The 144,179-nt window shown below is 40.5% G+C and overlaps 3 protein-coding genes and 2 pseudogenes across 9 annotated transcripts; 1 reads left to right on the top strand and 4 right to left on the bottom strand.

The window, feature by feature from the left end:
* Positions 1 to 22,215: 22,215 nt before the first annotated feature.
* LOC125079878 (ribonuclease P protein subunit p20-like) lies at positions 22,216 to 22,697 on the top strand (annotated as a pseudogene).
* A 1,653-nt stretch (positions 22,698 to 24,350) lies between these two features.
* On the bottom strand, positions 24,351 to 42,497 carry LOC125079879 (glycine N-acyltransferase-like; annotated as a pseudogene).
* Positions 42,498 to 42,529: 32 nt separating this feature from the next.
* Positions 42,530 to 69,973, bottom strand: LOC125078915 (glycine N-acyltransferase-like). 4 transcript variants are annotated; one of them, XM_047692179.1, is made up of 7 exons: positions 69,830 to 69,973; positions 69,369 to 69,392; positions 59,489 to 59,584; positions 55,431 to 55,538; positions 45,748 to 45,874; positions 44,183 to 44,354; positions 42,530 to 43,605 (listed from the first exon to the last, which is right to left on the bottom strand). In XM_047692179.1, exons 3-7 carry the CDS (start codon positions 59,564 to 59,566, stop codon positions 43,203 to 43,205), a joined length of 888 nt encoding a protein of 295 aa, XP_047548135.1. In that variant the 5' UTR covers positions 59,567 to 59,584; positions 69,369 to 69,392; positions 69,830 to 69,973; the 3' UTR covers positions 42,530 to 43,202. The 4 variants fall into 4 exon arrangements, with proteins under 4 accessions (XP_047548135.1, XP_047548134.1, XP_047548133.1 ...); XM_047692178.1 differs by lacking the exon at positions 69,369 to 69,392; XM_047692177.1 differs by lacking the exons at positions 69,369 to 69,392; positions 69,830 to 69,973 and adding an exon at positions 60,236 to 60,479.
* Positions 69,974 to 89,687: 19,714 nt separating this feature from the next.
* Positions 89,688 to 107,762, bottom strand: LOC125078916 (glycine N-phenylacetyltransferase-like). Of its 4 annotated transcripts, none has more exons than XR_007121011.1 (7): positions 107,282 to 107,515; positions 99,643 to 99,732; positions 96,618 to 96,725; positions 93,775 to 93,901; positions 92,754 to 92,925; positions 90,590 to 91,128; positions 89,688 to 90,552 (listed from the first exon to the last, which is right to left on the bottom strand). XR_007121011.1 is itself a non-coding variant. In XM_047692182.1 (7 exons), exons 3-7 carry the CDS (start codon positions 99,718 to 99,720, stop codon positions 90,726 to 90,728), a joined length of 888 nt encoding a protein of 295 aa, XP_047548138.1. In that variant the 5' UTR covers positions 99,721 to 99,732; positions 107,282 to 107,415; positions 107,541 to 107,731; the 3' UTR covers positions 89,688 to 90,725. The 4 variants fall into 4 exon arrangements, 2 of the variants coding, with proteins under 2 accessions (XP_047548138.1, XP_047548139.1); XR_007121012.1 differs by having other exon boundaries at positions 89,688 to 90,478; positions 90,553 to 91,128; XM_047692182.1 differs by adding an exon at positions 107,541 to 107,731 and having other exon boundaries at positions 89,688 to 91,128; positions 107,282 to 107,415.
* A 4,882-nt stretch (positions 107,763 to 112,644) lies between these two features.
* On the bottom strand, positions 112,645 to 120,369 carry GLYATL2 (glycine-N-acyltransferase like 2). Its single transcript, XM_053447777.1, is given in 6 exon segments — positions 112,645 to 113,195; positions 113,197 to 113,575; positions 116,155 to 116,335; positions 116,429 to 116,555; positions 118,697 to 118,804; positions 120,292 to 120,369. Coding segments are annotated over 6 exon segments (900 nt in total). The 3' UTR covers positions 112,645 to 113,168.
* Between the last annotated feature and the right edge of the window lie 23,810 nt (positions 120,370 to 144,179).

A 144,179-nucleotide genomic window follows, 5' to 3' on the forward strand; every position in this document is an offset into this window, starting at 1 on the left:
TTAATTCTTAGACCAGCCAATGAACCTAGAGAGGAAGAAAGTAGTTTTCTTCCCCTACGTACAAAGAATTCTTACTGTACAACTGAAGAAAGTGGCACAGACAGCAGGTGGTCCCCTGCCCTGCAAACACTGGAGGCAGGACGGCTCTGAGAAAGACAACAGGTATACAGCCAATGGGGACAGAAGTCAGGGTACAGCTGGTCACGCCAGGAGTGTGAAAGCAGAGCTGAGGGAGCCCCAAGGAGGGGAGGAAGGAATGGAGAGAACTCCCAACAGGCACTTTGGGAGCTAGGGTTTGGCCTGGGCGGAGGGGGTTGGCGGGGGGCAGACGAGAAGTGGGCAAGAACATTTTGGAGAGAAGGAGCAGCACTAGTCAATGCCTGGAAGCTGGGAGGCTTGGGCATGTTTGCGAATGTTCCCCGGGACCGAGCACAGGGGTCTCCAAGAGCCACAGGTTGGGGGAGGTGCTGACACCTTCAGCAGACGCTCTCTTTGTTTTAGAAAACCAATTCAGATGGTTCTGTAAGAGCTGTACAGGACATGGAAGTGCCCAGGGGCAGAGGGATCCATTAGGAAGATGCCGCTATTCTCAAGCTAGGATGTGTTTCAGCTGTTTGTGGAAATGCTAGAGGCACTGGGATACAGAGGTGAACACGACATAATCCCTGATCTTTTAATATTTGATTTCTGGTGGGGGAAGACAGGCAACACATAATAATTTAGAGAGAGATAAGAATCATGTAAGCAATCAAAAAGGTGTGATTATAAAATTACTAAGAGATGGGGGCATGATGGACTTTCTCAAGTGGTTATTTTCCCCCCAGAAATCTGAAGGATGGGGACTCAGCCCCCAAACGACCTGAGAGTAGGTACCATGGGCACAGAGAACTAGTGAGTGCAAAGCCCTGAGGCAGGGCTGAGCTTCCCATTCTCTTGGAACTGAAAGGAGGCCAACACAGCTGAAACCAGGAGGGGCAGGGGAACAATGCCAGGGCCAAGGCTCTCGGCCAAAGACCAGGAGAAACACATCTGTGGCTAAACAGGGGGCTTTATTGCTCCTTGCTGCGAGGAAGAACGAGCACCATGGGGAACTATGAGGTGTCTCAGAAAGAGAGTGTTAGAACTTAATGTAGAATGAGGCCTCCACTGGGTGACTCAGGGGAGGGCCTGGGAAGGCCAAGCTCGTCCCAGCTTGGATGCTGTCAGAGAGTGAGGGCAATTCTATGATTGGGGATTTTGTGGGCACCACAGGGACCTTGCTCTTGTCTTTGATTAGACAAAATTAGGAAGTGGCCCTGTTTTGTTTTACTTGTCATGGTCTCAGGATAGCTTTGTGTGAGGTGATGGTTCTATGAGATTATTTAAATTGGCTAGGCTCATGGGCCGTGAGCCTCAGATCAGCTCGTAATGCTACTGCAATCGAGCCGCGCATGTCGGATCAAGGCTGCACATCGCGGCCTGCCATGTTTTCTCGCTCACAGGCAGTAAGAGTATGTGTGGACAGGGATCTGGATTTTGTTTTAACCGCGGAACACAGACAACAAGTGTACAACCAACCCTGACAGCAGCCAATGTGAGGTTAATATTTCCAACTCTTTGAGGTAGGTACTAATGGGGTTCAGGGCAGGCCACCCCAAAATGTGCTCCTTCTAGATAAAAATGAACCCACTTGTAGACTTGCTCCTCCTTTCCAACAGCACGCAGTTCAGAGCAAAACTATACTTTACGGTAACCTTCCCCAAACTAATCCAAGTCCCAAGCCTATAATGAATCCCAGCTGACACTTCCTTATTGAGGTGCCCCAATGTCCCCCATGATATGCTGCTATTTCCCTCACTACAACAAGCCAATAAACCCAACTTTGACTTAGCTGATGTTGAACATCATGCTAAGGAATTTAGCTTCATTCCACAGGCAGTGAGGGACCCTTCAAGGTTTTTATATCAGTGACCCTCTTAAAGTTGGCCTAAACAAGACCAAGACCAGAAGTAAGGAAAGATAAGGAAAAATCATCAGGGTTCATGTCAGTTCTTCTGCCTTAGTTTTATAGGGAACTGCAAGGGTTCCCTTGTCCAAATCCAAGTGCAGAAGCCCCTGTGATTCTGACAGTCACCAGAGCTTTAGTTGTCCTAAGGCATATCAGGAAATCGCCTTACTCTCCACCTCCCAAACTGGGCAAATTGGCGTCTCCCAAGAAGGTTTTTCATTATAGCCATGTTGGAACTAAGATTGAACTTAGCAACAAAAATGTATAGAAAGGGCCAAAATTTGGTTCTAAGCTTTCCAGAAGTCAAAACAAGGACACAGACCTCCTTATTTTATGTGACCTCAGTGTCCATAAGATAGCGACAACCCCGTTGTCCAAGGCTGCTCCAGGAGACAACATTGCATAGTGTCCAAGGGACAACTCATTGACAGTAGCCTGGCAGTCTCCATTCTATCAGTGGCTGGGATAGGACTGTAGGAGCCTTTCCACCGTTCCCCAGAGTCCTCAAAGGGGCTAGGATGCTGGATGGTGGCACCATGCTGCCACCTCCCCTTTGCCCATTTCTTTTATTTATTTACTTTTGCCTACCTGCCTCGAATACTTTGAGACAGTGAAAATTTCAGTTTTATTCACGTTTGTATTTATTCAAGCACTTCCAATGGGCAAAATGGGGCTTAAAATTGATTTATCAATGAAATCATACATTTAATAATCTAAGAGAAGCAGGTCACCTTCTGGTCTTCTTTCATTCAACAAGCTTGTACTCACTAGGGGTTCTGCCTGATGTTGAGCTCTGGAAGTTAACTACAGTGAGCACGCCACCCCTCCCCCCATCCAAAGAGCTCCTAGTCACTGTGGGTCAAGAACTCAGGCCACGTGACAAACTCACAGTGACATACTGCTAAAGAGATTGAGAGGAGTAAGGAAGGATTCTTCCCGGAAGACTGAAGGAGTGTGTGAGGTAGGGGAAGAATAGGCAAACAGAAATGTGCTGTCAGGGGAGAACTGAGACCATCAGGAAGGAAAGAATCTGTTGAAAGACTCCTCCAAGGCCAGCAGAACTGAACACATTTGAAAATGTGCCTGCCTGAGCCCAAGAGACCTGTCCCATCCAGGAAGCTTTGACTTTCCCTTCCCGCTTAGAATTTGCGTCCCTCGTTCACTTTCTCATCATGTTTTGTTGGAAGCTCTATGACATTTCCACAATGAGAATTTCTATTTTGTGGGTGTCTGACCCACTCAAGTGTGAGTCTTAATGATGCATCTTTGTGTGTCCAGAGCACTGCTGCTCACCTCCGCACATCACCAACAGAATTATCTGCACATTGTGGGGTGCCTGGGTGGCTCAGTTGGTTAAACATCTGACTTCAGCTCAGGTCATAATCTCAGGGTCCTAGGATTGAGCTCCACATCGGGTGCCCTGCTCATTGGGGAGTCTGCTTCTCCCTCTGCCCCTCCCTGCCATGCTCTCTCTTAAATAAATAAAATCCTAAAAAAAAAAAAAATTATCTGCATGTTGTGACATCTCAGGGTGACATGCCAGGCACTGTACTAAGGGATTTACTTGTATCATCTTACTTAATCCTTATAACAGTTTATGACATCAGTCTCATGATTATCTCCATTTTATAGATGAGATTAGCTCTCAGAGAGGTGAGATGATTTGCCCCTATAAACAAACAGGTGTGCTGGGAAGGGGCCGTGAGCTCAGGTCTGTCTGATCTAGCTCTGGGATCCTACTCTTAAAGCAGTGGCAAATCAGACCTCATAGATTTAAATTTAAATTTAGAAAATTAAGATTTGAGTTTTAAAAGTCTAGGCTGTTCCAAGATGCTTTGTATCTATTAACTCATTTAGTCTTCTCGAGTAACCTAAGAATTTAACATGCTACCTCCATTTTATGGAGGACCAAACTGAAGCGCAAGGAATTATCAGAGGCCGATATCTGTCTCAGATCAAAACTATAGATTTATTGCTATGCTCAGCTGCAGTTTCCTGCTTCTCTGAACCTCCGTTTACTCTCTGGTAAAAATAGGGATATTCCCAGTGCCTAACAAAAATCATTTTTCAAGGAATTAAATGAAAGAACATTGGGGCGCCTGGGTGGCTCAGTTGGTTAAGTGTCCAACTCTTGATCTCAGCTCAGGTCTTGGTCTTAAAGTCACGAGTTTGAGTCCCATATTGGGCTCCACTCTAGGCATGGGGCCTACTTACTTACAAATCAATCAATCAATAAACCAACTTTTGCAAAGGGTAAAGGCTAAAACTCGGTAGGTACCAGGCATTAGTATTCCTAGTACTGGAGGCATGTGACTTTGGGCAAGTCACTTAACCTCTCTGAGCCCCAATCTCCTCATATGAGAATTACTTACCGAACTTAGGGTTTGTGAAGATGAAGTGAGATGCTTTTAGAAAGGTACTTCTCACATAGAGAAAGTCTCTATAAATGGAGTGATGACAAGTCTGGAGAGAGCACAGGAGAGGCAACAGTCAGTCCTTAGCTGGTGGCATACATCAGACCAGCACGAGAGCTGATCTCAGATAACCCAGTGTCACTTGGATTTCAGCTGCCTCTTCCTCTCAGGATTTGGAGCTGGCACCAATACTACATCATCAATATCCAGATATCTTCCCATTTGGAGCTTGAGCACTTGAAATACTAAGAAGTGAAACCCAAGTTGGGGAATTGGGGTCTTGTCAACCCTCTGAGGTCATGCTTCCTGACTACCAGCCCCTGGAGTCTCTCCATGTGCCTTCAGAATTGGCTCTAAAAATTCACACCCTGAGGCACCATCTGAACTAGGTCCTGCATGCCCTGTGTTTCTAAGGTTTATGGCTTAATGGGACACCCTCAGTTTGCTCCTGTGACAGCCGGAGACCCACTCGGGTTAAACTGTGACATAGCCTGTGTTTCAAGAACACTGAAAACTCACTCCCAAGAGACTGATGTCTTGGATTAGGGAATGGGAATTCACTCTGGCATATCCACGCTCAACAGCACCTCCGCAGGGAAGGCTCTCTGATAGGGGTGGTTGGGAGTGAGGGAGATTCTGGGGACACATGTAAGTTTTCCAAAGCTAAGTTTCATGGAACATCCCTCCCAAACAGTGGCCCTTTTGATTCCTTCCTACCAAAGACCATCAGGAATACACCTGTATTGGGGCAGAGTTGGGCTTATTGGCTCCTTGCAAAAAGGGAGTGAGAGCAACCTGTCACCTGGCAGTGGAGAGGGTGGGGCTTCTCAGCCAGAGGGTGTCAGGGCAAGGGACTGTCAGGACTTGAGTGTTAGGTGATCTGGAGGAGGGTCCCAGAAAACAGTCTAGTTCTGCAATGGTGCCTTCCCAAAGTGCAGCCAATTCCGTATTTGGGTATCTGACTTTTTATCTAGGTTGTAGAAGACAGTGGGCTAAAGCCTTAATTAGGAAGGATGCAGCAGACCTGTTTTTGTTTTGTTTTGAAGTTTGGACAGGATTCCTGTCATTATCTGTGCATTCAGACGGAGTTGGGCTCCGCAGTCTTGGGTGGCCCCGCAGGCCCTCTGTTCCTCTGTCAGGATGCCTCCCTAGAGTCCCTTGTAGCCCCCCATTTCTTGTAGGAATTGCAGCCAGAGCTTCTGCCCGGAGCAAGAGCCACCGCAGCCACAGTGGTGCCCACCCAGGTGCCAGCAATGGTCCATGTTCTTGGGCCCGAGGCAGCCTGGCAGGGAGGGGACGGGTCATGGATGCTGGCCTGTCCCCAGTGCTTCAGCCTCACCCTGATTGCTGAGCACGGGACTCAACCAGGACAGGGAGCCTGTGGGTGCTGTTGCCGTTAAGCAAGAGGGTGGGGGGTGGAAGAAATGGGGGCATCCGCTCAGCTGTCTGCTGCTGGTCCAAGAGTGGCCCAGCCCTGAGGCAGGAGAGGATTTGGCAGCCATCGTTGAGGCCGCCCAGGTGTTAGTTGTACCCTGAGGGACACTTCCTGGGGTGGTCCGTGGGGCTGTCCTGACGGGCCGGGGCTCTCTGGTCCTTCACAAGGCCCACCAAGGGGTGTTCCACCTGTAGCTGAAGACACCCCCAACGGGGACGGCCTGGGCTGCACGCTGCTCTGAGTCACGGCTGACACACACCTTGAGGCGCGCGGGAGGGTGAAGCCTCAGGGGCAGGCCTCGGCCCAGGTGAGCCGGCTAGGGCTGCGGACGGTGGGGGTCCCCGAAGAGGTGGCGGGCAGGGAGGCCTCCGAGGCGCACCCCGCACCGTGCTGCTCGCGGCCTGGCCGCCGGGTTAGAAGAGCCGGCCCCCGGGGCGGGGCGGGCGGGCGTTCAGCTCGCCCCGGAACTGGCCAGGCAAGAGCGGGCTCGGGATGCGTCCTGCCCGCCCGCGGCCTCGACCTCCGGGAAGACGCTTCCCACACGCCGGTCCGCGCCGCGGCCGCCGGCGCGAGCCCCGTTTCCGGTGGCCTGGGGCTGGACGGCGGACGCGGCGCACTCCTGAGGGGTGACGCCCGCCCTCCCCGCCCGCGTGGGAAACGCGGCGGAGGCGGCGCACGTGACGTCGCTGTTCCCGCGAGCCCGCCGGAGGCCGCGCTCGCCTCGCCTGGTCCTCGCGGGTGAGTACGCGCGCGCGGAACCTCCGCCCCGCGGCCCCCCACCCCCACCGGGTCTCCTGCGCTCGCGGGGTCCGTAGATGCTGCCGGAAGGCGGGCGGCAGGTCTGGGGTGCCGGGCTCGGGGCCTTCCTCGAGTGGTGCAGTGGCGGGACCGGCTGGGACTCCAGGCGGTATATCTCGACGTCCCGGCAGCGGCCGGAGAGCGCAACGCGGAACCCCGGGAGGAGGGAGAGCGGGATGTGGATGGAGGCAGCCTCGGTGTAGGTGCAGCCGAGCCAGTGGGCGGTGAGCTCGGCGCGGGTCTCCCTACGCCCTCCCGCCACGTTCACGTGGTCTGGGGTGCCGTTGTCGCTGCTTCGGTGGTGGGGCACAGCGAGCAGTCGCGCCGCAGCCCCAGCTCCACGCTGCGCAGGTTATAGCACTGCCCCCTCACCCCTACAGAGCGCCCCACCCCGCCCTGGTACCCCCACGGCCAGGGCCTGCTCCCTCAGGCCCAGTGAGCCCGGCCCGGGGCAGGGCCAGCAGGGGCACGGGGCATGGGCAGAGGCTGGAGGAGAGCGTCACCTTGGCTGCCTGCTGCCGCCCAGCGACTCCATGGCCAGAGAGCAGAAATATGTCCAATCACAGGGCAGTGACTTGGCAAGACTTAGGTCCTCGCCAACAAGTAGTCCCCTCCCAGGCTGTCCCGCATGAAGTCTTCAGGGGAAAGAACAACAATCATGGCTGTGATCAGAAGCACCAAGGGGAGTGATTGCTCTGGGCCAGGGACAGGACTAGGCTGGTGAAGAGCAGGCCGTCGGAGGGCCCTCTCAGTTGAGCTCTGTGAAGAAAATCACATCTCATCTACTGAGCACCTAGTATGTTAGTCTCCCTGGTTCCTGGCCCCAGGACACGGGTAGGGCCCTGCTAATGCTGTTGCACTGAATGAGGAAGTGACCCAGGGGCTCAGCCTGGAAAACTGGTTCTTTCCCGCCTTGACCAGGCAGCTTGTGAGTTAGGCACTGTGGCTGGGAGGTCACATTTACTGCAGGCCTGTATCCTCGTCGGCCTTCCGCAGACATTGCAGAAAGGAGCCCCCTTCTGGCTGGGACAGGCTCCAAGTAGCTCTAAGGTGACGGCCGGTGTCCCTGCTCCAGAGCCCAGTCATATGGGCAGTCTGAGCTTCTGAAGGAGGCTTAGCTACCCATCAGCAGTCCAGGGTCCAAGAACTGTCATCCTCCTTTCCCAGCTTGGAGCTCTGCAGAGGTGCCCTGTTCCTGAAATCAGCAGCTCTTCTCAGTGTGATTCTGGGCTAGGTGCTGTATAATTCTATTTTAACCTCTCACCAGTTGCCTTTTACATTTTAGGAATCTGAGGCCCAAGGAAGTCAGGTGAAGTACCAGCGTCACAGTTAGGTGCTCGGTAGAGCGAGCATTTGAATCATTCAAATGAATGAATTTGGCATTCATCGAATGCCAAAGCACAGTTTCCATCCAGGGATCTGTGCCTGTCCTTCCTAAGCAGTGTCAGGGTCTGGATTTGGGATCTCTTAACCCAGTGGGATCACTCCTGGGTAGATCTGGTTTCTGCAGCGTGCTTGGAGCAAGTCTTCTCCCCAGCATGTGTGGGAGAGGGGGCACCATCCAGAGGAATGGGTGTTGGCCTTGATGTCCTGATATGAGCTGGAATCCGGGCCTTAGCAATTTCATCAGCTGAGGCCTCCCACATTGTGGCTTTCTTCCCAGAGTCCCACTTCTCTCATCTGTTGTACATTGAGAACAATGCAAACTTCTTCAGGCTTGAGCTGTTAGTGTAAAATGCCCAGCAGAGTGCCTGGCACAAAATAAGTTGTCCATTTAGTAAATCGGGTTAAGTGACTTGTTCAAGGTTTGGATTTACACCCAGGTTGGTCTGACTCCAAAGCTACATGTGGTTCCTTCCAGTCTCTATTTTTGCATTCCCTTTATTAAGAAGTGTAATTGATTTATCATAAGGTACTTTGGGGTAGATTATTTGCTAGAGAGAAGACTGTTCTCTGGGGAGACAGTAAAGCCTTTTCCCCCTGCTGGTGTATCTTCCTCTGACAAGGACAAGTAATCATGCTGCTTTGCCACACCCTGCTCAGTCCCTCGGACTTGTGACTTAAGAACAAACACCTCATGTCACTGGAAATCCAAAGGAGTCTAGAAATTCATCTTGTTTGGTGATAAATCTTTCCCAGGATCTGGGGCAGTTTGGGGCATTTTATAGCTGTGGAAACAAGAGAAAATAAATGTGTTTTGGCTAAGTGGTGGGCTAAGCGTTTGCTGATGTGGATCGGATGCAAGCAGAAGGGCAAGGAAAATTCTGAAGATATATATATATTTTTTTTTTACCAGCCCTGGGCAGCATTTGCTGGGGACTAGGGGTTCCAATGGTGCCCTGCAGTCACATCCCCTAATTGTTCAGAGGCAGAGTAAGGAACATACGGGCAGGGCAGCCTTGAGTTAGATGCCAAGGCTCTGTGACCTCAGATAAGTGTGACTTCCTGCAAAATAGGGGCAAATAGGACTTTCTTTGCTATTAACTTCGCTATTGAAAAAAATTACAATAAATGATTGTTACGGAAAACTAAAAGAGTAAACAGGTTAGATAAAGCAAAAAAGATCTCCTTCAGCCCGTCCCACTCCCCAGAGATGACCACGTGAACAGGTGGGTATCTTTTCCACACATGTGAAAACATGTAGGCACTTGTACACACACTGTTTTCTTTTACAAACATGGTACGAGGCCATACACACTTTCATTTTACCACAGAGAAATTGATTCCCAGAGAAAGTGATGTGCACAAAGTCATACAAAATAGATTGTAGCTAGGCTGGATCTGAGTCCTTGCCTCCTGACTCCATGTCCCAGGCTCCGTCCACACCCCATCCTTCCAGCCTCTGGACATCCTTACTCCAGCTGAGCTTTCCAGGGGACACACAGACGATTACCCTTGCGGATCAGCAGAGAAAGTAGTCCAGATGTTTAATGCCACACATGTTACAGTCCCAGCCGGTCAGAATCCATACTGGCTGGAAATGGCCTTCTTGAGGTTACTAGCTAAATATTGGCCCTGTGTGTGGGGGTCTCATTTCATACCTTACCTGTCTCTCAGTGCATAGTTGGGAGGGGAATACAGGAAGGGAGGGAGACAGGAAGGGAAGAAGGAAGGAAGATGCAAAATGGTCTTAAATAAAACCACAGAGGAAGGGGCGCCTGGGTGGCTCAGTGGGTTAAGCCTCTGCCTTCGGCTCCGGTTGTGATCTCAGGGTCCTGGGATCGAGCCCCGCGTCAGGCTCTCTGCTCAGCCTGCTTCCTCGAACTCTCTCTCTCTCTGCCTGCCTCTCTGCCTACTTGTGGTCTCTCTCTGTCAAATAAATAAATACAATCTTTAAAAAAAAAAAAAAAAGAAACTCACGGAGGAAGAAAGAAAATGCTTTAGACAGAATCACAATGTTATCAACTGTAGCAATATCTGTATATATATATTTTTTAAAATAAGGACAAAGGCAAGGGAAACAAAAGCAAAAATGAACTATTGGGACTTCAGGATCAAAAGCTTTTGCACAGCAAAGGAAACAGTCGACAAAACCAAAAGCCAAACTATAGAACAAGAGAAGATATTCACAAATGACATATCTGATAACAGGCTAGTATCTAAAATCTGTAAAGAACTTATCAAACTCGGGCGCCTGGGTGGCTCAGTTGGTTAAGCGACTGCCTTTGGCTCAGGTCATGATCCTGGAGTCCCGGGATCGAGTCCCGCATCAGGCTCCCAGCTCCACCGGGAGTCTGCTTCTCCCTCTGACCTTCTCCTCGCTCATGCTCTCTCTCACTCTCTCTCTCTCTCTCAAATAAATAAATAAAATGTTTAAAAAAAAAAAGAACTTATCAAACTCAACACCCAAAATACTAAAAATCCAGTTAAGAAATGGGCAGAGGACATGAACAGAAATTTCTCCAAAAAAGACATCCAAATGGCCAACAGACATTTGAAAAAAATGCTCCACATCACTTGGCATCAGGGAAATACAAATCAAAACCACGATGAGATCCCACTTCAGACCAGTTAGAAGGGTAAAATTAACAAGTCAGGAAAAAAAAAAGTGGTGAGGATGTGGAGAAGGGGGAACCTTCTTCCTCCATTGGTGGGAATGTAAGCTGATGCAGCCACTTTGAAGAACAGTATGGAGGTTCCTCAAGAAGTTACAAATAGAGCTATCCTACGACCCAGCAATTGTACTACTAGGTATTTACTCAAAAGATACAAACATATGATACAGAGAGGCACCTGCACCCGACAATAGCAGTGTCCACAATGACCAAAACATGGAAAGAGCCCAGATGTCCATCAACAGATGAATAAATAAGAAGATGCAGTCTATATATACAATGGAATATTATTCAGCCATCAAAAAATAAAAATCTTACCATTTGCAGAGACGGGACTGGAACCAGAGAGTAGTGTGCTAAGTAAAGTGAGTCAGTCAGAGAAAGACTGTTATATGATTTCTCTTATATGTGGAATTTAAGAAACAAAACAGGATCCCAGGGGAAGAGAGGGAAAAATAAAATAAGGCTAAATCAGAGAGGGAGACAAACCGTAAGAGACTCTTAACTATAGAAAACAAACTGATGCTTACTGGAGGGGCGTAGGGTGGGGAAGGGGGTAAATGGGTGACAGACACTAAGGGCACATGATGTGATGAGCACTGGGTGTCATATGCACCTGATGAATCACTGAACTCTACTGAAACTAATATAATACACCATATATTAACTGAATTGAAACAAAATTAAAACAAATAAGGACAAGGAAATCATGCTGCTTGAGAGAAGGGAAGAGACAACAATGAAAAATGAAATAAATAGGAAGAATTTGGCTGAACTGGTTTTGGGGTACAGCTTTGCCCTCAGTGGCTTTGTAACCTTGGACTTAATCTCCTTGAACTTCCTTTCCATAGATCGTCTGTGAAGGTGAAGGGGAAGGAGAGAAACGAAGAGGAATTGAACCAAGATTACTAAGACTGAGGGGTCTGGGAGGCTTTTAGTCTGGTGGGCTATATATAGTTCAAGTCAGCGCTGGTCCAGGGAGCCTAAATTCCAGATGAGGGTCTTAAGGCCTTTCTTACCTTGAGTTCAAGCTTTTGGGGATTCTGGAATAAACCTCTAAATAAGTTTCATTCTTTAAAGTCATATGGTTTATTTTGTAGAGGCTGGGATAACTGTTGAGGGGATATGGAGGTATGGTCACAGGGGCAAGTATGAAGGGAAAACGTGAAGGATGGGGTGGCTTTCGACCTCCTTGGTTTATGGATCAGGATTTTGACTGTGTTTTTACCCCCACGAGCATACTTTCTGCCTGTTTTAAAAGCCATGAGTGACCATAAAGTAAAAGGCTCATGGAACGGGGAATTTGATTCTATCCTAGAAACCAACAGTGCTCCTCCCTGCATCAGCTTCACTGACCAGCAGAGGGCAGTGCAGACAGCGACATCACCGCAGGTGATTTGTGCGACGGAGGGACGTTTTAAAAAATTTTTAAATTCCAGTTGTGTGCTAAACAAAACAAAAACAGACAAACAAAAATCTCACATAACATAAAGCTTACCATTGTAACTATTTCTGATTGTATAGTTCATCAGTGTTAAGTCTGTTCCCACTGTTGTGCAAACAACCTCCAGAATTTTATTTTACATAGGAAACCTCGCACCCCTTAGGCCACCAATCCCCATAGCTCCTGGCAAACTACCCTTCTTTCTGTTTCTGGGAATTTGACGGCTCTAGGTGTCTCGGAGACGTGGAATCATCCAGTGCTTGTCTTTTTCTAACCGGCTCGTGTCACTTAGGATAATATCTTTAGAATTCATCCGCAGCCTGGCGTGTGTTGGGCTTTCCTTCCTTTTTTAAATGATTATTTTTGCCTTTCGCACAATATGCAGATGTCACCAATCTCATCTTCCTTGATTTGAACTCTGCTGGTATGTCATGTATCTGCAAGTGGGGGCATCAGTGTCTGCCTTCAGGTCCTGCCTGTGCCAGCCATGTCCGTGTGTTCGATGGACAGCCTGGAGTTCGTGTGCGGGCTTTCCCGGGGGAGGGGGAAGCCTGAAGCTCCCTGTGTGGGTTGACTGGAGGAGGGGGGAAGGAGCAGGCACCAATACCTCCACTCAGTGGGCTGTCCCTGGGTAGGGCATCTTGACTGTGTGCACAAGGGTGAATATTTGTGCATAGTCCTCTTTAACTTGGGGTTTGGGATCTGTTTGAAAGGAATGATTCAAAGAGAAAGACAAATTCCCATTTGGTGCATTTGGAGTGTCATCAGTGGTAGGGCACAGCTCACAGCTCCCTGCCAGAGGGAGTCGTCTCTGAGGCCTGCAGCTGCTGCCCATTTGGGGTGTGGCCAAGTGTACACTCTTCTAGGGGATGGGAAGAGATGTCTCTTAGCCAGTGGGCTTTAAGCTAGACCCTGAAGAACAAATAGGACTTACTTAGACAAAGAATGGGTAGAACAGAGTTTAGCAGAAAAGTTATTTATTCGCTAGCCTAATTACATAATTTTACCCCTCCACCTTAGTTGCCAAGGTCTGTGCTCCCACTGGACCCATCTTGTTCCCACAAAGGGCCCCAAACATGCCCTCACCTTGAATCTGCAAATATTGCTTCTAGCTAGTGATGCCTGGCCAGTGAGGGACCTCTTATAAATCCCTTGGATTTTAAAGATTTATTTATTTGAGAGAGAGAGAGGGAGCGGCAGTGGGTGCAAAGGGAGAATTTCAAACAGACTTGCTCAGTGCAGAGACTGACACGGGACTCCATCCCACAACCCCGAGATCACCTGAACTGAAATGGAGAGTCAGACCCTCGATGGACTGAGCCACCCAGGCACCCCAATCCCATGGATGTTTACAATAGACTTGTTAAATGTTGGTGTAGTGATCAAGAGCCTGTGTCATCTCCCAGATGGGTTTGAAAAGGTAACAGAAATTGAGTGGAGTTTGCAACACTGGGGGAATCTGTGCAAACACAAGACTCGTTCTTTTTAGTTCTGGTGTAAATATGGAGAAATGAGCTCAGGTTCCAATAAAAGAGCACCCCCCCACCTGCCCTTGTGGGCAGAGAGTGACTGTGTTAAACTTAGCCCACCTGTCCACCAGCACCTGAAGCTCAGAGGAGTCCCTCTGTTTACAGGAAAGATTGTACCATAAACTTGCAGAGGCTGGATAATAGGGAGAGTCAGACATGGGGAACATCCTATGCCTGTGAGTAAATGTGGGAAAGAATTCACACACAGGCTGCATGTTCACAGCACGTTCACTACTGGAGACCCTTTCCACTTGGGCAAGGCTAGCAAACGGCCTTGGGAGTTCAGCTTCTGGTGTGTCCCCTTGGAAGAGTAGGATGGGAAGGCTGGAGGGGAGCCATAGCATATAAGCTTAACATAGGGATTTGGCTTGTTTACCATATGACTTGTCTTTCTCTCTCAGGCCTAAATTGCTGGGTAGAGGAGCTGCAGGCTTGAAAACCTGCACACAGGGTGGTGCACTTAAACCTTCCCACCCTTCAGAGACACCCCACAGAGGCAGGAAGAGTGAGGGTACTCCTCAGTAGCTCAGTACTGCCACACTCTAGAGCACCCACCTTTGACCCTATCATGGTAAAGGGAGCCAGGATGTTGGAAGTGGGATGGGATAAATGAAAGAAGAGTCACACACTTGGCCCCAGTTACATGCTCGGAGACTGACATGCTCCAGGGCTGTCTCTAGAAGGCTAATTTCATGTGGTTCCCTATTGTGGGCAGACGGGGAGCCTGTCGCTTCACGCTGAGTCACCTCTTCTGGGCACTGTAGTCTGTCAGTCTTAGCCTGAAATCCGGCCACTGGACAAGCACTAGGCAGCATGGGTTGTTAGCAAAAGGACTGTAAGCATCTCCTTCCCAACTGATCAGATGAGCTATGGGCAGGGAGTGGGGTAGCGTGTGCTCAGGCCCCTGAGTTTCTGGGATGCAGATTCTTGGAGAACACATTTTTGAAGTAGGCCGGAAACTTTGGTGTAAGACGTCTGTTTTCAGATACAGTGGGGGTCCAAAGTGGAGCCTCCCTCCCTCTCTCTCTCTATCTCCCTTGTTTGAAACCGTTTTTTCTAATGTGAACTCTCTCCTGTTTACACTTCCTTATTCTCATATTCTGAGAGCCGTTCTAGAAACCAACCGCAGACAGGGCTAAAAAAGAACCGACAATCAAGAGTACACAAGAGAATAGTTAAGCCAAGTTAGGGCAGGCTTAAAACTAGAAATTGTTGTAAAACAGAGAAAAATAAAAAGATGATATTAAAACAAAAGTTGTAAGCATCCAAAAATAGGAGGAGAAAAAATTCTTCATGAGAGCAAATTTTTTCAAAAAAGATTTGTGTATGGGGCACCCGGGTGGCTCCATGGTTTAAATGTCTGCCTTCGGCTCAGGTCAGGATCCCAGGGTCCTGGGATAGAGTCCCACATCGGGCTCTCTGCTCAGTGGGGAGTCTGCTTGGGACTCACTCTCTTTCTCTGCCCCTCCCCCCAGCTCAAGTTCTCTCTCTCAGTCTCTTCTCTCTCTCTCAAATAAATAAAATCTTTAAAAAAAATAAATTTATGTTTGTTTGTTTGTTTGTTTCAGAGAGCGAGAATGAGAGCATGAGTAGGAGGAGCAGAGGGAGAGAGAGAATCCCAAGCAGACTCCATGCTGGGTACGGAGCTAGGTGAGGAGCTTAGTCTTACCACCCTGAGAGCATGACCTGAGCAGAAAGCAAGAGTCAGATGCACCTCCCAGGTACCCTGTGAGGGCAAAAATTTAATAAATTTAATCAAAATATTTGTATATAAACATATATGTAACAGAAAATAATTTAATAAATTTAAATGAAATTCATCAACAATAAGATTGAAAAAAGGGAAATCATGAAAATAATATTTATTCATGACTAACTACAATTAGCCAAAAACACTCCCGTAGTTACACATGAGGTACCGTCTGAGCACTTCACAGGTCTCACAGCCTGCTCACAAGACTTCTGCGAGAATACAAGCAGTAACACCCACTGAAAGGGTAAGGACCTAGAGGTCTGACTGATAAAACAACTGCTTCAGGGTCAACTAAGCTAGTGAGCAGCAAAGATGGGATTGCAGCCCAGGACATCGGACTTAAGGCCTGCACTCAGAACTGGATAAGAAGCTGTAGCTGTTTTTATTCACGTTGCTTCTGACATCAAATGACAGTGTTTTCCTTTTCCTCCAACACCATCTACGTGGTGTCTTTAACAAAGTCACTGCTCCAACCCTCTGATGCCAATTGGATGTCCAGCAGTTCAGTTCAGTTCTGACACTACTGGCAGTGAGCACAGACCCACAGGTCAGGGGCTCCGTTTCATAGGATGGTCACGTGTCAGTCGTTAAGTCCAGGATACCTGTACTTCTGACAGACTGGCTGTAGATCAGAGGATCCTGTGACCCCCTCTTCGGCCACGATGATTTGCCAGGAGGACTCACAGAGCTCAGGAAGACACTGTATTTATGTTTACTGATTTCTTATAAAGGATACAAATGAACAGCCAGATGCAGACGCACATAGGGAGTGATCCAGAAGCATCCTGAGTGCACAAGCTCCTGTCCCTTGGGCATGGGGGAGCACCATCCTTTGGGCATGTGGATATGTTCATCAAAGAGGAAATTCTCCAAGTCCTATCATTTAGGGGTTTTTATGGAGGTTCCATTACATGGGCATGATTGATTAAGTCATTGACCATTGGTAATTAAGCTCAACCTCCAGTTCCTTTCCCCTCCCTAGAGGTAGTAGAGTGAGGCTGAAAGCTCTGACCTGCTAATCACATGGTTGGTTCCTCTGAAAACCAGCTCCCTCCCCTTCCTGAAGACATCCAGGGACCCACATAGAGTCACCTTATTAGCTTAGACTCAGGTATGTTTGAAAGGAGATTGTTGTGAAGAACAGTAGATTTTTCTGTTACCCATTGCTTGAGAAATTCCAAGGGTGCTCAGTGCCAGAAACTGGGGACACAGAACAAATGTATTTATCTGTTATTATATCACAAAGCTGAGCAAAAAAAAAAAATTTTTTTAAGATTTTATTTATTTGTCAGAGAGAGAGCAAGTGAGCACAAGTAGGGAGAGCAGCAGGCAGAGGGAGAAGCAGGCTCCCCACTGAGCTGGGACCCTGATATGGGACTTGATCCCAGGACCCTGGTATCATGACCCAAGCCGAAGGCAGATGCTTAACCAACTGAGCCATCCAGGTCTCCCAAAGCTGAGCAAAATTAAAAGAAGTATTGTGACGGGGGTCCGCAAGACCATTCTTCAATTCAGTGATTAGTTAGAAGGACTCACAGAACTCAGAAAACCTGTTTTATTCATGCTTATAATTTATTACAGTAAAAGGATACAGATTAAAGTCAGCAAAAGAAAAAAGCCACATAGGGCTGAGTCCAGGTGAGGCAGGTAGGAACTTCTAGTTGTCCCCTCCAGGGGATTGTACAGGCAGTGCCCCGTTCTCCCGTGATGTGTGACAGCACATACAAATTGTAGCCAACCTGGGAAACTCACCTGAGCCTTAGTGTCCAGATGTTTTATTAGGATTCAGTCATATAAGGCACAGAGTCCAGCCCCAGAGATCAAACTGTACAGCTTAATACCCCAGGTGAAGAAAAGAAGAGTTAACATAAATCACATTGTTAGCATAAATTATCTGGCATAGATCAAGTTCTCAGATTTATACAGAGACCGGGCTGGACAACCCAGGGGCTCAGAGGTGCTATGCCAAGAGCTGTCCGTTTGGGAATGTGCAGGACGCTAGCAGCGGAGGTCTGATGAGTGAAACCTTCCTGCTCAGGTGTGTTTAAGATAAAAGTGAAAGATACACAATAAAAGGTAACAGAGTAAAGCAACGGTGAATTAACATCATCCAAAAATGGTTTAAAAAAAGAAAATGAAACTAGATATTAGACTTGAGGTCTGTAAGAAGGTTTCTGAGAAATCCCTCAGAAAAAGATTTCTTGCTGAGACCACTGGATCTTCCCTCCTGCAGTGGGGCTCAGCCAAGTTCCTTGACCTACCCTGTTGCTTGCCAGGGTCTTTGTCTTGTGTTCTGATTATGTGTCCACTACTGCAGGTTGAGTGGAGGCAGCAGAAATGGAGCCCAAAACAACTACTGCTCATCCCCACAGAGTCTCTGAGCAGGTCCCAGCAACTGTACAAGGAGGCTGCCTGAGCACTTGCAGAGGACATTCTCAGCATTTCTGAACCAAGTCACTGTGAACCCGTTGGACTAAGAGGCGAAGTGGGGAGTCATCCAGATGGAGGGAGTGGAGCAAGACCAAATAGTGTTTGAAGTTGGCAGCTGAACCATACAGAGATAAATCATTGCAACTGACTTTAAAGCACAGCAGCTTATTATATGGCCTTACTGTCCTATACCTCAAGGTTAAAAATAAATAGAATAGAAATGACAAATTATAAAACTTTGAGTAAAATCATTATTACTAGTTGATAATATTAACATTGTTCTAAAATTGCTATATAGGTATACACACGTATACATGATTAGATAATTAAAATAAACAGTTATGTTAATAGTCTAAATAATTATACTAATGTCATTAGTAACCAGGATTTTCACTATAGGAGGGAACAATTACAAATAAAGAAAAACAAAGACATAAAATTTAAGTCATGTAATCTGAAACTCGCATTGGAAATCCCAGCATGAACTCATGATGAATCTTTCCCTTAGGAAAAAGAAAGTGCAAATATGTATTTCTCAGATCCCACATATTTTTCATGTCCAGCTGGAGAAAGCCCAAAAACAATGACCAACCCAGGTTCTGATCTCTTAAGATAATTTCCCAATGAAAGAAACCATTGCCCTTGCAGAAATGGTTGATTCCAGGTCTGAGAAAGGAAACGAACAAGGTAAGCCTGGAATATTTTTTGAACCTGAAGGAAAGGAAAAGAGCAGTAGAATCATGTTAAAGCATTCAGAAGCTAACATTAAGGGATTTGCGCTGACCAAGTATTCACTGGGTAGGAACTTTTCAAATCGGATAAAACCCAAGGGTTCATAATGATGCCAAAAATATAAAGATCTTCACTTACATTGTTCTAAAAACTGGTAAATGAAGAATTAAGAATTGATTCTGACTGTGCTGTCTCACCAAACAAGTCTTATGGGATAGCTCTTTAGATGAGAATTATAGCTGGTGAATGCAGAAGGAAGGAGAGAATCAGAATATCACCAATTTCGGCTTGTGTTTTATGTCTGCTGGATGACACTAATTTGGAGCCTGGTTTTGAAGGAAACAGCATCGATGATCCGGTTGCCTGAAGGCTAGATGGTGCTGTGGAACCTGCACCTAGACTTTGATTTGGAGCAGTGATTCTCAAAGGTTGGTTCCCCAAACAGCATCACCAGCATTACCTGGAAATTCTTAAGACTGCTCAAGAAACTCTAAGAAATAAAGCCTATTGGGGCACCTGAGTGGCTCAGTCGGTTAAGCATCTGACTCTGGTTTGACTCAGGTCATGATCTCAGGGTCATGGAATGGAACCCCACAGTAGGACTCCATGTTCAGCATAGAGTCTGCTGGAGACTCTCTCTCTCTCCCTCTCCCTTTACCACCCACCACCTCTGTCTAAATAAATACATAAAATCTTTCTTAAAAAGTCTATTAATTTAAAAAAATCACCATTTTGTAACTGTAAGTGAATGCACTCAGGTGAATGTCATTGGTGACTCTTAAAACTAATAAGTGAATAGCTGATGGGGAACTTTATAATAGTTGGAAAAGCCTAACGAAAAGTTAGGACCCACTGATCAATACTAACCATCAAAGAGAGACAGTCACACTTTATGTGCCCCCAATGTGATGGAGTAGGAAGGTCACAACCCCAGTTATGCAGTGTTCTTGCTATAGAATTAAACCTGATCCTGAGTAAGATTCTCAATCTAATTGCAAGTTCGCAGAGAGTACAGAGACTATGGTTTGTTGAAAAACAACTTAAACAACATACAGGCTTTAGAAGAACAGGTTAAACAAATCCAGAATGTGGGAAAGTCTATTGGACAAACAGTTTTTGTCAACACATAATTTGAATGGAGATTTAAAAAGGAGTGAGAAAAGATTAAACTCAAAATGGATGAAAGACCTCAAGGCGAGACAGTAATCCATCAAAATCCTAGAGGAGAACATAAGCAGTAACCAGAAGCTTCTATTAAGACACATCTCCAAAGGCAAGGGAAACAAAAGCAAAAATGAACTTTTTGGACTTCATCAAGGTAAAAAGTTTCTGCACAACAAAGGAAATAGTCGACAAAACTAAGAGACAGCCTGCAGAATGGGAGAAGATATTTGCAAATGACAATACAGGCAAAGGGCCTGTAGCCCAGATCTGTAAAGAACTTCTCAAACTCAACATCCCAAAACCAAATAATCCAGTCAGTAAATGGGCAGAAGACATGAACAGACACTTCTCCAAAGAAGACATACAAGCGACTAACAGACGCAGGAAAAATGTTCATGATCATTATCCATCAGGGAAATAAAATCAAAACCACATTGAGATACCACCTTATACCAGTTAGAATGGCAAAATTAACAAGGCAAGGAATACCAAATGTTAGCAAGGATGTGGAGAAAGGGGAACCCTCTTACACTGTTGATGGGAATACAAGCTGGTCCAGACACTCTGGAAAACAGTATGGAGGTTCTTCAAGAAGTTAAAAATAGAGCTACCCTATGACCCAACAATTGCACTACTGGTATTTACCCCAAAGATACAGATGTAGTGAAAAGAAGGGGCACGTGCACTCGAATGTTCATAGCAGCAATGGCCACAATAGCCAAACTGTAGAAAGAGCTGAGATGTCCTTCAACAGATGAGAGGATGGAGAAGATGTGGTCCATATATACAATGGAATATTACTCAGCCATCAGAAAGGATGAATACCCACCATTGGCATCAACATGAATGGAATGGGATTATGGGGATTATGGAGGAGATTATGCTAAGTGAAATAACTAAATCAGAGAAAGACAATTATCATATGGTTTCACCTACATGTGGAACATAAGGAATAATACAGAGGACTAGGGGAAGGGAGGAAAAACTGAAGGAGGGGAAATCAGAGAGGGGGACAAACCATGAGAGACTATGGACTCTGGGAAACAAACTGAGGGTTGTGGAAAGGGAAATGGGTGGGGGAATAGGGTAGCTGTATGATGGGCATTAAGGAGGCCGTGTGTTATGATAAGCACTGGGTGTTATATGCGACTAATGAATCATTTAACCCTACATCAGAAACTAAAGATCTACTATATGTTGGCTAACTGAATCTAATAAATTTTTTTTTAAAAAGGAGTAAAAAGTCTTTGAATTTTGATTCAAATGAACCATAAAGAGAAGCTTAGAGGTAAATTGAACACTGACAGGATGTTCTGTAACAGTAAGAGATTAACTTTTCTATCCATGTTGATGGCATTGGATATATTTTCAAAAGTCATCTTTTACAGACACATAGTGAAGTATTTGCAGGTGCAGTGATATGATATCTGGAATTTGTTTGAGAATAATCCATTCTGGATGGATGGTATGTGTTGGGGGAGGGTTTACTACCTCTTTCCTTTGTCATTCTATCTCAGATACTCAAATGTAAAAGCCTTTTTTTTTTCCTTTAGTATTTGGAGCATGTTCCCATCCTCCATCCTCCAAGGCAAAGCCATTCTCCCAATATTGAAGTAGTTGAAAGTGTTGACTACACGATCTTCAAGCCCCTTTAGAGCCAGGACACAGACACAAGACTTGGATTCTACTAGTCACATGCACTGACCTTGACTCTGGGTAAGCAGCCTCGTGGTGGGGGACTTGGGCGTGTTGGCAGTGATTCTAGTGGTAACACTTTTTTTTTTTTTTTTTTTTGCACAAATTTACTTTTATTGGAACAAAGCAACCTGCACACTTTTAATGTTTAAAAGTGATCATCTAATGAATCACTGAACACTACATCAAAAACTAATGATGTACTGTATGTTGGCTAATTGAATTTAAATTTAAAAAAGAGACAGAAAATAAAACTGAGCATCATTGTTCCTTTCTAGTGAAACAAAGAGAGAATTTAAAAATAAACAGGAACGAAATTACAACAGAGAATTTCCATTCCAAATAAGATCCTACAGGTTCTACTGATTCTCCCACTGAGTAGTAGGGTTCAGGTCATCATTTGGAGAGAATTTTATTTTAGGGGTGCCCAGGTATTCCTTTGAAGGGAATTTTGATTCCTTGGCTGAAGGTGTCCACTTAGGTAGAAGGTGTTTTCTGACTCAAGGACGGGTGGCAGTGGGATGATAGTGATAAAACCATGTGAAATATCCAAAATTCTTTTCATTTTAAATATCCTTAGTAGTTCTATGATCCTAAGATTATGAAAGAATGAAACATTTCATTAGCTACAGAGGTGTGTTTTATTTGCATTTCTTAGAACCCATGCATTTTGATGCTCGCTCAGAAGTGGGTTTAGGACCTGGTGCCAACAGGGCACCTGGTACCTGGAGTTCCCATCACATGCTTTCCTTCTCCTACCTTCTTGGGGGTTGGGGGCTATGCTGAGTGTACTGGCAGGGGAGCAGGCCCTGTGTGCATGGAGGGCGAGGGCACATGGACAAGGGGGAGGCAGGCAGCACAGAGACCACCAAGAGCCCGGCAGGGCTGTGGAGGCTGAGCTGGACCCGGTGGAGCACACCCTTTGGGAGCAGCTCCCCCACTGCCCACCCTGGAGACCCAGTAACATTTATGTCCACATGAAGACTGCTGTCAGGAGCTGCTGGACAGAGGGAGTGTGGGTCAGAACTCATGTAGTGAGATCTGCGTTCATGGCTTGGACCTGGCCATCAGCCCCACCAACCCTGCTATCAACATGGGCGCTATAGCTGCAGGTGGATGGCTTTGGGTCTTGCAGGTGGCTGCCAGTACCCCTGCTGGGAAACTTGTAGCAGAATTGGAACCAGAGACTGATCCATGAGAACTGCCGACCCAGATCCCCCACAACTGGGCCATCTGTGTCTTCAGGCTCACACCCAAGTAACTGAAATGAGACTGGCCAGCTTATCCACCCAGCCCCACACAGCTAGGCTCTAGGAAAGGAAGGGGAAGGGGTAGGGAGAGAGAGAGGGAAAGAAAAAAAAAGAAAAGTGAAAGAAAAATTAAATTCAAGGGGCTCTACATTTAAATTGAGAAATATGTTTATATATCTAAATAATTTAAAGCCCAATCAATTGATTAGCCTGGATGTAGCTGAAGAATTATATGATAGGAGAACTGGATAATGTTTATAACTCTAGTCCTGCGATGTGGCTTTAGTGAGCATTCCCCTCTTGAAGTTATGATATTGCTGATTTAACTGTCATATGTCGGATTAGCAGGATCCCATCATGGTGACAAACACAAACCTTTTCCCTCTCCTGTCTCCTCCTGGTTCCTGTTAGAGTCAGCAACTCTAATAACCCACCATGGCAATCTTCTCTCCCTACTTCAGTATCACAAGCCCTTCTGCTTTTGCTGACTTCTGGGCACTTCTGGAGGTGGTGGTGGTTTTTAGCTGGTTCTCAAGTATAAGAAATACAGCTCTTACTTTGGGTTAAGGAATTGGGCTGTGGTGGTCTCAAGCCTCAAACTGGAAGCATTCTTTCTTTTCTCCTTCAGGTAGATGCTGCTTCTTCAGCACTTTGGGGGTAGTCTTCCTAGGGAGATTCAGATGACTTCTCTGGTGGCCTCTCCACTTGTGAGACTCCCTCAGGACCCTCATTGGCATTGCATAGGGTTCAGATATCTTGGAGCAGAGTGCTGCTGCCAGGTGAGACCCCAGGCTCCACCCTATACAGTCTCCACAACCCTGTCCCTGATCATAGACACCTACCTCTTTCTCTCCTACGTTCCTCGACCTTCATGGACCCCATAGATTAAGCAGCTGCAACCAAGCAAGTAATCTCTATTATATGGGGCCTGGGGGAGGGCGTTGAAGGAAGCTCTCAGCCTTTATCTCTTTCATGGGGTAGGAGTTGCAAAGGGAGATATTAACAGTAGTCAGTCTTGTCTTTTTCTTTTAATTCTCTCTACTGCAGCATATATGTATTGTGTATGTGTGTGTGTGTTTAATGTATTTCACATGATTATAATACAAGGCTTGAGAGATGACCTGGAAAGCATTCTCTTGCAAAGTCCTACTCAGAAGACAGGCCACTATTCAGTCAATAATCAAAGAAAGAAAAAAAAAAAGCCATAGAAAGCCAAAGGGGAAAAATCATAGAACCCACAAAATATTACAACTTCCTGGCCAATTGGCAAAGGTCCATGAGCTAGGAGTTCCTGGACAGCCTCGCACTGATTATAAGATGGGACAAAGAGCATCTGGCCTGTTTTGTACAGAGGACACTGAGAGGATCTTGTGATGTAGTTGAGCGTGGGAAGTGTGGGAGACACAGGCTGTCCTGCTCACTGGCATTGCTTCCCAGAGCTGGGAGTCCACTCTGTTACCACTGATTACAGTTGATTCTTTTTCTCCACCCAGCCGTCTGTCCCCCAGCAGTTCACCCAGTACTTTAGGGCTACATCAGAGAGGCACCCAGTACCACTGTTTCTGGTCTCAGGGCACGGAGACATTCTGCAGGGTGCGGCTCAGGCTTCGCATGATGTGGCTGGCTCCTTCCAGTCCCAGAGCCTGGAAATGGGCAAGGGGGACCTAGGACACAAGGCTCTGGACCCGATACTCAGGCCCACTATCTGCCATCTGCAGTTTACCTGTCTGGTCCATCAGGCTCCAGGATACAGGGGTCCCCTCCTGCCCCAGCAGGCAGAAGGTGGGGGACAGCCCAGAATCAACACTCAATGGATCTCTGGCTCCTCTCATTGCCACCAAAATGCCAGGATTTATTCACCAAGGAAGTGTGGGTATATCCAGGGAGGAGAGTTGAAACATCTCTTGGTTTTATTGGGAACAAGGGGAAAGAACATCCCATAATATCACACATACTGTGAAATGTTATATTTGTTTCCCCCCAGATTGTCCTAAGAGGCGAATAGGAACATGTACTCAGGGTCTGGGCTCTGCGGCCAGAATGGCTGGGTTCATAATCTGACTGCTTGTGTGGTTTTGGGCAGATGACTCCATCTCTCTCCTCTGCTTCCTCATCTTATAGACAGTCATACCTCCTTTACAGAATCACTGGGAAGCTGAAAGCCAACGGATGTGGGTGCTTAGAACCAGTCATGGCAGGTTAGTAAGCATCCCACAGAAATTAGCCATAGTAAGCCTCAAGCTAGATAGGACAGGCATTCTTATCCTCACTTCACACAGAAGGAAAAACATTTTATAAACAATTAGAGAAGTGCCCCAATGCACATACTAGCAAGCCGTCCAACCAGAGCTTTGTCTGTTGGTGTCAGAGGCTCCTTGGCCACTGTGGAGAGCTGAAGTCCAGGGAGAGGCAGTGAGGGGTAGTGCGGGCAGTGCCCCCTTTACAGGACACTGAAGTCTGAAGTCTGCTGCAGGGGTGAAGAAGGGCTTCGGGAAGTTCCTGGAAAGAGCCCACAGTGTGGAAGCAGGAGATGTAGACCTAAGCCCCAGTTATGCCCTTCCACCCACGTGAGCTGGATAAGCTGTTCCATCAACTGGATCTGTCTCCCATCAGGAAAATGGTTATCATGTCTCCTGTCCTGTCTGTCTTTCAGTATAGACAAATGGATCCAGGGAGACTCTAGAGGTAGAGGTGCTTTCTAGGTTGTAGTGAGCTACAGCATGGGTAAAGCTCTTCCATGCGTACTCACACATAGAGAGCCATGGGAGTGGGCGTCTCCAGATCAGATCTCCACGTCAGTTCTTAATTCTGTTCGGCGGTAGACTGGACATAAGTGGGGGAAATATATAATTTGTTTAAATTCTCTTTATTGGAAATCTTTTGTTCTGTGATGTGAATTCATTAAACATGTATTTGGTAACCGCTTGCTGTGTACCTGGCACTATTCCAGCTGTTGAGGATCTATCAGTGAATAAGACAGAAAAGGTGTCTGCTCTTGTGGGGTTTGTAATACTGTTTGGGGTTAGGGGGTGTAGATTCAAACATCAAATAAGTAAGTTAACTACAGTAGCTAATTTCAAATAATTATAAGTCATATGAGGAAAGTAAAACTGCCCTGTGTGGAAAATAACTGGGAGGTGACGTTATGGGGGGGGGCGGGCGGTTTAGCCAGGACTCTCTGGTGAGGTGGGATTTGAGCAGTCCTGAACAACAAAAGAAGTCATGCGTGCAAAGATGAGGTGGGGTCAGGGGGAAAATGTACCCCTAGCCAGAGGGGAGAGCTGATTCCAAGGGCCCGAGCTTGTGATGATCAGGTAGCAGGAGGGAGGCTGGTGGTGTTGGGGGCAGTAAGCAAGATAGGAGGTGAGGTCTGAAGAGGCAGGTGGATGCTGGCTCTTACAGGGCTGTTAAGGAGTTTAGCATGATTGTAAGGTGAGGGGTAAGTACTAGAGTCTTTTAAGCAGGGGAGGTACATGGCTTAATTGACATTTTTTAAAAAAGATTTTATTTATTTACTTGAGAGAGAATGAGTAAGAGAGAGCATGAGAGAGGAGAAAGTCAGAGGGAGAAGCGGACTCTGATGCGGGATGAGATCCTGGAAGTCTGGGATCATGACCTGAGCCGAAGGCAGTCACTCAACCAACTGAGCCACGCAGGCGCCCTTAATTGACATTTTTAAAAAGAAGATTACTCTGGCTCCTTTGCAGAAAATGGATTGTGGGGAGGTCAGAGCAAAAGCCAGAAGAGGATTTTGGGAGGTATAAGTGGATTGAAAGGTATGTCCACTCAAAAGGACAGATTATCTCCTAGACGTTTGCAGGGAACATGGGGTGGCTGATCCTTTGGCTTCAGCCTTCTGGCCTCCAGAATTGTGAAAGAATAAATCTCTGTTGTTTTAAGCCACTCTAGTTTGTATTGATTTTTTTGGTGGCAGTCTTTGAAGCCTAATATGCAAGCTCCATCCGTAGTGAGAGAGAGGATAGTGGAGAGCAGCTGCTGTCAAACTCCCATGCGCTTGGGTTTGCCGCCACTGGTGCTAAGTTCTTTGCATCCATCAGGGAAGGAACCAGCTTCTTTGCTCTCTCAGAGATCATACAGAGAACACATTGTGTTTGCTTGAGCTTGCCTAGTTTAACAGCTGCAACGTTTTCTATCACCTCATTCAGGCTGGGCTGTGAACCTACACAGGGAAAATGAGAAATCATAGGAGATGAAACTGTTTATTTCAGTGATAGAGAAAAGCTGCCCAGAAGCTGGAATGCTTGTGGGTTTAACATCAAACCATGTGTTTGGTCATGACGTGGCCTCTGTAGGGCAATGCTAAATCATTCCCACATTTTTAAAATTTAAAATTGGGATAACACTACAATTCGTGAATGTATCACAGTACAGCTGTGGCTGTGACAGGGCATGAGGCGTAAACATAATAATCAAACTTTATTGAAGTTTGGACTTCAAAGTCTACAGTGGACTCCTTTTTTTTTTTTTTTAAGATTTTATTTATTTATTTGACAGAGAGAAATCACAAGTAGGCAGAGAGGCAGGCAGAGAGAGAGGAGGAAGCAGGCTCCCTGCCGAGCAGAAAGCCCGATGTGGGGCTTGAACCCAGGACCTGGGATCATGACCTGAGCCGAAGGCAGCAGCTTAACCCACTGAGCCACCCAGGCGCCCCACAGTGGACTCCTTTTGTTCCTTCCTCACTGTCCTGATTTTCCCTGTTGGACTGAGTCTGGGCTTGACCACAAAACTTGCTTTGGCCAGTGGAACAATAAAAACATTTCTCAGTGAGAAGCTTGAAAAATGGTTGCACGAAGGCTTGCCTTCACTTTGTGCGCTTGAAGCTCTGTGACTTCTATATGCGGCCCAATACACTTCCTTCAGCCCAATCAGCAGCCAGACCAGACAAAGCCAGCATCACCAGCCAGATGTGGAATTAGGACTAACCTGGTCTTCCCGGCTCAGAGATGCCCCAAGCTAGCTGCAGCCACATGGGTGAATCTAGAAGAGACAAGCAGAAGAATTACCCAGTTGGGTCCAGTACAATCTGCTGACCCACAAAATTGAGAACCAAAAATTAATGTTGTTTTAAGGCACTATGTGGGCATGGTTTGAAAACCTAACTGGTAAAAAGGCACAGTGCTAAGCACTTCTCATTCAAGATCTCATTTAACCTTTAAATAGTTCTATATTGGGGGTATTACCATAATCCTCATAAAAAAAAAGCCTTATCTATAGAGTGATTGTTTCTTACCCTAGATCACACAGCTAGTAACAGTCCCAGCAAAGTCACAATCTTAGTTTGACTCCAAAGAGCATATTCTTTTTTTTTTTTAAAAAGATTTTATTTATTTGACAGAGAGAAATCACAAGTAAGCAGAGAGGCAGGCAGAGAGAGAGGAGGAAGCAGGCTCCCTGCTGAGCAGAAAGCCCGATGTGGGGCTCGAACCCAGGACCTGGGATCATGACCCGAGCTGAAGGCAGCGGCTTTAACCCACTGAGCCACCCAGGCGCCCCCAAAGAGCATATTCTTAACCACTGAATTCCTCCTTTATAAATGTGACTGAATGAAAAAACGGAAAGGAGACAGAGAGAAGCTCTTCTCTCCTACTCATGCTGTCTGTTAGTTCCTGGAGAATAAGTTACAAGTCTTCAGCTATTAAAAAATTATATTGCTCGTGATTTCCTATAAAAACCCGACAATGCAGTCTTCAAGTTTTGGTTCAGTGGAGGTGGTGGCAGCTGAGATAAAGATTGGACATAGACTTGAAGTAGAGATAGATGGGATGTAGGGCTGCTGTTGAAAATGAAACATGACCCTGTAGTTGTAGACACAGAACATATCAGCAGCCAGCACACATCCAGTCCCTGTACTTTGAATTGACAGATGTGTCCAGTTGATGACTTCTGGTGAGCCTAGGAATTCCTCGTATTTCTTGGAGTGTCTTTGGTAAGTACTGGTGTAGTGATCAAGGTTATCTGTCATCTCTTGTTTAGGTTGGGAAAAGTAAAATCAACCAAAATGTTTGTACTTAGTGATTGCTGTACTAGTTTTCAGGATTTCATTATACTGTGATATTTTTAAATACTAAACTATTAGTATTTTGTGTTGGCATATTGAGTTTATTTAGGAATTATTTACATTGTAGGGTCAAGGACTCCCTTATTTAATTAATAAAGAAAAATGTTTGAACAAAACTATTCCTAACTCAGCTATTGCTTTAAAATTTCAAACAAACAAAAATGACCATATTTCTTTATCTCCCTAAAACTTATTGAGAATCTTGAGAAGTGACTATGCACTGCCTTTTCTTTCTACTCTTGAGAACACTGTGACTTCTACATTGCTCAATCTGCTTCCATCAGCAGTTAACAAAAAACCAGTCCAAATAAAGCTAGCGTCAGCAGCCAGACTTGAGGTTGTGACCAACCCAATCCAGCCAGCTTATGGAAAATGATAATTGACAAGCACAATCTTTGACCAAAAGAACACATCTTGCTTTAGGGCAAAGATTTTAAAAATATGTAGGCTTAAAGACATGTCTTTATTAAAATTGATACAGATAATAGGATTACAATGTCTATCTCTAAATGATGTAACCCGGAAAAGGATGATGAACTAAATATGCTTTCTTCTTTAAAAAGAAATCATACCATTGTTAAACATACTGTAATTTCATGAAACTAACATACTCATTCAAATATATCTGGCAAAATTTTCAAAACTGATATGGGATTATTGAAGAAAAGAGGAAGATATTACTTCAAGCAGTATAAAATCAGAAAGCTATTTTCCCCTATGATACCTGGAAAGTATTAAACAAAAATACATTTCCTATTCAGCAAGGATACTACTGATCAAACTGTATTTTTAAACGTGATGTCACCAAAGTGGCAGTGTAGGAGACCCCAGCCTCTGTCTCACCACAAAGATCAACAATTAGACATCTACCCATGAACAAAAATAACTCTGGGAGAGTTATGAAGTCCACTTGAGGACCTTCAGCAGCATGGTGGAATAAAAACCCAAGACCAACTGTACAAAAAGAGGAAGAAGACAGATTCTTTTTGCCTGCATTATCCATTGCCCCAGGCTGGCATTGCTCAATGCCAAGAGGAAACTCCCTAGCTTTCTCTACCCCCCAATCAGGAAAGAAATATCAGGGTGAATAACCAGCTTCCCCAGACTTTGGAGGCACTACGTGAAAATCCCACTTCTGTTTCATCTCACCTAGACTGGCAAAAACCAAGATGTTTAGAGATAGCTAGGAACAAGAAAGAAATGCAGAAACTACTAGTATCAACCATGTAGTGGGAGTGATCCATGGTTCAACATGATCTGCTCTGCAGACAAACCAGCAGCTTTTTCCACTAAAGAAACCAATGACCAGCACAACCACTGTGGACCTTCTGCAGATTTCACCATCTTTTGCTCCATAAGTATTCATATTCTCTGATGCCAGCCACCTCAATCCCTCCTAACTCCCTCCTCTACTGGCCACTGCTGGAGCCAGGGAACTTCACCATTAGTCATCCCAGGGCTCTGTGGCTACATGACTGTAACACATCAGCCTAGACCACTGCAGCTGACACCCATCACCCAGCACTTGCCCAATTGTCACTGCCTTCTGCTGCCATTTGAATGCTGAGACAGAGACTGTGCAGCCTTGAGAGACCAATATCAGGTTCCCTACAACTGCTTGTGTGCCTAGATCAGACTGTTTCCTGTCACTGGCCTGCACTACTGCAATCATCTGCAACTGGCTTCTCCAGCTATGCACCTGCATGCCCCCAATCTGACTCTCATCACCAACCTCCACTGCTGTGCACCTGTGACAAGACTCAGCAGCCATGGTAGTACCTGCCAACAGCCAGGCCCCTCACTGCTGCCAGTGACCTGCATTTGTCCCTGGCCCTAACTGCCTGTCTCCCCCACCACTATATTATGTATTTGTAACTGTCCCCTGCCACAACAGAGACACCTGCAGTTGGGCCCCACAGATATGTGTGCTCCCAGCACTGGCTCCAGCCTCTGTGGGCCTGAACCTGAGCCTGAAGCCACCACTGAGGACCCCATTGGCCTGAGTCAAAGAGACAGTCCTCTCCATGGACCTGATACCACCACATGCTGCCCTGCATGGTGCCCTTAACCACTAGACCTAGGGTCCCAGCATACTCAGCATGCCCCACTCACAGATTAAAGTCTTTCCTACCAAAATCATGGAAGAGGGACTGCTTCTTCGTATGTGAAAGCACTTACATAAGGCTACAGGGATCATGAAAAATCAGGGAAATATTCTGATGTTCTTTCAGAACATCAGTAAACCTCTAGTAACTGGCTCCAAAGAAATGGAGATCCAGGGATTTCCTAACAAAGAATTCAAAATAATTTATCAAAAGATGCTCAATGAACCAAAACAGAACACAGATAAACAATTTTAACAATATCAGGAGAGTACAAGAACAAAATAAGAAGGTCAACAACGATAGAAAACATAAAAAAGAACCAAATGGAAATTTTGGAGGTGAAGAGTACAATGGCTGCATTGAAGGATTTGATAGGGAGGGCACTTCAACAGCAGACGAAATCAGGCAGAAGAAAGAATAAGTGAGCTCAAAGTCAGATCAGATGAAACTGATCAAAACAACACAAATAAAAAGAATGAAAAAGAGTGAAGAAAGCCTACATGATCTATGGGATACTACTAAAAGAACCAATTTGTGAATTTGGGGAGTTCTAGAGTAGAAGAGAGGGAAAAGCACAAAAAGCTATTTAAAGAAATAATGGCAAGAATTCCCCAAATCTGAGGAGAAATTTGGATACCCAAGTTTATGAAGCTCATAAGTCACATAACAAAATGAACTTAAAGAGCACCACTCTAAGAAACATTATAATAAAACTGTCAAAAGGCAAAGAGAGAATCTTATAAAAGAAACACAAGAAAACCAGTTTGTAATCTATAAGGGAGCCTCCATAAGGATATCAGCAGATTTCTCAGCAGAAAACTTGCAGACCAGAAGAATGGAATGATATATTCAAAATGCTGAAAGAAACTGCCAACCAAAAATACTTTACCCAGAAAAGTTTTTTGGAAATGATGCAGGATAAAGACTTTCCCAACAAACAAAAACTGATAGAGTTCATTACCCCCCTAGACCTGCCTTAAAAAGAAATGCTGAAAGGCAGGGCACATGGATGGTTCAGTCGGTAGAGCGTGGAACTCTTGATCTCAGGGTTGTGAGTTTGAACCCCACATTGGGTGTAGAGATGACTTAAAAATAAATTCTTTTGGGACATCTGGGTGGTTCAGTTGGTTAAGCAGCTGCCTTTGGCTCAGATCATGATCACAGTGTCCTGGGATTGAGTCCCACATTGGGCTCCTTGCTTGGCAGGGAGCCTGCTTCTCCCTCTCCCTCTGCCTGCCACTCTGCCTGCCTGTGTGCTCTCTCTCTCTGACAAATAAATAAATTTAAAAAAATAAAACAAAAATAAAAAATAAAATCTTTTTAAAAATGCTGAAAGATCTTTAAACTGAGATGAAACAATGCTAATTAGTAACATGAAAAAATACAACACATTGGTAAATGAAATCATACAAGTAGTCAGATTCAGAACACTAATACTGTAATATGGTAGTGATTAAGCACTTTAAATATAAAGGTTAAAGGACAAAAATATTACAAATAGGTGTAAGTACAAATTTGTTAATGGATATCTGATATAAAAATGTAAGTTGTGACAATGAAAACAAAAAAGAAAAGGAACTAAAAGGGTAGTTTTAGTAGGTGATCAAAGTTAAATTGTTATCAGAGTAAAACAGATCATTGTATCTATATTTTATCTAAGCCCCATGACAACGAAAAGCAAAAACCTACAGTAGATTTAGAATAGGTAAGAGAAGGGAATCAAAGCTTACCACTACAGAAAGCAATCAGTTTTACAGAAGAAGGCAACAAGATTTACAGAGGAAGGCAACAAGATTTACAGAGGAAGGCAACAAGAGAGGAAAAAGGGAACAAGGGAATTACAAAAAGCAGAACACGATGAAATGGCATTAGTAAGTTCTTACCTGTTGTTAATTCTTCTGAATGTAAATGGATTGATTCTCCAATCAAAAGACATAGAGTGGCTGGATAGATAAAAAAAAAAAACCAAGACCAACTATATGTTACCTACAAGAGATTCACTTCATCCTTAAGGAAACACTTCTACTCAAAGTGAAGGAATGAAAAAGATATGCAAATGGAAATCTGAAGAGAGCAGGGGTAGCTGTATTTAGACAAAATAGACTTTAGCCCAAAATGGTTACAAGAGACAAAGAGGGTCTTACATAATGATAAAAGGGTTAATTCATCAAGAAGATAGAACAATACTCATTTGTTTCTTAAGTTCCACATATGAGTGAAATCATATGGTATTTGTCTTTCTCTGACTGACTTATTTCAGTTATCATCATACTCTCTAGCTCCATCCACAATATTGCAAATGACAAGGTTTCATTATTTTTTTAATAACTGAGTAATATTCCATAGCATATGTATACCACTTTTTTATCCATTCATTAGTTGGTGGACACTTGGGTTGTTTCTATAATTTGGCTATTGTAGATATTGCTGTTATAAACACTGGGGTACATGTATCCCTTTGAATTAGTATTTTTGTTTTCTTTGGGTAAACACCTTGTAGTGCAATTGCTGAATCATAGGTTAGTTCTATTTTTAACTTTCTGAGGAACCTTCATACTGTTTTCCAGAATAGCTGCCCCAGTTTGCTTTCCCACCAACAGTATAATAGAGTTTCCCTTTCTCCACACCCTCTCCAACACCGATTGTTTCTTGTGTTGTTGATTTGAGCCATTTTGACAGTTGTGAGGTAATATCTCATTGTACTTTTGATTTATATTTCCCTGATATCACTGATAATCAGTGATACTGAGCATCTTTTTTTAAAATTTCTTTTCAGTGTAACAGAATTCATTGTATTTGCACCACACCCAGTGCTCCATGCAATGTGTGCCCTCCATAATACCCACCACCTGGCTCCCCCAACCTCCCACCCCCCGCCCCTTCAAGATATTGAGCATCTTTTGATGTGTCTGTTGGCTATCTGGATGTCTTCTTTGGAAAATATTTATTCATGTAATATTTATTCAAATATTATTCATGTCTTCCTACCATTTTTCAACAAAATATTAGCAAACGAAATTCAAGAACCCATTAAAAGGAATGTATACCATGATCAAATGAGATTTACTCCTGCAATGCAAGGGTGGTTCAATATATGCAAATAAATGTGATATGCTACGTTAAAAAAGGAAAGGTAAAAATTATATGATTATCTCAATAGATGCAGAAAAAGCATTCGGCAAAGTAAAACTTCTTTCATTACTAAAACTCTCAACAAATTGGGTATGGTAGAAGCATACCTCATTATAATAATGGCCATATATGATAAATCCACAATTAATATTGTCAATGATGAAAGCTTCAAAGCTTTGCCTCTAAGGTCAGGAAGGAGACAAGGATGCCCACTTCACCACTTTTACTCAATCTGGTATTAGAAGTCCTAACTAGAGGAGTCAGACAAGAAGAAGAAATAGGAGATGTAAAATTGTCGTTTGCAGATAAAATGATCTTTATATAAAAAATACTAAAAATGACCAAAACCTGGTAGAACTAATGAATGAATACAGTAAAGTGGCAGGATACAAAACCAACATACAGAAATCAATGGTATATCTATACATTAACAATAAACTAACTAAAAAAATATAAAATAAATTCCATTCATAGTAGCATCAAAAATAAATACTTAGGAATAAATTTAACCAAGGTGATGAAAGATCTATACACTGAAAATGATATCTTTCTTTGATGAGAGAAATTAAAAATGCATCCTTGTCATTTTACTCCTTAATTTTCCTTAATTTACTCTGTTTTTTCAGGCCTTATGCTTTGCGGTTGCTATTTTCTCTGCTTTGAATTTCATCCTACCTTGCCATCATGTAAAAAAAAATCTTATTTCAGCATCCAGCTTTGGTAAAATTTCCACTAGGAGCATCTCTGAATATCTCCCTGAAACCTCCACTACATACAGTTTTTTTCTGCCTCGTTTTATTGACCTTGTTAATGACAGTAGGTTTCAATAACGTGCAGCATCTCAATTGGAAGGCAGTATCACAATGAGAAGTTGTGAGTTAGTATGAATGAGTTGGTATGGTTTACAAAAATACTAATTTAAAGGGATACATGTACCCTGATGTTTATAACAGTATTATCTACAATAGCCAAATTATGGAAACAGCCCAAATGTCTATCAACTTGAGTGGATAAAGAAGATGTGGTTGTGTGTATCTATGTAAATATAAATATATATATTTATATATATATATAAATATATATATTTATATACATATAAATATATATGTATATTTATATATTTACATACATATATGTATATAAAAGTTGGCATTTTTAAAGGTAGGAAATAGATTTTTCCCTTAGGTTAGGGGTTAAAAATTATTATTGCTTTATTACAATTTGGAAGTATAGCCTGCTACATTAATTATAGCCTAGTATATTAATTTTCCTCTAACGTATTTAAAAAAAGATCAGCCTCTTACCTAAGCAATCAACATAATCCTAAGTTAGCACATCCTTCCATTGGTTGACTCTATTCCCACAAAACAGATGCAAGAAATGACAAAGTGTGTCTGGTCTTTAGCATTAGCAGGATGGTGTTGGGGGCCTGTTTTGAAATCAAAACAATGAATGAGTATGGAATTGTACTGCATATAATTTTAATTAAGTTTCTACCTGTGCTGTTTATCTCATTCATTCTTTGGTTTCTGCACATTTCATGCCATGTTGTAATTAGTCTGTGGACTTACCTATGTTCTCTTCTAAGCTGTGGATTTTTGGGGGACAAGGACTTGTTCACTGTCACTGTGATTCATTTCTGTATCCCTAGAGTCTATCACATTGTTAGGGACATGGTAGGCACCTAGAAAATATGAACACAGAAGCATACTCATTTCACATCTGGCACCTGACCTGCTCCTGAGGGTGTTAAAATCAGGTATTTTGTCCAGTAGGGCCTTTAGCTTGAATGAATTTCCCCGGTTGTGTGAGAGATGGTCCCATAAACCTGCAACATTCCAAGAAAGGGAGAGAGCCAGCTTGTTAGAAAGGGATGTGAAAGAGCTGTGTTTGGTAAGGACAAGGATTACTTCCAGGAAATAGTGAAGTTTTATGATTAGAAGGTACCTAATGAGCATTTATGCCAAATAGTTTTTAGGTTTTAATTTTTGCCTCAATAAATCTATCTTTTAAAGATTTTTTTTTTTTAATTTTAGAGAGAGAGTGCAAGCAGGGGGAGGAGCAGGCAGAGGAACAAGCATACTCCACATTGAGTGCAGAGCCTGACATGGGGCTCAGTCTCACAACCCTGAGATTGTGACCTGAGCTGATCAAGAGTCAGAAGCTTAACTGACTGAGCCACCCAGGGGTCCCAATAAATATATCTTTTAGAAAATATTCGTATGGTAAAATTGTCAGGCCTTATAATTTGTGAATAGAAATCATGAACTCTCCCATTGTAAAACTTAATAAGATCTAAATTTAATAGATTTCCTTCTATTCATGTACAAACACAATACATTTTACAAAATTGAAAATTTTCAGATATATTTGATTTTGATATGTTGCCCTCTCATCGAATAAATACATTTTAGCCATATTGCTTTTAAAAAAATGATTTTTAATGACTGCATAGCATTCTATAATATGGATGAACCAACATCCATTTTTTTAAACTTTTATTCATTCACATGAAGTAGCAAAGATAATACAAAGAGGTCCTATCCAGTCTCACCCAATATTCCCCAATAGTAAATCTTAAGTCACTGTAGTACAATGTCAGAACTAGCGAAATTGACATTGTCATAATGTGTACATACGGCATTTTATCCAGTAGATTCATATAAACACCACCACAATCAAGATACAGGATACCACCACCCCTAGTGCTACCCCTTTATAGTCAAACCCACTCTCACCTCTCTCAACATCCGTGTCCCATTTACCCTCCTTCAATTATAGTAAGATTCTATATATTATATAATATTAAGTATTCCTTCTACATACATTGGTAATCACATTGGTCAGTGTTACAATTTTTATGTCAAGAGTTAAATATAATATAGAAAACTCAAGAAGCAAAGCCTTTTGTATTTATCCTCATTTATAATTTCCATTCTATTCTTCTTATGTTCCAAAATGTCTTCTTTTGTTGTTTCCTTTCTGTTTAGAGAATTTCTTTAAACTATTCTTTTAGGATAGGTCTGCTGGAAACAAATTCTCTTAGTTTTCTGTTATCAGAGAGTATCTTGATTTCCTCTTTATTCTTGATGGATATTTTTGCTGGGTATAGAGTTCTGGGTTGACATTTTTTTTTTAAAGCCCTTGAAATACCTACAACATATTCTTTTAGCCTTCATGTTTTCTGATGACACATCTGCTGCCATTCAAATTGGTTTTTCCCCTAGTAAATAAGGTATCGTTTCCCTCTTGCTGCTTTCAGGATTTTTTCTTTTGTCTTTCATTTTCAGAAGTTTGATTATATGTGTTGGCATGGACTTCTTTGGGCTTATCATGTTGGGATTACACTAAGCTTCTTGAATCTGTAAGGTCATGCATTTTGGTAAATTTGGGGAATTTTCAGCCATTACTTTTTCAAATACTTTTTCAGTTCCACTCTGTGTCCTCTTTGTTTTGGGCTATGATAATACAAGTGCTAGACCTTTTAATATAGTCCAGTAGGTCTCTGAAACTCTCTTCTCTCTACTCCCCAGTTTTTTATTTGTTGCAAGTGCTTTTGTAATTTTCCATTGAAACATTTTATGAGGGATGCTTTAAAATCCTTGTTAGTTAATTCTAAAATCTGTGTATTTTACTGTTAGTATCTGTTGATTTTTCATTTTTCAGTCAAGTTGCATTTTTTTCCTGGTTTTTAATGATAAGTCATTTTTAAATGGAATCCTGGACATATTGGACAGTATGTTATGAGACTCTGGATATGATATTATTTAAATTTTCCATTTTGGTTGACTTTCTCTGACACTGTTCTGACAGAGTAAGAAGTAGGAAGGGGAGGGATACTCCTTGCTGTAAGCTGGAGATAGAAGCCCAGGTTTCCCATTCAGCCTTCAGTGAGATCAGATAGAGTCTACCTGTTATTATGGTAATGGAAGTTCCAGTTCCCACCAGACCTCCACTGATACCCTGGCTTAGAGGGATTGGGTACAGTTTTACTGCTTGTTTCCTTAAGAATGACCCATTTTCAACTTAAGGACTCAGGAAGCTTCTTCCTCAAGGATTTTTCTAGCATCTGCAGCATCTGTGACCCCCGCAGGAGGATGTTGATAGGTACCTTTGTTTGGAAGGAAGACCAAGAAACATCCAGGAATGGGAGATTATGAATCAGTAGGAACTAGATCCATATACCTTTACCTGAAACATAGAAGGTAGATGAGATAAATCTTCTCATTTCTAAAATAACTGCCTTTGGAGAGGGAAAGAAAGAAAGGATAATTACTCTAGATTTTTAGACTTACTGTGATAGATGGAAGTTTGGGGGGGCACCGTGAAAATTCTGAGGTAATGACCTTATAGAAGATGCCAGGAATACAGGAGAGTAGCAGGGTCTATGCTAATGTGCAAGCTCAGGACTTTCTTCGGTTCTCTTTACTGGTGTCCCTCTCATTTAAGTCCTCACTGCCTCCAAGGGAAACTAACTTAGGAGAGGAAGAAACAGTTTGAAGTCAGGTAGGATTTTATTTATCTTAGGCTAGATTGTCCTAACTCATCTTTGATGTTAATCCAGTGTGTTTTCAATGGCACACATTTCCACCAGTTGGCCAAAGAAAATCCAAGGCTATTTTATTACACCTAACTCTGTGGGCTAAAGTACATAAACTAGTGTGATGTTGCTATACAGCTTGACATGTGTTATTTGTTATGATAGATAGTTGGAAGCACAGTAATAGATGACCACATTGGGCTATCCAGTTCCAGTTCTCATCAGCTAGCAGGTATAATTCCAGGTGTACTTGACATTTTCATAGTCTAATGAGGGAGTTGGAGAGATACACTGGTGTGGCCTAAGATTCCTACAGTCCTGGCTTAGCATAAAAGAATGTGATTCCCTCAGAGGATAAGAATGTAAGAGACTTTCATGAGGTATGTTTAAATTTGCTAGTGCTGTGGGTTTTGCAAATAGTTTCTGATCCTCAGGAATATTTATATGTCCATCTTTACAGCACAAGGACATTTCCTTCTTCTATATATTGTATGAAAAGAGTATAATTATTGGTGAGATTAATGTAGCAGTATGGTACCATCTTTACTTCTTTCTATGTCCAAGGATTTTGAACCTTGCATCGCTTTGTTAGGATACCTCAAGGTTTCAAATGTTTGAGCCTCTTTGGTGGGCGCCTGGGTGACTCAGTCAGTTAAGCATCCCACTCTTAGTTTCAGCTCAGGTTGTGATCTCATGGGTTGTGGAATCAAGTCCCATGTGGGACTCTGTACTCAGCCGGAAGTCTGCTTGCAGATTCTCTCCCTCTGCCATTACCCCCTACTCACTTGCTCTCTCAAATAAACAAATCTTTTTTTTTTTTTTTTAAAGCAAATGTTTGAGGTTTTGGGATCGGATTTGCAGTATTACTACCAAGGAAATACCTCTGAAAGCTCACAAAAAAACTAGTATGACCAAGTGTTGGAGTGATTCTTGTGGTAAGATTGAGTGATAATATTTGATAATTTTTACCAAATTGGCTAATTCCTGTTGACAAAACGTTAGAAAAGTATTTTTTCCTGGAAACATTCCACGAATGTTTATCAATAGTATCATTCTAATTTTCCTAAAGGCTAGTTGTTGACCAGAATATCATTGTTCACAATTAAATTCAAAATCATTGGTTGAATATATGTCCATTATTTGTGTTTTTTTTCCCCAGGAGCTGCCATATGTAGAAATTCTTTAAGCTGACTGCATTAGCAGTAGCTTGAAAGAAAGAAATTATAGAGTTAAGATGGAATTGTCCTTAGAACCTAAAGAAGTTGGGGAGTCTGGGTGGCTCAATCAGTTAAGTGTTGGATTCTTGATTTCAGCTCAGGTCTTGATCTCGAGCCCTACACTGGACTCTGCAGTGGGCTGGAGCCTACTTAAGATTATGCTGAGTGAAATGAGTCAAACAGAGAAAGTCAATTATCTCATGGTTTCACTTATTTGTGGAACATCAGGAATAGAATGGAGGGCATCAAGAGAAGGGAAAAATGAAGGGGGAGAAATCAGATTGGGAGATGAACCAGGAGAGACTATGGAATCAGGAAACAAACTGAGGATTTTGGAAGGAGAGGGGTAGGAGGATGGTGAGCTTGGTGATGGGTATTAAGGAAGGCATGTGTTGTAATGAGCACTGGGTGTTATATGCAAACAATTAATCAAACACTACATCAAAAACTAATGATGTGGGGCGCCTGGGTGGCTCAGTGGGTTAAAGCCTCTACCTTTGGCTCAGGTTATCATCCCAGGGTCCTGGGATCAAGCCCCGCATCGGGCTCTCTGCTCAGCGGGGAGCCTGCTTCCCCCTCTCTCTCTGCCTGCCTCTTTGCCTACCTGTGATCTCTGTCTGTCAAATAAATAAGTAAAATCTTTAAAAAAAAAAAAAACTAATGATGTACTGTATGGTGATTAACATAACACAATAAAAAAATAAAAAAGATTCTCTCCCTCTGACCCTCTCCTACTGTATCCTCTGTCTCTCAAAACAAAACAAAACAAAACAAAACAAAAAAACGTAAAGAAGTTAATTAGCAGTTAAGGGGAATATTTTACAGAAAATCAGAATTGTATAACATTAAATTAGAAAAAAGATAATACAATAAAAAATCAAAACAAGAAGGGCCATAAACATGTGAAGGAAAATGGGACTATTACTAGAATCTTGTTTCTGTGGTCTTTAGTGGAAGCAGAGAATTATATCTGAATTTCTGGTTTTGTTTTTATTTTGCTAGTTTATAGGCAGTCATCTTCTATGTACTATCTGCTTTCAGAGGTTCCCTGGAAAAACTGTGTTTTGTAACTTTTACTGGGTTAATTCTTCCAGTTCTTATCATCTAGGGATAAGTCTTTGTGTAAGCTTACAATTATATTGGTTATCAGGAAAACTCACCAGAGTCTTTTCCAGTGAGGACCCAGGGCAGTCTTTTTTAGATTTCTTATTCCAGAATCACCTGCTTTTCTTTATTTTTTTTTTTTAAATTGAGCAGAGTTGACGCACCATGTTACATTAGTTTCAGGTGTACAAGATAGTGATTCAGCATCTGTATACCTTATGCTATGCTTGCCACAAATGTAGCTACAATCAGTCATCATTCAATACCATGACAATATCATTGACATATTCCCTATGCTGTACCTTTTATTCCCATGACTGACTCATTCTATACCAGAAGCCTGACTACAGAAGATCCCTCAGGTCAGATTTCCAACAGCCCAGGTAAATGGTCATGCTGGGGAACTCTTAGCACCCAGGTCTGTGTTTTTCCATGGAACAACATATAATAGCTGAAGGTACTCTTTTCCTTTATTTAAAAAAAATTATTCTCTAATGAGCAGGTTTTATGGGGAAGTAGGGAAAGTGTAATTTGGTGTCTGCTTATTGTACTATCTAATGACAACGTTTTTAGAAGCTTTAGGAATTTACTTATTTTTATTATGTTATGTTAGCCCCATATAGTACATCATTAATTTTTGATGTAATGTTCCATGGTTCATTATTTGCATATAACACCCAGTGTTTGTTGCAATATGTGCCCTCCTTAATAATGAACTAATATTATCAATTAGAATGTAAATCTACATTATGTCAACAAAAGTAAAACAATATACCTAAGTAGTGTGCATTATGAATTTTCATCTGTGACTTTAGGACATAATATGTTTTATTATTTCTCTAAACCTGTGGGTCTCAAAGCCTGGTTCGTGGACCAGCAGCATCAGGATCACGTGGAAACTTGTCAGAAATTTAAATCCTGGGACTCTACCCAAAATCTACTGAATCAGAAATGTAGGAGTTAGGCTCAACAGTCTGTGTTTTAACAGGCCTGACGGTTAAATCACAATCTGTGATTCTGATGCAGGCTCAAGGATGAGAATCCCTTCTCTAGACCAGTGGCTCTCCATCACAGGTGACTTTGCATGCCCCACACACTTGTCAATATCTGGAGACATTTTTACTTGTCAGAGCTGGGATGGAGGATGCTACTGGCCTCAGTAGGTAGAGGCCAGGGGTCCTGCTAAGCATTCTACAAATGTATAGGACAGTCCCTATGCCACAACAGAGAATTGTCCAGCCTAAAATGTCCACTGTGCCAAGGTCGAGAAACACTGACTGGCCAAGAAATTAACCTCAATTTCTGTGTGGGTGGGTGGGTGGGACATTCCATCCCCAGTTCCATAGCCTAATGCCAGGCTTAGGTGGATCAGAAGGAAACAGGTTCTTAGTCTAGGTGATTTGCTGGGGAAAAGAACCCTCCCAGTGTGCCTGTCCCAACCAGGAAGAATAACCCCACCACACTCCCAGCCGGGTTCTCCTGGGAACTTCAGAGAATCCAGGCGTCCTGAAATAACATACTGAGGGCAAGTGGGGCAATACGTAAACATACCCTCCCTGTCACCTTCTGTGTCTTCTTAACAAAATTCCACTCCCTGGTTGCTCTCACTTCCCTCTCTCCATAAACTCACCCATGCTCTCCCCATCACGAACCACTGCACTTCAGCTTACACAGTGAAACACAAAATCTCTTTATTGTTTGGGGGTTCAGATGGGTTTAGGAAAGTGCAGGAGTGGGGAGAGGACAGGCTAACCTATGTCTCTTTCTTATTAACTCTCCCTGCTATTTCATGTGTATTATGTTTAACCTAACATCTGTATGTATTTGTATATATTTAATGTACTTCCAAAGTAGCAATCAGAGGAAAAGATGATCTCTGCAAACCTAATGAGCAGAACACACTTGCTGATCACTAAGGAAACAGCCACAGGAAGGAACAGAAATCATTCATAATGCCCAGAGAATATTATCCCTCCCTGGAAAATTTGTGAAGGCTCTACTAATCCATGTTGTAAGAAGCCCAGGAGAAGCTATCTGAGGCAACATGCAGCTCATGAAGCAATGTCACCAAGATCCTAGAAGTGTGGGAGGGCTCACTTATGTGGGGGCCACTGCAGGAATACCTGGGCCTGCTTCATACGGACAAATCTATAGAAGCCCATCTGTGATGTGTGTGCAGGGATGAGGGTGGCCTTGCTGACCAATCGTGCTGCTTCCCCCGAGCCCAAATAGTGCCATTTCTTTAGCAGTGGCAGAAGACGAAACAGCATCTTCTCTCCCTCTGTCCCCCCAGGCCCAGGCCCAGGCCCATCTGACATGGTCTTCCGTGCAGGGCTGCCTCACAGAGGCATGCAGTGCCACTGGTTCCAGTCACAGGGCAGGCGGATGTAGTGCAGATTATAAGACATCTGCTGCATAATTTTGTTATTCTTGTCTGTGTGTGAATACAGGGGGAAGCCGAGTTTGTGTAGAGCCTGGGTCTGGTAATAGATGATGTGAGAGATAAGGCCCTGCTTCCGGTACTCAGGCACGGTCCCCGCCATCCGTATCTCCCCTGTCTGGTCCATCAGGTCCCAGGACACAGGGGTCCCCTCAGGCCCCAGCAGGCAGAAGGTGGGGAAGGTCCGGATGCAGCGCTCGATGAACCTCTGGCTCCTCTCATTGCCGCCGAAATACCAGAATTTATTCACCAAGGGAGCATGGGTAACGTCCAGGGAGGAGAGTTTAAACATCTCTTGGTTGCTGTGGAGGCCCAGGAGAAAAGTCCATGAGTATGAAGGTCTGTGTTTGTTCTCTACCTCTATTGTCTTGAAAGACAGAGTGGGAAGGGGCAATAGCAGATGCAAAGTCCCCGAGAAGGACAGAAAAAGGCCACTATTGTTGGAGTGAGTATGCAGGAAGGACAGGATAGGTCAAAGGATTGAGCAGAAGTTGGATATACTCTAGATAAAAAAGGAAATGGAGTGTTTTAAGCAGAGGAGGAACATGGTCTGAATTACATTCTTTAAAAATGTTAATTAATTAATTAATTAATTTGACACAGAGAGAGAGACAGCGAGAGAGAGGGAACACAAGCAGGGGAAGCTGGAGAGGGAGAAGAAGGCTTCCCACCCAGCAGGGAACCCCCTGTGAGTCTTGAGACTCTGGGATCATGACCTGAGCCACCTGGTAGAATTGCACAGTTTTTTAAAAAGATTACTCTGGCTGCATTGACAAATATTGATTGCAGATGGGCCTAGTGGAACTAGGGAGAGAAAACAGGAGGCTAGGCCAGTAGTGGGAGTTGTGAGTAGTGCAGGCTGACTCGCATGAAACTCACATGGCCTTGGGTTTGCCGCCACTGGGGGATAACTGCTTTACGTCCAGCAGGGAAGGAACCAGTTTCTTCACCTCATTCGCCATCATATAGAGAAAGCACCGTGTCTGCTTGACTTGGATGGATTTAGTGGTTGCAACATTCTGTATCACCTCATTCAGACTGGGCTGGGTACCTACATGGGATTATAAGGAGAGACTGATTTGAGCACATCCTGTGGAGAAGTGCTCCAGGGGAGTAGGAAGTGTCTGGGATTTACAGAGAACCTAGACTCAGTGCTGCTGCGTGACCAGAGTCTCATCATCATGATTTGTGCAATTTCCCCTATTTTACATGAGTAAAAATGGGCCCAGAAATTCATTAAGTCTTTAGTGGCAAAGCAAGACTGGAACCAAGTTTTCTGGACTTCATAATCATGTAGTTTTGAAATGAAAGGAGAGGAAGGCGTTAGAAAAATAGTAGCCAGTATCCATTGTGCACTTACTATGTTCTCAGTGTGGAAGACTTTTGCAATAATGGCCTACATTCACCCACATCTTCTTGTATCCATTCCCTGGAGTAGTCCTCTCCTGCACTGCATCTGACCTTGGCCCTATGATCTGTTTTGCCAGTGGGGAAAAATAAATTTGATGTGGGGAAAAACTTAAAAGTGCTTGAACACTGAGGCTAGCTCTCTCCTTGTGATCTCAGTCACTTTGAAACCAATACCATATGAATAGGCCTAGTGCTAGCCTGCCGAGGTCACGTTGCCATAGCAGCCAACACTGGCAGCCAGAACCATCATTCAGACATGTGACTGAGGCCAGGCGCATCAGTTGGCCCATAGCCCAACCACCAACTGACTGTAACTGCCTGACTAAACCCAAGTGAGATCAGCAGGACGGCCTTGCAGAGCCTAGCCCAAACAGTTGATTCACAGAATTATGAGGTTTGCTACACAGCAAAAGTTAACAGATCCATCCAGGTATCATAGTGAGAAATTCCTATTCAAGATTTCATTTAATCTTCTCAATGCCCCAGTGTTCTAGAAACTATACATAGCCTCATTTTTGTATATGAAACTCACGGTGTCAGAGAGGTTAAGTCATGTGACTAGAATCACATAGCAAGTAACAAGCAGATGCCATTCCAAGGAGTCTGACTCTGGGGGCATGTCCACAACCATGACCATTGCCCTTCATGGTCTGGGAGATGCTTTATGGCACAAGTTGTCACACTTAATCCAGGAATGGAAAGCCCTAAGGGAATGCTTCGGTACCCAATCACTTGAGGGATCCTGGATATGCCTGCAAAATATGCCATAAATTCTTGGCTATCAAGAAATTATATTATGGTTAAAATAAAAATAAAAATAAAAAATAAAATAAAATAAATAAAATAAAATAAAAAAAAATAAAAAATAAAAAATAAAACCCCATTCTTTGCAAGAGTATTTTTTTCTCCCTTTACGAGTGAGTTAAAAGTTTGGCAGCAGGCTGAGGGTCTGGAGCTTGGGGGATAGGAGATATGACTCAGGGAAAATTGTTTAGGACAGAGAAGTGAGGCTACACACATCCCATTTCTCTTACTTTGGATCTGCAAATGCTGTTTCCAGTTGATGACTTCTGGTGAGCCAAGAAATTCCTCACAATTCTTGAGGTCCTTGGAGTAGATTTGGTAAGTATTGGTGTAGTGATCAAAATCATCTATCATCTCCTATTGTCATTGGGAAAAGCAAAATGAAACATTCTTTATATTTCATGATTGTAATACATTTTTCTAAATTCCACTCTACTATGAGTTTTTAAAATTGAAGTAAGTTGACACACAGTGTTATGTTAGTTTCAGGTATCCAACATAATTATCCAACAAGTCTATACTTTATGCTGTGCTTAGCACAAGTACAGCTACCATCTCTCACATACAATGCTATTACACCACCACTGACTATATTCCCTATGCTGTACCTTTTATCCCCATGACTTATTCATACCATAACAGAAAACCTGTACCTCCCACTCCCCTTCACCCATTTTGCCCATCCCTCTACCCTCTTCCCTTTTAGGAACCATCAGTTTGTTTTCTGTATTTATGGATTTGTTTCTGATTTTTGTTTGTTTGCTTATTTGTTTTTCAGATTCCACATATGAGGGAAATTATATGGTATTTGTATTTCTTTGTCTGACTTATTTCATGTAGCATTATACCTTCTGGGTCCATCCATGTTGTCACAACGGGCAAGATCTCACTCTTTTTATGGCTGAGTAATACTCCATAAACACTAAATCTTTTCTTTTTTTTTTTATTAATTTCTTTTCAGCGTAATAGAATTCATTGTTGATGCACCACACCCAGTCCTCCATGCCATATGTGCCCTCCATAATACCCACCACCTGGCTCCCCCAAACTCCCACCCCTTCAAAACCCTCAGATTGTTTTTCAGAGTCTATAGTCTCTCATGGTTCATCTCCCCTTCCAATTTCCTTCAACTCCCTTCTCATCTCCATCTCCTTATGTCCTCCATGTTATTTGTTATGCTCCACAAATAAGTGAAACCAATTGACTCTCTCTGCTTGACTTATTTCACTCAGCATAATCTCTTCCAGTCCTGTCCATGTTGCTACAAAAGTTGGGTATTCATCCTTTCTGATGGAGGCATAATACTCCAGAGTGTATATGGACCACATCTTCCTTATCCATTCGTCCATTGAAGGACATCTTGGTTCTTTCCACAGTTTGGTGACCAGGACCATTGCTGCTATAAACATTGGGGTACAGATGGCCCTTCTTTTCACTACATCTGTATCTTTGGGTTAATTACCCAGTAGTGCAATTGCAAGGTCATAGGGAAGCTCTATTTTTAATTTCTCCCCACTGTTCTCCAAAGTGGTTGCACCAACTTGTATTCCCACCAACAGTGTAAGAGGGTTCCCCTTTCTCCACATCCTCTCCAACACATGTTGTTTCCTATCTTGCTAATTTTGGCCATTCAAACTTGTGTAAGGTGGTATCTCAATGTGGTTTTAATTTGAATCTCCCTCATGGCTAGTGATGATGAACATTTTTTCATGTGTCTGATAGTCATTTGTATGTCTTCATTGGAGAAGTGTCTGTTCATGTCTTCTGCCCATTTTTTTACATGATTATCTGTTTTATGTGTGTTGAGTTTGAGAAGTTCTTTATAGATCCTGGATATCAACCTTTTGTTTGTACTGTCATTTGCAAATATCTTCTCCCATTCCGTGGGTTGCCTCTTTGTTTTCTTGACTGTTTCCTTTGCTGTACAGAAGCTTTTGATCTTGATGAAGACACAAAAGATCATTTTTGCTTTTGTTTCCTTTGCCTTTGGAGACATATCTTGAAAGAAGTTGCTGTGACTGATATCGAAGAGGCTACTGCCTATGTTCTCCTCTAGGATTCTGATGGATTCCCGTCTCACGTTGAAGTCTTTTATCCATTTTGAGTTTATTTTTGTGTATGGTGTAAAAGACACTAAATCTTTTCTTATCCATTCTTCTATTGATGGACACTTGGGTTGCTTCCATATCTTGGCTATTATAAACAGTGCTGCTATAAATATGGTGCATAGATCTTTTCAAATTTGTGTTTTCATTTTCTTTGGGTAAATACCCAGTAGTGTAATTATTGGATCATATGGTATTTCTATTTTCAGTTTTTTTGAGGAACGTCCTTACTGTTTTCTATAGTGGCTGTACCAATGTAAATTCCCACCAATAGTGCATGAGGGTCCTTTTTACCCACATCCACACCAATGCTTGTTCTTTCTCATCTTTTTGATTGGAGCCATTCTGATAGCTGTAAGGTTATATCTAGTTGTGGTTTTGATTTGTGTTTCCCTGATGATGAATGATATAGAGCATTTTTTCATGTGCCTGTAGGTCATGTGTATGTCTTCTTTGGAGAAGTATCTAATTCAAGTCCTCTGCCCATTTTTAAATTGGATTATTTGTTTTTTGATGTTGAGTTGTGTAAGTCTTTATGGATTTTGGATATTAAGCTGTTATGGTGAAAAAAAGAACTTTTCCTCTAAGGTTAGGAAGAAGACAAGGATGTCCACTCTTGCCACTTTTTTCCCCCTAAAGATTTATCTATTTATTTCAGAGATAGAGAGTGCATGAGTGGGAAGGGCAGAAGGAGAGGGAAAGAGAACCTCAAGCAGATTCCACAGTGAGTGCTGAGCCAGAGGCAGGGCTGGATCCCATGGGGTCACAACCTGAGCCGAAACCAAGAGTCTGACACTTAACCAACTGCACAAGCCAGGTGCCCCCACTCTTGCCACTTTTATTCAACACAGTCCTAGAAGTCCCAACCACAGCAATGCAACAAGAAAAAGAAATAAAATTCATCCAAATTGTTAAAGAAGTTAAACTGTCACTATTTGAAGATGACATGATACTATACATAGAAAACCCTATGACAAAACTAATACACAGAAATTGTTTGTTTATATACAATTAAAATGAAGTGATAGAAAAATTAAGAACAAATTCCATTTACAATTGCATCAGCAAAAACAAAATATATAGGAACAAATGTAACCTACGAACTGAAAGAGCTGTACTCTGAAAATTATAAAACACTGAGGAAAGAAATTGAAGATGACACAAACAAAGAGAAAGATATTCCATGCTCATGGGCTGGAAGAATTGATATTGTCAAAATGTCCATACTGCCCAAAGTACAGATTCAGTGCAAACCCTATCAAAATACCAACAGCATTTCCACAGACCTAGAACAAATAAGGCTAAAATTTGTATGGAACCACAAAGACCCTGGATGGCAAAAACAATCTTGAGGAAGAAAAAAAAAAGATGGAGATATCATAATTTCAGAATTTAAGATATATTACAGAGTTGTATTAATCAAAACAGTATGATATTGGCACAAAAATAAATACACAGATCAATGAATTGGACTAGAGAGCCAGAAATAAACTCCTGTTTATACGGTCCATTAATCTGTGACAGACAGAGCAGGAAAGACTATCCAATGGAAGAAAGACAGTCTCTTCAATAAATGGTGTTAGGAAAACTGGACAGCTACATGGAAAAGAGTGAAACTGGACCACTTTCTTACACCATACACAGAGTACACTCAAAATGTACTAAGGACCAAAATGTGAGATACACTGTGATATTTTTAAGTACTAAAATGTTGATATTTCTATTGGTGCATTGCAATTATTCCTAAGTTATTTAAATAATGAGATAAGAGGAGAGAGTCAAGTATTCAATTTATGATAGAAATTTTATAACAATAGTACTCTCTAACCACATAGTGCATTAAAATTTCAAGTCAAGCAAAGACAATTATTAGAAAGCATTCTCCTATATTTCTGTTATTCCCAATGGGAAGAAGAGGAAAACAAGTAATAAGGAAAAGCATCTGTGGCAAGAATAAATTTTACTACAGTTCAAATACTTGCAGAACACACCAATTATGAATGTGACAGTATTAAATTTGGTTATAGCTAATTCTGGATTAAAATCACCATCTAAATTTAATGAAGCCAAAGAAGATGAAAAATTAAAAATGCTTTCTTAAAACAATGCTAGAGTTAAATAAAGTGTAGCTCTAAAAAGAAATAAACCACTTATTTGAAGATCATCTCAAATTATTGAATAACAGATGAGATTATTAACTTTTTAGTTTGCTTTCTATTATTTTTTAAATTATTAATGAAATTTTTTTTCACTTAAATTCGATTTGGTTAACATGTAGTGTATTTTTAGCTTCAGGGGTAGAATTTAGTGATTCATCAAATACATATAATACCAAGTGCTCATTACCTCAAGTGCCCTCCTTAATGCCCATTACCCAATTACCCCACCCCACACTCCCATCCCCACCAGCTACAATGTTTGTCCTCTGTTGTTAAAGAGTCTCTTATTGTTTGACCCTTCTCTGTTTTTATCTTTTCTTACCCTTTCCCTTCCCCTATGATATCTGTTTTATTTTTAAATTCCACATATCAGTGAAATCATATGGTATTTGTCTTTTTTTGACTTATTTCACTTAGCATAATATCCTCTAGTTCCATCCACATCATTGCAAGGGGCAAGATTTCATTCTTTTTGATGGCTGAGTAATATTCCATTGTGTATATATACCACATCTTCTTTATCCATTCATCTGTTGATGGATATCTGGACTCTTTCCATATTCTAGCTATTGTAGACATTGCTGCTATAAACATGGGGGTGCAGGTGCCCCTTCGAATCACTGTTTGTATCCTTTGGATAAATACTTAATAGTGTAATTGCTGAGTCACAGAGTAACTCTATTTTTAACTTTTTGAAAAACCTCCACACTGTTTTCTAGAGTGGCTGCACAAGTTTGCATTCCCACCAACAATGTAAGAGGGTTACCCTTTGTCTTCATCCTCACCAACATCTGTTGTTTCCTGCATTGTTAATTTTAGCCATTCTGACGGGTGTGAGGTGGTGTCTCATTGTGCTTTTGACTTGTATTTCCCTGATACCAAGTAATGTGAGCATTTTATCATGTGTCTGTTAGCCATTTGTATGTCTTCTGTGGAAAAATGTCTGTTTGTGTCTTCCACCCATTTCTTTCGTTCTTTCCTTTTTTTTTTAAGATTTTATTTATTTATTTGACAGAGAGCAAGAGAGAGAGGGCACAAGCAGGGGAAGGGACAGGGGGAGAAGAAGGCTCTTTGATGAGTAGGGATTATGTCCATTTCTTTTTTTTTTTAAGATTTTATTTATTTATTATTTATTTATTTAATTTATTTATTTGACAGACAGAGATCACAATTAGGCAGAGCAGCAGGCAGAGAGAGAGAGAGAAAGAGGAGGAAGCAGAATCTCTGCTGAGCAGAGAGCCCAGTGTGGGGCTCGATCCCAGGACCCTGGGATCATGACCTGAACCGAAGGCAGAGGCTTTAACCCACTGAGCTACCCACGCACCCCTCCATTTATTGACTGTATTTTTTTTGGGGGGGGGGGTCTTGAGTTTGATAAGTTCTTTATAGATTTTGGATACTAGCCCATTATGAGATATGTCATTTGTGAATATCTTTTACCATTCTTTAGGTTGCCTTTTAGTTTTGTTTATTGTTTCCTTTGCTTTGTGAAAGCTTTTTATCCTGATGAAGTCCCAATAGTTCATTTTTGCTTTTGTTTCCCTTGCCTTTGGCCATATGTCTAGCAAGAAGCTCTTGTGGCAGAGGTCAAAGAGATTGCTGCCTGTGTTCTATTCTAGGATTCTGATGGATTCCTGACTCACATTTAGGTCTTTCATCCATTTTAAGTTTATTTTTGTGTAAAGAAATTGGTCCAATTTCATTCTTCTCCATGTGACTGTCCAATTTTCCAATACTATTTTTTGAAGAAACAGTTTTTTTTTTTTCATTGAATATTCTTTCCTGCTTTGCTGAAGATTTGATCATAGAATTGAGGGTCCATTTCTGGGCTCTCTGGTCTCTTCCACTGATCTATGTGTCTGTTTTTGTGCCAGTACCATACTGTCTTGATGATTACATTGTATTATAGCTTGAAGTCCGGAATTAGGATGCCTCCAGTTTTCATTTTCTTTCTCAACATTCCTCTGGCTATTTGTGGTCTTTTCTGGTTCCATACAAATTTTGGATTGTTTGTTCCAGGAGTCTTGTTTTTTTAATACATTCTGATACCCGATGTCTTTGGATTGAAGCACTTAGCCCATTTACATTCAGAGTAATTATAGAAAGCTATGAATTTAGTGCCATTGTGTTATCTGTAAAGTCACTGTTTCTGTAGATTGTCTTTGTTCCTTTCTAGTCTTTATTACTTTTGGTCTCTCTTTGTGCTCAAAGTGTTCCCTTAAATATTCCTTGCAGGACTGGTTTAGTGTTCATGAATTCCTTTAGTTTTTGTTTGTCTTGGAAACTCTCTCTCTCCTTCTATTCTGAATGACAGCCTTGCTAGCTAAAGTATTCGTGGCTGCATATTTTCCCATTTAGCATGTTGAATATATCATGTCAGTCCTTTCTGGCCTGCAGGACTCTGTGGACAGATCTGCTGCCAGCCTTATGTTTCTACCTTGTAGGTTAAGGACCTCTTGTCCCAAGCTGCTTTCAGGATTTTTTTCTTTATTTTTGTAATTTGCAAGTTTCACTATAATATGTTTGAGGTGTTGACCTATTTTTGTTGATTTTGAGAGGAGTTCTCTGTGCCTCTTGGACTTAGATGCTTGTTTCCTTTCCCAAATTAGGAAAGTTCTCAGCTATAATTTGTTCAAATTAACCTTCTGCCCTTTTTCCTCACTCTTCCTTTTCTGGGACTCCTTTTTTATAGAAATTATTTTGTTCTCTGGAATTGTTGAGTTCCCTAAGTATTCCTTCATGATCTAATAGTTTCCTTTCCCTCTTCTTTTTGGCTTCCTTATTTTCCCACATTTCATCTTCTATATCACCGATTCTTTCTTCTGCTTCATTATACTAATTTTTATGGCCTTCTCTTTGGGCTGCATCTTAGTAATAGCAGTTTTAATTTTGGCCTTATTAGATTTTAGTTCTTTTATCTCTACGTTAAGGGATTCTCTGGTGTCTTCTATGCCTTTTTCAAGGCCAGGTAGTGTCTTTATAATTGTTTTAAATTCTAGTTCAAACATCTTACTTATAGCCATATTGATTAAATACCTGGCTGTGAGTACTACCTCCTGTTCCTTCTTTTGGGGTGAATTTTTCTGTCTTCTCATTTTTGTCCAGAAAAGAAAAGAAAGAAACAACAACAACAATGAAAAGCCCCCCCTAGATCCTTGGTGTGTTTTGGTCTGCTTGCTAAAAAAAAAAAACTAGATCCCAAGGTAAGAAAGAAAGAAAGAAAAAGAAAAGAAAAAAGGAGAGAGGGAGTGTGTATATATAGAAAATACAATACAATGAAATATATAATGTATATATACATATAAACACTAAATATATGTATATAAATAATGCAATACAATGAAAAGGAACAAAAAATAAAACAATAGAGATATAAAGTACATATAAAAAATAAAAAAAGAATAAAAAAAGAATTGAAAAAATTAAAAAAACTGAAAAAATAATACTAAAAGACTAAAGAATAAAAATACAAAAATGCTATATACTGTTTTCCCTAACAGCTGAAGATTTGCAGCCCTCTATGATCAGTTAACTTGGTGTAAGCAAGTTGTTTGTGCTGGTTTTCTGGAGGAGGCACCAGTTGAGTTAATTCTTAGGTGGGTTTGTCCTAGTGGAAATGCATCTCCAGTGCACAGAGAGGCAGGGCTCAGTGGGAGCAGCTCCAAACTCCACTAGGTGGCGCAGTTTTGCTCCCTGAAGGCTTTCAGCACTGAAGGAGGGGTAATGAAAATGGCCGTGCCCAGCTCTCTAGCACTAGAGCTGAAAATTCTCAGCCCCAACTCTTCAGTGAGCCCTCAGAAAAAAGCAATCAATCACTTTTGTCTCCTTGGTTTTTGTCAGAACTCTGTATTCGCCCTTCATGTGTCCAAGCATTTTTATCTCAGGCACACGACTGAGTTTCAAACTCCAAAATTTTAGGGAGTCCTCTGGTGGGGACCTGTGCTGTTCTTCCCAGAGAGGGTCTCAGTATGCTTCTGCCTTTTGCTGGACCTGTTCCCAAGAAAGCTGTCACATGACCACGCAGCCATTTGCAGGTTTATAGCAACACATAGCAGAAAGTCAGCGCCTACACTTACTGTTTTCATCTGTCTTCTCTGTTCCTACACCTGGAAGCTCTGCTGAGTACCAATTCTGCACTCAATTGCTTATAATACTTTGCAGTAGCCTCCTTAAGCAGGCTCCCTCCTTGCATCCGTATCACCCCAGATTCAAGTCTCTGTACATCTTACCTTCCAAAGGACAGTTGCTTTTCTACTTGTAGACTTGCATTTGTTTTTTCAGAACTCTGATTGGTTTCTTGGGTGTTTAGAATGATTTGATAGTTATCCAGTTGTATTTGAGGGACAAGACAAGCTTAGGGTTCCTACTCCTCTATCATCTTAACTCCTCTCAATAACAGATGAGATTATTAGGAGGAAGGAGGCATAGGAAAATATTACCACAGCTCAGCGTAGAATTAGAAAGCTTCTTAAAAAATAATTGGAAAATGTTGCCCCAAAATACACTGACAAATCATCAAGGATACCCACTAATACATTTTGTTCCTTAAGATCACATTTAACATAAAAGATAAAATAATTCATTTTATTTATTTATTTATTTAACAGAGAAAGAGATCACAAGTAGGCAGAGAGGCAGGCAGAGAGAGGGGGATGCGGGCTCCCCGCTGAACGGAGAGCCCGACGTGGGGCTCGATCCCAGGACCCTGAGATCATGACCTGAGCTGAGGGCAGAGGCTTAACCCACTGAGCCAACCAGGTGCCCCAAATAATTTTATTTTTGTTCAGTTTTTATTACTAATACAAATTTCTTTATATATTATTTAATTTAGTGGTTTTCAAATAACTTTATTTCTATGAAAGATATAATATTTATATTTTTATATATTTATAATTTTACTGCATATTTAAGAATAAGCTTAGGAGTTTTTGTTTGAAATGTATTAACTGTGTAGTTTCTCTAGTTTTTAAGTGTTTCCCCAAAATGTGAGCTTCTGGGTGGTAGAGTTGGTTAAGTGTCCAACTCTTGGTTCTGGCTCAGGTCATGATCTCAGGGTCGTGAGATTTAGCCCTGCCTCAGGCTCCTCACTCAGTGCAGAGTCTACTTGAGATTCTCTCTTTCTCTCTCTGCTCCTCCCCCCCCACTTATGCTCTCTCTCTCTTTAAATGTTTCCCTAAATGCATATGGAAGTTATAGTTTTATAAATTTCCTTTTAATGACCATTCTAACTCATCGTGCTATTTCACAACTTTCTATGTTGGCCCTTGGTGTTTTTTCTCTGGTTAGAATGGCCTCTTTTTCTTTTCAGCCTAACGCTATCTATGCCCCAAATCCAGTGTAGATGAAACCTCTCATCAGGAAGTCTCTCTGACCTTTTCCTATAACCTCCATCTCCAACCTTCATAGCTGAATCAGCTTTCACCTAGGCTATTTCTGTGTTATACATCTGTTCTTGCACTTTTCACACCATGTTCTTTTATTTGCTTATGGATTTTTTCTTCCAGGCTGTGAGTTCCTTGAGGACAGGACTTGCTCACCATCACACAATTCATTTCTGTATCCCCTGGAGCTGCCACACTTCCGAGTGCATGGCTGGCTCACAGCAAAAATGAACACAGAGGCATATTAATACAACTTCTGGCAACTTACCTTCTCCTGAGGGCGGATAACCACTGTTGTAAAGTCAGGCCACTTGTCCACTAAGGCCTTCAGCTTGAATGGATTTCCCTGGTTCATGTGGAAGACAGTCCCATAAACCTGCAGCATCCCAAGTAGGGGAGAGAGGTTTGGCTTGTTAGGAAGGGATGGTAAAGTGTCTTGTTTGATCAGGACAAGGATTTTTTCTATGAAATCATGGAATTTTGTGTTAAAGTAAGGCCAAATAGGACACCTAGGTCAAACTATTTCCAAGTACTACTTTTTTTTTTTTTTTTACTCTTTAATGAGGAGAGCTTTCTCTCCCCATCCAATATGAATCATACATGCATCAGTAAAATGTTTGGACAGATAAAATTTGATGATTTTAAGACTACCATTCTTCATTTTAGGATTTAAAATTATCTCTTCCAAGACTTTCTTCTTTCATACACATAGAGATACAACAATTTTATAAAAATAAAATGATCTGATACATTGTGTTTTTTCCCCCACTGAATGCATTGTGGGCATATATCTATGTTCATAAACAGAAAATTTTTCAATTATTTTATAATGGCTGCTTAGGATTCCATTGTAGGGATGTACCACAGTTTAATTTATTTGCCTATTGGTGGTAATTTTAGCCATTTCCAACTTTTCACTTTGACAAATAATTTTTCATACAACATGCTTGCACAGAAATCTTTGCATGGGCACCTATTTTCTTAGAATATCCAGAAGAGTAGTTGCTGGCTCAAAGATTATGTACATGTTTAATGCTCCTTAACATAAATGACCACATTATTTTTTTTTAAGATTTTATTTACTTATTTATTTGTCAGAGAGAAAGAGAGGGAGAACACAAGCAGGCAGAGCAGCAGGCAGAGGCAGATAGAAAAGCAGCCTCCCCACTGAGCAAGGAGCCTGATGTGGGACTCGATCCCAGGACCCTGGGATCATGACCTGAGCCGAAGGCAGCAGCTTAACCCACTGAGCCACCCAGGCATCCCAAATGACCACATTATTATCTGGAAAGATTAAATGAACTTCCACCAACAAGCAGAGGCTACAGCAAAGTACTCAAGAGAATAGGTTGTGAGTCCCATGGTTTGGGGCCCAGTCTTGGATCCCCACCCTCATCCTGGACATTGTGTTTCTGTGGTTTGGGGATTGGGGAATGCAGCAGTGGATATCCGCATGGGCCTCATGGTAAATGTAAACACGAAGCCTCTTCAGATACCAGCATGGGAACATGCAAATGACCCAAGGCCAAAAAGATGGTATATACTTTAATAATTTCCACCATGGATAGATGATGACCAAGGACTATACCAATATCTTTCACCCCTGCTCTCCACCCACATAAACTATTGATGTTAAAGGGGTGGGGAAGAGAAGGGGGAAAAACTCAGTTGAGGGGGATGCGGGTGGTTCAGTCAATTAAGCATCTGACTCTTGGTTTTGGTTCAGGTCATGATCTCAGGGTTATGGGATCAAGCCTTGCATCAGGCTCTGCACTCATTAGGGAGTCTTGTGCTCTCTCTCTCTCTCTCCCTGTGTTCCTGCCCCTGCTTGTGTATGTTCTCTCTCTCTCTCTCAAATAAATAAATCTTTAAAAAAAACCTCTGAGTTGACTGAGTTTATCTAAATTTATTTTGTTTCCAACCATAAGTGGAGTCTTGATACAGAAATTCAGTATAGTTTGGCAAATTATAGACATTATGTTTTTACACACTTGCATTTGGGGGCTGTAAAGTTGATTTGCACTACGATATTATCCATGATGGGATCTGAAAACATGTAGAACTGTTACTCTTTGTTATTCCCATGGCCTAATTATTTAAATTTTTCTTCTTTTTTTCCTGCTGAACTCAGAACATGCCAGGCAGCTACTCTAAGTTGACTCAACTGGAATTGACCCAAGTACTACAATGTATTTAACATTTAACACTTACAGGAATGGCTGGACTTATTCTTATCTGCGACTCAAGGAAGTTTTGAGTTTTAGGTTATATATTCATTAAAAGTACCTGGCATACAAATATTTTAGATTTCAGCTAGGGAGAAATGTGTATCTTTAATATGCACCAAAGGAGAATGAATTGAGGCACTAAGAGGGCCACCATATCCTACCACAGAGATGTTCCAAGAAAAGACACTTGGGATTCACCAAGAGTTTTCTCAAAATATTTGAGGTCCAACTAACAGAAGAGGTAAAGAGAAATTCAAATTACAAAACCCTACACTAAAGCATGAAGAAAACCGGTGACCTGAAAAATTTATAAAAGAGCTCCTTAGCATAAAAATATCTTAGGCAATTCTTCATAGAGTGTCTAGCTAATGTAACCTCCTCCCCCCAAATTGACTATCTCTCTGCAAGGTTGCCTGAATCGTAAGGATCACCAAAGGAAAGGAATTAAATATTAGGTAATAGAGATTAATGCTAGTGAGAATCTACCAAAATGGGTTACTTTAGTTATGGATCACAGTTGGCCCTCGAACAACATGGGGGTTAGGGGCACTGATTCCCTGCACAATGGAAATCTGTATATAACTTTTGATTCTCCCCAAACTTATGAATTATGAATTATGAATAATTCACAATTGACTAGAATCCCTACCAATAACATAAACAGTTGATTATGACAACTTTGTATGTTATATATTATATTGTTACAATAAAGGGAGAAAATGTTATTAATAAAATTACAAAGAAAATATATTTACAGTAGTTTACTATATTTACTGAAAAAAACCCACACATAAGTGAACTCATATAGCTCAAACCCATGTTGTTCAAGGGTCAGCTGTGGCTCAAAGTCATTTTTTCATAGTAATTAAAGAATATTGCAACTCATTTCATTTGTCTGTGTCTAATAACTAAAAATTAAGCCATGTGATCTCCAAATAAAATAGTGCTAATATTTTTCTCCTTTATACTGAAAGAAGGGAGTAAGAGAGCTGTGAGGGAGTGAGGGAGCAAATGCATTTATCTTATCTAAAATGCATGCATCTTATAGGAGTGTCTTATAAAACAGTAAAAATCTAATTTCTTTTTTAAAAAAAGATTTTATTTATTTATTTGACAGAGACAGAGAGCACAAGTAGGCAGAGAGGCAGGCAGAGGGCAAGGGGGAAGCAGGCTCCCTGCCGAGCAGAGAGCCCAATGTGGGGCTTGACCCAGGACCCTGAGATCATGACCCGAGCTGAAGGCAGAGGCTTAACCCACTAAGCCACCCAGGTGCCCCTAAAAAAAAAAAAAATCTAATTTCTATGTCTACAGAAATTTCAGGGAAGAACAGTTGTCCTCTAAACACACATACACATACATGAAGACACACGGTTGTTATTTTGTTTCTACTGAAGTACACCTTGTCACTTTGGTGCTAAAGAAAAAAACAAGCAAGTACTCACGAATGGCATTAAGAGTCATGCTTGCCCAGTTCTGGATGTAGGTATTTATGTGTGTGTCTAATTTAATCCTGAGATTTCTGATCAGATGTACTAGGTTAAGGGAGATACTGAGAGTCAGTCATGAAATAGCCTGATGTGCAGTCAGTTCGGAGAAATTGGGAAATTTAAATTAAAATGGGAATTGACTTCTTAGGAATTTTAGAGAGGACATGATGGTTAACCTGTCACCTGGGAAGTGTTCTTTTTGGGAGAATAAACGAAACATTAATATGCAGTCTCCGTGAAATTTGGAGGAAAAATCCGGACAGAATTCCAATGTTATTACAGAATGTTCTTTTGGAAAGTAGTAAGGGAACACTTCTGTAATCACAGAATATAAAGCAAACGGCAGTTAGGTTCCAACATACCCATGTTCATAACATAGCATTGAAGTTACTATTTATGTGATATTAGGTAAATCACCAAGCTGAGTTCTGTCTTCTCATCAGTGACACAGACATCATAGCACATATCTTGTACAGAGGTAATGCCACTCAGTGAGAGAAAACACCACTAGCACTTGTCACAGACCAAATGCTCAATAAATGTTAATCTCTTTTCTTGTTTCACAGGAAATTTCTATTCCTTTCTCCCCACCCAGAAATTTCTACAGTCACCTTTAAAGATTCAGGAAGGCTCTTCCTCAGGGATTTCTCCAGTGTCTGCAGCATCTGGGCACCTTGCAATAGGAACATTGTGGAAGATACTGTAGCCTAGAGGAAGAACCAAGAAATAGCCAGGAATGAGAAGAAGCTGGAGGAGATTCAAAAAAATGAGTAGTAAGCTCTCATCCAATGATCAGGTCCCCCTTCCATGGCTCTTCATCCGTGTGAGCATCACTAAAGTCTTCACCAGCTCCAGGGAAGGCTGAGCATGGTAGAAAGCACAGGAGGCTCTTTCTACATGTTTTTAGTTCACTTTCTTACCCTTCAGTGTATTCCAGCTGTCAGTTTCACTTTAGATTAACAAGCACATTTTCTTTTGAAATTCATTTGCCATTAGTGATTCTTTTGACTCCACCAGTGAAGAGCTATGTAACAGTGGGGAAGGAAGTTACTCTTTCTGGGCCTTGGTTTCCTCTGTTAACCTCACAAATAAAACTGTTCAGTCATTTTACCATCAAAAATGGCTGACTTGGGACTAGCAAAGAATTGCAGTTCAGGATAAGGAAGCTGTAGAAAATGGTAGGCAAGTCTGGAGAACAACGGAGAGGAACACTTATTTATATAAGTCAAAGAGAAGTTGGGAAGGCTGTTCTAAACAAAAGGTCTATTGGAGGAAAGAAAAGGTGCCAAGTATAGAGGCTTTTGATTGGCTGAGTTGTGGTCATGGTCATTGCTCACTGAGAGTAAGGTGGTGCTTACTTTCTGTTGGGCCCGCTGTGAATGCAATGGAGAGTAGTATGGCCAGGGCTCCCTCTGCTGGCTTCCTGAGTCCATTCGAAAGGATTCCTTTTGTTGATTTTCACAACCTCAAAAGAAGATGGGCTAGTAGTCCTATCTACTTGATAGAATTTTTGTGGGGACTAAATGAGTTAATACATTAAATGAGTCAATAAGGGCTTTGAAGACTATCTCTCATATAGTCAGCACTGAACGTGTTATTTTTTTTTAAGAGTTTATTTATTTATTTGACAGACAGAGATCACAAGTAGGCAGAGAGGCAGGAAGGGAAGCAGGCTCCCTGCTGAGCAGAGAGCCTGATCGAGAGGGCTCGATCCCAGGACCCTGAGATCATGAAGGCAGAGGCTTAACCCACTGAGCCACCCAGGCGCCCCTGAACATGTTATTTTATTACAACTATCCCTGCTCCTTCTCCCTCTCTTCTTCCTTCCCATCCTTTTCTGTCCCCTCCTCTTCCTCTTCTTCCGCCCCACCTGAGTTAAAGTGCTACGTATTGCAAGCTGTTTTGCTGCAGTCTTTTCAATGTGGGCATTAGGACATGGTCTAAAATGTAAACAAACCTATTAAAAAATTTCCAGGCTATATTCCAAATTGGTATTTACCACCACCACCACCACCCCTTTTAAGCCTTACACCATCTCAAAACCTCGTTCTTACACCTATGATGCATATTGTACAGATTACTAGGTAGAATAAATATAGCATTTTTTCATATTTGATTCACTGCCTGAAATTGGGATTATCAAAACATTCTATAAAATCTCAACCACATGGAAAAGAAGAAAAGAGTCCGTGTCACAGCACTGTACTTTGGAACTATGATCTTTGGAGGAGTACAAAGTCCCTTCTAAGTGAAGGCACCAAAGAAGTGATCTGAGAAGATGTTGCATTAAAACCAACTGTGAGTGAGATGCCATGCTCAGGTCAGAACTGGGTAAGTTTGTGACTCAAATGGCAGGGAGGAGGCTTCTGCTTCTGGCCAAGCTAAGGTAACAGGATCTGGACTCACCATCTCACCCGGGGAAAAAAAAAAAAAATGACAGAAGTAAACAGCAAATAACGGGGTGCCTGGCTGCCTCAGATGGTTAAGCTGAAGGTCAGGTCATGATCCCAGGTCCTGATCAGTGGGGAGCCTGCTTCTCCCTCTCCCTCTGCCACTCCCTCTGCTTGTGCACCCTCTGTCTCTCTGTCTCTCTCTCTTTCTGCCAAATAAAATATTTTTTTAAAAGAGATCAAATACTTAGAAAAAAAAAAACCAAAAAACTAAACAGCAAATGAAACAACGTCGTGCAGCACAGAACTGCCAACCCTAGAAAAGGAAGAGAAAAGGTGAGCTTCATGATTGCATCTGCTTGCTTGAAGGCTGCAGCTATAGGAAATGGAACCAGACCAGACCACAGCAGTCTCACTGACTTGAGCATACAGAGATAGAGGCCAGCATGGAGCTCCAGAAAGAGAGAAAGCAGGGGCTGGGGAGAGAGAATGAGAAAGACAGAAAATGAGAGAGAGAGTTCTGGAGATCTTTGGGAAAGAGCAGCCTCCTACATTCTTTGGCTTGTCGCTGAACTGTGTAAGGGGAGACTACCTTGGCCTTTATCCTAGGAAAAGAGCCACTGGAAAAGATCAGGTGGAAAAATTCTGATAGCTCACACAAGTCTGGGAAGGGTTTGTATTCTGACAGGCTGAAGTGGAAAGACCTCGTAACATAAGGGCATCAGGTGAGATACTCAGCAGAGGATTGAATTCAGACTTGTCTGTTCTAAATCCACCCTACCCTGGTTAAAAGCAAGTCTTGAAATGATCATCTCATTCCAATAGCTTAACTATGCACCAAAACAAAATGCAACACTATAAGTCTATCAACTCATAGTTATGATTCACATTGTCTAGCATCCAATAAAAAATGCTAGGCATGGAAAGAATCAGGAAATCATGATCCATAAGCAGGAGAAAAAAAAAAAAACAGTAAAAACGGACCCAGAGGAGAAGAGAGAAGAACCACATGGTCCTCTCAATTGATGAAGAAAAAGCATTTGACAAAATCCAGCATCCGTTCCTGATTAAAACTCTTCAAAGTATAGGGATAGAGGGAACATTCCTGAACTTCATCAAATCTATCTATGAAAGACCCACAGCAAATATCATCCTCAATGGGAAAAAGCTTACAGCCTTCCCATTGAGATCAGGAATACGACAGGGATGCCCACTCTCACCACTCTTGTTCAACATAGTATTAGAAGTCCTAGCAACAGCAATCAGACAACAAAGAGAAATAAAAGGTATCCAGATTGGCAATGAAGAAGTCAAACTCTCTCTCTTTGCAGATGACGTGATTCTTTATATGGAAAACCCAAAAGACTCCACCCCCAAACTACTAGAACTCATACAGCAATTCAGTAACATGGCAGGATACAAAGTCAATGTACAGAAATCAGTGGCTTTCTTATACACTAACAATGAAAATACAGAAAGAGAAATTAGAGAATCGATTCCATTTACTATAGCACCAAGAACCATAAGATACCTGGGAATAAACCTAACCAAAGAGGTAAAGGATCTGTACTTGAGGAACTACAGAACACCCATGAAAGAAAGAAGACACAAAAAGATGGAAGAATATTCCATGCTCTTGGATCGGAAGAATAAACATTGTTAAAATGTCTATACTGCCTAGTGCAATCTATACTTTTAATGCCATTATGATCAAAATTCCACCGGTATTTTTCAAAGAGCTGGAGCAAATAATCCAAAAATTTGTACGGAATCAGAAGAGACTCCAAATCACTAAGGAAATGTTGAAAAACAAAAATAAAACTGGGGGCATCACGTTACCTGTTTTCAAGCTTTACTACAAAGCTGTGATCACTAAGACAGCATGGTACTGGCATAAAAACAGACACATAGACCAGTGGAACAGAGTAGAGAGCCCTGATATGGACCCTCAACTCTATGGGCAAATATCTTTGACAAAACAGGAAAAAATATACAGTGGAAAAAAAGACAGTCTCTTCAATAAATGGTGCTGGGAAAACTGGACAGCTAGATGTAGAAGAATGAAACTTGACCATTCTCTTACACCATACACAAAGATAAACTCAAAATGGATAAAAGACCTCAACGTGAGACAGGAATCCATCAGAATCCTAGAGGAGAACATAGGCAGTAACCTCTTCGATATCAGCCACAGCAACTTCTTTCAAGATATGTCTCCAGAGGCAAAGGAAACAAAAGCGAAAATGAACTTTTGGGACTTCATCAAAATCAAAAGCTTCTGCACAGCAAAGGAAACAGTCAACAAAACAAAGAGGCAACCCACGGAATGGGAGAAGATATTTGCAAATGACAGTACAGACAAAAGGTTGATATCTAGGATCTATAAACAATTCCTCAAACTCAACACACACAAAACAATCATATAAAAAAATGGTCAAAAGATATGAACAGACACTTCTCCAATGAAGACATACAAATGACTATCAGACACATGAAAAAATGTTCATCATCACTAGCCATCAGGGAGATTCAAATGAAAACCACATTGAGATACCACCTTACACCAGTTAGAATGGCCAAAATTAGCAAGACAGGAAACAACATGTGTTGGAGGGGATGTGGAGAAAGGGTAACCCTCTTACACTGTTTGTGGGAATGCAAGTTGGTGCAGCCACTTTGGAGAACAGTGTGGAGATTCCTCAAGAAATTAAAAATAGAGCTTCCCTATGACCCTGCCATTGCACTACTAGGTATTTACCCCAAAGATACAGATGTAGTGAAAAGAAGGGCCATCTGTACCCCAATGTTTATAGCAGCAATGGCCATGGTCACCAAACTGTGGAAAGAACCAAGATGCCCTTCAACGGATGAATGGATAAGGAAGATGTGGTCCATATACACTCTGGAGTATTATGCCTCCATCAGAAAGGATGAATACCCAACTTTTGGATCAACATGGACGGGGCTGGAAGAGATTATGCTGAGTGAAATAAGTCAAGCAGAGAGAGTCAATTATCATATGGTTTCACTTATTTGTGGAGCATAACAAATAGCACGGAGGACAAGGGGAGATGGAGAGGAGAAGGGAGTTGAGGGAAATTGGAAGGGGAGGTGAACCATGAGAGAATATAGACTCTGAAAAACAATCTGAGGGTTTCGAAGAGGTGGAGGGTGGGAGGTTGGGGGAACTAGGTGGTGGGTATTGGAGAGGGCACGGATTGCATGGAGCACTAGGTGTGGTGCAAAAACAATACTGTTATGCTGAAAATAAATTAAAAAACAAAACAAAACAAAACAAACAAACAAACAAAAAAACGGACCTAGAGGAGACATTGCTAGGCCTATGGTCAAAATTGTTGTTTTGTTTTGTTTTTCTGTTACAACAGTGCGTCTTCCCTGTTGTAAGAGTCTCTCCCACTCTTTGCAATACTTGCAGATAAGGTTTCTCCTTGCCTAAAGAAATAAAAATGGGTAGATGCAGAGCTGTTGGAACTAGCAAACAAGGACATTAAATAGCTATAATAATATTACTCCTCATGTTTAAGAACATAAAGGACCACATGATTATGAGAAGAAAAATGGAAGACATAAAAAAGATGCATATGGAACTTATACAAATGAAAACATATAGCACCTGAAATGAAAGATACACTGGCTGTTTTTAGCAGTAGATTAGATGTTGCAAAAGAAAAGATCAATGAAATTGAAGATGCAGCAGTTGAAACTATCCATAACAATACATGAAAGGGAAAAACCCATCAGAAGATTTACTATTGCTAGTATGTCATCATTTCTCCCCCAAACTGATCTATAGTTTCAAATTAGCCATAAAACATCCCAAGTCTTATTTGTAGAAAGTCACAGATTCTAAAATTTACATGATTTCAGGGCTTTCTAGAAAGCCACTGTAATCATCATAGAGGAGTCTTGGCATAAAGAAAAATAAACCAATGAAATGGAATAGAGAGCCCAGAAATAGAAAGACATTTGTGGTCATTTGATTTGCTACCAAGATGTCTAGGGGTGCCTGGGTGGCTCAGTTGGTTAAGCGACTACCTTTGGCTCAGGTCATGATCCTGGAGTCCTGTGATTGAGTCCTGCATTAGGCTCCCTGCTTGGCAGGGAGTTTGCTTCCCCTCAAACCCTCCCCCTTCTCATCCTTTCTCTCTCTCTCTCTCTCTCAAATAAAGAAATAAATTCTTAGAAAAAAAAGATGTTTAGACAAATGGAGATAGGATAGTTTTTTCAACAAATGGTGCTGATTTTTTATTTTTAAAAAATCAAGGTGACTTCTTGACAGAGTCAGTGGTTGTAAATTTCTAAATGCAAATGTTAGAAGAAAGTCATTGTCTGTACTTATTTGTCCCTCTGCTACTTTCTGCATGACAGGTCATTTATCTAAAATAGTTCCACATTCCACTTTGAAATTTGAGTTTTATGAATTTGGGAAAGAATTTTTTTAAAAAGCAGACCTTAAAACATAACATTTTTACAGAACAACAACATCAGGCAAGGTCATTCTGTGGCCATGATGGAAGGAGACAAAAAAGAGACTGTGTCACGGTCATGTTTGAGCATGGACAAAACAAGAAGGCTGTCTTCTCTGCAAAAATGGCCAAATACTCCTCTCCCCAGGTAACAAGTGGCTGCCACTTCTTTATCCCTGTGCTTTCTTCCTGCTTCAAGGACAAGAGTCTTCAATAGAATTGCAATGCTTTCTGACAGTATCCAAGCAGAGCAAATCCATGCTTCCTCGAACCCTTCCCCAAATCACCTGGCAAGTCCCTCCTGACACTGTTACTGAGATGTGCCACACTTCCTTAAGGTGTGCTGTCTCTCTTGTTGCAACAGACAATAAATCTGACTCATCTGGCTTCTAGGTGTGTTCCACATGGTCTTTGGCTAGAAGTTATTGACACTTAAATATTTAGCTCTGAGGCATTTGTTCCTGCTGGGTTGTTCCCTGTTCACTTTGACTTCCTAGGACTCTGATACATCTTTTCAGCTTAGGTCCTCAAGAATGTGGATTCTTCAGGGTGGTCATGAAAGATTTGGACTTGTAGAAATGAGCCAATATTAGTTTGTTTCTATGGAAAAACATCTAGGTCACAAAGAGTTCACTGTATGTTTGGATCCTGCTGCTTTAACATGTTGGGCAATGTGCAGAGTGGTGACATGTTCCTGGTTTTTCTATGTGTGTTCTCTGTCTCTCTTCCAAATCACTGTCAGTCGTTTGAAGAAAACAAAATGATGAAACAGCATTATGTATCACTGTCAGTCGTTTGAAGAAAACAAAATGATGAAACAGCATTATGTAAAAAAAACAAAACAAACAAACCAAAAAAACCCCACAAAAAACCAACCAACCAAACAAACAACTCTATGTACATACCTTAATTAAAAATACTTTGTTTAGGGGCAAACTGGGTGGTTCAGTTGGTTGAGCAACTGCCTTCGGCTCAGGTCATGATCCTGGAGTCCCGGGATTGAGACCTGCATCAGGCTCCCAGCTCTATGGGGAGTCTGCTTCTCCCTCTAACCTTCTGCCCTCTCATGCTCTCTCTCACTCTCTCTCTCAAATAAATAAATAAAATCTTTAAAAAAATACTTTGTTTTTTTAAAAAATGCTAACTGTCATCTGAGCTTTCAGTGAGTGGTAATCATTTTTGCTGGTGGAAGGTCTTGCCTCGATGCTGATGTCTGATCAGGGTGCTGGCTGCTGAAGGTTGGGGTGGCTAGGGCAATTCCTTAAAATAAGACAACAGTGAAGTTTGCCACATTGATTGGCTCCTTCTTTCACAATTTCTCTGCAGCATGTAATGCTGTTTGATGACATTTTACTCAGTAGAACTTCTTTCAGAATTGGAGTCAATCCTCACAAACCCTGCCCCTCTACTCCGGCAGTGAAGTTTACATAATATTCTAAATTCTTTGTTGGCATTTCAACAGTCTTCACAGCATCTTCACCAGGAGTAAATTTCATCTAAAGACACCTCATTCTTTGCTCATCTGTAAACAGCAACTCCTCATGCATTGAAGTATCATGAGATGGCAGCAAAATCAGTCAGCTCTTCAGGCTTACTTCGGATTCTAGTTCTCTTGCTGTTTCCAGCACATCTGCAGTTCCTGAAGTTCCTGCCTCCACTGAAGTCTGGAACCCCTTGGAGTTCTCCATGAGGGTTGGAATCAACGTCTTCTAAACTGTTAATGTTGATATTTTTATCTCTTCCCATGAACCATGCATGTCTTTTATGGTGTCCAAAATGGTAAGTCCTTTCCAGAAGTTTCTCAATTTACTTTGCTCAGATCCATCAGAGGAATCTCCATTTGTGGAAGCTATCACCTTATGAATTTTATTTCTTAAAGAATAAGAATGAGACTTAAAAGTCAGAATTAGTCCCCACCTGACTCATGGGCTGCAGAATGAGTGTTGTGTTAGCAGGCATGAAAACAACATTAATCTTGTCCATCTCCATTAGAGCTCTTGGGGGACTAGGGAAACTGTCAATGAGAAGTAGTATTTTGAAAGGAATCTTCTTTACAGAGCAGTAGGTCTCAACAGTGGCTGAAAATATTCAATAAACCATGTTGTAAACAGCTGTGCTGTCATTCAGGCTGTGACATTCCATTTACTGAGCACAGGAAGAGTAGATTTACTGTAATTTTTTTTTGAGATTTTATATATTTATTTGTCAGAGAGCGAGAAAGAGCACAATCAGGGGGAGGGCCAGAGGGCAGAGAGAGAAGCAGTCTCCCCACCGAGCAAGGAGCCTGATACGGGATTTGATCCTAAGACCCTGGGATCATGATCTGAGCTGAAGGCAGACTCTTAACAGACTGAGCCACCAAAGATTTTATTTATTTGTTTGTCAGAGAGAGAGAGAGAGAGAAACATCGTGAGAGCACAAGCAGGGGGAGCTGCAGGCAGAGGCTTCCCGCTGGGATCATGACCTGAGCTGAAGGCAGATGCTTAACGACTGAGCCACCGAGGTATCCCAATTTACCATACTTCTTAAGGGCCCTAGGATTTTCAGAACGTAAACGAACATTGGTTTTAACTTAAAGTCAGCAGCTGCATGAAAGTCCTAGATGGCATCTTCTTTCAATGGAAGGCTGTTTCATCTATATTGAAAATCTGTTGTTGAGTGAGGCCACGGTCATTAATATCATAGCTAGATGTTGTGGATAACTTGCAGCAGCTTCTGTCAGTGGTTGCCCCTTCACCTTGCAGTTTGATGTTATGGAGACATTTTCTTTCCTCAGACCTCATTAACCAGCCTCTACTAGCTTTAGACTTTTCTTCTGAAGCTTCTTCACCTCTCTCAGGCTTCACATAATTGAAGGGAGACCTTGCTATGGGTTAGATTTTGGTTTAAGGAAATGTTGTGGCTGGTTTGATCTATCCAGCCAACTAAAGTATTCTATATCAGCAATGAGCTTGTTGTGCTTGCTTATTATTCATATGTTCACTGGGTAGCACTTTTAGTTTTCTTCAAGCTTTCCTTTGCATTCACAGCTTAGCTAACTGTTTGGTGTAAGAGGCCTAGCTTTCCACCTGTCTTGATTTTTGACTTGCCTTCCTCATTAAGCTTAATAATTTCTAGCTTTTGATTCACAATGGGAAACATATGACTCTTCCTTTCACCAGAACACTTAGAGGTCATTGTATGGTTAACTCTCCTAGTTTCAATATTGTTAGAACACTTAGAGGTCATTGTATGGTTAACTCTCCTAGTTTCAATATTGTTAGAACACTTAGAGGTCATTGTATGGTTAACTCTCCTAATTTCAATATTGTTATGTCTCAGGGCATGGGGATGCCCAAGGGGAAAGAGAGAGACATCAGAAGGGCAGTCAGAACACACACACCAGTTAGTGATGAACTTCAACATCTTATATGTGCACAGTTCATGACATCCCAGAAGAATTATAAAAATAACACCAAAGATCACTGATCACAGAGCACCATAACAAATATAATAATAATGAAAAAGTTTGAAATACTGTAAGAATTACCAAAATGTGACACAGAGACACAAAGGAAGCAAATACTGTTGGAAAATGGTGCCCATATACTTGCTTGATGTGGGACACCACATACCTTCAATTTGAAAAAACACAGTATCTGCAAAGTACAATAGAGGAGCTCAATCAGACAAGGCATGCCTGTATCTATCTACTTATTTCTTTTCTGACTTTGAGTACAGCAAACTTCTTGTGAGTCACATGCAGGGGGGGGAAAAAAAACCACCTCCCTTGTGATATAACCAGAAGGATTAAATATGATAACATATGCAGTCCCCACACATTAAGGGCTCCGTTCACCCCCTTCTTCCAGCAACTGTCCAATCTCTCCTCATTTATTTATTAGTGCAGGTCAGAGACCTGCAAGAATTTTTCATATTACCTAACAAGTTATCCTTCACAAACTAAGTGCCAGATACATGTTTCTTAAGTTATTCCTTTTCCTTAGGTATATTTGATTTGTCTCACTTAAGTGGAAATGAGGTCATAAAGCAATCATTATTATTTTTTTAATTTCTTTTTAGTTTGAGCCCCCACCTGGAAAGCTGTCTCCACACCAATCCTTTCAGGTGTCCCCAGAAACAAATGAAGAAGAGCAGATGCCTACATGATGAAACTTCTCTCTGGTGCTGTCAGTTCGGCAGAGTCTTGCAGACTGCGTTTAGGTTTGTCTCCTCCAGAAATTACTGAGCGGAGGTTCATGTAGTGGACTTTGCACATAAGCAAAAAAATCTAGGTGTCAGCTCTTTTGAAATCCAACCCTTCTTCTCTGGCACTCTTGTTGAGGGAGCTAGCTCTGGAGGGGAGAGAGGCTGGCCATGTGCCACCCGAGCTGCTTTTTTCCAAAACACCAGGTTGCTCTTTGGCCCCATGATTCTGCAGTCCTAAAGCTGTGTGATACCCAAAGACCAGGTACCAGAAGGAGGGGCATGTTGCATAAGCCGCACCTTTTACCTCTCCTTCCCATTCCCAAGTACCTGCAATGAAAGCAGGGTTATAAGAAAGATAGGGATGAGGTCTGATTTGCAGAATCTGGTCTCTTTTCTTTCACATGTGCAGAAGAGAAAATATTTGCATGGAGTGACTCAAGTTGTTAGGATCCTCCTTTTTAAGGATAAGCTGTGCCCTCTCCCCTGCCCATTTTGAAGCTGTGGTTAAACATCCCAATGCCTCAATGGGGACACTTCTTAGTCTCATTATTATGGAGGAGGTTACTGAGGCTCGGTGTGGCTGAATTAGATAGATTTTAAACCCAGAGCCTTTTCCCTCTGAAAAGTGCCAGCTACCCCAACATTAGCACTTGTTCTACCATTCTCAGGAAGGAAAGGATGGTTCATAGAAAACATATTTTGAGTCTCAGCACCTCTATGTAAAACAACCAAGGAGGGAAGTTTGACACTCTCTAGGTCCTTGTCCTCATCACCTTTATCCTTGTTCACCAGGTTAGTGGTTAGTTTCATTATGATGGGAAGAAGAGTCCTTCCCATCAGAGGAGCAGAGACAGAAGTGACTAGTGTTGAGAGAGAAAGTTGAAAAAGCTCGTGAGCTCCTTCAGTCCATGGACACAGCAGAACACAGGTCTGCACATATTTCTTCCTGCCCTCTCTAGGAGTCTTGATTCCCAGAATACCAATTCTCTATTTTATCTCATAAGGTTGATGTCATTATAATAATTCCTCACTCTTTCTCCAAGACCAGAGGCCACTGAAACTGCTCTGTCCCTTTCAGCAGAGTGGATGTTTTGGTCCCTATAGAGTCCACATCTCACAAAAGCTGACTACAACAAAAGGGTAGTGTCCCCTGTGCCCTAGCCCCAGACCCCAGAGCCCTAAGCCTCTGTCTCTTTCAGCCTTAACACTCAGTCAGTCAAGATTTGGGTCTCTTTGGAGAGGAGAAGGGAGTTGAGGGAAATTGGAAGGGGAGGTGAACCATGAGAGACTATGGACTCTGAAAAACAATCTGAGGGTTTTGAAGGGGCAGGGGGTGGGAGGTTGGGAGATCCAGGTGGTGGGTATTGGAGAGGGCATGGATTGCATGGAGCACTGGGTGTGGTGCAAAAATAATGAATACTGTTATGCTGAAAAAATAAAAAATTTTAAAAAATTTAATTAAAAAAAAAAAGATTTGGGTCTCTACCACGCATATCTTAAACTAGTCTCTTAACCTCTCTGGGTGGTTTCCCCAGCTGACAAAAATGTTGTTGTATCAGGTAACCAAGAATTTTTCATGCTCTTCCTCAACTCTGTGGTTATTATCCTTGCTCTGTTCTATGAAAATACAGTTATAAATCTTCTCACACATTTTGGGGCCAAATACAAGGAGAAAGGTTCAGGAGCAGTGGCATTATTTCTATCTATGTGTTTTTCTCTGGGTGCTGGTTGCAGGTCCAGGCGATGATGACAGAAGCAGCATCACATAGTTGCTCAGAGGGAGGATGATTGGGCTAAATCAACAGGGTTGAGATCCTGACTATACCACTTCCCTACTAGATGTCCTAGGACAAATTATTTCCTCTTCCCATGCTTCTGTTCTTGTATCTAGAAAGAGGAGTAAATATGGCACTCACTCTTCAGGGTTTTGAGGAAATATTAAGTTCTTCCCCTGCTCTGCCATAAGTGAGTCCGTGTGTCCTCTCTTTTTGAAGAGGTGCCCTTCCTTAATTGGAATTCAGGGTGGTATGTTGCCTTGTGTCTGCAGATCCTTAATGAGTTCCAGAAGATATATGATTTGTAGTTTATCCAGCATTTTCTTATCATCAGTGTGGGAGCAATGCTTTTTTTTTTTTTTTTTGAGATTTTATTTATTTGAGAGAGAGAAAGACAGAGAGGATGAGGGGTGAGGGTCAGAGGGAGAAGCAGACTCCCTGCTGAGCAGGAAGCCCAATATGGAACATGTTCCTGGGACTCCAGGATCATGATCTGAGCTGAAGGCAGTCACTTAATAAACTGAGCCACCAGGCGCCCAAGAACAATGCTTTTTTTCCAGCTTTCAAAACCCTACAAATAAGCAGAAATGAAATTACGTCTTTTCTTCATTTAGATATACATAATTATAATGGCTTAGACAATAATTGCTTAAAGAAGTTCCTGATACATGATAAGCATATGTAAATATTTTATTAAATAAAGAAAGAGTAATTGAATACAATGAATTAGGCATGTACAGATAGTTAGTGGAGATAATTCTTTTCTGGTGCTCTAGGTTTAGTCCTTTTCCATGGGCTCATATTTATGAAATGAGAGAGAGAAAAATTTTTTAAAAATTTCCCGTGTTGTTCTACTGAAGAAATGTGCGTACCTCTCCTTCAAAAAACTCTTACTGAATCACTTAATTCACTAAATCCACAAAACCCATTTTGACTTTTCTAATGAGTTTATCCTGTACTCCTGTGTATACATATTCACATCACCATGTTAGATGAAGCTTGCCTCAGTCTGGAACTCCTGCTCCCTGCAAATAAACACATGATAAAATGTTACCAAAATATGGTCAGTCAGCTGATTGCCAGCATATGATTGGTCACAGAAGAAAGGGATCAGGGCAAATCACTTCTGTCTTTACAAGAGCTGATTTTGGAGTGGAAGATAGATGTTTCTGTTGGACAGGCCAGAGACCTTGGAAGTTAAAGCAGATGAGACAAAACCAGGCTTACTTTTGAAAACATCCCAAACCATTTTCCTTCCCATGATGGAGATAGAGAGTTCTAAACCATGAAAGTCAGAAAGATTTTCTGAAGCCCATATTTCTTGAACACTTGTTGAAGGAAGTGGCCGTACTTAGTATCTGAGAGAAAAAGCTTGTCACTTGGTACTTTTCAGGCTGATGGTGTGGGAACAGGGCAAATTCTCTCTTGTCCTGATTTGGCCTCCAGTCTTAAGCAGGACCTCCATGCCTGAGAGGGGCTCTTCCCCAGCATGCCTGTCCCTCCTCCTCATGGCAGGGAACCGTAGCCTCATCTTTATGGCAGAAATTGCATGGAAGAGTATTTCCTACCATTCTCCCTGTGGTAGCATAGATTTACTAATGTGGAAATAGGATCCTGAGCTCAGGACAATTTCCTGTCCCTCTCTAGGAGTTGTGGGCTTTTATTTGTTTTACTTTCCTCCAGCAACAGTGCCTTGAAGTTGGAAGGCGTTATTACTGCTCTTCCAGCAGTTTAAGAGTTTTGGAGAAGAGAGCCCAGATAAGGGTTGCATTGCATGCCTTTCCCACAGAGACATTCCCTGCAAAATCAAGGAAGGCACTTTCCGATCTTCAGTCTGTCCCCAGTCTTTCATGTCAACACCTGGGGAAGGCCCATGGAGAAGAATCTGTAGGTGGATAGGACTCTTGTATCTGGAGCTCCAGGGGCTTCCTACTGTCACACTAACTCACATTCAATCTTCAGCAATTAAATACAATTCTAACTAATTTCTTACCTGTTGGTATGGAAGCCACCTTGTTCTTCTTGTGCTCTGCCACAGGTAAGACAGTCTGTGTGTCATTTCTTTTCTCTCTTGGTTTTCAGCCTACTCGGTTGTCCTGTGCCCTCAGTTCTCTAGTGAGTTCCAAAAAATTATGATTTTGTAGTTTTTAATCCAGCTTTTCCTCATCATTAGGGTGAAACCAGTGCTCTTTAAATCCCAGTCAAAAGCCTAATTGAGGTTATCTTTTCTTAATTTACATATGTGTTGTTCTGCCTTACTTTTGGTATCAATCTAGAAACTAGATGAAGGGTTGGCAATAGCAAAAAATAAAAAATCCAAAGCTACTTAATTACTTGTAACTAGTTGGACTGTAAAGTTTTAACTGATTCTTTCAGTTGGGGGTGTGTGTTATGGTCTGAGTTATTTATTTTGGCTGCTAAATTAAAGGATAGATATAATATAACCAACCAACATGTCCATCTTCTATGGGTAAGATCCCCCATTTTCAAGAATCCATTCCACCAAGTATAATGTATACTCTCAGGAAGGTTTTTTTCACTTCAGATCCTTTTTAAAAGATTTTATTTATTTCTTTGACATAGAGAGAGAGAACACAAGCAGGGGAAGAAGCAGGCTAGCGAGGGAGAAATAGGTTGGAGAGGGAGAAGTGGGCTCCTGCCAAGCAGGGAGCTGGACATGGGGCTCAATCCCAGGACCCTGGAATCATGACCTGAGCTGAAGGCAGACACCCAACTGACCGAGCCACCCAGGTGTCCCTCACTTCAGATTCTTTGTGAGAAGAAGTAGTCGACTAAGAATACTGGACAGTCAAACATTTGGAATGGCCTAAGATCCCCAGAGCACAAGAAGTCTTTATCCTTGATTGGCACAGAAAAGCCAGAGTCCCACAGGTGCTAAGATGTCAGACACTTCTCAAGAGAGTGATCAACTTTAGTGGAGCTATCAGTTTATTTTCTCTGGGTTTTGACATGACAGACCATATCAGGTACATCTAAGATATTTCTACGTCCTCTTTCAGGACAAAAACAATTTACTTCACTTAGATGTTGCTTGTAAAATGTGCATTATTGAAAATGTTGGTGTAATATCCTATTATTTCATCCCTAGCTTTTTCTATATCCAAATGTCCAAATTCTTATTTCTTTTTCAGGAATTATTATTCATGGTTTCAAATGTTGAGTCTCTTTGTTATTTGACTTTTAATATCTATAAAAAGAAAATATTATGGAAAATTGACAAGGAGAGGAGCGTCTGGATGGCTCAGTAGGTTAAGCAGCTGACTCTTGGTTTTGGCCCACGTTGATATCTCAGGGTTGTGGAACAGAGCTTTGCATAGGGCTCCACACTCAGCATGGAGTCTGCTGGAGATTCTCACTCCCTTTCCCTCTGCCTTTCCTTCTGCTCTTGCCCTCTTTAAATAAATTCATTAGTTAATTAGTAAAATCCTAAAAAAAAATTCACAAAGGGAAATGTCCTTTGAGATTGAACTGATTCATATGATTAAATCAAGTAATGATATTTACATAAGTAGAGTTATAGCAACCCTATCCTAGATATTTATTTATAGTTATTTTCTTTTAAAGATTTATTTGTTTATTGGAAAGAAAGAGAGAGAGAGAGCATGAGTTGGGGGAGGGGCAGAGGAAGATAATCGTCAAGCAGACTTCTTGAACACAAAGCCTGACTTGGAGTTTGATCCCACAACCTGTGAGATCATGATTGGAGCCAAAACCAAGAGTCAGCCACTTAACCAACTGAACCATCCCCATGTCCCTATTTATAGTTATTTTAAGATAATTTTTATTAAAATTTTTTTAGTTTATATTTAAATTCCAGTTATTTAACTGTAATATTAGTTTCAGATATACATGTGAGTGATTCAGCACTTACATATGACACCCGGTGCTCATCACAAGTCCCCTTCTTAATCCCCATCACCTATTTAACCCATCCCCCACCCTCTCCCCTCTGGTAACCATCAGTTGGTTCTCTATAGCTCAGAGTGTGTTTTTTAGTTTGCCTGTCTCTTTTTCCCCCTATGTTCATTTGTATTGTTTCTTAAATTCCACATATGAGTAAAATTATATGATATTTGTCTTTCTCTGACTGACTTATTTCAATTAGTGTAATACTTTTTAGCTCCATCCATATTGTTGCAAATAGCAAAGCTTCCTTCTTTTTTATGGCTGAGTAATATTCCACTGTATATTAGAATATTCTTTTTTGCATATTAGAATATTCCTTTTTTTTTTTTAAAGATTTTATTTATTTATTTGACAGAGAGAAATCACAAGTAAGCAGAGAGGCAGGCAGAGAGAGAGGAGGAAGCAGGCTCCCTGCTGAGCAGAAAGCCCGATGTGGGGCTCGAACCCAGGACCTGGGATCATGACCTGAGCCGAAGGCAGCGGCTCAACCCACTGAGCCACCCAGGCGCCCCAAGAATATTCCTTTTTTTTAAAGATTTATTTATTTATTTATTTATTTGACAGAGAGAGAGATCACAAGTAGACAGAGAGGCAGGCAGAGAGAGAGAGGGAAGCAGGCTCCCCGCTGAGCAGAGAGCCCGATGCGGGACTCGATCCCAGGACCCCGAGATCATGACCTGAGCGGAAGGCAGTGGCTTAACCCAACTGAGCTACCCAGGCACCCTAGAATATTCTTGATCAAAATTCATTTTAGAAGCATCAGTTGGAGGTATGGCTATTAATTGGGTTTTTATAATTGTTGTATCCCTTAATTCTGTAAATTAATTCTACTAGCAATAGCTTGGGGTATCTAAAATATTGACTGACCCTATCTAGGTCATTAATATTAGTAAGTACAACATACATACTATGAAAAACCATATGAACTGTTCCTCTAAAAATTAAAAATAGAAATACTATATAATCCAGCAGTCCTACTTCTGGGTATATAGTTAAAGGAATTGAAAACAAGATTTTGAATAGCTATTGCATTCCATGTTCACTGCAGCATTATTCACAGTAGCCTAGATATGGAAGAAACCTAAGTATCCACTGACAGGTAAAGAAAATGGATAAAGAATATGTGGCATATATATAGAACAGAATATGATTCAGCCTTAAAAGAGAAGGAAGTCCTGTGTTGACTAAACTTGAAGACATTGTGGTAAATAAAATAAGCCAATCACAAAAAGACAAACACTGCATGAGTCCACACATGAGGTGTCTAAAATAATCAAACTCATAGAAGCAGAAGGTAGAGTGGTGGTTACCGGAGCTGGGAAAATAGAAAAATGATAAGCTGTTGTTGAATGGATATAACATGTCTGTTATGCAAGATGAGAAAGTTCTAGAATTCTGCTGTACAATATTGTGCTTACAGATAACAATAAGGTACAATAATAGACACTTAAATATTTGTGAAGAGCTCATATTTTTAACCAGAAATAAATGAATAGGCAAATAAATATTAAAAGTGGGGGACAAAGCCATCAGAGACCAAAACACCCCCGTATTTCATATAAGGAGCAATGATAAGAATTGTTGTTGGCTTCTCATCATTATAATTCAAGTTATAATGCATTGGAACAACATCATAAATAGTGCTACAGAAAAAAAATTCATATAATTGTATATCCAGTGAAAATACCCTTCAAAAATTTTGGATAGAATAAAGTCATTTTCAGGAAAAATAATCAGCTATATAACATTACCAGAATCTGTGCTATTTTATATTTTCAGTCACCAGAAAATCCCAGTGCTGTGATGAAAATCACAGATGTCACATAAAAATGCCACCTTAGATGAACAGAATTTTAGGTCATCTTGCTTCTTGCTTAATGCATTAACCTGGATAATTCTATGTCTTTTTCTACAATTAGTACATCCCCTGTGTCTGTCTTTCCTGATAATTGTATCTATGTTACACTACTTCATTACAGATGTGAGAATTTTGTTGTTGTTTCGCTTTATTGAGACGTGAGAATGTTGTTTTGGAAAATACCATGGAGTGAAAAATATATATGCCAAAAAGTATACATAGAAAGAGCTGTAGATTAGTGTATTTATACATTAATAAGGCACTGTTCTATTCTCAAATAAATGCCTTTTTAAGGGAGACAGAAAAATTTATTACCTTAAAAGTGTATTATCTGTCATATTTGATGACAGTGCAAAATTCTTTCTGCTTACTTTCTAAACTCTTAGAATGGTGGATTTTATAACAGGAGACAATAAAGGGTAAAGTCATCCTCTTGAACATTTTTGAAGCTTTATTTATGAAACTGCATAAAACATTAGTGCATAGAAGGCAATGTTATTCTTTGTAAAATTGTATAAGGGCACCTGGGTGGCTCAGTCATTAAGTGCCTGCCTTCAGCTCAGGTCATGATCTCAGGGTCCTGGGATGGAGCTCCACATTGGGCTCCCTGTTCAGCAGGGAGACTGCTTCTCCCTCTCCCACCACCACCCCTGCTTGTGTCCCCTCTTGCACTGTGTCTCTCTCTGTCAAATAAATAAATACAATCTTAATAAAATAAAATAAAATAAAATTGTATGAAAGTTCCACATTTGGTATAAGAATAATGGCTGGTATTAACTATAAAACTCCTTCTCACAGATAATAGAACATTACATTTGAAGTAGCCCAAAATAATCTTGTCTTAATACATACAAATAATTCACATGCATGCTACAACTCAAAACAAGTTAATAACATGCCAAATTTTCTTTTATCTTGTCAATCTAGGAAAAGAGTCATATTCAATATTTATAATTTTAATCTAGTTTATAGAATGTTATGTATGATAAAATTTCACAAATTGGATACAGTTTTGTAGATTTTTTTTCCTGATTTACCTTAAATTTGATCCATTTCTGCTATATAAACTTCCACAGATATTGCATAATTTTCTTTTTGCATGTGTATTGTTTCTGGATATCAAGATGTTCAGTTGTGCTATTGGGACATGACAAAGTACTGAATTCTTTTGCTCTGCCCTCCATGTACACACTCCAAATAAGGATTAATAGAATGCTGCTAGAGAGTAGAATAAATGGCTCTACTAAAACAGTATCAAAATAGTGATTTTGGATATTCTTTCTCCTCACTAGCCTTATGCAGGACAAGTTAATCAGAAACCAGCAAAATAAGCCAGACAGAGGAACACAAATATTGCATTGTATCCCTTTGTATGTGGAAATCTTTAAAAGAACAGGTGGGGGGTGGGGAAGAAGAAATGAAACTCATAGAAGCAGAGAATAGAAAAGTGGTTTTCAGGATCTGGGGGATGGGAGAAATAAGGAGACATTGGTAAAAGAATACAAACTTTCAGCTATCTGATGAGTAAGGTCTGAGGAACTAATGTAAAACATAGTGACTGTAGTTAACAGTATTACATAATTGAAATTTGCTGAGGGGGTAGAACTTATATGTTCACACACACATACACACACACACATATGATAAATATGTGAGGTGATGGGTGTGTTCATTAATTAGATAGTAGGAACCCTTTCACAGTATATGTATCAAGTCACCATTATGTACACTTTAAATATTTAACAGCTTTATTTGTCAATTATACCTCAATGAAGCTGAAAAAAAAGAAAATTGCAAACCTACAGAAAAATTGCAAGATTATATAATTAGAACTTATCTATTTTTTTTAAATTTATTTATTTGACAGACAGAAATCACAAGTAGGCAGAGAGGCAGGCAGAGAGAGGGGGGGAAGCAGGCTCCCTGCTGAGCAGATAGCCCGATGCAGGGCTCGATCCCAGAACCCTGGGATCCTGACCTGAGCCGAAGGCAGAGGCTTTAACCCACTGAGCCACCCAGGCACCCCAAATTTATCTATTTTTCACCTGGATTTACCAATTACTAACATTTGAACCATTTGCTTTACATACAACTACATATATAATTACTTTTAATATTTTTTTGCTAATACATTTCATAAACTTTTCCTCTTAAATGTTTCAGGGTGTATCTTTTATTTATTTATTTTTTAAAAGATGTTTATTTATTTGACAGAGAGAGAGAGAGAGCACACACACAAGCAGAGGGAGGGGGAGAAGCAGGGAGCCTCATGTGGGTCTTGACCTGGTGCTCAATGCCAGGACACTGGGATCATGACCTGAGCCGAAGGCAGACACTTAACCAACTGAGCCATCCAGATACCCCTCAGAATGTATCTTTAGATACAAGGGTGTTTTCTTATATAATACTATGACAAAATCTAGGATATTTAGGGTTTATATAATATATTAGCAAATACATAATCCATATTCACATTTTTTTAAAGATTTTATTTATTTATTTGACAGACAGATCACAAGTAGAGCAGTAGGCAGAGAGAGAGGAGGACACAGGCTCCCCGCTGAACAGAGAGCCCGATGGGGGCTCGATCCCAGGACCCTGAGATCATGACCCGAGCCGAAGGCAGAGGCTTAACCCACTGAGCCACCCAGGCACCCCCATATTCACATTTTTGCCGATTGTTCCAATTATAGGGATTTTTTTGCCCCCTGCACTTTTTTTTTTTTAGCTATGTTTTTTCTGATCTTGGAACAACTCTAGGTTCATGAAATTCATTTAATCATAATGTTTTTCAGACTTCTCTAATTTTCAGTAGTTTCTCAGCCTTTCCTTTCTTTCATGAAATGGATATTTCTGTACACAGGCGAGGTATTTTATAAATTTGGATTTGTTTTCTTGTTTCCTCATGCCTAGATTCAGGTAGTTCCTTTGAGGCAGGAATATGGCATATATGAGGTGGACTTGTATTTTCTAAGGAGACAGAAAACTCCTATTGGTACCCTGGTAATAACTTTCATCATTTGGTTAAGGACCCATTTTCTAAATCAAAGAAGAGGAACAGTAGAATGACACCCATAATTTGTGACAACCTGAAAAGCCCTTATGAAATATAAAAAATTCAATTACTTATCATTTTAAGTACACTCACATGTGGTACAGTCCTAAGAATATGAATCAGTATAAGATTCAATCACTTACCAAAGTCCTTTAACTTGAATGTTTAGGATAAGATCTATATACTTAAAGATAAGATATTTATAGAGCCGAAGAGTCTTAAACCCAGCTAGATGTATAAATAACTTTTATATTTTATTTTTTTTCAGTGTTCCAAGATTCATTGTTTATGCACCACACCCAGTGCTCCATGCAATATGTGCCCTCCTTAGTACCCACCACCAGGCTCACCCATTCCCCTCACCCCCCTCCCTTCCAAAACCCTCAGTTTGTTTCTCAGAGTCCACAGTCTCTCATGGTTCCTCTCCCCCTCTGATTTCCCCCAATTTACTTTTCCTTTCCTTCTCCTAATGTCCTCCGTATTATTCCTTATGCTCCACAAGTAAGTGAAACCATATAATTGACTTTCTCTGCTTGACTTATTTCACTCAGCATAATCTCCTCTAGTCCCATCCATGTTGATACAAAAGTTGGGTATTCATCCTTTCTGATGGAGGCATAATATTCCATTGTATATATGTACCATATCTTCTTTATCCATTCATCCGTTGAAGGGCATCTTGGTTCTTTCCACAGTTTGGTGAATGTGGCCATTGCTGCTATGAACATTGGGGTACAGATGGCCCTTCTTTTCACTACATCTGTATCTTTGGGGTAAATACCCAGTAGTGCAATTGCAGGGTTATAGGGTAGCTCTATTTTTAATTTCTTAAGGAATCACCACACTGTTTTCCAAAGTGGCTGCACCAACTTGCATTCCCACCAACAGTGTAAGAGGGTTCCCCTTTCTCCACATCCTCTCCAACACTTGTTTCCTGTCTTGTTAATTTTGGCCATTCTAACTGGTGTAAGGTGGTATCCCAATGTGGTTTTGATTTTTTTAAGATTTTATTTGTCAGAGAGAAAGAGAGTGAGAGCACAAGGAGGGGGAGAAGCAGGCAGAGGGAGAAGGAGGCTCCGTGCCGAGCGAGGAGCCCAAGGTGGGACTTGATCCCAGAACTCTGAGATCATGACCTAAGCCAAAGGCAGACGCTTAACCACCTGAGCCACCTGGCGTCTCTCAATATGGTTTTGATTTGAATCTCGCTGATGGCTAATGATGATGAACATTTTTTCATGTGTCTGTTAGCCATTTGTATGTCTACTTAGGAGAAGTGTCTGTTTATGTCTTCTGCCCATTTTTTGACATGATTATCTATTTTTTGAGTGTTGAATTTGAGTAGTTCTTTATAGATCTTGGATATCAGCCCTTTGTCTGTAGTTGTCATTTGTGAATATCTTCTCCCATTCCGTTGGTTGCCTCTTTATTTTGCTGACTTTTGTCACTTTTGTTTCCTTTGCCTTTGGAGACATATCTTGAAAGAAGTTGCTGTGGCTGATGTCAAAGATGTTACTGCCTATGTTCTCCTCTAGGATTTTCATAGAGTCCTGCCTCATGTTGAGGTCTTTTATCCATTTCAAGTTTATCTTAAATGAAATAATAAAATTCACAAGGAGAATAAGTAAAGAATGTCAATAAATGCCAGAAGAGCTGCATTAAGGTGAGGAAAGAAAACCCTGTGGTTTGTGATTTAAATTGGAAAAACCATCATATGCAATAGGAGAATCTTCTTTTTCCTCTCCAGATCATGTCCACCTCCTTTGAATGTGTTCTATAGTGATGGTGAGCAAGACCATCTCCACAAAGACATAGTAGAGCCTAATGACTAATACAGAGGAATAAATTTGTAGATTATATATCTACAGAGGGACTATTATAAGGAAACCATCTTTTTAATAAAGCAGTGCTACATGTCATGGCTAAAGAAAAAAGACTTTGGGATGTCTGGGTGGCTCAGTCAGTTAAGCATCTGCCTTCTGCTCAGGTCATGATCCTAGCTAGGGTCCTGGGATTGTGCCCCACATTGGGCTCCTTGCTCAGCAGAGAGCCTGCTTCTCCCTCTCCTCTGCCTGCTGCTCTGCCTACTTGTGCGCTCTCTCTCTCTCTGTCAAATAAATAAATAAAATCTTTTAAAAAAGAAAGAAAAAATATTCCATAAAATTGAGGAAGAACTTAACATTACTTTTACATAGCCTTGTAAAGTTAGGTAACTTATGAATACAGCATCCATATTCCTCTTCCTGCTGCACACCAGGAGGCAGTGTCTCAATCTCATGCATGACATGTAATCCTTCCTTTCCAGCTGGTATCATGAGGAATCTTTTTCTCTTTCTGAGTATCATGAGGTCCCTATAATTACTTTAGTGACAGTATCCCTCCTCACTTGATATCTTAGAGAGGGACCTTAGCTTGTACACCTATGGATGTGATGGTTTGTTACTTTGGTGTCTTAAGGAAATAGACTTGTGATTGTCTACAATCTTAGTATGGAGAGCTCTTCCCCTCTTCCTTCTGGCAAATCAGTTATACTAAAAAGTCTTACATTCTGAGTCTCGTGTTTTCATGCCTTCCCACAACAGTATCTTTGGGTATCTGGATTCAGCTAGACAGTAGGTCCAGAAAAAGGATATAAAGCATAATCTTTTCTATAATTGTTGCAGGCATCATAAATGAGAAAAAGAAGGAAGAAAGAAAATTTGAGCCCCCAGCTTGGTTCTCAGAGGTTTCTAATATTTAAGGACAGGCTAGGACACATTCCCTCTCATCGTGGAACCTCTAGCCAGCTCTAACATTTGATAATAAGACTGAGATTGCTGAAATGGTTAATGTTGATGTTAATTTTAGGGACCTTGGGATGCCTTAAAAATAGCTCAAGATGAGAAATACAACAACTGTACTATTGCTGGGTGGTGGAGACGGAGGATGTGATTGGAACCACAGAGGACAAAAAGGTAAGTGGCACTCTGGAGAAAATGGTACTTCAAGGAGAATTGCAAATAACTCTGGTGAGTGTCCTTCCCAGCCATTTCTTGGAATGCAAAGGTTTACATTTTTCTATGTTATTACATATACTAGCTGAAAATATTCTTTCCTTTGCTATAAAACAATTCTGCTTTCAATAGTCAGCATGTTTAATGGGGATCATGAAAAGGGGTAATTTGTGTCTGCCTAGCAATCCAACTGGTGTCCATACTGGGACTCTAGCCAATAAAAATGTATATTTCCTTTTCTGGCCACTGACATTTCCAACACAAGGACTACTGAATATACCTATATACATGGTAGATGCTAGATTGGTACCCAATTATTTTGAATCCAATTTGCAAATTGTACTCTGGACCTCTTATAGCTTGGTCCCACCCAATTTGCTAACCATTCTCTGCCTGCCCCATCCCCCACCTTGTAATAATAATCATCAGTCCATATTGCACCTATCCTGGTGCTTAATACCAAAAATTACAACTTATGTTTTTGGAGTGCTTAATGTGTGCCAGACAATTTCCCAAGTTCTTTGTTTATATTTTCTCATTCATTTGATTTGTGCAATAAACCTATAATTTAGGAACTGTCACTTTCCCTCATTTTAGAGATGAGAATTTTGTGACACAGAGATCTTATTTTCTAAAAGACTTTATTTATTTATTTGACAGAGAGAGAGAGATCACAAGTAGACAGAATGGCAGGCAGAGAGGTGGGGGAAGCAGGCTCCCTGGGGAGCAGAGAGCCCGATGTGGGGCTCGATCCCAGGACCCTGAGATCAGGACCTGAGCCAAAGGCAGAGGCTTAACCCACTGAGCCACCCAGGCGCCCCGACACAGAGATCTTAAATAAGTTCCCCCACTAAATAGAGCTGACAAAAGGCAGATCTGGGATTGTCATTCAGAGAGTCCAGCTCCACAGTATGTACTTCTAATCACTACATTACACTGCCCCACCCCCAGTGTTTATATAATATTATTGATTTTTATATTAATAGGTGATTTCTATAATGTAAGCTCCTCAAAGGATCTATGTTTCATTCAGTGTGTGTCCAAATTCCTAGAATAGTCACTGGCACACAGTAGGTGGTCAGTTAGTATCTATTGCTGTTGTTGAAATGAGAAAACTGTGGAGAATTTGACACATCTGTTTTGTGCTATTAGCATGTAGAAAGGGCATGAGAAAATCATATGAAAGGGCAGGAGAATCTTTGCTCATTTTGACATCACTACTTCTAATCCCTGGAATTTCCCTCAAGAAAATAAAAAAAAAAAAAGATAGGAATAAAACAAAGAAAGAAAGAAAAGGAACGTTAGTATTTCATATTAAGTAAAGGTGTGTAAATGTGGTATATTAGTATAATTGAATATTTGTCACTTGATATACATTGATCTTTTTATATATTGATCTTTAAATACACACACATATATAGAGATAGCTATAAACATATTCACAAATATATGTATATCTGTATATATATATTCATCCATGTATCTATCAACCTATGGACAGAGTGTGTGTCCCCACTATCCCCTCTTAATGTCTTCCAACTGATGGACCCTCTAGTTTAACTTTCACAATCAAACACAAAAATTTCTTTATAGCAGGGTGATTATCAGGATGGAAATTGGCCGATTTCAATAACACTGTTCTCACTTTATTGGGGTTTCTCTGAGGAAAAAATACTACCACTAGTTAGTCTTTCTCTTAAGAACTCTATGAGGATCATATATACCGGATGTCATATATTCATGTGAATAGTATGTTAACCTGATTCTTAAACACAGATCAAAGAGTTACTGGTGAAAGAATCACTTCACATGACCTACTGAAGACACAGGACACACTTTGGTCATTAAAATAAAAGGGGGTCAGGAGTGATGTCACCAAGATGGTGGGATGGGATGCTCTTGACTTTCTCTCTTCCCAGGGACACACTCAGAGAGGGCAGTTACCTTTGAGAGAAATCCAGAAACTTGCAGAACAACTTCTACGCTTTAGGTTAATGAGAGAAGAGCCACATTGAAATGGATAGGATGGGCTAAGATATGCTCACCATAAACCCCACCCCACCACAGCACCTTACAATCAAGAGAGAACCCCCAACTCCCAGTTTCTTCCTGAGAAGCAAAGGGTTGGGCCACACAGCTAGTGCCCAGTATTTAAGGCTACCACCCAAGGGATGGGTCCCCAAATCACCTTGCTCTGAGAGCCATTGTGGCTTGGCATACATGAAACTCACAGGGACACATCAAATAAAGAAGTTCTTAAATGGGTGCATGAGCATTTTTTTGTAGCTATCCCTTCCAGGGTCAGCACAGAAGGAGCAGACAAAATGCCATCTCCCAGTTTCTCCCTGAAAAGGATTTGACCATATACTTTCCCAGCCACTGCCTTAGGTTCTGGCTTCTAAACAACCCACGTGTGGGAGCTCATTGGAGGTATTCCCAGCTACCTAAAAGAGCTGGTGGATACATCTGCTTTCTCTCCTCAGCTAACTGCAGTAATAAAACAGTCTCCAGCTTCTTCCTGAAAGGAGTTTGTCTATAAATCTAGTACTTCATCATTTTTTCTCTATTCTTTTTTTTTTTTTAAGCACCTTATCTTCTAAGGCTGCCTTTGATGGACTGACTTCTAAATTACCTAGCTTTAAGAGGCGATGAGGTTCAGTATTCATTGTGTGTTCCAAGCCACAAAATAAAGAGGTAGCTCTAAATAGGTACAAAAGCATTCCCAGAGGGTATCCCTTTTGCCTTAGCACAGAGTAAGTAGACAAAAATACCCAGTTCCCAGTTTCCCCCGATGGGCTAGATTGTATATTTAATATCTTGACTTCCCCGGGTGCTGCCTGGAGGTTGGGCTTCTAATTAGCTTGCGTTGGAAGCTGAAGGGACTGGCAAATAATAGCTCTCTGGGAGCCTAAAGAGGCATGTGGGCAATTCCCATGCTGTTGGGACACCAACAGATTTTGACACACCCTGCTCTCCTGACCACAAAAAACAAAGACAGTGGTTTAGGCAAACACAGAGGCTTGAGGAAAATAAAGCCTCAGGTCAAGGTTATTATTTTTTTTAAAGATTTTATTTATTTATTTGACAGACGGAGATCACAAGTAGTCAGAGAGGCAGGCAGAGTGAGAAGAGGAAGCAGGCTCCCCGCAGAGCAGAGAGCCCGATGCGGGGCTCGATCTCAGGACCCCGGGATCATGACCGAGCTGAAGGCAGAGGCTTCAATCCACTGAGCCACCCAGGCGCCCCTCAGGTTAAGGTTATTGACAAAGATTATTTCCTACATAAGGCAAGTCTGTCAAGATTGGGAGATAGGGCTGTTTTATCTAATGTACAAAAACCAATACAGAAAGTCAAGGAAAATAAAGAACAGAGGAATATGTTCCAAACAAACAAACAAACAACAACAACAACAAAAGAACTAGATAAATCTCCAGAAACCAATCTTAATGAAACATAGATAAGTAATTTACCTGACAAGGACTGTTGTAAATAATGGTTGTAAAGATGCTCACCAAGGTCAGGAGAGCAATGCCTGTGTAAAGTGAGCATTTCAACAAAAAGACAGACTATGTTTTAAAAGTACCAAACAAATCACAATAACCAAACTGAAAAATTCAATAGAGTGTTTCAACAGCAGATAAGATCAGATGGAGAAAAGGATCAACAAACTCAAAGTTAGATCAGTGGAAATCATCTAATCAGAAGAGCAAAAATTTAAAAAAAAAATAATGAAAAAGAGTGAAATAGCTTAACCAATTTATGGAACACAATCAAGTGGACAAACATACCTATTATAGGTGTCCTAGAAGGAGAAAGAGAGAATAGTGCAGAAATGTGTTCAGAAAAATAGTGATTAAAAACTTCCCAAATGTGGGGAAAGAAACAGACACTAAAATCCAGGAAACTTAACGAGAAACAACAACAACAAAAAATTAATCCAAAGAGACCCACACCAACACACATTATAATTTAATTGTTAGAAAGTAAAGACAAAGAATAAAACACAACAAAAGAAAAGTGACTTTTTACAAACAAGAAAACCCTCATAAGACTATAAGCAGATTTTTTCAGCAGAAACCTTGCATGCTTGAAGGGAGTGGAATGATATATTCAAAGTGCTAGAGAAAAATAACTACCAGCCAAGAAGTGCTTTATCCATGAAAGTTTCCTTCAGAACTGGAGGGGAGATAGATTTTGGCAGTCAAACAAACCTGAAGGAGTTCATTTCCACTAGAGTAGGCTTACAACAAATGTTAAAATGAATTTCTTCAAGTTGGAATATATTCAGTACAAATGGAAACCAGAAGAGAGTAGGAGTATCTATACTTATATCAGGCCAAATAGACTTCAAGGCAAAAGTATGGTGAGAAAGAAAGAAGGCCATTATATAATGATAAGAAGGTCAGTTTATTCAAAGAATGTAACACTTAAAAAATGCATATGTACCCAACAATGGAATGCCTGAATATATAAAGCAGATATTGGCAGATCTGAAGGGAGAGATAGAAAACAGTAAAAATAATAGTGAGTGACTTCAATATTCCACTTTCAACAATGACTAGATCATCCATGCAGACAATCAGTAAAAAAATATTGGATTGGAGCTACATATTAGACCAAATGGACCTAACAGATATATATAAATATTCCATCATACAGCAGCTGAATACACATTTCTCTTAAGTGCACATGGAACATTCTCCAGGATAGATTATATGTTAGATCACAAAGCAAGTCTTCACAAATTTTAAAAGATTGGAATCATACGCAGAATCTTTTCTGACCACAATGGCATACAACTAGAAATCGATATCAAAGACAAAAACTGGAAAATACACAAATATGTGGAGATTAAGCAATATGTTCCTAAACAGTGAGTCAAAAATTCTTTTTAATTAAAAATTTTTTCAGACAAATGAAAAAGGAAACACTATATACCAAAACATACAATGCAGCAAAAACAATTCAAAGAGAAAAGTTTATGATGATAAATGCTTAGCTCAAGAGAAAGATCTCAATCTCATCTCACACCTCAAAAAACTTTAAAAAAAGAAATAAGCATAAAATTAGTAAAAAGAAGAAAGTAACTACCAGAGCATAAATAAGTAAAATGAGACTAGAAAAATAATAGAAAAGATAAATGAGACTAAGGCTCTTTTTTAAAAAAAATTAAAAAATTGATTAACCTTGTTAGACCTACTAAGAAAAAAAGAGAAAAGACTCAAATGAATAAGACCAGACATAAAAGAAGAGAGATTACAATAATGACACAAAAGTGAAAAGAATCATGAGACCACCATGAACAATTAGTAACTAACAAATTGGATAACCTAGAAGAAACTGTTGAATTCTTAGAAACATGCAACCTGTAAAAACTAAATCATAAAGAACTATAAAATTTGATCAAATCAAATACTAGTAAGAAAGCTGAATAATCACAAACTCTCAACAAATAAAAGCTCAGGACCAGAGGACTTCATTGGTGAATTCCGCCAACCATTTAAAGAATTAATGCAAACCTTTCTCAAATCTTTCAAAAAATTAAAGAGGAGGATACACCTCCAAACTCATTTTATACGGTCAGCATTATCTTGATACCAAAGTTAGACAAGGATACAACAAGAAGATGCAAAATTCCTAAAGGAAGCCACATTCAGCAACATATTAGGAGGATCATACACCAGGAGCAAGTGGATTTTATCCCTGTATATTAGCCCCCAGCTAAAATCATACTCAATGGTGAAAGCTGAAAACTTTTCCTCTACTATTAGAGAAAAGACAGAGATGTCTACTCTTGCCGCTTATCTTCAACATAGCACTGCAGGTTGGGAAAAGGGATAAAAGTCATCCAGGTAAGAAAGGAGGAAGTGAAATTGTATCTACCGATAACATCATCGTATGTATAGAAAACCTTAAAGATTCCACTCCCCCCACAAAAACCCTACTAAAACTAAGAAGCAAATCAGTAGAGTTGCAGAATACAAAGTCAAGATACAAAAATGAGTTGTATTTCTAGACTCTAACAATTGTGAGGAAGAGAAATTAGGAAAGTCCCATTTATAATAGCAACAAAAAGAAAAAAATGCTTAGGAATAGTTTTAATCAAGGAGGTCAAAGATCTCTACACTGAAAAACTATAAAACATTAATGAAAGAAGTGTAAGAAGATGTACATAAATGGAAAAAGATTCTGTGTTCATGGACTGAAAAATTATTATTGTGCAGATGTCCATTCCACCAAAAGTAATCCTTATTAGGGCAATCCTTACCAAAATTCTGATAGAAATAGAAAAAATAATCCTAAAATTTGTATGGAACCATAAGAGACCCCAAATACCAAAAAGATGTTGGGAAAGAAAAACAAGGCAGGAGACGTTATACTTCCTGACTTCTAACTATGTTACAAAACTATAATAATCAAAAGAGTATGATATCAGCATAAAAGCAGACCATAAATTACTGGAACAGAATAGAGAGCCCAGAAATAAACCCATGTATATATGGTCAGGTAATTTTAATCCACTTGGTTGTGGGAAGTCTTTCACAATGTGTGTGTGTATGTGTGTGTGTGTGATCACCACTTTTTACACTTTACATTACAGTGTTATTTGTGAATTAGACCTCAGTGAAGCTAGCTGAGGGTAGGGCAGGGAGAGGGAGGGTAAAGGCAAGAGAGAGGAAAATTATACTACCCTTAAGATAATGTCACATCCTGGCAAAAGTGGCAGGATATGCTTATTAGCAATACCTCGCTTGTAAGATAGGAGATCCAGGAGAAGCAGGAGGGCAGAATGTAGCTGAAAAGAGTATCACTGAGATCCAGAAGTGTAGGAAACAGAACAAGACCGGGGTCTGCCGCAGGAAGGTCTGGCCATGCCAGATCTTCCAGACATGAATGGTTTGAGAACAGGGACTGTGGTGGTTCTGTTGACCTGTTTTGAGAACAAGGACTGTGGTGGTTCTGTTGACCTGGTTTGAGAACAAGGACTGTGGTGGTTCTGTTGACCTGGTTTGAGAACAGGGACTGTGGTGGTTCTGTTGACCATTTGTACTCTTCTCAGAGCCCAGACAACACACACCACTTTACTGCTGATTACAATTTGTTCTTTCTCCCTGTCCACCCATCCACTTATCCTGCCACATCAGCCCACCCAACTCAGTCTTGTGCTCAGGATTGCTTCACAGTGGCACACAGTGCCACTGGTTCCAGTTACAGGGCAGGGTGATATGATTCAGACTGTGACTAATTTTCTGTATGATTTTGTTGGTCACGACTGTATGGTAATAGCTAGGGTAGTCAAGTTTGTCCAGAGCATGGTTGTGAACATCCATGAGATAGGAGATAAGACCCTTGCCCCGGTACTCAGGCACAGTAGCCCCCATCCGTATCTCGCCTGTCTGGTCCATCAGGCTCCAGGACACAGGGGTCCCCTCGGGCCCCAGCAGGCAGAAGGTGGGGAAGTTCCGGATGCAGCACTCAATGAACCTCTGGCCCCTCTCATTGCCCCCAAAATGCCAGAATTTATTCACCAACGGAGCGTGGGTAACATCCAGGGAGGAGAGTTGAAACATCTCTTGGTTGCTGTTGAGAACAAGGAAAAAGAATACCCCAAAATATCACACATACTGTGGAGTATTATGTTTGTTTTCCCCCAAATTGTCTTCAGACGATGCAGAGTGGAGCGGAGTAAAGGCATAGACTCTGCAGCCAGATTGCCCGAGTTCATCATTTTTTTATAAAATGGAGATATTAACAGAGTGGTGCTATTAGTAGCACCTCTGTAAATAATATAAGAGGTATCACATTTGATAAGTACCTAGGACCCATGCCACACAAAAAATAATTATACAAAAATTAACATTATTTTTGTCAACATTGCGGTGACTTTCCACTTAAGATGGGAGAATTGATAACATCCCTGTTCTACACGTAACGGTAGGTAAGCAGAAAATAAGCAAGTGCCTCAAAGCATACACTAGCAAGCTATAAAGCCAGGGCTTGGAATCTTGTAATCCTGGAATCTTTGTCTGTTGGTGTCAGAGGCTCCTTGACCACTGTGGGAGAGCTGAAGCCCAGGGAGGGGCAGTGATGTGGAGTTCGGGCAGCCCCCACCTGACAGAACACTGAAGTCTGAAGACTGCTACAGGGGTGGAGAAGGTTTTGGGAAGTGTCCTGGAAAGAGCCCAGAGTGTGGAAGCAGGAGATGTAAACATGAGCCCCAGTTATGCCCTTAACCATCCACATGACCCTGACAAGCTGATGGACCTGTTTTCCATCAGGAAAATGTGGATAATGTCTCCTCCCTTGTCTGTCTCATGGGATGAACAAGAAATCAAATGAGAGTATAGATTTGGAGGTACCTTTCAGAGGTAAGTTGCAATACAGTGTGAATAAATCTTTTCCAAGTGTATTAACACAGAGAGGGCCGTAGGATTGGAGATCTCAAGATAAAATCCCTATATCAGTTTTAATTCTATTCAGGCATAAGTGGAGGGCAATATATAATGTGTTTTGCTCTGAGATGTAAATTCATTGCATATTTATGAAGCATCTACTTGATGCTTTGTTGTGGCTCCTGAAAACTTACTGGTGACCACCATGAAGAGTGTCCTCTGCTCTTGTGGAGTTTGAATCGTTGCAAGGGAGGAATCCAACAACAGAGACGTCAATAAATTCACAAATAAGCTGGTTTTGGATAGTGATAAGTGCACTGAGGAAAATAAAAACTGGGTTTTGTGATGAAGAATTATGGGAAGGGGTGGTTTCGGGTTGCTCTGAGGAGAACTCGCTAAGGAAATGACATTGGAGATAATGAGTGGCAAGAATGAAACAGATATGCAAAGATCAGAGGGAGGGAGATTTTAGGCAAAGAATAAATGCAACAGTCCAAAGGCATATGTGAATGTATGAAATCAAGCCGGAGAAAAAAGGCCAAAGCTGCTGGTGGAAGTAAGCAAGAGGGACAAGATGAAGTCCAAGAGGTGGTGGATAGCAGGTCTGCTAGGACCCTGAATGTCTGTAATGGGTGTGTGAGCTGAGGAACACTGATGGCTTTTAAGTGGATGAATTGACACAACCCATGTCCAAAAGGTTCACGCTGGAAATGGATTGTAAGGAGGCAATAGTGAAGATAGGGGAAGACGTTGGGAGGCCACTTCCATGCAGAAAAATGAGAGTAACCCAGAGTATCTTTTTCCAAAACTCACATGACTTTGCATCTGCCAGATTTAAGAGGTAAGTTCTTTGCCTCCAGCAAGGAAGGGACCAGTTTACTTGCTCTCTCGGGCAACATATACATAATGCCTTGTTGTTGCTCGACCTTGACCAGTTTAACAGCTGCAAGATTTTGTATCACTTCGTTCAGGCTGGACTGTGAACCTAGAGAGGGGTAAGGTGAAGTGAGAAGTAATTGGCTGTGTAGATGCTACAGAAGCTTCCTGGTGGAAATATGCAGATCTTAAAGTCAGGCAGTGTTGCTTCTGGGGTCACCATTAACCATGTGACCATGCCCAAGTCACTCTCTTATGCAAGCAGATAATACTAGAAATCCTGACTATATCACTGCACAATCAATGGAGAAATGGTATTTTAAAAGTAGTAGCTAACCTTGAGTGTGTGCCTACTTCATGCCCAGGTATTGGTCTAATACTACGTTTAATTCTTCCCTTGAACCTGTTTTAAGTACTTTTACTGCCCTCTTTTTTTACACATGCAAAAACTGAATAATAGGTACACCACTTGCTCAAATCACAAAGCAGGTAACAGGCAGAGCAAGGATGCCACCTTAGAGAATCTGACCTTGGAGGGTGTGCTCACAGCCATGGTAGTTGTACTTGTGACCTGGAGGTGTTCTCTGGCACAAGCAACTGTCATTCTTATTCTAGGAATGGAAGACCAGAGAGGGAGGGAGCTCTGCTCTCGCACCTCCTCCCCCTAAGGGACCCTGAATATGTCTGCAAAAATATATCATGAATCCTTAGCTAACAAGAAATTCCATTACTCACAGTCCCTTGTGTCAAGTCCACAGTTTGCAATGTTTGAATTCTGTTCCACTGAAGAGGTGGAAGCAGCTGAGGCAAAGAATGAACATCAGGCTGAGTGGGGTTTGGTAGAGCTTCCTACCCCTACAAAGGCTGTAGGGGAATGTTCTCAGGATGAAAAGTGACCCTGCAGGAGTAGCCATGAATAGTCATAGAAGCCAGCACACATCCCCGATCCCAAACTTACTTTGGATCTGCAAATGTTGTTTCCAGTTGATGACACCCGATGCGCCAAGGAATTCTTGACAGTTTGGGGGATTCTTAGAATAGATTTGGTAGGTGTTGGTGTGGTGATCAAAATCATCTGTCATTTCCTGTTTGGTTAGGTAATGTAAAATAAATCATATTGATTATACCCAGAGATTAGAATACTTTGCCTTAGTCTGTCATTATACTGTGCTATTTTATAAACTTATAAATATTTGATATTTTTCTTGATGTACTACCATTATTCCTGCATCATTTACATCATGAGAGCAAGTCAGGGATTTAATCACTCAATTTTTGGTTAAGAAAAACTTGCTGAACTAGGTATTTATATGGTGTGTTACAATTTCAAATCAACCAAATGTGCATTGGTTTAGAAAACATTCTTCTATGATTCTGTAATCTTCAGGAGAAAGAAGGTATTACTGTCAAAGGCAAGTTTTCTTTGAAAGAGCAAGTCTTATTCTATTTAAGTCTCAAAAAAAAAAAAAAAAACCAGTCTCAGAACCAATGGATTATAAATGTAACAATGTTGAAATTGACACAGGTAACCTTGTATTAGAATTTTCACTTATATATGACATAGCTACATGAATTAAAGACACATGATGTCTTTATTTTTCCTTTTTAAAAAAATTTAAATTTTTAAGTATAATAAATATGCAGTGTTATATTAGTTTCATATATTTATAATGAAATATAAAATATATTTTTTATAAATATAATGATTCAACAAATTTGTTAGTACATTACTCAGTGCTCATCACAATAAATGTACTCTTAATCCCCTTCACCTACTTCACCCATCCTCTTACACCCCTCCCTCTGGCAACCACCAGTTTTTTTTTCTGTATTTAAGAGTCTGGTTTTTTGTCTCTTTTTTCTTTATTTATTCATTTGTTTTGTTTCTTAAATTCCACCTATGAGTAAAATCATATGGCATTTGTCTTTCTCTGACTGACTTATACACTCTTAAGTCCATCTACATTGTTGTAAATGATAAGATTTCATTCTTTTTTAATGGCTGAGTAATTTTTATTATATATATATAATATATATTATATAATATTATATTTATATGTAAAGTTATCTTTATATTATAAAATCATTTTCTTTATTTATATATTGATAGACACTTGGATTGCTTCCAAATCTGGGTTATTGTAATAATCTTGCAATAAACATAGGGACACATGTATCTTTTCAAATTAGTATTTTCACCTACTTTGGGTAAATACCCTATATATACATACATATATATTGGGTAAATATGCAATAGTGGAATTATTGGATCATATGGTAATTTAATTTTTAAGTTTTTTAAGGAAACTCCATACTGTTTTCCATAGAGACTGCACTAATAAACATTCCCAACAGTGTTAGAGTGTTCCTTTTATTCCACATCCTCACCAACACTTACTTCTTGTGTTTTTTCATTTGAGCCATTCTGATAGGTATAAAGTGATATCTCATTGTGGTTTTATTTTGCATTTCCCTGATGATTAGTGATATTGAGGATCTTTTAAATGTGTTGGCATCTGTATGTCTTCTTTGGATAAATGTCTATTTAGGTCCTCTGCCCATTTTTTAATTGTGTTATTTGTTTTTTTGGTGTTGAGTTGTATAAGTTCTTCATATATTTTGGATATTAACACTTTATTTGACACATGATGTCTTTAAAATGTAAACCATAATGCACTATTATTTTTTAAAAAATAATTTGCATTCCCCCAAAAATTGAAACACAAAATTTGTTCAAGAAGTTCTTCTCAAAGTTAACAAATCAGAGTTCAGGTTATTTGAAGATGGAGGGAAGAGTCAGGAAACAACTACCCAACAAGGGTAGAATAGCTAGAAAGTGCTACTCAGAAATGCACTCATAGCTTCATTTTTCAGTTCAATAATTAATGTAAATGTCTTCATTTTTGTATCCTGTTTAGTTCAAAAGCACTATACATTTAAATTTTATTTGAAAATTTTTGTATTAAAATGACATTGTATGATTACACATTTTGTATGCATACATTTTTACTTTATATTTTCCAATATGCTTATAACATATTTGTCTTTGAATTATATTCAGCACTTAGTTTAAGTGATCTTTACAATTTGACACTGAAAATACGTTCCCAAATACAGGCATTGCGGTTTGTTCTTTATATTTTCTTAACTTCCTTCATATTTATCTCTACACATTTTTAGGTATTGTGTTTTTCTGTTTAGAATGCACCCTCTATTCTTGTCAGTCTGCCAAAAACCTATTTATCTTCAAAATCCAGTTTTGCTGAAATGTCTGCCTAAAAGCCCTCTGATCCTCTACGTGCATGCCCTGACATCTGTGGTTTTAACCGTCTCTTAGACAGTGTTGCTGGTATCTTATATGGTGTGTGTTTCTATATGTTTTTGTACGTTTTCACTCCATTTTGTAATTTATTCCTTTATCTGTCTTCTGTGAACTTCTTGAGGACAGCAACTCACTTACCATCAAACAATGCATTTCTTTTTTTTTTTTTTTTTTTTTAAGATTTTATTTATTTATTTATTTGTCAGGCAGAGACACGGCCAGACAGGGAACACAAGCAGGGGGAGTGGGAGAGGGAGAAGCAGACTTCCAGCTGAGCAGGGAGCCAGATGTGGGTCTCAATCCCAGGACTCTGGGATCATGACATGAGCCAAAGGTAGACGCTTAATGACTGAGCCGCCCAGACAACCCTCACACAATTCATTTCTTTATCCCCTGGGTCTGCCACATTGCCAGGTGCATGGTAGGCACATAGCAAATAAGAACACAAAAGTGTACTCATTCTACATCTGGCACCTTACCTCCTCCTGAGGTCGGATAACCACTGTTGTAAAGTCAGGCCACTTGTCCACCAGGGCCTTTAGCTTGAATGGGTTTCTTTGGTTCATGTGGAAGACAGTCCCATAAACCTGCAGCATCCCAAGAAAGTCAGGGAGTCAGCTTATTAGGAAAGCATGGTAAAGTAACTTATTTGATCAGGACAATGATTATTTCTATGAAATCAAGGTGATAACTGATAAGCATGTGGTTCAAATCACCTTCAGATTCCACTTCATTACTCCAAATAGAAATAGGTTTGGGGAGTCAAACCATGAACATTATATGAATGGAGTGAAACATCCAGATAAACAAATTAATTAAAAACCATCCACTATCACACTGTAGAACTCTTTCCATTTTATTTCATTCATTGACAAATACATAAATTTTTAAGCAATGAAATTACCTAATGTATATTAGTTTACCACATACCCCCTCCAGACACACAGTATACTATGGGCATGTTTCCATGTCAATAAATACCAATCTATATAACCATTTTTAATGACTGTATAATATCCATCATAGGAAAGCACTCCAGTTCAATTTTATTTTCTACATCTATTAAGAGAAGATCATCTGGCTTTTTTCTTTAATCTATTGATACAATGAAATACATCGAATTTTAATGTTGAACCTGCCTTGGATTCTCAAGATAAATTCCCCTTGGTTATAATATATTATCCTTTTGATATATTGATGGATTTGACTTGATAGTATTTTGTTGAGGATTTTTGGGTATATGTTCATGAGTAATATTGTTTTCTAGTCCTCTCTTTTTTAAAACAAAATCCAAGGGCGACTGGGTGGCTCAGTGGGTTAAAGCCTCTGCCTTCGGCTCAGGTCATGATCCCAGGGTCCTGGGATGGAGCCCCGCATCAGGCTCTCTGCTCCTCGGGGAGCCTGCTTCCTCCTCTCTCTCTCTGCCTACCTCTGCCTACTTGTGATCTCTGTCAAGTAAATAAATAAAATCTAAAAAAAATAAAATAAAATCCACTTCTGGTTTTCATATTAGAGTAATTCTGGATTTATAAAATGAGTTGGGAAGTGTTTACTCCTCTGATCTATTCTGCAAGAATTTGCATAGAATTGATATTATTTCTTCCTTACATGTGTGGTAGAAATTGCCATGAAAGCCATATGAGCAATGGTATTTTCTTTGTTGGAAAATTTTAAATTATGAAATCAGTTTCTGCAATTCATACAGGATGATTTAGGTTATATTTTTCTTCTTCAATGACTGTTGGTAATTTGTACTTTTCAGAGAACATAAACTGCGAAATCTATGGGCACAGTATTGATAATGGTATGTCTTTATTATCCTTAAAATGTTTATGGGATTGGTATTAGTGTCCCTGTTTCATTCCTGATCTGATTTGTGTCGTCTCTCTGCATTTCTGAGTCAAAAGTTTATCAACATTATTGATCTTTTCAGTGAGCCAGATTTGGTTCATTTTCTTTTTTTTTTTAAGATTTTATTTATTTATTTATTTGACAGAGAGAGATCACAAGTAGGCAGAGAGGCAGGTAGAGAGAGAGGAGGAAGTAGGCTCCCTGCTGAGCAGAGAGCCCGATGCAGGGCTCCATCCCAGGACCCTGAGATCATGACCTGAGCTGAAAGCAGAGGCTTTAACCCACTGAGCTACCCAGGAGCCCCTTGATTAATTTTAATTGATTTTCTCTTCTCAAATTCATTGCTTTCTGCTCTTATCTTTTATAATTTCCTCAATTCTCTTTGCTTCGAGGTTCATTTGTTCTTCTTTTTCTGATTTTTCAGGTGGAAATTTAAAGTGCTGATTTGAGATCATTGTTTTTTTTCCTTTCAGTAAAGCGCTTAATGCTATATATTTCCTGCTTATCACTGCTTTAGCTGAATCCCCAAACTTTTGATATGTTTTGCTTTCATCTTTATTCAAATATTTTCTGATTTTTCTTGTGACTTTAAAGTATGGTTTATTTAGAAATGTGCTGTATATTTCTTAAATTTGGATGTCTTTCTAGATACCTTCCAGGGTTTTTTAAAGTTTAATATCATATTGTTGAAGGACATACTTGTTACAATTTCAGTTCTTTATAAAGTCTTAAGAATGTGGTCTATGTACACATTCCATGTGAACTTGGAAAGAATGTGTATTCTGCTATTGTTGAGGGACGTACTCTGTAAATGTCAATTAAGTTGGTTCATAGTATTTTTCAGGTCTTCTATATAGGTTATAGGTTTTCTGTTTATTCTATAAGTTACTCAGAGAGGAGTGTTAAAAATGTTTAATTACACATGTGGCTTTATTTGTTCTTTCAGTTCTATCCATTTTTGTCCTATGTCCTTTGAGTCTCTGTTGTTAGGTTTATACATTTCAGCATTTTTAATGCCTTCATGGTGAATTGATACCTTTATTAAAATGCAATGACAGTCTTGATCCCTGGTAATATTCTAGTACTTTGAAACATATATTATTGCCTCCCCCTCAAAAAACCCACCTCTTTATATACAAGATCATTGATCTATTTTTAAAACATATTTCTATCTCATCCCATATTAAACATAACCTTTTGGGGTTTGACAAAATAGAAATTGGCCCATCCTTAATTTCAAAGAAAAATCATAATGGTTAACTTCTGTCAGGCACTCAGTTGTTTAGAAAAAATAAGTTAAACATTAATGTGCTTGTTCAGTCAATTGTGCAATTCTGGCAAATCTTCCAGTTATATAATTCTTGGAATGGCACAAAGAGATGTTTTGGGTCATTGCACAGCAAAGATCATAGTGGATTTAAATCATATGATTGCCACTCACTAGTGGTGTGGTCAAGTCCTAAAACTGAGTTCCTCTTTGGTTACATGGGTATAACAGACTTGCCTTCCAGTGAGGTGATGTAAGCTAAATGAGATGTAAGACAAACAAGTGCCTGGTACAGAGTAGGTGCTCAGAGAATGTTTGTTCTCCTCCCTACCTCTTTCATAGGCAGTTGCCAGTCCTTTTAGTTCCCTCTAAAAATGTTCTGTTACCTTTAAGGACTCTGGGAGGCTCTTCCTCAATGATTTCTCTAGCATCTGCAGCACTTGTGGGCCTTGTAAGTGGAACATCTTACCCTTAACCTAAAGAGAGGATCAAGAAATATCAAGGAATGAGAAGTGATGGAAAACATACAAAGACCCAAAATAGACACAGCAGGTAATTCTAGCTAATGGTCAGGCCTTCATTCTTGCTGTTTACTTGGTGCCCCATTCACTGAACTCCTCACTAAATGCTAGGAAGAATAAGACTGGCAGAAAGCACAGGTGCATACTTCCAAAACTATTTTCCTTTAACATTTTCTAACCTTTAAAAATCTGTATGAAGGGGCACCTGGGTGGCTCAGTGGGTTAAGCCGCTGCCTTCGGCTCAGGTCATGATCCCAGGTCCTGGGTTCGAGCCCCACATCGGGCTTTCTGCTCAGCAGGGAGCCTGCTTCCTCCTCTCTCTCTGCCTGCCTCTCTGCTTACTTGTGATTTCTCTCTGTCAAATAAATAAATAAAATCTTTAAAAAAAAATCTGTATGAAATTTTTGTTTTAACTTTTATATCATCCAGCATACCAATAATTAAGGATACACTAAGATTATCATATATAGTATCTAAACATGCATGAACATCTTTTTTTTTAAGATTTTATTTATTCATTTGACAGAAAGAGAGATCACAAGTAGGCAGAGAGGCAGGCAGAGAGAGAGGGGGAAGCAGGTACTTTGCTGAGCAGAAAGCCTGATGCGGGGCTTGATCCTAGGACCCTGAGATCATGACCCAAGCTGATGGCAGAGGCTCAACCCATGGACCCACCCAGGCACCCCAACATGCATGAACATCTTAGAGATTAAGTTCCCCTCCTTGACAAGCCTGAGTCTGCCAGCTAGAAGCTATAGAATGTTGGGCAAATTACTCAACTTCTCTGTGCCTTGGTTTTCTTGTGTATAAAATGCCAGTGACTACATGCCTGTCCCATAAAGCGGTTGTGCCAGTTAAATAAATCAATACATGTTAGGTGCTTTGACCAGTCCATTTGAGCAAATGCTTTTAGTCCTCTTGAGAAAACATGTACATTTGCATGATCATATAGTAAGCATATGTTTAACTTTAAAAAACTGACAGACTATTTTTCCAAAGTGGCTGAACTATTTTATATTCCCTTAGCAGTGTTTGAGTTACATTTGGTCCTCATTCTCTCCAGCACTTCTCCAGATGATTTTCTTATGCAGCCATATTCAGGAATCATTGATATAATAGATAACAGATAAAATCCTTAACAATACCCATCACAGGTCAGATAAAGGAAGATAACTAGGCTCATCCCATCCTACAAACACAACTAGGTAAATATCAAATCATCCTAAATACCCCAGAAATCAACCAGAAGATGGGCAGAACAAACTCCACAACCAGAGAGAGAGAGAAGAGGCCACACCAAGGAAGGTAGAAGTGTGGAGATGTGGTTTGGGAAAAAATGGATCAAGGATGCTGTGTAAGGGAGGGAGCCATGGTCTCAGAGAAAGATGAGTGAGAGAGCAGGGGACGGGGGGGGGGGGAACACATGGGAATGTACAAGGAGAATGTTTGTCCAAAGTCATTGGCTTGAAAAATGAGAGGGGTTGATTTTTGTGAACTCTTGCAACAAGTGGAGCTTACAGCCTGGAGTTTTAAAGATCAGCAGGCCCAGCTGGCACCATTTTCCTACCCCATACTTGGCTTAAATACAGAACCACCTGTGGGAAGCAAGTCAGCACAGACACCGATTACATAATCTGCTTACACCAAGGTCAACCTCCGTGCACTCTGGCAGGACTGTCCTTCTTAGTCAAATTTGCCTTGGTCCAAGCATGACGGTCCCCTCCTCTAGAAGACCAGCACAAACCTCTGCCCATACCACATCTCCTGACCAGGGAGACCTGCAGGATCTCAGTTCTGGTAGAGTAGGTATTAGGTCTCATTTCACAAACAGACCAGAACACACCTAGTTAAAATTCACCTTCAGGATGGGGACCAAACACTACCCTATGGATGCAAGGACCCTCTGTCGATGACTGGCATGAAGGATAGAGCAGCCAAAACAACAACAACAGAATAATGCGGCACATACCAGAGATACTCCCTGACGTATTGGGCCCTGGACACTACATTACCTCTTCTTTATAGCGCCATTACTTTCAGAAGCAAGAGACATAACTGGCTTTTCTAATACAGAGAGAAAGGCAGAGACTTAGACAAAATGCCAAGATGGAGGGATTTATCCCAAATGAAAAACAAGATAAGGCCACAGCCAGAGATCTAAGCAAAGCAGACATAAGTAACATGTCTGATGAAGAATTTAAGGCAACAACCATAAGGATACTTGCTGGACTTGAGAAAAAAATAGAAGACATCCTGATGGAAGACCCTTACTACAGGGATAAAAAAGTTAAAAAAGAGTCAATCAGGGGCGCCTGGGTGGCTCAGTGGGTTAAGCCGCTGCCTTCGGCTCAGGTCATGATCTCAGGGTCCTGGGATCGAGTCCCGCATCGGGCTCTCTGCTCAGCGGGGAGCCTGCTTCCCTCTCTCTCTCTCTCTGCCTGCCTCTCCGTCTACTTGTGATCTCTCTCTGTCAAATAAATAAATAAAATCTTTAAAAAAAAATGAATCAATCAGAGAAGAAGAATACAATAAACAAGACTGGAAACAGGCTTGATGCATTGAACAGCAGGCTGGAAGAAATAGAGAAATGAAATAGTGATCTAGAAGACAAAATAATGGAAAATAATGAAGCTGGACCACAGAGAGAAAGAATAATTATGGAACACAAAAATAGACTTAGGGAAATCAATGACTCCATCAAACATAATAACACTTGTATTATAGGAGTCCCAGGAGAAGAAGATAGAGGAAAAGGGGGCAGAAAATTTATTTCAAGAAATAATAGCAGAAAACTTCCCTAATCTGGGGAAGGAAACAGACACCCAGGTCCTGGAGGCACAGAGGACTCCCATCAAAATCAACAAAAGCAGGCTGACACCAAAACATAATTCAAGTAGCAAAATACAGTGATAAAGAAAAAAATCTTAAAAGCAGCAAGACAGAAGCCATCCTTAACTTACAAGGAAAACTCATAAGACTACCTGGAGATTTCTCAACAGAAACTTGGCAAGCCAGAAGACAGTGGCTGATATATTCGACATGCTGAATGGGAAAAATCTGCAGCCAAGAATAGTCTATCTAGTAAGACTATCTTTCAGGATGAAAAGAGAAATAAAGAGTATCCCAGACAAAAACTAAAGGAATTCGTGACCACTAAACCAGCCCTGAAAGAAATATTAAAAGAGACTCTTCAAATGCAAAGGAGAGGCCACAAGTAACAAAGACAAGAAAGGATCAGAGAAAATCTCCAGAAACAACAACAAAACAAGTAATAAAGTGGTAATAAATATATATCTATCAATAATTACTTTGAATGTAAATGAAGTAAATGCTCCAATCAAGAGACACACAGTGTCAGAATGGATAAAAATCAAGAGCCATCTATATGCTGCTTACGAGAGACTCATTTTAGACATAAGGACACCAGCAGACTGCAAATGAGAGGGTGCAGAATCATCTGTCATGCAAATGGATGTCAAAGGAAAGCCTGAGTAGCAATACTTAGACAAATGAGACTTTGTAGATTTTATTTATTTATTTATTTATTTATTTATTTATTTATTGAGATAGAAAGTGAGAGAGTGGGGGGAGGGCCAGAGGAAGAGGGAGTGGGAGAAGCAGACTCCCCATTAAGCAGGGAACCTGAACCTGGGGTCATGAACCCTGGGATCATGACCTGAGCCAAAGACAGATGCTTATCTGACTGAACCACCCAGCTGCCCCCAAACTAGACTTTAAGACAAAGATTGTTAAACGAGGCAAAGGAGGGCATTATATTTTATAAAGGGGATAATCCAACAAGAAAATATAGCAGTTATAAATATTTATGCACTAAACATAGGAGCACCCAAAAATACAAAACAACAACAAACATAAAGGAACTAATTGATAATAACACAATAATAGTAGGGGACTTTAACACCCCACTTACATCAATAGACAAATCATCAAAAAGAGAAAATAAAAGGGGAACCCTCTTACACTGTTGGTGGAAATGCAAGGTCGTGCAGCCACTTTGGAGAACAGTGTGGAGATTCCTCAAGAAATTAAAAATAGAGCTTCCCTATGACTCTGCCATTGCACTACTGGGTATTTACCCCAAAGATACAGATGTAGTGAAAAAAAGGGCCATCTGTACCCCAATGTTTATAGCAGCAATGGCCACGGTCGCCAAACTTTGGAAAGAACCAAGATGCCCTTCAAAGGATGAATGGATAAGGAAGATGTGGTCCATATACACTATGGAGTATTATGCCTCCATCAGAAAGGATGAATACCCAACTTCTGTAGCAACATGGATGGGACTGGAAGAGATTATGCTGAGTGAAATAAGTCAAGCAGAGAGAGTCAATTATCATATGGTTTCACTTATTTGTGGAGCATAACAAATAGCATGGAGGACAAGGGGAGTTAGAGAGGAGAAGGGAGTTGAGGGAAATTGGAAGGGGAGATGAACCATGAGAGACTATGGACTCTGAAAAACAATCTGAGGGTTTTGAAGGGGCGGAGGGTGGGAGGTTGGGGGAACCAGGTGGTGGGTATTGGAGAGGGCACGGATTGCATGGAGCACTGGGTGTGGTGCAAAAACAATGAATACTGTTATGCTGAAAATAAATTTAAAAAATTTTTAAAAAGAGAGAAAATAAACTAGGAAACAATGTCTTTGAATGACATATTGGACCTGATGGACTTAACGTATATTCAGAACACTCCAACCTAAAACAGTAGAATACACATTCTTACCAAGTGCACATGGAACATTCTCCAGAATAAATCACATATTAGGTCACAAAACAGACCACAACAAATACAAAAAGATTGAAATCATACCGTACCTTTTCTGACCACACTTTGAAACTAGAAGTCAACCACAAGAAAAAAAAAAAAAGACCACAAATATATGAAGGCTAAGCAACATGCTAGTAAACAATGAATGGATCAACCAGGAAATCAAAGAAGAAATTTTTAAAATACATGGGAAACATATAAATGAGAATACAGTAGTCCAAAACTTTGGGGATGTAGCAAAAGCAGTCCTAAGAGAGAAGAATATAGTAATACAGGCCTACCTCAAGAAGCAAGAAAAAAATCTCGAATAAACAAAATAACTTTACATCTAAGGAGCTAGAAAAAGAATAATAAATAAAGCCTAAAGCCAGCAGAAGGAAGGAAATAATAAAGATTGGGACAAAAATAAATGATATAGAAACTAAAAAACAGTAGAGCAGATCAATGAAATAAAGAGTGGATTCTTTGAAAAAAATTGATAATTTCCTTCATAAATTAAACATATAAAGCATAAAATAAGCATAAAAAAGAAAAAAATTAGTAAAATTGGTAAACCCCTGGCCAGACTGATACATGAATTCAGGAAAGTCACAGGATACAAAATCAATGTACAGAAATCTGTTGCATTTCTATACACCAATAATGAAGTAGTAGGAAGAGAAATTAAGGATTCAGTCCCACTTACAATTGCACCAAAAACAATAAGATACCTAGGAATAAACCTGACCGAAGAGGTGAAAGACCTGTACTCTGAAAACTATAAAACACTGATGAAAGAAGTTGAATGGCACCAGGGTGGCTCAGTCAGTTAAGCATCTGCCTTTGGCTCAGGTCATGAACCCAGAGTCCTGGAATCCAGTTCGAGCTCCCTGCTCAACATGGAGTCTGCTCCTCCCTCTCCCTCTGCCCCTCCCCCTGCTTGTGCTCCCTCTTTCAAATAAATGAATAAAATCTTTAAAAAAAATTGAAGGAGACACACACACAAAAAAGGAAAAACATTCCCTGCTCATGGACTAGAAGAACAAATATTGTTAAAATGTTTTTACTAGCCAAGGTAATCTATACATTTAATGCAATCTCTATCAAAATACCAACAATATTTTTCACAGAGCTAGAACAAACAATTCTGAAATTTGTATGGAACCACAGAAGACCTAGCCAAAGCAACCTTGAAAAAGAAAAGCAAAGCTGGAGGCATCACAATTCTCTATTTCAAGTTACATTACAAACTTTAATGATCAAGACAGTATGGAACTGGCACAAAGACAGTATGGTATTGTCACATAGCTCAATAGAAGACAATAGAAAACTGAGAAAGGAATCCACAACTCTATGGTCAGGTAATCTTTACCAAAACAGCAAAGAATATCTAGTGGGAAAAAGACAGTCTTTTCAAAAAACAGTGTTGGGAAAACTGGACAGCAACATGCAAAAGAATGAAACTGGATCACTGTACACCATACACAAAAATAAATTCAAAACTAATTAAAGACCTAAATGTGAGACTAGAAACCAAAAAATCTAGAGAAGAAGATAGGCAATAGCTTGACATCAGCCATAGAAACTTCTTTCTAGATATGTCCCTGGGGGCAAGGGAAACAAAAGAAAAATGAACTATTGGCATCTCATCAAAATAAAAGTCTTCTGCACAACAAAGGAAACAGTCAACAAAACTAAAAGGCAATCTGTGGAATGGGAGAAGATAATTGCAAATGGTATATCTGATAAAGGGTTAGTTTTTATTAACCATATACCAAAGAACTCATAAAACTCAACACCCAAAACATGAATAATCCTATTAAAAATGGGCAGAAGACATGAATAGACAATTTTCTGAAGAAGATATACAGGTGGCCAACAGGTACATGAAAAGATGCTCAATAGCACTGATTATCAGGGAAATGCAAATCAAACCTACTATGAGATGTCACACTTGTCAGAATGACTAAATTCAACAACACAAGAAACAACAGGTGCTGGTAAGGATGTGAAGAAAGGGGAACTCTCTTGTATTGTTGGTGGGAATTCAAACTGGTGCAGCCACTCTGGAAAATGGTATGGAATTTTCTCCAGAAGTTAAAAATAGAATTACCCTATGATCCAACAATTGAATTATCAGGTATTTACCCAAAGAATAAAAAAAATACTAATTCAAAGGATACATGTACCTCTTGATGTTTATAGGAGCATTATCTACAATAGCCAAATTTTGGAAAGAGCCCAAATGTCCATTGACTGATGAGTGGATAAAGAAGATGTGAACACACACACACACACACACACACATACACACACACACACTGGACTATTACTCAGCCATCAAAAAGAATGACATCTTGCCATTTGCAATGACATGGATGGAGCTAGAGAGTGTTATGCTAAGGGAAATCAGCCAATCAGAGAAAGAAAAATACCATATGATTTCACTCATATATGAAATTTAAGAAACAAAACAAATAAGCAAAGGGAAAAAAGAGAGAGGGAGAAGCCAAGAAACAGAGTCTTAACTATGGAAAACACACTGAGAGTTACCAGAGGGAAGGTGGGTGGGAGGATGGGTGAAATAGGTGTGATGGGGATTAAGGAAGGCACTTGCTGTAATGAGCACCAGGTGTCATATGCCAGGGTTGAATCACTGTATTGTCCACCTGAAACTATTATTACATTGTATGTTAACTAATTAGAATTTTAATGAAAACTTTAAAAACCACAGTACCTTCAAAGCAGTAAAGCAAGATTTGTAGAGCTAATTCCGAAGGCAGGCCAAAAGACTGAGGTCAAATTGTATTTCAATAAATGCAATTCTCCAAGGGACTTACAATGTGGAGTTTTACCCAAGCCCGTGTTATCCCAGAAAATAGGAACAGTTAAAGAAATCCCTCTATCTACTTTGTGTTCCCGGAAGGGCTTACCGCAAGGAATCTTATTTCCTCCCACCTGCCTTAGTAAGACTCACTGATGCGCCGCTTGCTTACCTATGACAAGGCCAGACACCGATCCTCCAAATTCTCGATCTCTGCCTTATAAATGATTAGCTGAGCTGTGAGCCACACACTGATAGATCAAAACAAACTGCTTGTTAATCAATGTTGGTTAAATGTCTCTTCTTCCTCTAGACTGAATCAACATACAACCCCTTCTTAATAGCCCCTACCAAGAATAGGCTAAACTTGGATAAAACATTCTCTGAGCTATATTGGTCCTGCCCCTTCTACTTTCCACTTCCCCACATGGGATTTTCCAGCCCTGTTTACTCTTCATAAATGATTAGGTTGACTGTTTATCCTCACTGATCCATCTAAAGTTTGTATAAACTTTAAGTTTCTGCCCCCTACACAGGACTCTGGACTTTGTGCCACCCTCAGTCTGAGCCCTCACTCGCATGCAGAAAAACACTCCATGAGCTTTGCTTACTCCTCTCTATTAAAGAATAGCTCTTCTCTGACTGACCTTCAGTTGTTTTTAGATCTTATGGCCTGAGAATTACTCCTGATGAAATTGATCTATTTATCCATTCACTCATTTAATCACTCAATAAATCTTGATTGAGAGCTCACTGTAGTGGCTTTGTAAGGTATCACCCCAGCTAGACTGAACTGTCTTTCCTGGAATTCCCTTCCTTGCATGGTTCTAGCTAGAGTGGGCCACATGAGAGGTTCCTAAGAGATATTTGGAGGACAGAGTTACAGCAGCAGGCATTTAGTTGCTAACTCCATGACATGAGGCCTTGCTGGGCTGGCAAAGTGCTTCAACGTCCCCTAGGTTTGGCTTCAGCTTCTCTGTCATAGGAACCAGGGTGTTTAACCCCCTAATGAAGGAACCTGTCCTCTACAGGACATACAATCTACCAACGTCAGAGTCAGCAAGAACGGACAAGATTTCCGTCCCTATGAGCTTCAGTTTTAATATGGTGGGAAGTCCTTGTATAAACTAATGTTTTGATTTTTTTCTTTTTTTAACTTTTTAAAAAATTTATTTTGAGAGAGAGAGAGAGACAGAGTGAGAGAGAGCATGAGAGGGGAGGTCAGAGGGAGAAGCAGACTCCTCATGGAGCTGGGAGCCCGATGTAGGACTCAATCCCAGGACTCTGGGACCATCACCTGAGCCGAAGGCAGTTGCTTAACCAACTGAGCCACCCAGGCACCCTGTTTTGATTTTTTCATATGTGCTCCCTTTTCCCCAGGTTCTTGTCAGTTATTTGGTTCTTGCCAGTGAAGCAGTCCCTGCACTTAACCTTGAATTCCTTTCATGATTTAAGGGGAGAATCTTGACCAGAACCACTAAGGCAATGGTTGTATTATTTTTTTTCTTTATTTCCCCCATGGTGGGAGAAATGGTTGGCACAATAATATTAGTTAACACCTCCATCCCATCACATAATTATCTCTTTTTTTGTTATGAGAACATTTAAGATCTACTCTCTTAGCAACTTTCAAGTATCATATTATTAATTATCATCACCATGCTGTACATTAGATCCCCCAGAATTTATTTATCTTATAATGGGAAGTTTGTACCATTTGACCAACACTTCCCCATTACCTCAAACTCCTAGTCCTTGGCAACCACTATTCTACTCTCTGTTCCTTTCAGTTTAGCTTATTTAGATTCTCTACAAAAGTGAGATCATACAGTATTTGTCTTTCTCTGGCCTATTTAACTTGGTGTGATGTCCTCAGGGTCCATTCATGTTGTCACAAATGGCAAGATTTCCTTCTTTGTTATGACTAGATAATATTCTACTGTGTATGTATACCACAACTTCTGTATCCATTCATCCATTTGTGGACACTTAGGCTGTTTCCATGTCTTACTGTCTAAAATGCTGTAGTAAACATGTAGATACAGATATCTCTCTCCTTTTTTTTTAAGACTCTATTTATTTGTCAGAGAGAGAGAGAGTGAGCACAACAGGGGGAGGGAGTGGCAGGCAAAGGGAGAAGCAGGCTCTGTGCTGAGAAAGGAGCCCCATGTGGGACTCAGTCCTAGAACTCTGGGATCATGACCTGAGTGAAAGGCAGATGCTTAACTGACTGAACTATGAAGGCATCACCAGATATCTCTTTGAGATTGTGATTTCCATATATATATATATATAATATATATATATATATATATGAAAAAATAAATATATATCTCCAAATGCCAAGCAAGCACGCGGCCCAAATCCCTAGACAATGCATGCCAATTCTCCTGAACTTTCTACCCAAACTGATATCGATTTGGGTAGAAAGCTCGTGAGAAGTGGCCGGAAACCTCTGGCAAACTTGGCGAACCTTTATATCTATATAGATATATAGATATAACATATATGCCTCTCTCTCTCTATATATATATATATAGAGGCAGATATGAAGGTAATGAAACATAACCTATATATGAAATATAACATATATATACACACACACACGCACACACACACCCATCTTATGCTGGATCATAAGATAGTTCTAGTTTTAATTTTTTGAGGAACCCACATACTGTTTCCACAGTATTTTACACCATCTGACACAAAGTAAAGACTCAATAAATTATGAAGTATTTATACCAACATAACCATCTATTTAGCCACTCCACTTACCAAGGACAAAGACTCATTCATTCCACAAGACCTCTAGAAAGCCTACTGCGTGCTGGGTATGGGGACTTGAAAAAGACCTCAGACCAGAATAGAGGCAGCTGTGCCGTATCTTGGATGGTATCAAGACAGTAGAAGTACAGTATTTCTGAAGATTAATCTGACATTAGCTAGGAGCATCTCACAAAAAGGTCACATGACAATAAGAAGTCAAGTTGAATTTGATGCCAGATTACCAGGGACATAACATTGATGTATTGCCAAGTACATTTGGGATTACCTTCAACATGTGCACACACACACACACACAAAAACAAAAACATGATGTTCAATAAATACATTTGGCTGAGACAGGAGATTCAAGGGAGTTGGCACATTTTGGTATTTGCCTGCATTGATAATGGACAAAGCCCTATACAGGACACTTTGAAAGCTTTGATGAAACCATTCTAATATTTGGAATTTATCCAAAGAAAACAATTCAAATGAAAAATGCTCTATGAACAATTTTGTAAAGCAATACTAACTCACGGAGAAGTACTAGACACAGTCTCAGACAGTTTACATAAATAATGAACGATTATTATTTTACAAATCTAAGACCCATTAACATGAAAGATATGATATATATGCTGGTATACGGAGTCTTAAGATGAATACAAAAAAGACGGAAAATGACAATACATAAATTCTAATCAGATATGTAAAGTCTTGTTGTATGCATATTTATATAAATCACATAAGTATGACAGCAGCAATGTCCACAATAGCCAAACTATGGAAAGATCCCAGATGAATAAATAAATATTTATTCACAGATGAATAAATAAAGAAGATGAGGTATATTATATACATCACACACAATGGAATATTAGCCATTAAAAAGAATAAAATCTTACCATTTGTAACAATATGGATGGAACTAGATGGTATTATGCTAAGCGAAATAAGTCAATCAGAGAAAGACCATTAGATGATTTCATTCCTATGTGGAATCTAAAAAAGAAAGCAGAGGATCATAAGGGAAGGGAGGGAAAAATAAAACAAGACAAGATCAGAGAGGAAGACAACCATAAGGGACTCTTAACTATAGGAAACAAACTGAGGATTGCTGGAGGGGAGGTTGGTGCGGGGATGGGATAACTGAATAATGGGCATTAAGGAGGGCACATGATGTAATGAGCACTGGGTGTTTTTTGCAACTGATGATCACTAAACTACTAAACTCTACCTCTGAAACTAATAATACACTATATGTTAATTAATTTAATCTATTAAAATTTTTAAAAATATGAAAATATAAAAGGAAACACCAAATAATATCATAGGAGTGTTACAGTTGAGACTTTTTTAAATTAAAATTTTATGGCTTTAAATTTACACTTAATTTCGTCTGTTCTGTGGTCCTCTTACTAGAATCTACTTCATCCTTTTGCAACTTCAAGCAGGACACTTAATTTCCCTGGTCATCATTTATCCAAGGGAAAAAATCTGATTACCTTAGAATGTTACTAGAAAATGGAATAAGATAATGTTTACATAGTATGTCTGTAAATTGTGTTTTCTGTCACCCAAACCAGCATATTCCTTCTAGAGGCTGTTTGAGTGTCTTTCCTCTACCAACAGCTGACTCCCAATTCTCCTAGCATTTCTTTATCAGTTCAGAACAAGAGCCTGGCTTTGTCCTGTCAATAATTTCTCACAGAAAAGGGTATATTGCCCTATACACAGTGGGTGCCTGATAGAGGTTTCTGAAATGGAAGACCTTTTTAGCCCAGCATAATTCTCAAGCCAAACGAGTTCAGAAATTCTTACCCACATCCAACAGTAGCATTTTGATTCATTCTCTTACAGTGGGGAAAGCAAAAGGAGATGAGGTGTCCCAGAGCAATGATTCTCCCTTGTTCTCAAACCTGCAAAGCTGTCAATCTTCTTCAGTAACTGCAGAGATTCCCCAAGTAAAGACAAAAGGCTGCCGGTCCTTCTAGAAGATGAAAGGCACCATCAGCACAAACTTTTGGCAGCAGGGTATGAAAGTCAGTCCCTCCCTCAGGATCCCATGTTCAGAGAGGCTCCAAAATATTGACATGTTGGCAGCTTGCCCTCTGAGGCTCTTTTCCCAGAAGGCTCAGGTGTTCTCTGGTCTTACAGTTCCTTCCATTACTCAGCACCTCTGTCTGGACTGTGAAATCAGCTGGCTAAGCACAGGAAGGTAGATGGACCTCTATAAAAAATACCTCTTTTCCTTCCTTCCCCTTTCACAAGCACCAACAAGAAGAGAAAGCTATTGTTAAGATTTGACTTTTAGAATCAGAGTTTTTAACTGTAAGTAAAGAAATTACTTACTGGGGGGGCTCTTGGTTGGAGATCATGATCTCAGGGCCCCACTTTGGGTTCCACACTCAGTGCAGAGTCTGCTTGCATTTCTCTCTCCCTTTTCCTCTGCCTCTGCCTCTTGCAAATAAATAAATCTTAAAAAAAAAAAAGCTAATAAAAAAACCAAACTTAAAAAAAAATTTCACTGATGACCACATAATTTAATTCAGTAGAGTATCTCAAAACTCTTGAGAGGATTTTGATCCTCTCAATCAAAGCCTGTGGGGCTTTGAGAGGTTCTTTGGAAAATTTTGTCAGAGGAAGGGGAAGATACCAGAGAAGACACTTTTCAAATCAGTCTTTTTATTTTCAAGCACAGAAGCATGGAAAAACAGGATTCTCTCATGAAAGAAGACTTCAAAGAGGAAAATGTTGCTTTGAAAGGTTTATCTTGGCACTAATGATTGACATTGGTTGATTTTAATTCTGAGAGGTCTGTCAACATAAAGGCAAAACATAACACCAAAAGTTCAAGTTTCCATTTTTCTCTATTATGGAGGAGGACAAAAATATTATACAAGAGTGGGTTAAGTAATGCATGGAGCCCAAATAATTGGATTTTTTTCTGCTAATATAAATTATAATGTTTGTTTTTGAACTGGTATTTTTTTCACTGGTAAGAAAGGCTTGTAATGGATAGTGGCACTAATCAATAATATTTTCTAGGAGTGCATTTCCCACTGATGCCAGCCACAAGGAGCAGCCTTAAGCCCTACACTTCTCAGTGCCTGAAGGTTTTCTTCATCTCTTGACACATAGAAATAAAATGGCATTTTTTTCTGAATAAAATACTTTATGAAGTGAAAACAGATTTTCTTCATGTAGCCTTTGTCTCGGTATTTGGGGACAGTGTAACCCATTCTCATCTCACAAGACTGTTCCATCATAATCCAAGAGATAGGGTCCCCCTCTGGACTCAGCACACCAAATCCTGGAAAATTCTGGAGGCAGCATTCAATATATTTCAAGCTCCTTTCATTTTTTCCAAAGTTCCACTGCTCATTCACAAACCCCACATGGGAAGCATCCAAGAAGATGTTCTGACATCTTCCTTTCCTGTCAACAAAAGAATGTGCATTTATTCAGCCAACATTTACAAAACACCAGGATTGCAGAGAATAAGACATCGACCCTTTCCTTGAAGATCCCACAGCCTAGAAGAAGAAACAGAAGGGCAAAAAAACTACTAATTCTTTGACTGCCTCAAAAATGTTCCCAAATAATTAAGAGGGAGCTAACTGTATGTGCTTTATGATACACATAGTATAATACATCTCAAAAAAGTCTAATCGTATATCCAAAGAAAGAAGAAAATAAGATATGTCTTAAAAGAGGAAAGATATAGATAGACCAGCGTTGTTTTTGTTTTTGATTTTGTTTGCCTGAATTTTGTTTGAGGATGCATATGTGGAACACACAAATTTTGAATTCTACCCACAAAATATCTAAGTGCATAAGATACTATTCCTTTCAACAGATATTTCAATAAAATATGTATCACAGGAAGGTGAGAGACATGTTGATCTTATGATTTCATGTGTCCGAAAGCCCATCCATCACCACATGCCTCTAGAGAAGTGCCAAAAATGCAATGTAAGAAACACCAATATAGGAAAAAGAATACTGGAATTTCCAATGGTAATGGTTACAATTTAATCCTAATTCTCTCACTGGACAAATTATCTGAGACTGAGTCTTTTCATCTGCAGAATCAGAACCACATCCTCTGTGGGTGGAGGAGGTTGGGACAGGTGGAAGAGCCCTAAGAAGTTTCACCTATCCCCAGGGAGAGGAGTTTTCCAGAATTGGTCAGTTTCAAGGTCACTCAGATATTAATGGAGAATTCTTTATTTTTTCTTTGACCCTTATTATCCAGTTATAACCTTCTCTAAAGACTGCCAGTGATGCCACTTAGTTATGTAACCTTCCAGTAGCGCTCTGTAATTTTAGATGTTTACATGTTATGATAGCGTACTATATATGTTACTCAATTTTATTTGTTGTTGCTTTTCACCTAGCCATACATTTTGAAATTCTTCCCATATAGTTCATATAGAGCTGCTTCCTTCTTGTTAATGGCTGCTTATTATTCCAATGTGTGGATTATACCATAACAAATCGACCTGTGTTGCTACTGAAGGACACATTTGTCATTTCATATGTTATGCTCTCACATATTGAATTCATCTAAATCTTAAAATCCAATTTGGGAATATCTTCCATAATATACATATTCTTTTACCTAACTATTTCAATTCCAGGACTCATCTTTCAGAAATAGTTATACAATTTGGGCAATGATCTGTTTATGAAGATATTTCTTGCAGAATCGTTGTTACTAGGAAGAATTGGAGATAAATTGAAAGTGTGCTAAAATGGGAATACATAACTGTGCTTCTCCCACTTATAGAAATCTATGCAACTGCCAAAATGAATGAAACATATCTCTATGAGCATACATGAAAGGTTTACATAGCATACTGCTGAGGGGAAAAAAAACTGCAGTACAGTATCTGCATATGTTGTTAAAAAAAAAAAAAGAACAAGAGGGCACCTGGGTGGCTCAGTGGGTTAAAGCCTCTGCCTTTGGCTCAGGTCGTGATCCCAGGGTCCTGGGATCGAGCCCCATATCGGGCTCTCTGCTCGGCAGGGAGTCTGCTTTCTCCTCTCTCTCTCTCTGACTGCCTCTCTGCCTACTTGTAATCTCTGTCTGTCAAATAAATAAATAAAATCTTTAAAAAAAAAAAAGGAACAAGAAAACAAAACCAATTCATACATGCAGAGTACTAAAAGCACACACACCAATTTTTAAGAATATTTACACCTACACCACCATCAAAAAGAATGAAATCTTGCCATTTGCAAGGTTGTGGATGGAACTAGAGAGTATAATGCTAAGCAAAAGAAGTCAGAGAAAGATATTTATCAGATGATTTCACTCATATGTGGAATTTAAAAAAGAAAACAGATGAACATAGGGAAAGGGAAGGAAAAATAAAATGAGATTAAAACAGAGAGGGAGGCAAACTATGAGACTCTTTTAACTATAAGGGCAAACTGAGGGTTGCGGGAGGGGAGGCGGGGTGGTTGGATAGGGCAATTGGGTGATGGGCGTTAAGAAGGGCACTTGATGTAATGAGCACTGGGTGTTATATGCAATGGATGAATCCCAAAATCTACCCCGAAACTAAAAAAATACACTGTATGTTAACTAACTTTAATGTAAATATAAAAATTTTTGAAAAGAATATTTATGCCTGGACAGGAAGATTGTGGGGAATCCAAGTGAGCAAACCTTCACTTTTTACTTTGAATACTAGTATAGTTTGTAGAGCATGTAATATTTTTGCAAGAAATATACATAATTTCAGTAAAGACACTCTAATGTCACCATGATGTCCAGGACCCTCCCAGGGGGACTTGTATGAGAACTAAGTGAGTTATACATGGAAAGGACCTTATCTAATGAAGACCATGCCCCTGCTCAGCAAACTTCTGCTAATAGAGTTCCCTTCCGTTACCCCTACAAGTGTGTACTGCATAGTTTATTGTCAAACTGCATTTCTGAGTGTGGTCCTCATGACAACTGAATGATTTGTTATTAGGAATTTGGGAAGCAACACAAAAAATCTCACTTGCTATCTTCGTCCACCTTGGGCATGCTAAATGACTCCACCAAAGCCATCTGGTCATCCCTTGATGTCTTGGGTTCCACTGGTATTTCTGTCATAATGAGTGTGGTCTTCAAGTGATCTACCTGCGCTGATTTTGCAGCTGAAATCTTTCTTATTGCCTCCCCCACATTCACTTGGCAACCTGGGGAGAGGAGAAAAACGGGCAGTGCCTATCCCCTTCCACATCTAATGTGAAAGAACCAAGGGTCTTTGCCTTTTAACTTGGATCAGCTACCTTGGATCTGGAAAGTTTGTTCTCAACTGATAACCTGGGGGCATGCCAGGACTTCCGCTATCTTGTCAGGAGCTTTGGTGAAGATGTGGTAAGTGTTGATATAACGATCCAGGTCATCTTTCATCTCCTGATACAACAAATATTAATCATATGACAGTATGATTTACAAATTGTTCTTGCATATGTCTGGAGTACGAGAGGCTCAGTTGTTTAATACTCTCTGTTTGGGGGGTGCCTGGGTGGCTCAGCTGGTTAAGAGTGGCTCAGTCGGTTAAGTGTCTGCCTTCGGCTCAGGTCACAGTCCTGGGGTCCTGGGATTGAGTCCCACATCAGTCTCCTTGCTCAGAGGGGACCCTGCTTCTCCCTTTGCCTGCTTCTCCTCCTGCGTGTGCTCTCTCTCTCTGACAAATAAATAAATAAACAAATATTTTTTAAAAAAATATCCTGTGTTTTTCCCAGAGGTGCAGACAGAAAATGGCCTTGGAGTCCCTTGAACAATAATCACCAGGGACAGACCGAAGGTGGTGTCTTGAGGCAGCTCTTGGTAAGGTGGGAAGTAGCTCCATTGTCTGAGATGGAAGTTGCCCCAAAAATAGGGCGTGTTAAGGGTTTTTTGTTTTTGTTTTTTTTTAATTTCTTTTCAGGGTAACAGTATTCATTGTTTTTGCACCACACCCAGTGCTCCATGCAATCAATCCGTGCCCTCTTTAATACCCACCACCTGGTTCCCCCAACCTCCCCCCCCCACCCCGCCCCTTCCAAACCCTCAGATTGTTTTTCATGTTAAGGGTTTTAAGAGAGAGTGTCTACCTTGTGGAGAGTAGGGAACAGAGTGGGTATCAGGACTTGAGGTCTTTGAAGAGACCATGCCCAGGCTAATTCGGACTCAGCACTCTGGTTCTGGCATGGTGAGAGGCTCTTGATGTGCATGTGAATAGAGAGGACTTTCAGGAAGAACAATCACGCTGGAGGGAAGGGTCTGTCTCCCAGGCCCCTCATTCCTGCTTACCTTCTGCAGCTTACACTCCCTTAGAGGTTGTTACAGGTGAGTTGTGCTCTAATTTTCCTGATAACTATGTAAATGGAGAAGTGTGGGAAGAGGGGTTAAAATATCCCTACTCTGGGGTGGAAGAGATTTGCTACTTATACCCCCCAAATCTGTAAGATGGGAAAGATATTTTCTTTAAATACACAGTTGTCTCTTTTTTCTTTTCTTCTTCTTCTTTTTTAAGATTTTATTTGTTTATCTGAGAGAGAGAGAGAGAGAGAGAGAGATTATGTGCGTGCATGTGCACAGGAGGGGTAGAGTGAGAAGCAGACTCCCCACTGAGGGGGGATTCCCCACATGGGACTCTATCCCAGACCCTGAAATCATGACCTGAGCTGAAGGCAGACACCCAACAACTGAGCCACCCAGGAACCCCACACAGTTGGCTCTTGAACAACACTAGTTTGAATGGTGCAGGTCCACCATTCAAGCAAATTTTAAAAAATAAATACAATATAATGCTGTAAATGTATTTTCCCTTAGGATTTCAATAACATTTTATTTTGTTTATTGTAAGAATAATATTGTAAGATTGTAAGAATCTGGTATACAATACCAGAGCATATAAAATATGTGTTAATAGACTGTTTATGTTATTGGGAAGGCTCTGGTCAACAGTAGGCTACTAGTTGTTGAGTTTTTGAAGACTCAGGAGTTCTATACAGATTTTTGACTGTGCGGGAGTTGGTATCCCTAACATCTGTGTTGTTCAAGGGTCAACTGTACATGACTTATATCATGTTTAACAGTGCTCTGACACAGTAATTTTTATCAACTTTGCTTTTATAGCTAAGAAAGCCACAGTCTTCTAACTTCACACAACTAGTCACTTGGCAGATTTAGATCTGAAACCCAACATTGATTCGGATATTATTGTATTATAGTGCTTTAGTCCCAGGGAAAGCAAAACACTTCCTAATTCTCTCCAGCCACAAACATCTATCTTGAGGTATATGCCTGTTACAAGAATCTCAATGGAAAAAAAATTGACCAGATGGGATTCCGATGTCATTTACAAGCCCTGGATTATTGGGCTATTTGGTTTATACCCATGACTTATTTCACTATCCTTCCCTTCTCTCCAAGCAGCCCTTCCAAAATCTATATGGGTCAGGGGTGCCAAGGTTCTTCTCCGCAGCCCCCAGATTCAGTTCCCTCATTTCCACATGGAGACCATCCTGATTGTGACTGGCTTGGTATTCAGAAGCTGGTACTCTTACCTCTTTCCAGTGCAGAGTAATTACCGTCTGATAATCTGGCCAGGCATCCACCAGCATCTCCATGTTGAATGGGGTTTTATTTTTAATGTTGAAAATGGCACCATATGCCTAAAAAAGCAACAGATGAACAGGTGAAAATGACATTTTCCTTTGAGATAGGGTCTTAGAAGTAGTTTGGGAAATAAACCAAGAGTTAGGAGCACTTAAGGGGATCAAGCTAGCGATTTCAGGATGGTTCCCCAAACTACCCACTGGAGGGTATGCTGGGGAAAAAAAAAAAACAGGAAGGGTCCACAAAATCTAAGGAAATAGCTGATTCAAGAGGAACTGGCTCCCCTGACATTCATTCATTCATTTTTTTGAAAATGCATTCCTTTTTTTTTTCCACTTCATACTATACCATTTTGGGGGCACATATTGTGTGTCAGATTTGTGTCAAGTGTGGAGAATTCCAAGATAAGTATGACATGGCCACTGCATTCAAGTAGGATGGAGTAGGATGGAGCACCTGGGTGGCTCAGTGGGTTAAGCTTCTGCCTTTAGCTCAGGTCATGATCCCAGGGTCCTGAGATCTCTGCTTGCCAGGGAGCCTGCTTCCCCATCTCTCACTCTGCCTGCCTCTCTGCCTACTTGTGGTCTCTGTCTGTCAAATAAATAAATAAAAATCTTTTTTAAAAAAGAAAAGTCTAGCAGGATGGAGAGGTACACAGTCTGATCTTAATAGGACACATGTTCTGATAGATGCATGCACATGGCTGTGTGGGATCTCAAGGAAGAAAAGCATTACCTGTCAGGGAGTGTTGGGAGACTTACAGAAGAAGTAATATTTGAATCTGGTCTTCAGGGACAAGTTACGTCTTTTCCTGGCAAAACAAAGAAGGAAGGCAAGTAATTTCTGGTGAGAGAAAAAGCATGCTTGAGTACCTGAAGGTGTGGCAGATTGTATCATACCTGCTGAGCTCTGAGAGGCTTAGTGATTGTACTTTGTGGTATGTAGCAGGGATGTGTTGCAAGATGAAGTGGAGAGGCTGGGACATTTTGTGATCAACCTCACAATTAAGGGGTGTGGACTTTATGCCTTGAACTGGAAGTTTAAAACAAGGGAGAGGTATGATCATATTTGTGTCAGATAGATGACTCTGATCACCATCTGTAGGTGAGTTAGTAATACTGCAGAAAAGCAGGTATTGCAATGGCCCGGAGCAGATAAGGAAATCTACTAGAGATAGCAGTAAAATGGATTTGAACAAGTTTTAAGAGGCCAAAGGAGGAGGAGAAGGAGGCGGTGGCCAAGGATGAGGAGGAAGAAGGAGGAGGAGGAGGAGAAGGGGAGAAGAAGAAGGAGGAGGAGAAGAAGGGGGGAGGAAGAAGAAGAAGAAGAGAGGAGGGAGACAAGGAAGAAGAAGAGGAAGGGGAGAAGGGGATGAGGAAGAAGAAGGAGAAAAGTAGGTGCCTGATACGGGTATTAAGACCATCCCTGCAGAAGGAATCTGACTTTAGATTTGTATTTTAATCTGCCCTGGGTAGGCTCTGAACCCTGAATCTATACTCCCACACTTTACTCCTCTCTCCCAGGTTTCTCCCAGCTCTCTCACCTTCAAGGACTCAGGGATGCTCTTTTCCAGGGATTCATACAGAATCTACAGCTTTTGGGTTTCATGAAGCACAAACATCTTGTATAGCACTTCAGCCCTCTTCTCTCAGGAAGATGACCTAAGGAAAAAATCATGCGAACAGAAACATCTTGAAGGATGAGACAGGTGTCCAGGAAAAGGAGGAAGGAGGAATCACCTAGGACATCATATACTGCCAGAAATAAAGGGCTTTAGAAATTATCAAGCCTAAAGCTTTCATTCTGTAAATGAGATACTAAAGCTCAGAGCTGCAGCTCGACCTTGGGGCTCCTGGGTGATCTTCCTACAATTCCACAGAAAGTACCATAACACAACTTGTGAAATGAACTTCTTCATGCCCATTTGATTCAAATTAGGCCAAGACTCTAAGAAGCAAATGTCACTAGCTGTCCAGCTGCAAGTGAAGAACAATGAATCTTTCAGAAAAACTGCCCCAGGGGACCCTGAAGTCCTTGGGCATTGAAATACTTGCTCTAATGTTGCTGTAAGATTAGTATTTTAAGGCATCATGAAAGAATGCGATCTTTTGGAAAAGATTCTAAAGACCATATTACATGCTTTTTTCTGAGGAACAAAATTATAGCAAGGAAAAATTATTGATCAGGGATGATATTACCCAAGTATAAGTTGGCTAAATATAGAAACTGAAATTATATCCTAGAAAACTTAAAAATAGAGCAAACCTTTTCATTCAATAATTTCACTTTTAGAAACTCAACCCAAGGAAGCAACAATAGGTATCTATAGAGATGTAAATACAAAGAAATTCATTGCAGTATTATGATACAGTAAATGCAGAAACTATCTAAAACTAGGAAATGAGTCTGGCTCGGTCAGAAGAGCATGTGACTCTTGATCTCCAGGTTGAGAGTTCGAGTCCCACCTTGGGTGGAGAGGTTACTTAAATGAATAAAACTTTAAAAAAATAGAAATGATCCTAAGTCCATTATAGAGGAATGCTTAAATTAATGATGGCATATCCAAATTATGGATTACCAGGCAACCGTGAAAATGATGTCTTCAAAGTGTATTTAAAGACAGAGAAAAATGACCATGTTATAAACAAAGGAAAATATCTAATATAATCCCAAATGAGTAATATAAAGATGGACAAGTAAATGGTTACCTATGTATATGTATGTATGTATGTGCATATCCACCAAATTCATTCTAAAACAAAGTAGTAATTAAACAAGATACAGGGGCGCCTGGGTGGCTCAGTGGGTTAAGCCGCTGCCTTCGGCTCAGGTCATGATCTCAGGGTCCTGGGATCGAGTCCCACATCGGGCTCTCTGCTCACCAAGAAGCCTGCTTCTCTCTCTCTCTCTCTCTCTGCCTTCCTCTCCGTCTACTTGTGATCTCTCTCTGTCAAATAAATAAATAAAATCTTTAAAAAAAAATAAATAAACAAGATACACATATGAACTTTTTTCCAGTCTTATTCACAAGAATATGTGACTATAGGGGTGCCTGGGTGGCTCAGTGGGTAAAGCTTCTGCCTTTAGCTCAGGTCATGATCTTAGGGTCCTGGGATTGAGTCCTGCATTGGGCTCTCTGCTCGGTGGGGAGCCTGCTTCCCCTCTCTCTCTGCCTACTTGTGATCTCTCTTTCTCTCTGTCAAATAAATAAATAAAAATCTTAAAAGAATATCTGACTATAAATATAATTATGAACTATATATTTATATTACATATACCTGTTCAAAGTATATATGATACATAAAGACACTGATAAGATGAACCGTGTTTTCTAAAAACCAACAAATACAAAAAATTCAAAGCAATTTTGAAGGCTTAGAGTGGAGCCATCAATTTAATCATTTTTAAGATTTATTTATTTATTATTTATTTATTTATTTGAAAGAGAGAGAGAGTGCAAGCGGGGTAGGGAGAGGAATAAGCAGACTCAGTGCTGAGGGCAAAGTCCCATGCAGGGGCTGGATGTCATGACCCTGAGATCACGACCTGAGCTGAAATCTAGAGTCAGACACTAACCAACTGAGCCTTCCAGGCACCCCACCATTAATTTATTTCTAATCATAACAATCCTGGAAAATCTAACACCTATTGTATATGTGTGGTGTATGTAGCCATAATCAAACCAAAAGGAAGAATAGTGGTTAAGAACATGATATTTGGAGTCAAACAGATCAGCACTCAATCCTGGGCTCCTCAATTTGATAGCTGGGTCATTTTAGGTAATTATATAGGTAAGTATATTTATATAGGTAAGTATATTTATGCTAACTATGGACTACTTGAAACTCTCTGAGATTTACTTTCTTCATCCATATAATGGAGATAATAATACCTACTTTCTGCATTGTCCTCGGGGTGACATCATGAACTGTGTATGTATATGAACTACTTAGTGTTCTGTTAGATGGTGTACACATGTGATTCTGAAGGAGATTTTAAAGACCTGCAAGTCAAATCAAGAGGACAATTCTAGAAGACAGCAATATTACCAAAGAAAACTATAGCTTCACATATGGCACTTTATATAACTTGCCCACATAAATCTGTTAACATAAAAGAGTCATCTTGAGGTAAACCACAGCTCGAGAAGAAGCCAGTATGTTTGTGGCACTGTGTAGGACCATGGATATACAAACCAAATGGCAGAATATTCTGCTCATTCTTCAGGCCTCTTGTAGCATATTTCCCAGAAGAGTGTAATCTCCTTAAAAAGTAGACCATGTCTTACTCTAGTTTGAGTTCAAGCATCAAGCACAGCCCTTGGCATGGTGTAGCCATCAATGAACATTTTGTTCAAGAAATGATTGGAATCAGTGAGGCGTAGAGATAGGGCCCTTGAGATACTTTTCCTTGAAGACTAAGCAACACATTTCTTCACTCAGTCCAAGCTTAGTCAACACTCTAAGAAAATGTGGCTGCTACCAGGAGCTTCCAAATAAAGACGAAAATTTTTAATGATGAATTGTTTTTAGCACCCTATGTCAGATATACAAGTTGTAGGGAGATGCATTAAGAAGGGATGGGAGAAAGGTTGAGCATAATTTTTGTTCCCTGATGCCTCCTGCCATCATCCACAGCACATGCTCTCCCATTTCTGTGCCATGTTACAGTCAAGTGCCTCTGGACCAGGACTCTTGCTCAGCTCCCACCAGCTGGACACATCTATCTCCAATTCACTCTGGGGCCTCCATGTGGTAGAATCCTGGTTTAACCTAATCCAATAGACACTCTGTTATGATCATCCATAAACATATGTAGACAAACATAGACGTTTAACAAGATTAAAGAAGTGGGGTCAACAGAGGAGACTAGGGAGTAGCAGGCCAAGAAGAGTGGTAAAGGTGAGAGGAGAAGCATCTCTGAAGTCAAAACAGCATAAACTTTTTTTTTTTTTAAAGATTTTATTTATTTATTTGATAGAGATCACAAGCAGGCAGAAAGGCAGGCAGAGAGAGAGAGAGAGGAGGAAGCAGGCTTGCCGCTGAGCAGAGAGCCCGACGCGGGGCTCGATCCCAGGACCCTGAGACCATGACCTGAGCCAAAGGCAGAGGCTTTAACCCACTGAGCCACCCAGGCACCCCCAGCATAAACTTTTTAAAGGAAGGAATAACCAGAAGAGTGAAATGATGCTGAGAAGCTAAGAGAGAGGAGTAATAAAAATGCCAGTGCAATTTGGAGTGGGGAATTGGTTATTGATTTTGCAAGAGACATGCCAGGGAATGATGGAGAAGATAGGTAAGAGGGATTAGAGACTAAAATGGACTGTAAGGAAGTGAAGATATGTCTTTAAATACCTTGGACAGGAAAGGAAGGAGAAGAGTATAAGAGTATGGATGAAGTAACAAGAACTAGGAGCTCAAATGAATCTTTTTTTTAAAGATTTTATTTATTTATTTGACAGAGATCACAAGTGGGCAGAGAGGCAGGCAGAGAGAGAGGAGGAAGCAGGCTCCCTGCTAAGCAGAGAGCCCGATGTGGGGCTTGATCCCAGGACCTTGGATCATGACCTGAGCCGAACGCAGAGGCCTCAACCCACTGAGCCACTCAGGCGCAAGGCATTTCTTATCAGATGAGAGAGGTAAGTATATTTATGCTAACTACAGAAAGCCAGGTATGATGGAGAATAATCGACAAATCCACAGATATAACTGAAAGTGGAAAGGGATAAGATAAATAGCTAAGTCCACTGACCAGACACTGTTCCAAATCCTTTATATTTATTAATTCATCTAATCTTTTTTTCTTTTCTTTTTTAAAATTATTTTTTATTTTTTTAATTTCTTTTCAATGTACCAGAATTCATTGTTTATGCACCACACCCAGTGCTTCATGTAATACGTGCCCTCCTTAATACCCACCACCAGGCTCACCCAAACTCCCACCCCTACCCCTTCAAAACCCTAAGATTGTTTTTCAGAGTCCACAGTCTCTCATGGTTCGTCTCCCCCTCTAATTTCACCCAACTCCTTCCTCCTCTCCATCTCCCCATGTCCTCCGTGTTATTTCTTATGCTCCACAAATAAGTGAAACCATATGATAATTGACTCTCTCTGCTTGACTTATTTCACTCAGCATAATCTCTTCCAGTCCCCTCCATGTTGCTACAAAAGTTGGGTATTCATCCTTTCTGATGGAGGCATAATACTCCATAGTATATATGGACCACATCTTCCTTATCCATTAGTCCTTTGAAGGGCATCTTGGTTCTTTCCATAGTTTGGCGACTGTGGCCATTGCTGCTATGAACATCGGGGTACAGATGGCCCTTCTTTTCACTACATCTGTATCTTTGGGGTTTAACCTTATCTCCAAGTGTAGGTGTTCGATAGCTTTGGATGGGCAGAATACCTCTTCTACTGAGGTGGGAGAGAAAGATTTAAAAAATTTTTTTTTATTTTTTTTAAAGATTTTATTTATTTATTTGACAGAGAGATCACAAGCAGGCAGAGAGGCAGGCAGAGAGAGGAGGAAGCAGGCTCCCTGCCGAGCAGAGAGCCAGATGCGGGGCTCGATCCCAGGACCCTGAGATCATGACCTGAGCCGAAGGCAGCGGCTTAACCCACTGAGCCACCCAGGCGCCCTGAAAGATTTTAATTAAAATATATGTACGTGGGTATGTGTGTAAGTGCCTGAGATTAGACAAAAGAACTGAAATTTGACAGATTATCTTTGAATATCTATTTTCTGGAAGAAATAAAAGAACAAGTCCCTTTGGAAGTGAGTAGGGTGAGAGAGTGTGTCAGGAGGGTGTAGAGAAAAAAGAATAAGTTTTTATGGGAGATAGTTATGGTTTGAAAGCTATCTGATATTAGTGGTAGAAGACACAGACCAGGTATACATATAGGGATCTCCATGCATTTCATAGGCCCAGGTGCAGAAAGAAAGCCAACATTTGGGAGTAATATTCATCCACATATATGAACTAACACCAGAGAGTAGAAGCAGAGAAAACAAATTTAAATGAAACAGGTTAGTGTAGCAAAAAAAGATAGGGGCCATACTATTTGAGAACAGGGAAATTAAAGACTTTATTTTATAAATATTTTATTTATTTATTTGAGACAGTGAGAGGGCACAAGCGTGTAGAGAGGAGCAGAAAGAGAGAGAGAGAAGCAGACTCCCTGCTGCTGAGGGACCCAGATGTTGGTGGGGCTCAATCCCTAGACTCTGGACTCGATCATGACCTGATCTGAAAGCAGATGCTTAACTGACTGAGCCACACCATCTCCCTGGAAATGAGAGACTTTAAACTAAATTTAACTTGTGGGATCTAGAAGAAAGAAGGATAGAAATAAAGGAGGAGGAGACCAATCAAGTGGCACAGTATGGAAAGAACAAGGGATGAAAGCACTTTATAAGGTCAAAGAATAGCAATGGTGATAGACAAGGGAAATGAATTCAAACCATAGGAGATTGGGGTCATAAATTAGGCTATTAGAGTTTAGGATTTCAGAGGTGGGTTAGTTCTGGACATATGGCTATTGGCTTTGACTTCAAATCAATAGAATCAGAGCCAGTAAGGGACTGGGAGTTTTGGGTGTGATGTGGCAGGAGTTTTGACAGAAAAGTCTGTGAGTCAGATGCCAAATGCATCTGTCAATGGAGAAAAATTTGGCAGAAAACAACAGGAAAGAGTCAGACTTCATCTTAGTCATCTAGCAAAGGACTCAAAGGAAGGTTTTCTGTGCAAATGGATGAACAACACTTTAGAAGATGGGTTAGAGGCCGGGAGAATGCTGATTCTTATCTTTATCACAGTTTCCATGGGTGTCTAGAGGGTGTAGGGACAGGTACATGTGTATCAGTTATTTATAGTTCAAGGAAAGGATTTGGACTGCTTACCAGTTTAAAATGACACCCACTAGTAGACGGTAGATCCTTAAAGTACTTTCTGGGCTCCAGAGACATACATTTTGAGGACTTGGTTCTCGACAGTGGAATTTGTGGGTACTTCTCCCAAGGATTCCAAGGGTGGGAAAGTGAATTAACAAATACAAATTATTTAGAACCATGATTCTGATTAGTTGAAAAGCCAAGAAAAAAAAATGCTTTGGCTGTCCAAAACAATTCTGCATACCTGAAGTTTCTTTGTAGACGTGGATATACACCAGCTTCTGTCATTGCTCAGTTTGACAGTGGAGACGCTTCTGGAGCTATCACCTTACAGTCTCATCCACACTAAACTTGAACTGACTCAGGTTGTCAGTGTTTAACATAAAACTGCAAGAAGTTGTGGGTTCCTGTAGAGCAAACTGGAGGTTCTGTCCTTTGACATTAAGTCAGAGGTACTGTCAACCAGAGGAAGACCAGGAATATGTTCTGTATTAATAACTTCTACAATTACAAGAAGTTTCCCACTGAAGTTTTTTATTTATATGTAGTCACTTACAGTTTATTGGTTATTTCAAAGCAATAAAAATAAGGCAACTGTAGAGATGGCAAAAATGGCTTAGCAGCTGCATGATTTAAATGGTATCATTAAGACAAAAAAAAGATGTGGAAAATTTGGCGTCACTGAAAAATACCTGGTTTACTACCTTCCACCATTTATGACCTGGAAAACCTGAGAACACCCTTGGGCAGCTGTTGTTTGTATAAGAACTGAGTTCATACACCTTGCCCTTCCTATTGTTTACAGGGAAGAGGACAAATGAGAGGGGAGGTATAGTAAACACAAGAAGAATAAATACTTAATGGACAAAAAGCATGAGAGGGGCTGGAAGTCATTTTGGAGAGGAATGAAAGTAAAATGTCTTCTCCAAGTGTTCTCCTTAACCATCTACATCAAGATCATCTGGCCTTGCTTGTTCAAATTATAGGAATTTCTCCAAATCAATGGAACCTAGGTCTTCCAGAATGCTTGGGAATATGATTTCATAAGCTACCTTAAAGAGTCTGGTCTACGTTAACGTTTGGGACACTGAAAGAGAGGAGAAGGTAAATAAGCTTTCAACGTTTTACCTAGTTTTTGGAATGCTGTGAAACAAGGTAAAAAATTTTAATCATTCATGAACTGAGAACAACAAGAGTTATTTCACACAAATCAGGAAGATGATGTTGGGAGAATGAATGTCTTCCACAAAATCACAAAACTAGCCAAGAACAATGCCTCAACTAAAGCCAAAGACCAGGTTCTTTTAACAACATCATGATTCTTCAGTGAGTCATTCCCTACCCGTGGCCAGTTTATATTTTTTATACACATACTTCATTCATTTAGATAAAATTGTAAATATCACAGATATATGTGCTTGTTATATAAGGTCTGTAAGACCACTTTTTGAACCAAAAATAGTTTACACAATCTATCAAAGAATTTTGACACACTTGTAATTTTCTATGATTAATTCACTCACAAATTTACATTAGCTACAATATGTTAATTCATCCTCCTTTTTACATATGTTGCTCTATTTCCTGCCACTAAAAGCATATTTTCTTTCATACTTGAGATGGTACTGTGGATAGCTGAGATCACACAATTTTGTGTTCCACACTGTACATCACATAAGTAATTTCTCAAGCCACTAAAAATTTTTCTAAAGATAATCTATAATGTTTGCACAATTGAAATGTCCGCTTAAGAAAGAATTTTATTTCACGATATTTGGACTCTCCTAGAGAGTCCCTATGTAGGAGACATAATTACTAACATAACATTCCTGGGTGCTTTTTCTTACTTCCATAGATATGTATGGAAGTCACTTTTTGTTTCTAATGGCTTATTCTACCAAATATTCCTATCCCAAATAGACACTCTTATTACTCACACCTTTATGGAACTTGGACACTTTGGAATTTTTTGTATGCAAATTGCCAGTATTCTGTAACTGTGTAGAAAAGAAGGTAGAAAGGAGAAAAGGGGGGAAACCAGATGGTAGAGTGGTATAAGAAGAGACCTACACTTCCATATATCACAGAGGCTCATCCCATCATGTGCACTCCTTCCTCCCCATCACCTACTTAACACGTCCTCCCCAACCCCATCCCCTCTGATAACCATCGCCGTGTTCTCTATAGTTAAGAGTCCGTTTCATGGTTTGCCTCTCTCTCTTTAAGATGCAGGCTTTTTCCATATTGTTATTCTGTCTTCCTCTAAGACCTCAGAGTTTTCTCTAATCAGCTCATATGTAGAGAAAAAGAGGAAGGGCCAGCCCTGGAAAGGGTGCCATCACATCACTAAAATTCCACTAGCCATAATTCAGGCCCACAACTATACTTAACTATAACTGAGACTGGACTTGTTTCTAGCCATGGTCTCAAGAAAAAAAAAATAGAGACTATGATATTGATGAGCATATGAAGAAACTGCCACAATGAGGGAAGATAACCTGTTGTCAAAAGAGAAGAAGCCAGAAAATGAATAAAGAAGCCTGATGGAGGAAACAATCAACATCTTCCAAATCCTAAAGTCAGTAAGATGTTGGTATATCGATGGATTGAAATGGGTATTCCCTGCCACAGACTTCAATTAACCTATTATAGGAAAACTGTAAAGGAGAGAAGTACTGATTCTGTCCAGAAGTACTGATTCTGTCCAGAAAAAGGCAAATAGAATCAACTGCCTGAATCCTTTCTTGAACAGGTACAACAACCTATTCACTTGCCATTCCTTTATTTATCACAAATACTAATTGAATACCCACTCTGTTAGACACTGTCCTAGACTGTGAGGTTCAAAGGAGCCAGGCAAGTGAAGGAGAAGAGAAATGTTGGAGTTGGTGAGGACCATGCTCCAGGCAGAGGGATAGCATCTGGGATAGCATTTGGAAGATGTACCTGAGCAACTCAGGTATGACTGGAGCATAGATGAGAGGGTGAAAGAGGGTGCCAGTGAGAAGGCAGTTTTGTCGAAGATTATTTGACCATAGAATTGAGGGTCCATATCTGGGCTCTCTACTCTGTTCCACTGGTGTGTGTGTCTGTTTTTATGCCAGTACCATGCTGTCTTGGTGATCACAGCTTTGTAGTAAATCTTGAAATCAAGTAACGTGATGCCGCCAGTTTTATTTTTGTTTTTCAATAATATACAGTGGAAAAAAGACAGTCTCTTCAATAAATGGTGCTGGGAAAACTGGAAAGCTATATGTAGAAGAATGAAACTCGACCATTCTCTTACACCGTACACAAAAATAAACTCAAAATGGATAAAAGACCTCAACATGAGACAGGAATCCATCAGAATCCTAGAGGAGAATACAGGCAGTAACCTCTTCGATATCAGCCACAGTAACTTCTTTCAAGATACGTCTCCAAAGGCGAAGGAAACAAAAGCAAAAATGAACTTTTGGGACTTCATCAAAATCAAAAGCTTCCACACAGCAAAGGAAACAGTCAACAAAACAAAGAGGCAACCCTCGGAATGGGAGAAGATATTTGCAAATGACAGTACAGACAAAAGGTTGATATCCAGGATCTATAAACAACTCCTCAAACTCAACACACACAACACAGACAAGCATATAAAAAAATGGGCAGAAGATATGAACAGACACTTCTCCAATGAAGACATACAAATGGCTATCAGACACATGAAAAAATGCTCATCATCACTAGCTATCAGGGAGATTCAAATGAAAACCACATTGAGATACCACCTTACACCAGTTAGAATGGCCAAAATTAGCAAGACAGGAAACAACATGTGTTGGAGGGGATGTGGAGAAAGGGTAACCCTCTTACACTGTTTGTGGGAATGCAAGTTGGTGCAGCCACTTTGGAGAACAGTGTGGAGATTCCTCAAGAAATTAAAAATAGAGCTTCCCTATGACTCTGCCATTGCACTACTGGGTATTTACCCCAAAGATACAGATGTAGTGAAAAGAAGGGCCATCTGTACCCCAATGTTTATAGCAGCAATGGCCACGGTCGCCAAACTGTGGAAAGAACCAAGATGCCCTTCAAAGGACGAATGGATAAGGAAGATGTGGTCCATAGACACTATGGAGTATTATGCCTCCATCAGAAAGGATGAATACCCAACTTTTGTAGCAACATGGACAGGACTGGAAGAGATTATGCTGAGTGAAATAAGTCAAGCAGAGAGAGTCAATTATCATATGGTTTCACTTATTTGTGGAGCATAACAAATAACATGGAGGACAAGGGGAGTTAGAGAGGAGAAGGGAGTTGAGTGAAATTGGAAGGGGATGTGAACCATGAGAGACTATGGACTCTGAAAAACAATCTGAGTGTTTTGAAGGGGCGGGGGGTGGGAGGTTGTGGGAACCAGGTGGTGGGTATTGGAGAGGGCCGGGATTGCATGGAGCACTGGGTGTGGTGCAAAAACAATGAATACTGTTATGCTGAAAATAAATTTTAAAAATTTTACAAAAAACTGAGAAGGCAGTTATCAGTCCCTAAGTTCTTAATAAGAACTTTCAAAATTCATCCCCAAGATGATAGAAGCCAGTTGGAAAGTCAGGACTGGAGAAACATGGCTGGGAGGTGGGTGTCTCTTGGAGGGATATGCACAGAGGTGATGGCCCCTGAGCAATATAATAGCTGTTGTCATAGAACGAGGTAGGTTGATTTGAGATAGTGCAAATATAGAATTGACAGAATTTGGTGAGTGATTGAGAGAGAGGGGAATGTAAAACATGACCTCTAGTTCTGTGGACTGATCTAATGGAAACATGGATAATTGTTTTTTATAATTTTTTTATTATGTCATGTTAGTCACCATACAGTACATCATTAGTTTTTGATGTTGTGTTCCCTGATTCATTGTTTGTGTATAACACCCAGTGCTCTATGCAATACATGCCCTCCTTAATACCCATCACTGGGCTTGATAATTTTAATTATTTTAAAGGAAAGATACGTGAGTAGGTAATGGTGTCACTTCACCTGAGGTCCCTATTATGGTTTTAGAGCAACTATAAAGCCAATTCTCTCTATATACCTATAAATGTCCTTACTTTTGATGGTGTTTTCATGGTCTCAAACCTTCTAAAGTCAGTTTCCTCAATCCAATTCTTTCCATGAGAATACATATTTCTCTACAACAAATTCTGCAGTAGGGGTTCCTCATACTTCATGAGAAAGGATTTGCTATTTACCAGGGAAGACTTTTAAATCTGCTTAGGGACATTCTGTTAGAAAACAGGAGAAGGGAGTTGGGGGAAATTGGAGGGGGAGATGAACCATGAGAGACTGTGGACTCTGAGGAACTAACTGAGGGTTTTGGAGGGGAGGTGGGGTGGGAGGTTGGGTGAGCCTGGTGGTGGGTATTAAGGAGGACACATACTGCATGGAGCACTGGGTGTGATGCATAAACAATGAATTCTGGAAACTGAAAAGAAATTTTAAAAATAAATAAAAATTTAAAAATAAAACAGAATGTAAACAACAGAAATTCAAAAATGGTCTACAGTTGTTAGGACTGTAGTTTTTGAATAATAAAGACTAACACTGACTAATTAACAACACACTAAACACAGTTTTTATAAAGATTTTATTTATTGGGGTGCCTGGGTGGCTCAGTGGGTTAAGCCGCTGCCTTCGGCTCAGGTCATGATCTCGGAGTCCTGGGATGGAGCCCCGCATCGGGCTCTCTGCTCAGCAGGGAGCCTGCTTCCTCCTCTCTCTCTACCTGCCTCTCTGCCTGCTTGTGATCTCTCTGTCAAATAAATAAATAAAATATAAAAAAAATTTTTATTTATTTATATACTTTTTTTTGAGAGAGAGAGAGAGAGCCGAGGGAGGGGCAGAAGGAGAGGGAGAGAGAGAACCTCAAGCAGACTCTGTCCTCAGTGCAGAGTCCGATGTGGGGCTCAATCCCACAGCCCTGAGAAATGCCCTGAACCAAAATCAAGAGCCAGACACTTAAACAACTGAGCCACCCTGGCACCCCTACTAAGCCTACTCTAACTAGTGAACATACTGTTTTATTGATCCTCCCCTATGACGTAAAACATCACTAGTCTCTATATTTTATAGAGGAGTACATAAAGATACAGAGAGATTAAGAAACTTACTCAGGATTGCACATGATGGAAATTGCTGAGCCAGACCTCAGATCTAGATAGTTTGGTTCCAGAGCCCAAGGCTCCAGAGCCTTCGCCAAAGGCCTCTGATGTAATGAACGTAAACATCATCCTTAAGCTTCTGATGGCCATAGCTATTTGAGACCACATGAGCTGCCAGTTTCCTCATTGATGTGGAAGCCAACAAAAAGGTAAAAAGAGGTAAATATTAAGAGTTTTTGTTTGTTCAACTATTGAAAGTGTATTGCCAAAACTATAAGACAGCCCTTGACTCAAGAATATTTTCAGAGGTGCTTGGGTGGCTCAGCCAGTTAATTGTCTAACTCAGGATTTCACCTCAAGTCATGATCTCAGGGTCATGAGACTAAGCCTGGGGTCAGGCTCCGAGCTCAACACAGAGTCCACTTGAGATTCTTCTTAAGAGTTCCTCTGTCCCTCCCACTGCTCGTGGGACCTTTCTCTGTCTTGCTCTTAAATAAATAAATAAATAAATAAATAAATAAATAAATAAATACAATCTTTTAAGAAAAAGAATATTTTCAGATCAAGCTAGTTTAGAATAAATGCATCGAGGTCCACAGTGTTCAGGGTTATTTCTGGGAGATTAGCAAGTAAGCCAAAAGGAACTTGGACTGGAGGCTGCTTCCTCCCCCTTTTCCAGTGAGTCTCCCCTACCTAGCACTGGTAGAGTCATAATACAAATCAGTAGTTAAAACCAGGAGTTTCCAGTGATTGGGTGATCCTGGTTCTAGACCAGATCCTGAAACTGAGCATCTACAGGACATTGAGCAAGCCATGTACACACCTGAAGCTTTTATAGAGCAGTGATATATAAACAATCATACTGTCTACTTCACAGAGCTGCTGAAGATGATAAAATAATTCACAGGGTGCACAAAGCAAACTTTCTGGAACATACTGCATGTTTTTAAAGCATGGCTATCTCCACCCCTGTTTCTAATCATGTCACATTCTTACTCAATAAAACAGTTTGTTCACCTGGACCCCTGGTATGGATGCAAGATCAGCCAACCAGGTGCTTTCACTGGACCTGTTGAATCCTGAGTGGGTGAAGCATGGTAACCAGAGAGTTGCTTGTGGGAGAATGTGCCTATACTTCATGTTTCCTAGACCTCCTGAACTTTCCTGAGATACTCTCTGTTCCCAGGACTGGTTCTAAGGTCTCTTTCAGCACAGTGAACTCCTTGTTACTTAAATCACCCAGAGAGATGCTAACAAACAATAACCCTCATTGATGAAGTACCTTTACACGATAGCAGTACATTTGGTATTCATTCATATGGCATTCCCTTGATTGGCACCTGTATTCAAGAATTCTACTCAGGTAGTCATTTATTCAAACCTTGTTTTAGCTCTGCCATTTACTGTACTGTGTGACTCAGGGAAAGGAACTTAAATCTCAGCCTCTTTTTCTGTAAAATATGGACATTTAGACTAGCCCCACAAGGTTGTTTGCAGGATTACAGCTATCTAAATATATAAAATTTTTAACTACCACAGCAAATAATATTGACTTGAACTTCCATGTATCTGGAAGAGATATGGCTTTTGGTAGAAAAATAATGCAATGAAGAAGAAAGAATTAATGTTTACTTTTGGTTTCTCAAAAATAGGACTATGAAGCAAAGCTTTTTCTTTTCCCCTTTTTATCTCATCAGAAACCAAACCTGGAAGCCTCTTCTCATAGACATCTTCCTTTCTGTTTAAGGCATCAAGGCCTATGAGTTGCTGCTCTGGGGGAGAAAAGGGGGATATGACAATGAGGACACCTTTGGGTGCTGCAGGTTGTGAGGGAGAAGGAGGAATCAGGTGGTGAGGAAGACTAGCCATCAGAACTATGATTTTCCCCTTGAGGGTTTTTGCTTTGGAGCAGGCACAGGGGGTGCTAGATGATGAAGGATTCTTGACTCCACTTTCCCACTTGATACCTGGGATTCCCTGTACAACTCTGGGAGCAGAACAGGTGAGTATAATTGGTGGAGCATCATAATCACCAGGAGACCTTGACACTAATTGTTTCTGGGTACAAGTGGCCCCTGACCTGGGCACTATACTTTAGAGGGATTGGCATATCACAATCATTAACTTACTCAAAACAACATGCCTCCTTTACAACATAGGCTCCTTCTCAGTGTTCTTGTGACTAATACTATTCAGGCCCAGGAAAATGTTTCACATTTTTAGAACAAAAGACTACCAATCTAATGCTATGAAGGTTAGTAGGTTGTGACATTACTAAACGTTGTAAGAAAAAAGACTTAACTTACATTGTTTATTACTTAACTTGCCAAATCCTTTTCTCAGATAGCCCAGATACAATACATGATGACGTAAGGTAGCCCCTGGTGCCCATTTTCTTTGTGCTCCAAATCATGAGTCTAGAGGTTCTAATGACTTAGTAGAGTGCTTGCAATAGTTGCATAAAGGAGATAAGGGACAGTTTGCAATAGCAAGTAGTTAATTTTGCTCTTCAGTTAGTCATCATGTAGATATAGAGAGAACATGTATGAATTGTGACATCAATTCTTTATATTGTTTAAAGCATCCAGATGTTGTTTGAAGACATGACAAAAATAGTAATAGAAGTGATCATGATTGATATGCTGAAATCAAAATAATTTGGAATAGCTCTACAGTAATAATTTATCTTACATGACTGCCTTATAATAGCATCCGAACATCATATATAAAAGTCATGGTTTATTTATGAATATAGGAAATGCTTTAAGAATTTTAATACCTGTTGCCACTGCTTTAGCAATGGAAGATTTGATTGATAGAAATCTAACTTATCATTTTTGAAAGAGCAAAAATTACATGACGTTGTTTATAGAGTACATTTTGTAATTTTGATTAAATGGAAGTAAAGAAAATAAATTTTATTAAATAAATTTGTAATAACTGATAAATTATGTAGATACCTATTGCTTCTCAGCCTTTTGGCTAAGATCAGGTAAAATTATGTGGACCTTATTGTGTTAGTCACCTCAATATCATAAATAGAATACCCAAATATACTCAGTATAACCAAATCCAGGCATCTTTGATACATTGCCAACATTGTGTTTTTATGCAGGTATATTTGTCAAGGTGGGAGCACAAAACATCATTTAATAGTTTGATAACTAACTTCTACCATATACATATTTAGATGTAGGCATTTGAGCCTCCAACCGCACCCTTGTCCTGGGTCCTATAAAGGTGGCGATGCGCCCGCTGGAAGCTTAACCCTCCTCTGTAGTGTTCAGCTTTTTCATGGCAGGGAAACTGAGTTGACTGGGACATGACTGGTGGAGTTTTCTAAGAGAGACTAGAGGAAGGACAGAGTGACAACTAGAGGGTCAACAGCCAGAGAGCTAACACAGGGGCCACCCAATCAGTAAGAGGGAGGTGGCTGGTATTCCCAAGGAGCATTGTGTGAGTCAAATAATGGCCAATCAGTTTCCCATATATTAATGCCAGAAGGGAAAGAAGCTACCAGACAGATGAGGTCTAGAAAAGCAACAAAACTTCCAGCCTGAAAACCTGAATCTTTTCTTCTTCCATGAAGTTGCAAAAACTACTCCCCTTCTCCTGTACATTCAGAGAGCATCTTGTAAAGTTGCAGGGAGAGGAGAAAAATATCAGAGACTGAATATTACCTATAAGGAGTATTTAAGTGAATTAAAGGCACATGGAACTTTTCATCTAACAAGCATATAGGTACTCAAGAGGAAAAACAGAAAAATTATATAGAAAATAAAGAAGCTGTGGAGGCCAAGAAAAACAAGGCTGTACCCACCTCGAGTCTAGCCCTGACATAAGTACAGCCATCTTGGCAAAGCAAAAACTGGCACCTTGCACCCCCTCTCCACCCACTCCCCTCCCCTAGGTAGTATGTGTGACATTCCTCAGCCACCCCTGGCTGCCCTAAAAGAAAAACAAATAGTTAACTTGCGGAGATCACAATCCTGCAAGGAAGGAGTCTCCCTTGGTTTACCAATGTCCTAGTGATTTACTACAAAGAAGCTATCTTAACAACAGCACAATTTCCAGAAGCAAATAACTCAGTTCCTTAAGCCCTAATGTCTCCCTCCCCACCATAAAACTGAAGGAGACTGAGGCAGAAGGAAATGTAAATAAAGTTAAATTTCTTCTAAGCCTAAATCTCACTAACAAGGACACTTGATAGGAGAAATGTGAAATTTTACCTCCAAACCTCCAAGATAGTGTCAGTGATCATTTCCAAGCATATGACCCACTGATATACATCTAAAGGGTCTCACAAGAAGATTTTTATTATTGATAATGAATAACCTTTTCCCCAGACAACAGCTAGCCCCTCAAGGTCCTGGAGTCCTCGCTTCCAAAATCCCTTAGAGACTTACATCATCCATAACCCCCTTTTGTCCTCACCCACCACTGAGTCCACCCCTACTCTGCCTTTAAAAACTCTGACTGTAATATGGCTCGGGGTCCAAGTCCCTACTCCGCTGTGTCGGGTATACTTGGGCCCAAGCTTAAGCTTGTCAAATAAACCTCGCTGTGTGACTTGCATTATCGAGAGTGTTCTCTGTCTAATTGAGGGGTAGTCGACTTTGTATCCTATCAGAAGCCACAAAATATTATGTAAGAATTAGAAAAGATGCTTATGAAGACTGTATTACAACATGAAGAAAGATTCATTATTATGATAAATGGAAAGAAAAGTTATTCCAACCTGCATTCAGAGGATTGCTCAATCATGATAAATAAAGATAATAATTGAAAAAGGCTGGGGGAAATACATAAAAACTTTCAGTGGTTATTTAGGGTTTAGGAGCTTTGCACATTAGTTAAGGTTACAAGAAGCCAAAAACTTTTTTTTTTTCTTAGTGTAGATAATGTGTTTTGAGTGGTGGGGTTCATAGCTAATGGTCAAGAAAGAATTCTTGGAACATTCCTGGTGCAAAAAGGGTGTTTTTATTATAGCATGGGGACAGGACTCTTGGGCAGAAAGAACTACGCTGGGGTTGTGAGGAGTAACTGATTTTATGACTTTCCAACCTGTGGAAGGGAGGGAGGGTGATGTTAGGATTCCAGGAAATTGAGTCTGTAGATTTCTGGAGATTGCTTTTTTCTTGTCAGTCATTAAGACAATTGCAAACTGAAGGAGGTTCACTTCCTCAGTGACCATGATCTCTATCAGTTAACCATTTGTTTTTCCCTTTTCTTTGTTCTTGGGCCGCCAGAAGTGCCTGAGGACATATCTCACCTGTGGGGGGGGGGGGGGGGGTGAAGAGGATGTGGGGTATCAGCTTGTGTTTTGCCCTCAGCTTACCTTTTGTTCTCTCATCATAAAGAAAAGGGAAATATTGTAGAAGGAATCTCTGAATTTGGAAGGAAATTCAGAACCCAAGCACAGCCAATCCAATAGAAAACCAACCTGGAAACATGTCCAGAGAAACCCAAGATAATCTCCATACGCAGCCACCATGACCAGTACTACCGCAGTGGGGAGCTCTGGTCTGCCTTGAATCCTGCTCGAAAGCATATAGGTTCTCCTTGACCTAACTTGGATTAGGCATCCATCTTCTCTCCAGGCGGCAGTGACCAGAGTAGCCAGGAAATGTGCTACAAAGTACCAGGTCTACTGGACTGCACACATTTGTGTCTGGGAGATCATTTGTAGGAAGAAAATGTGGTAAGCAAATAAACATACTCTGTAGTCCCCAAAGCTATCTAGTACAGTGCATTTTTATCCTGGTTTCTGTTTTGTGCTCTCCTAAGTACTTTGGGGATCAAGAGCATGTAACTGAGAGCCGGATACTCAGGTGACTCCTAGCTTGGCTACTGATTAGATATGTAATGTTGTACAAGGAGCTAAATCTTTCTGGTGTTCCTATTTCCTTAAATGTAGAAAATGGTGCAAGTTTCCCTCATCATCTGAAAGTAGAGGTTTCCTATGAAATGTTTCATAAGCAGAAATGGTTTAAAGCAAAGAAGCATTTATCATTAATTTACATGAAAAAAATTTTGAGCATTCCCAGACGCAGAGAAATAACCTTTTTTAGGGTTTTCTGATACCCTAGGACACATCTTGCCAAGAGATGCACAAAATAAATTGAGATAAAGTAGACACTCAGAGACATCTGAGCTCTGGTGGCTGGACGCCGAGGGGCCCATTGCACTTCCCAGGGAAGGAGGCTGGAGGACACGCTCTAGCAGCCCCTGTAACAGCTGACTGCAGAATAAACTGTAAGGGCCTGCTTAGCCAGAGCGAGCCACTTTGTTGTTTATGCAGTAAACTTAGATTGACCCTGCCCCCCCCCCAGAGAAACTTACTTAGAAACAAGTCTGGGAAACTAGTAAAATATGACTGACCAGCCCCTGATAACACAGCCCATATACCGGGACGTGTCAGGTCAGGGGGAGGTAATAGAGCCCTGAATACAAGGATGAGCCAAGCCAGGTGGAGACCTCCAATCAGGAATGCACCTCCCTAACCACCCAAGAATGTGGGCCTTGCCTTTTGGGCGCCAATCCTGACCGGAGTGATAGGCTAGTTCAGATAGCTACTATAGGGTGAATTGTAATTCATTTGGCCACCTGTGTGTGGCCAGGCTCAACCACATGGCCTTTGCTCTATAAAAGTTAGTCTGTGAGACTGGGAGGGGTCGCCTCTTTGTAAGAGATGGCCCTGGCCGGTTAGTTTGATTCTCGATGCTTGGCGCGAAATAAAGTTTTGCTTGGCCTTCGCTTTGTATCAGTCTCGCTCTTTTGACTGGACCCAACACACAATAGATGGATTAACTTTAATGAACAAGTATATTGATTAAAGTACAAGCTAACATACTGCTTTGCATATCATCACAAGCAATACACATTGTACCACGCATGGAGCCTACAGCCCTTATAAAGTAAAAATGTAAGCATGTCTAGAAATAAGAAGGTATAGAACTTAGCTTCAATTGTAAAGAAAATTAAAAATTTTAGATAAAAAACTATAATCCTGGATATTAAATTATATTAAATTTAAGAAATAAAGGTGCTATCTTCTGAAGAGGGAATTAGTCAACATAAAGATGCTTGGAACTCTGTGCCAAGAGCAGAACTGGATGCAAGGGAGATTGAGATAAGGAAGATAACCTCAGAGCAACATCCTAGAACAAAATTTGGAGGAATCACAAAGCCCTTGTAGGAATAGTCTGGGCATTCCCACAGGAAAAGCAGAAACGGCTGAGTGTGAATGTTGTAAGAAGGCTCATATGTAAGACTAAAGATGGCACAGTGATTAGCAACATTGGGTCACCTTTTCTCTTTCTTCCTGTGCAAGCCAAGAGCTTAGTGCTATTACCAACTTCTTCCTTCCTTCCTGTCCTTGAATGCTAGAATCCTTCAATGTTCTAACCCAAACCTACTGTTTTACAGCTGAGCGAGCTGTAGAGAACTGGAGGAAAAAAACATACAAATCATGAAGGGCTCTGCTGTCGTGAGTCACTGGGATGACTGTCCATGGGCAAATGGCATGTTTGTGGTTGAGTCTAGAGGTGGAACAAGAGTGAACATCTGCAGGGGTGAGCCGGGGGGTGGAACGAGGCAGAAGGGGTGGGGTGGTGAAAACGGAGTCTGCAGGGGCGCCTGGGTGGCTCGGTGGGTTAAAGCCTCTGCCTTTGGCTCAGGTCATGGTCCCAGGGTCCTGGGATCAAGCCCCGCATCGGGCTCTCTGCTTGGCGGGGAGCCTGCTTTCCCCCCTCTCTCTCTACTTGTGATCTCTGTCTGTCATTATAGTAAAAAAAAAAAAAAAAAAAAAAGGGGAATCTGCAGAGTTAGTTCAGTGAGAGGTCAGCAGGTAAAAAAACAAAAAAAAAGCACCATTCTGCTCACCTTTTCTATGCCTCACAGCCTTGTTTTTATACCATATTCCCTAATACTTTGATGACATTTCAACACGTCTTAGCAAATGTCAGGGCATCATAATACCTCAAAATTGTTGATAAATTTCAAAAAGAATAAAATATCTAGGGAGAAAACTTAACCAAGGAAGTGAAAAACCTGTCTTCTGAAAACGATAAAACATTGATGAAACAAATTGAAGCCAACACAAATAAGTAGAAAGATATTCCAACAATTACTATTGTTAAACAGGCCAACAGACACATGAAAGATATTAAACATCACGAAGCAAAAGCAACATGAAAAGCAAAACCAGAATGAGGTCTTACCTCACACCAGTCAGAATGGCTGTTGTTAAAAAGGCAAGAAATAACAGGGGTTGGCAAGGATGTGGAGAGGGAAACCTTCATTCACTGTTGGTGGGAATGTAGATTGGTGCAGTCTCTATGGAAAACAGGATGGAGAGTCCTCAAAAAATTAAAACTAGAACTACCATATGATCCAGTAATTCCACTACTGGGTATTTATCCAAAGAAAACAAAAACACTAATTTGAAAAGATATGCGCCCCTATGCTTTTTACGACATTTATAATAGCCATGATATAGAAGCAGCCCAAGCTTCCATCAATAGACAAATGTATAAAGAAAATATGGTATATACACAATGGCATTTTATTCAGCAATAAAAAGCAATGAAATCTTGCCATTTGGGAAAACATGGATGGACATAGAGGGTAATTTGCTAAATGAAATAAGAGACAGAGAAAGACAAGTGTCTATTGATTTCCCTTATATGTGGAATCTAAAAAAGAAAACAAAGACAAAACAGACTCTTCAGTATAGAGAACAAATTCCCGTTTGCCAGAGGGATGGTGGGTGGGAAATGGGCAAAATAGGTCAAAGAGATTAAGAGGTACAAACTTCCAGTTATAGAACAAATGAAGTCATAGTAATGAATAGTATAGCATAGGGAATATCATGATAACATCGTATGGTAACAGATGGTGACTACACTTGTCAGGAAAGAAACAGGATGCCTTGGGCTAGAGAGGACAAAAGATATGTGTAAGGATGTATTCCTCAACTTTTCAACCTGGACACAAAAAGAATATTCTTCTAAGTTATTTAAGTTAGGACTAGGCTACAGGAAAGGGGAAATTTTCCAGACTTAATAATTGTGCAGATTAATTAAACTAAAAGGGGAAGAGGCTCAAGATAATATGTTGAAAGTGTTTTGTGAAAACACCACATGCAAAATGCATTACAAAGCAGGAGCAAACATCCTACCAAAAAAAAAAAAAAGTGACCTGGGATTCAGAGTATGTGTGCAATCATGTATCCATCTTCTGGACTTAGTTTCTAAAAGTGAAAAAAGGATGTTAAGAGTAACCAATCTCTAATCTACCTCCTCTCCAATTCTACTGTCTTAGCTAGAAGAAAGGCAGGGGCTGAGGTCAACTGGTTGGTCCCAGAGAACAAATGTAGAAGGCATTGGGTATCCCTTGTATCCACAGTTATAGAACATGGATTTAGAAACTGAATAGCTTACACATCAGAAGGGACTAGACAAATAATAAAAGCTGAGTTTGGGGTAGGAAATTGAGGAACAAGTGATCGAAGAATCAGGGAAGAAAATTTGAAGAGCAACAGAAAAGATCCTCTGAGGCTTTGTAGCAAAGCTGATAATGTGTTTGCTTTGCCCTTTCTTAGCCACCAAGAGATAACCTTAGGTTGCTACAGAACTCTAAAATGTTCTAGATGCCCCAAGCCAAGGAAACATGTCCTGCAAAGCCTATATTTTTCCAAATCACTGATTCATCCATGACTATATCCCATTTCCCTATTTCTCAGGAGCCACTGAAATTTCATCACCTCCCCAGAACAATTCAGAATGACTTGTTCTGTCCATAAATTCCTTTCTCTTCCCCCTGTGAAGTCCTCAGAATTCTACTCTGGGGTGTCTAGTTTTTCTAAAAAGAGTGGGTTGTTGCTTGTCTTAAACTCCAGGACCTCATCACATTCCATTCTGGGATCTATTCACATTGGTGCTATTAGTCTTTGTGTGTGTGTGTGTGTGTGTGTGTGTGTGTGTGTGTGTGTGCCATTAATCTTTTAACCCAAAGAAATCTGTGTCTACTTGCCTCTTTTATGCATTGCCTCCAGCCACTCACTGGTTAGCTAGAAGAGCTTTCTTCTGCCACAAAGAAGTAAAACCACACCTTAAGTTATCAGCATTGGTGAGATGCTGGTTGAACAAGCTGGTTGAACAAGCCCTCCCTGAGTGTCCAGACATAGAGAATCTACTCACTTACCGAAGTTCTGGAATTGAGAATCAGGCTGCCCTTTTGGACCATTAAGGTGAACCTCATTAGGAATTCTGAGACAGAGTAGATATATCAGGAAAGTTCCCAGCCCAATTGTCCTCCAGTCATGTTAGAAGCCAGCAGAGAAGACCCTGGCCCTAGAAAGACTCTCAATATAAAACCTGTCTCTAAGTTTGAGAGTAGGTGGGTCTCTCAGTGAATTTCCTGAAGAACAAAGGCCAGGAATTCACTGCCAAGAGGTGTGCAACTGTTCTATCATTGTCTCAAGGTAGCTTTTAAAGAGTTAATTTTAAGGTAAGTCAGGGTCCGAGTGACCCTTTGACCTGCAGGTCTCCCCAAAAGGTGAGTCACATCAGAATCCCTGAGGACCATCAGATGGCCACTTTTTCCCCCAAAGTAGTTCCCAAACTGACATTGCTAAGGGTAAATGAAAGGAACATCCCAGAGATCATTGACACATGATGAGAGAATGCAGAGGGTACAGCTACACCAGCCTCCCCTAGCCACTGGTCCTGAGATCCCAAACATACAGAGTCAGAGCCTCACAAAAGTTCAGAGATGGCCAGTTCATGGCCATTCTTTGTGCTACTAGGTATATTCAAAGAAGAACAGACAATATAGATGTATCTCAAACTTCATAGCAGCAATGTTTACAATCACCAAACTGTGGAAGGAGCCGAGATGTCCTTCAACAGATGAATGGATAAAGAAGATGTGGTCCATATATACAATGGAATATTACACAGCCATCAGAAACAATGAATACTCAAATTTTGCATCAACATGGATGGGACTGGAGGAGATTATGCTGAGTGAAATAAGTCAAGCAGAGAAAGTCAATTATCATATGGTTTTACTTACTTGTGGAACATAAGGAATAACATGGAGGACATTAGGAGAAGGAAAGGAAAAGTGACTTGGGGGAAGTCACAGGGAGGTGATGAACCATGAGAGACTGTGGACTCTGAGAAGCAAACTGAGGGTTTTAGATGGGTGAACCTGATAGTGGGTATTAAGGAGGGCAAGTATTGCATGGATCACTGGGTGTTGTATGTTAACAATGAATCTTGGAACACTATATCAAAAACTAATGATGTATTTTATGGTGACTAACATAACACAATAAAAAAAAAGGACAGACAAAAGCATGGTTAAAAATTATAGTAGCTTTATTTCATAGCTT

Source organism: Lutra lutra, chromosome 10, assembly GCF_902655055.1.
Source record: "Lutra lutra chromosome 10, mLutLut1.2, whole genome shotgun sequence".
NCBI classification, from domain to species: Eukaryota; Metazoa; Chordata; class Mammalia; order Carnivora; family Mustelidae; genus Lutra; species Lutra lutra.

What these genes read in the sequence shown, in the direction of transcription:
- LOC125078915 (XM_047692177.1), bottom strand. Translation starts at nt 60,310, where the DNA reads ATGGACTCAGGAAGCCAGCAGAGGGAGCCCTGGCCATACTACTCTCCA. An exon ending in GCCTTCCTGAATCTTTAAAG is followed by an intron (nt 55,539 to 59,488) that starts GTGACTGTAGAA and finishes GGGATGCTGCAG; the next exon opens with GTTTATGGGACTGTCTTCCA. An exon ending in GGCGGCAAACCCAAGGCCAT is followed by an intron (nt 43,606 to 44,182) that starts GTGAGTTTCATG and finishes GGGCCTCCACAG; the next exon opens with CAACCAAGAGATGTTTAAAC.
- LOC125078916 (XM_047692183.1), bottom strand. Translation starts at nt 99,720, where the DNA reads ATGTTCCACTTACAAGGCCCACAAGTGCTGCAGATGCTAGAGAAATCA. An exon ending in GCCTCCCAGAGTCCTTAAAG is followed by an intron (nt 96,726 to 99,642) that starts GTAACAGAACAT and finishes GGGATGCTGCAG; the next exon opens with GTTTATGGGACTGTCTTCCA. An exon ending in ACAACATTTGCAGATCCAAA is followed by an intron (nt 92,926 to 93,774) that starts GTAAGTTTGGGA and finishes ACCCCTCTCTAG; the next exon opens with GTTCACAGTCCAGCCTGAAC.